Source organism: Bombina bombina, chromosome 6 (genome assembly GCF_027579735.1).
Source record: "Bombina bombina isolate aBomBom1 chromosome 6, aBomBom1.pri, whole genome shotgun sequence".
Taxonomy (NCBI): Eukaryota; Metazoa; Chordata; class Amphibia; order Anura; family Bombinatoridae; genus Bombina; species Bombina bombina.
The window spans coordinates 236,203,472-236,347,650 of NC_069504.1; positions in this window are offsets into that span (position 1 = coordinate 236,203,472).

Here is a 144,179-nt window from a genome sequence, read left to right on the forward strand (position 1 = left end):
GCTTTGTTATACAATGTTGCAAAACACTGCTGCCATAGAGTCCTAAAGACACATTTATTCTCTTATGAACCTACCTAGTTTTACTCTTCAATAAAAGATGCCATGAGAACAAAGCAAATTTGATAACAGAAGAAAGTTGTAAAGTTGTTTAAAAATTGCATGCTCTATACGAATCATGAAACTTTAATTTTGACTTTACTGTCCCTTTAAAGTCTATGTAGAATTTTTATGCTACCACCAGTTTCTAAACAATGGATACCAATAGAACAAAATACATTTGAAAATAGAAGTGATTTAAAAATGTCTTAAAATAATATGCTCTATTTGAATCATGTAAGTTTAATTTTGACTTTCCTAGCTCTTTAACAATATAAGCAGCATCTTTTTTAGGGAATTTTATTTATTATTCAACACTCAGTTTCAAACAAAATAACAAAGAAAAACATAAACATTTAGTTTATACAGCAGATTATGTCAGTCAAATCTGCATGTTGCTACAAACGAAACTACACATCATATAATTTCTGAAGATAGAATATAAAGCAAACCATCAGGTGCTATATTTAGTTTAGAGTGTTGATTATATATATATATATATATATATATATATATATATACAGTATATTTATTTATTTATTTTTAAAAAGAAATAGATTCAGAGAAAATAAAATAAAACACATTACATTGATAGGGCGAGTACTACAGACATAGTAGAGATATTGTAAACAGAAAAATAATCTAAACTCTTAATCTCAATGGGATTGTATGAAAAGCACATTGTAATCATATATACAAAGACCCTAAACATTAACCCCAATAGGTAATACAAGAGATCAAGACACATAAGTTTGTTAGAATGAAAGATACAATTGCGTCTATTCCCGCCGATCTTAATAACTCAAATAACATATTTGAGAATCAGACAAACAATAACTAAGAAAATTCTATTCCCCTGTAGCGGGAGAGAAGAGAAAAGAAAAAAAAGGGGGGGGGGCTTAATAAAGACCTCTTTCCATCCCTCTCCCCCACCCTCAGTTCTTAGTCCTCTCCAAAGGTAATTCCCCTTACTGGATTAGAAGAACGAATACATTTAGTTTCCTTAAAGCTGCGATCACTTGTAACTGCACTTCCAGTGGATAGGTTCTAATAATACTTTCCCACTTATACAAATAGTCTTTCAACTTTTTATCAGTTCCTATATCTACCTGGATTACATAAGAAGAATATATCTTGACACTCTAGTTCAATTTCTTGATCCAAAGCTATCTTCAACCAAAAATTAACTTTAGCCCAAAATTGCTTGATTCTTGGACATAGCCAAAAGCAATGGATTAAATCTGCCTGGATATTACTACATTTAGGACATTTAGTAGGTGTATTTGGAAACCATTTTCTTATATGGAAAGGAGTCACATATATCCTGTTAATAAGTCTACAATGAGATTCTTTTGACGAAACCAATAAGCCCAAAACTTTTTTGATCACTTCCAAGGTAGTCGACGGGAAGTCTTTTCCCCATCGGTAGAAAAGAACATTCAAATATTTTAAATCCAAGCCATTTATCAAAATGTTATAAAGGAAAGAAATGGAATCTTTCCCTTGCTTATAAAGATTTATAGCAAGTTCCAGGTTTCCTAGTCCCCAGCTAAGATTCGGTTTTCTCATTAACTCCGTAAAATAATGTCTCAGTTGTAAAAAGAAATCATGTTTGTGTATAGAAAACTCCAGAGAGAGTGCCCTAAGGGATTTAATATATTCTAGGCCCTGATCCATAGCTTGGAACACATATTTAAAACTTAAAGCAGCCCACTGTTTAAAAACGGAGGAGGTAAGACCTGGTATAAACTCTGAGTTACCTGTGATAGGCAAAAATTTAGATAATTGATGGTTAATTTGGAGCTCCCTGCAAAAGTACTGTCATGCCAAGAAAGAGTACTTAAATACAGACAAACTAGAGATTTGATTAGGTATACTGTTTCTGGGACAATGGATTATTGCCTGCAAGGAAAAGGGTGCCACCATTTTAAACTAGAAACATATTCTCTCTCTTATCCAGTCGACCACAAATTTCACCAGAGCGACTAGATTATAGAATCTAAGATTAGGAAATGCAAGACTGCCAGCATTAGGATGTACAGTCAATTTATCAATGGAGAGACGTATCCTCTTTTGTTGCCAAAAAACATGGGCCGAGATTCGATTGAAAAAAGCTAAATCTTTGTCATAAATAATGAGTGGGAGGTTCTGTAATATGGCCAAATATTTATCAGACTTGCCAAAGCTACTAGAAAATGTGGCTGTTTGTTTTAAATCCTCTTGGAAAGTTCTATATTTAAAAAAAAATCCCTCTCTTTTCTATGCCTGAGGTATTCCTCCCACTTACTTTTAATTGGAGTTACAATATAGGATTCATAACTATTTCAGTCTTGGTTTTCGAGTTGTATCTCCCTGGCTTTAGATTTTTTCCCCCACTTACACAGATAGGCCAAAATGTCACCTCTTATAAAAGCTCTAAATGCTTCTAAAAAACTCTCAGGCCTTGTCTTATATTCACTGTTATTGGCCGAGTATTGGTGCCATTTATCAATAAACCAGTTTGAGAAGGGAACATTATTTACCAAATATTTAGGAAAAAGGAATCTTTTGGGCCCAGGATACCTGTCAAGAGTAAATTTATTTATTAGTTTTTCTGCTGAGAAAATGCTTTAAGAGAATTTTATACCCCAAAATCAACTGATATAGAGATCCTCTCACATATTGCCATGGAATAGCATAACATGTAGCAAAAGATTAAGGATAGATATATAGGCAATTTCAAACAAAAAATATTCAAATCATTATATAGCCTAAACAATGAAAAAATATATTGGTTAAATTGAACAGAAAATAACTTTAAACCTTCCCTAGAAAAAGGTCATAGGACCAGGACTCTCATTGTGTTTTTGAGTGCTGGAACAGAATATAACAGACACCAGTCCCATAAACTGGATGTAAGGTACTTTTATATGGCAACCAGATGCCAGGTATTGGAGGCAAATGAGTACAGTTTAATAGAAAAAAGAGCCGTGCTGTTGTTCAGGATAAGATTTGCAGCACGCTAATGGGATACAAGATCCATGGGTAAATAGTCAGCCTCTGTAAATAGTTGGACTGCCGACACAGCCAGCTATGCCAAGTAGGGCTCTTTTCAGGTTTCAGTTAACAGAGGATAATGGGAGAAAGAGGGATTTGCACCCAACAGTGCCAAAGATTAAATAAAAAGACCTCCTGAGGGTCTTAAATTCCCTCTCCATTTCTTCCTTAAATATGTTTAATAGCTGCTTGGTTCTCAGAAGCAGGAGATTTGGTTGTAAGCTGTCTCTGGCCTTGGTCACATATATAAACATGCACCATTGAAAAAGTGAACACAACATTGCATCTCTGAATAAGCCACCCTTTTCTTAGCCAGCCATAGCCATCCGGTGCTGCAAAGTAAAACAGCGTGGTATAGGTTGAACACGGATGTACCTCCCGTTTATAGGATTGATTGGACTGTGGGTGCAAGTCCCTTCGGGTACGCTGGGCTTTCAATGATACGTCCCGAGAATCCGCCCTCCACAGGGTACCGGAGCAAGCAAGAAAGTCTTTAGTTGTAGGCCAGCCGGTACGATACCGGTACAATGCCAAGCGGGATAGCAGGAGTCCTCCCGAAGTGGCCCGGGGAAGTGAGCCAGATGTAGCCCAAAGAGGATTTAGGTTCCTGTGCAGCCTAACTCGCTCTCTTCGGGGAAAGGCTTCCAAGCACACAGAGTCTTGGCGGCTAAGGAATAGATGTGTTTGTGGGCTGCTGGATTATTTCACCCTCCATAGCGCTGCCATTACAAGTTTTTGAAAAGCCGCCTTGTGCGTGCGATATGGTGGCGATGAGCTCCATACCGCACAAAATCCAAGGGCTGAGAATATGTGCTCGTGCACGCTTTCCCCATAGACATCAATAGGGAGAGCATGTTAGAAAAAAAAATAACACCTGAAGTGTGGAATGGCGATCTCCGTAATGCAACCCCATTGATGTCTATGGGGAAAAAAAGTTACGTTTAAACCTAACACCCTGACATAAACCCCAAGTCTAAACACCCCTAATCCGCCGCCCCCGACATCGCAGACACCAAAATAAAGTTATTAACCCCTAATCTGCTGCTCCCGACATCGCTGCCAGTAATAAAAGTTATTAACCCCTATTCCACCTCTCCCCGACATCGCTGCCACTATAATAAAGTTATTAACTCCTATTCCCCCACACCCCAACATCGCCGCCACGATAATAAAGATATTAACCCCTATTAAGCTGCTCCCCGACATTGCCGCCACTAAATAAAGTTATTAACCCCTAAACCTCTGGCCTCCCACAACACCAGCACTAAAAAAAACTATTAACCCCTAAACCGCCAGCCCCCCACATCGCAAATAAATAAATTTAACTATTAACCCCTAAACCTAACAACCACCTAACTTTAAATTAAAATTACAATATCCCTATCTTAAAATAAATAAAAACTTACCTGTGAAATTAACAATTAACTTAATATAACTATTAGACTAAAATTAAAATAACTATCAATTAAATAAACTAACACTACTAAAAAAAATGAATTCTAAAATGACAAAAAATAAAAAATACTAAATTACAAAAAATAACAAACACTAAATTACGAAAAATAACAAACAAAATTATCCAAAATAAAAGGGCCTTTTGTAGGGCATTGCCTTAAAGAAATCAGCTCTTTTACCTGTAAAAAAATACAAAGACCCCCAAACAGTAAAACCCAACACCCAACCAACCCCCCAAAATAAAAAACCTAACTAACAAAAACCTAAGCTACCCATTGCCTTGAAAAGGGCATTTGTATAGGCATTGCCCTTAAAAGGGCATTTAGCTCTTTTAAGAAAGCCCAAACCCTAATCTAAAAAAAAAAAAACACCCAAAAAAGTTAAAAAAAACCTAATACTAACCCCCAACGATCCACTTACAGTTTCTGAAGTCCGGACATCCAGGCGGCAAAAAGTCTTCATCCAGGCGGCGAGGTCTTTATCCATCCAGGCGGTGTCTTCTATCTTCATCCAGACGGCATCTTCTATCATCATCCCGGCGGCGCAGAGCAAATCCATCCTTGAAGACTTCCGGTGCGGAGCGTCCGCTTCATACGGTCACCGCCGTACACTGAATCTTCAATGCAAAGGAGCCTTTTCAAAATGGCGTCCCTTGTATTCCTATTAACTGATTTGATTTTTGAAATTCAAATCAGCCAATAGGATGAGAGCTACTGAAATCCTATTGGCTGTTCAAATCATCAAATAGGATGAGAACTACTGAAATTCTATTGGCTGATTTGAATAGCCAATAGAATTTCAGTAGCTCTCATCTCATTTTTAGATTAGGGTTTGGGCTTTCTTAAAAGAGCTAAATGTCCTTTTCAGAGCAATGCAAAAGAGCTAAATGCCCTTTTAAGGGCAATAGGTAGCTTAGGTTTTTGTTGGAGTAGAGTAGAGTAGGTTTTTTATTTTGGGGGTTGGTTGGGTGGTGGGTTTTACTGTTGGGGGGTCTTTGTATTTATTTACAGGTAAAAGAGCTGATTTCTTTAGGGCAGTGCCCTACAAAAGGCCCTTTTAAGGGCTATTGTTAGTTTATAGTAGACTAGGTTTTTTTTATTTTGGGGGGCTTTCTTATTTTTATAGGGCTATTAGATTAGGTGTAATTGTTTTTATTTTGGATAATTTTGTTTTTTATTTTTCGTAATTTAGTGTTTGTTATTTTTTGCAATTTAGTGTTTGTTATTTTTTGGAATTTAGTATTTGTTATTTTTTGTAATTTTAGAATTATTTTTTTTTAGTAGTGTTAGGGTTTTTTTTAATGTGTAATTTAGTTTATTTAATTGATAGTTATTTTAATTTTAGTCTAATAGTTATGTTAGGTTAATTTTTAGTTTAAACTTAGTTTTTTTTTTATTTCGCAGGTAAGTTTTTATTTATAGGGATATTGTAATATTAATTTAAAGTTAGGGGGTTGTTAGGTTTAGGGGTTAATAGTTTAATTTAGTTTTTTGCAATGTGGGGGGCTGGCGGTTTAGGGGTTAATTGGTTTATTTAGTGGCGGTGATGTGGGAGGCCAGAGGTTTAGGGGTTAATAACTTTATTTAGTGGTGGCGATGTCGGCGACTGGTGGAATGGGGTTAATAGCTTTATTATAGTGTGGGCGATGTTGAGGTGCGGGGGAATAGGGGTTAATAACTAAATTATAGTGGCGACTATGTCGGGGAGCGGTGGAATAGGGGTTAATAACTTTTATTAGTGGTGACAATGTCGGGAGCAGCAGATTAGGGGTTAGTAAGTTTATTTTAGTGTTTGCGATTTGGGAGGGCGGCGGAATAGGGGTTAATAGGTAGTTTATGCGTGTTAGTGTACTTTGTAACATTTTAGTTATGAGTTTTGTGAAACATTTTTGTGGCGCAAAACTCATAACTACTGGTTTCAGATAGCGGAACGGATCGTGTCGGTATAGGCTGGAACGCAAGCATTTTAGCCTCACCGCACAACTTGTAATACCAGCGCTATGGAAATCCCACGCAGAAACAAAATTTTTTGAGTGCGGGATTGACGTTGCGTTACAGGCTAAAATGCTTGCGGTACAGCAATACCGACAAGACTTGTAATGGCTGCGTTACGGTTTTTACGCTGAAATGGCCATTTTTTCAGCGTTAAAACCGTAACGCAAAACTCGTAATGTTTTAACGCAAGAGAACAATGAAAAAATTATAATAGGAGCAAATTAGAAAGTTGCTTAAAATTGAATGCTCTATCTGAATCTTGAAATAAAACATTTGGGGTTTGTGTCCCTTTAACCTTAGTTAGGTTAATGCACTATTGTGGTGCTCTCTTGTTTTTGTTTAATCATTTAGACTAGAGTGTGAGTCTAAACATTTCATGTACTTTGTGTTTATTTGTACTGAAAGGGTTGTTTGCACCTTGGAAAATAATATCATGTATGGTGCCGTAAAATATGTATCATCTTCAGCCTTCTAAAACCTCAGTGTTTAATTGGGATATTCTGTGTTTTTAAATTTCTAGTTTAATATTCTATTAAGAAATCTTCCTTTCAACAATTTCACAATTGGCCTTTCATGACATGTTAATATTATTATTAGGTTTACTTTGTCAATTATAATGAGATCCTTTGAATTATTATTCATTTTAAAAAACCCTTTAGCTACGCCTAGAAAAACTTGTATATGCTGTTTTGTAAGTGGATTGTGTTTCACATTTTACACTAAAATAAAACTCCTGCCAAATATAAACTTTGCACAAGAGTTCAAAGAATGGTGTATCAGTTGTGGGTTTGGCAAAAGGAAAGAAAAGATTGCCTCAAAGAAAAACTCCTACCATATTTAGGAAACCAAGAGTTCACCACAATTGGCCTTGAAAAAAATTGCATGAACAAACAAAACTGCTGCATAAAGAAAATTCAAATTACAGAGGAAAATGACAGCGGCTTTTTGCAGAGGAAAATGACAAATATGCTGAAGTACAATATTTTTTTATTCACATTTAGATCAATATGAATTTTGAAAATTATTTTTACTATCACATTGTGAATATTTGCTAGCCAGATTTACACACACACACACACACATATATACAGTATATATATGTATTCATTACAATTTTAATTTTAAGGATTTGATTGATAACTAGAGGTTATTCACATACAGGTCAGTAGGAATTGTTTTGTAGGGTTTATTAGGATAAGCTTCAAAGGACATTCCAGTCCTGTCTCTACATTTCGGGTTCCATTACAAGCATGTTTTACACATGTTTCAGTATTTTTTTCCAGTAAAAGCTACCAGTGTTTCAGTAGTAGCTTTTGCTGTGTATATGCTGCATATATTTGCAGATTGTTTTTCATGAAAAAGCCAGTTGTAATGCAATGTACTTTACTGCCTGCCTCTAAGAAGTAGTGATCTTTGAATGCATGGGCAAATAGCATACTGATGTATGCTCTAAGCTCACTTCTAACCAAACTTTAAACGCACTAGTGCATGTTTCAGTTTTGACTAGAATTCCCTTTAGATTATAGTCAGGTGATTATAAACGGGTTTTATACCAATTCAATTTATGCCCACCAGGGCCTAACGGCAGCTAGTTACTGTCACAGTGCCTCATGAAAGGTTATACTCACCAGCATTCACAGGTCCCTCAGGAATGCCAAGCTGTCAAACAGGAGTGTACTCTTCCTAGTGGCCAGTGGCAGTTCTGCAGGGGTTTGTAGGAGTTCTAAAAAAGCATACCAGTCTTTGCACTCCTATTAAGCTGGTTGGGCTGAGGAGAAAGCCATGACCATAGACTGAAAAACCACAATATAACCGCATAACCATGGCCCCAGACAGCATAGCCACAATACTACAATATAACCCCCTAGTCATGACACAGGGAGCAGTCACAATATGATCCCCTAGAGCATAGCCACAATATAACCCTTTGTCATGACACAGAGAGCATATCCACAATACAACCCCTTGTCATAACACAGAGAGCATATCCACAATACAACCCCTTGTCATAACACAGAGAGCATATCCACAATACAACCCCTTGTCATGACACAGAGAGCATATCCACAATACAACCCCTTGTCATGACACAGAGAGCATATCCACAATACAACCCCTTGTCATAACACAGAGAGCACATCCACAATACAACCCCTTGTCATAACACAGAGAGCATATCCACAATACAACCCCTTGTCATAACACAGAGAGCATATCCACAATACAACCCCTTGTCATAACACAGAGAGCATATCCACAATACAACCCCTTGTCATGACACAGAGAGCATATCCACAATACAACCCTTTGTCATGACACAGAGAGCATATCCACAATACAACCCCTTGTCATGACACAGAGAGCATATCCACAATACAACCCCTTGTCATAACACAGAGAGCATATCCACAATACAACCCCTTGTCATAACACAGAGAGCATATCCACAATACAACCCCTTGTCATAACACAGAGAGCATATCCACAATACAACCCCTTGTCATGACACAGAAAGCATATCCACAATACAACCCCTTGTCACGACACAGAGAGCATATCCACAATACAACCCCTTGTCATAACACAGAGAGCATATCCACAATACAACCCCTTGTCATAACACAGAGAGCATATCCACAATACAGCCCCTTGTCATAACACAGAGAGCATATCCACAATACAAACCCTTGTCATAACACAGAGAGCATATCCACAATACAACCCCCTGTCATGACACAGAGAGCATAGCCGCAACATAACCCCTATTCATGACAGAGAGAGCATAGCTGCAATATAACCACCTAGCCATGACAGAGAGATTAGCCACAATAAAAACCCCTAGTCATGACACAGAGAGCATAGCCACAATATAACACCTATTCATGACAGAGAGAGTATAGCTGCAATATAACCCTTATTCATGACAGAGAGAGTGTAGCCGCAATATAACCACCTAGCCATGACAGAGAGAGATTAGCCACAATAAAAACCCCTAGTCATGACACAGAGAGCATAGCCACAATATAATCCCCTAGTCATGACAAAGAGAGCATAGCCATAATATAATTCCATAGCCATGGCACAAAGAGCATAGCCACAATATAATCCCATAGCTATGGCACAAAGAGCATAGCCACAATATAATCCCATAGCTATGGCACAAAGAGCATAGCCACAATATAATCCCATAGCTATGGCACAAAGAGCATAGCCACAAATCCCATAGCCATGGCACAAAGAGCATAGCCACAATATAATCCCATAGCTATGGCACAAAGAGCATAGCCACAATATAATCCCATAGCTATGGCACAAAGAGCATAGCCACAATATAATCCCATAGCTATGGCACAAAGAGCATAGCCACAATATAATCCCATAGCTATGGCATAAAGAGCATAGCCACAAATCCCATAGCCATGGCACAAAGAGCATAGCCACAATATAATCCCATAGCTATGGCACAAAGAGCATAGCCACAAATCCCATAGCTATGGCACAAAGAGCATAGCCACAAATCCCATAGCCTTGGCACAAAGAGCACAACCACAATATGTAAATCGGCTCCATATATTATGTGTTCTGTATCTTTCAACTTTTTCACCACCTTTCTTAGCCCTCCAAATTTTTAAGGGATAGGAAAGTCAAAATTAAACTTGCATGAATCAGATACAGCATGATATTTTAAGACACTTTTAAATTCCCTTTTAATTTCAAACATACTTTCTTTCTTGGTGTCAATTGTTGAAAAAGAATATGTACCTACCCTACACTAGTGGAAGCTAGATGGTGATTGGTGACTGCACATATTTTTCTCTTGTGAATAGTGGGTATTCATGGGTGTCTGGGTTGAAGAAATGGCTTCCCTGATATTTTGTTTGTCAGTCTATGCATAAGCACCCACTTGAATGCTTATGCATAGACTCAATGTAAATGAGACATTTTTCAATAGCAGTACATGTGGATAACAAACATTTGTTTCCTGCTACAAATGTTGCCACTGATATTATGTTTGGGACATTTAGTTTTTTTGGCCACCACAGAAAAATTCCTCTGTATGTCCATGTGTATTTTCTGCTGTCATTCTGCAAAGTGTTTCTAACTGATATCCTTTACCTGTATAGCATTTAGTGGATGGCAATAAGCTGCAGTTACAGCACCTATCAGCTATTATAGACTGTCTGCTTAGTGTGATCCTAATTAGAATTCAAACACGCACCGCAGCTCCAGGCTGTGCTAAGCTCCAGTCACCGAAAGTGCACCAATGTACAGGATACCCCAGCTCAGAGTGACAGTACCATTGCTGATCAAGCCGCTAACTAGGGAGAAGGCACAAGTATAAACAAGCAATACAAGGTTTACTGTGAATAAAATCCATGGCTTTTAATGAGCAAATTAAAAACAGTATACCGACAAATACAGTGTCTAACAGATGAAGTGCTGACGCATTTCGTGCCACCTGCTGGCGCTTACTCATAGACTGTCCTACCTTAGTTACACAATATTTTTATAGCAAACAAAAAAATAATCGTTTAATTTAAAAATAACAACTTAAAATAAAAGTGTACTTATCTTAGACAGGGCTCTAATATTACACAGAATAGCCACTTATACAAGTATTCTACAATGATAAGTAGCAAGGTGCTGTCATGAGGTTATAATAAATAATTTCCCCACTTTTAAATAATGGCAACAAAAACCTTGAAGTGCTCGTTTATACTTGTGCCTTTCATCCTAATTAGACTCTGACTGCATTCACCTTTGTCCACTGCAATACATTTCTGTCTTGCCTCATTCAGTCTAACCTCTGCTATTCTCTGAACTTGCCAATTCCTGTGCTGTTATTATTAATACATATCTTAGTTTCTTCAATAAAATATTTAAACCTATTCTTTACTTTCTTTCATGTAATTAGCAAGAGTCAATGAGCTAGTGACGTATGGGATATACATTCCTACCAGGAGGGGCAAAGTTTCCCAAACCTCAAAATGCCTATAAATACACCCCTCACCACACCCACAAATCAGTTTTACAAACTTTGCCTCCTATGGAGGTGGTGAAGTAAGTTTGTGCTAGATTCTACGTTGATATGCGCTCCGCAACAGGTTGGAGCCCGGTTTTCCTCTCAGCGTGCAGTGAATGTCAGAGGGATGTGAGGAGAGTATTGCCTATTTGAATTCAATGATCTCCTTCTACGGGGTCTATTTCATAGGTTCTCTGTTATCGGTCGTAGAGATTCATCTCTTACCTCCCTTTTCAGATCGACAATATACTCTTATATATATACCATTACCTCTGCTGATTTTCGTTTCAGTACTGGTTTGGCTTTCTACAACATGTAGACGAGTGTCCTGGGGTAAGTAAGTCTTATTTTCTGTGACACTCTAAGCTATGGTTGGGTGCTTTTTTATAAAGTTCTAAATATATGTATTCAAACATTTATTTGCCTTGACTCAGGATGTTCAACATTCCTTATTTTCAGACAGTCAGTTTCATATTTGGGATAATGCATTTGAATCAATCATTTTTTCTTACCTTAAAAAATTTGACTTTTTCCCTGTGGGCTGTTAGGCTCGCGGGGGCTGAAAATGCTTCATTTTATTGCGTCATTCTTGGCGCAGACTTTTTTGGCGCAAAAAATCTTTTCTGTTTCCGGCGTCATACGTGTCGCTGGAAGTTGCGTCATTTTTTGACGTTCTTTTGTGCCAAAAATGTCGGCGTTCCGGATGTGGCGTCATTTTTTGGCGCCAAAAGCATTTAGGCACCAAATAATGTGGGAGTCTTATTTGGCGCTAAAAAAATATGGGCGTCGCTTTTGTCTCCACATTATTTAAGTCTCAGTTTTTATTGCTTCTGGTTGCTAGAAGCTTGTTCTTTGGCATTTTTTCCCATTCCTGAAACTGTCATTTAAGGATTTTGATCAATTTTGCTTTATATGTTGTTTTTTCTCTTACATATTGCAAGATGTCTCATGTTGCATCTGAGTCAGAAGATACTTCAGGAAAATCGCTGCCTGGTGCTGGAACTACCAAAGCTAAGTGTATCTGCTGTAAACTTTTGGTAGCTGTTCCTCCAGCTGTTGTTTGTATTAAATGTCATGACAAACTTGTTAATGCAGAAAATATTTCCTTTAGTAAAATACCATTACCTGTTGCAGTTCCATCAACATCTAATGTTCAGAGTGTTCCTGATAACATAAGAGATTTTGTTTCTGAATCTATTAAGAAGGCTATGTCTGTTATTCCTCCTTCTAGTAAACATAAAAAGTCTTTTAAAACTTCTCTTTATCCAGATGAATTTTTAAATGAACATCATCATTCTGATTCTAATGATTCTTCTGGTTCAGAGGATTCTGTTTCAGAGGTTGATGCTGATAAATCTTCATTTTTACTTAAAGAAGTCCTAATTGCATTAGAAATTGAGGATTCTGGTCCTCTTGATACTAAATCTAAACGTTTAGACAAGGTCTTTAAATCTCCTGTAGTTATTCCAGAAGTTTTTCCTGTTCCTGGTGCTATTTCTGAAGTAATTTCCAGGGAATGGAATAATTTGGGTAATTCATTTACTCCTTCTAAACGTTTTAAGCAATTATATCCTGTGCCGTCTGACAGATTAGAATTTTGGGACAAAATCCATAAAGTTGATGGGGCTATCTCTACCCTTGCTAAACGTACTACTATTCCTACGGCAGATGGTACTTCCTTTAAGGATCCTTTAGATAGGAAAATTGAATCCTTTCTAAGAAAAGCTTATTTGTGTTCAGGTAATCTTCTTAGACCTGCTATATCTTTGGCGGATGTTGCTGCAGCTTCAACTTTTTGGTTGGAAACTTTAGCGCAACAAGTAACAGATCATGATTCTCATAACATTATTATTCTTCTTCAACATGCTAATAATTTTATCTGTGATGCCATTTTTGATATTATCAGAGTTGATGTCAGGTTTATGTCTCTAGCTATTTTAGCTAGAAGAGCTTTATGGCTTAAAACTTGGAATGCTGATATGTCTTCTAAATCGACTCTACTTTCCCTTTCTTTCCAGGGTAATAAATTATTTGGTTCTCAGTTGGATTCTATTATCTCAACTGTTACTGGTGGGAAAGGAACTTTTTTACCACAGGATAAAAAATCTAAGGGTAAAAACAGGGCTAATAATCGTTTTCGTTCCTTTCGTTTCAACAAAGAACAAAAGCCTGATCCTTCATCCTCAGGAGCAGTTTCAGTTTGGAAACCATCTCCAGTCTGGAATAAATCCAAGCCTTCTAGAAAAGCAAAGCCAGCTTCTAAGTCCACATGAAGGTGCGGCCCTCATTCCAGCTCAGCTGGTAGGGGGCAGATTACGTTTTTTCAAAGAAATTTGGATCAATTCTGTTCACAATCTTTGGATTCAGAACATTATTTCAGAAGGGTACAGAATTGGTTTCAAGATAAGACCTCCTGCAAAGAGATTTTTTCTTTCCCGTGTCCCAGTAAACCCAGCGAAAGCTCAAGCATTTCTGAAATGTGTTTCAGATCTAGAGTTGGCTGGAGTAATTATGCCAGTTCCAGTTCTGGAACAGGGGCTGGGGTTTTATTCGAATCTCTTCATTGTACCAAAGAAGGAGAATTCCTTCAGACCAGTTCTGGATCTAAAAATATTGAATCGTTATCTAAGGATACCAACATTCAAAATGGTAACTGTAAGGACTATCCTGCCTTTTGTTCAGCAAGGGCATTATATGTCTACAATAGATTTACAGGATGCATATCTGCATATTCCGATTCATCCAGCTCACTATCAGTTTCTGAGATTCTCTTTCCTAGACAAGCATTACCAGTTTGTGGCTCTGCCGTTTGGCCTAGCAACAGCTCCAAGAATTTTTACAAAGGTTCTCGGTGCCCTTCTATCTGTAATCAGAGAACAGGGTATTGTGGTTTTTCCTTATTTGGACGATATCTTGGTACTTGCTCAGTCTTCACATTTAGCAGAATTTCATACGAATCGACTTTTGTTGTTTCTTCAAAATCATGGTTGGAGGATCAATTCACTAAAAAGTTCATTGATTCCTCAGACAAGGGTAACCTTTTTGGGTTTCCAGATAGATTCAGTGTCCATGACTCTGTCTTTGACAGACAAGAGACGTCTAAAATTTATTTCAGCTTGTCGAAACCTTCAGTCACAATCATTCCCTTCGGTAGCCTTATGCATGGAAATTCTAGGTCTTATGACTGCTGCATCGGACGCGATCCCCTTTGCTTGTTTTCACATACGACCTCTTCAGCTCTGTATGCTGAACCAATGGTGCAGGGATTACACAAAGATATCTCAATTAATATCTTTAAAACCGATTGTACGACACTCTCTGACGTGGTGGACAGATCACCATCGTTTAGTTCAGGGGGCTTCTTTTGTTCTTCCGACCTGGACTGTAATTTCAACAGATGCAAGTCTTACAGGTTGGGGAGCTGTGTGGGGGTCTCTGACAGCACAAGGGGTTTGGGAATCTCAGGAGGTGAGATTACCGATCAATATTTTGGAACTCCGTGCAATTTTCAGAGCTCTTCAGTCTTGGCCTCTTCTGAAGAGAGAATCGTTCATTTGTTTTCAGACAGACAATGTCTCAACTGTGGCATACATCAATCATCAAGGAGGGACTCACAGTCCTCTGGCTATGAAAGAAGTATCTCGAATTCTGGTTTGGGCGGAATCCAGCTCCTGTCTAATCTCTGCGGTTCATATTCCAGGAATAGACAATTGGGAAGCGGATTATCTCAGTCGCCAAACGTTGCATCTGGGCGAATGGTCTCTTCACCCAGAGGTATTTCTTCAGATTGATCAAATGTGGGAACTTCCAGAAATAGATCTGATGGCTTCTCATTTAAACAATAAACTTCCCAGTTATCTGTCCAGATCCCGGGATCCTCAGGCGGAGGCAGTGGATGCATTATCACTTCCTTGGAAGTATCATCCTGCCTATATCTTTCTGCCTCTAGTTCTTCTTCGAAGAGTAATCTCCAAGATTCTGAAGGAATGCTCGTTTGTTCTGCTGGTAGCTCCAGCATGGCCTCACAGGTTTTGGTAGGCGGATCTTGTCCGGATGGCCTCTTGCCAACCGTGGACTCTTCCGTTAAGACCAGACCTTCTGTCGCAAGGTCCTTTTTTCCATCAGGATCTCAAATCCTTAAATTTAAAGGTATGGAGATTGAACGCTTGATTCTTGGTCAAAGAGGTTTCTCTGACTCTGTGATTAATACTATGTTACAGGCTCGTAAATCTGTATCTAGAGAGATCTGGAAGACTTATATTTCTTGGTGTCTTTCTCATCATTTTTCCTGGCATTCTTTTAGAATTCCGAGAATTTTACAGTTTCTTCAGGATGGTTTAGATAAAGGTTTGTCCGCAAGTTCCTTGAAAGGTCAAATCTCTGCTCTTTCTGTTCTTTTTCACAGAAAGATTGCTAATCTTCCTGATATTCATTGTTTTGTACAAGCCTTGGTTCGTATAAAACCTGTCATTAAGTCAATTTCTCCTCCTTGGAGTTTGAATTTGGTTCTGGGGGCTCTTCAAGCTCCTCCGTTTGAACCTATGCATTCATTGGACATTAAATTACTTTCTTGGAAAGTTTTGTTCCTTTTGGCCATCTCTTCTGCCAGAAGAGTCTCTGAATTGTCTGCTCTTTCTTGTGAGTCTCCTTTTCTGATTTTTCATCAGGATAAGGCGGTGTTGCGAACTTCTTTTAAATTTTTACCTAAGGTTGTGAATTCCAACAACATTAGTAGAGAAATTGTAGTTCCTTCATTATGCCCTAATCCTAAGAATTCTAAGGAGAAATCATTGCATTCTTTGGATGTTGTTAGAGCTTTGAAATATTATGTTGAAGCTACTAAGACTTTCCGAAAGACTTCTAGTCTATTTGTCATCTTTTCCGGTTCTAGAAAAGGCCAGAAAGCTTCTGCCATTTCTTTGGCATCTTGGTTGAAATCTTTAATTCATCATGCCTATGTTGAGTCGGGTAAAACTCCGCCTCAGAGGATTACAGCTCATTCTACTAGGTCAGTTTCTACTTCCTGGGCGTTTAGGAATGAAGCTTCGGTTGATCAGATTTGCAAAGCAGCAACTTGGTCTTCTTTGCATACTTTTACTAAATTCTACCATTTTGATGTGTTTTCTTCTTCTGAAGCAGTTTTTGGTAGAAAAGTACTTCAGGCAGCTGTTTCAGTTTCAATCTTCTGCTTATGTTTTCTTTTAAACTTTATTTTGGGTGTGGATTATTTTCAGCAGGAATTGGCTGTCTTTATTTTATCCCTCCCTCTCTAGTGACTCTTGCGTGGAAAGATCGACATCTTGGGTAGTCATTATCCCATACGTCACTAGCTCATGGACTCTTGCTAATTACATGAAAGAAAACATAATTTATGTAAGAACTTACCTGATAAATTAATTTCTTTCATATTAGCAAGAGTCCATGAGGCCCACCCTTTTTTGTGGTGGTTATGATTTTTTTGTATAAAGCACAATTATTCCAATTCCTTATTTTTTATGCTTTCGCACTTTTTTCTTATCACCCCACTTCTTGGCTATTCGTTAAACTGATTTGTGGGTGTGGTGAGGGGTGTATTTATAGGCATTTTGAGGTTTGGGAAACTTTGCCCCTCCTGGTAGGAATGTATATCCCATACGTCACTAGCTCATGGACTCTTGCTAATATGAAAGAAATGAATTTATCAGGTAAGTTCTTACATAAATTATGTTTTCTGCTTATCGTTACATATCCTATCAAACACCTCCAGAAGCCCTATCAGTGACAGTTACTATAGGCAGATAATGGTTGACGGTAATTAAAGCCAACAGCTGATACACACATAGATTACGACTTTTGCGCTAAATAGGGTACGAAACTAACGCCAAAAAAGTTGCGTTATTTCACTCTCCATAGTGCTGCTATTACAAGTTACTGAAAGGTCTCCTTGTGCATGCGATATAGTGGCGTTAAGCTAAATACCGCAAAATCTGTTTAACTTAGGGTAATGCCCTACAAAGGGCCATTTTAAGGGCGATTGGTAGTTTATTGTAGGCTAGGGGTGTTTTTATTTTGGGGGGCTTTTTAATTTTTATAGGGCTATTAGATTAGGTGTAATTGTTTTTATTTTTGATCATTTTGTTTATTATTTTTTGTAAGCTTAGTGTTTTTTATTTTTCATAATTTAGTGTTTATTATTTTTTGTAATTTTAGATTTTTTAATTATTTTTTCGTAGTATTAGGTTTTTTTCAATTTGTAATTTAGATTTTTTTAATTGGTAGGTTAATTTATAGTTTAATGTTAGGTTTATTTTTATTTCACAGGTAAGTTTTTATTTATTTTTTAGATAGTTATATTGTCATTTTAATTTTAAGTTAGGGGGGTGTTAGGTTTAGGGGTTAATAGTTTTATTTAGTGGCGGCAATGTGGGAGGCCGGAGGTTTAAGGGTTAATAACTTTATTATAGTGTCGGCGATGTCGGGGAGTGGCGGATTAGGGGTTAATAGCTTTATTATAGTGTTGGTGATGTGGGTGGGTGGCAGATTACGGGTTAATAGGTTTATTTAATAGAAGCGATGTGGGTGGGTGGCAGATTAAGGGTTAATAAATTTTAAATAGTGTTTGTGATGCAGGGCGGCGGTTTAGGGGTTAATAGGTAGTTTATGGGTGTTAGTGTACTTTGTAACAGTTTAGTTATGAGTTTTGGGAAACATTTTTGTTTTGCAAAATCCAATACTACTGGTCTCAGATGGCGGTATGGATTGTGTCGGTATGGAGCATAATGCAAGCTTTTTAGCCTCCATGCACAACCTGTAATACAGGCACTATGAAAATCCCATGGAATGGACGTTGCGTTACAGGCTAAAATGCTTGCGGTATAGCTATACCGTCATGACTCATAATATGCGTTCCTGGCCATTACGCTCAGTGTTAAAAGCCTTACCGCAACACTTGTAATCTAGCCGACACATAGGTTATTTCCAAAAGGCGCAATCAGCAAATTATTGCCGAAGGTTAAGTTCAGGAAAGCTATGGTTCAGTTTATTAGAACAGGTCAGGTACAGGTGGCCCAGAAATGAAACAGAGCAAAGCACAAGTTGTTTTTCTATAAAAAATATGAAAAAAAATTAAACAATAGCGCTAAGTTAAGGGATAAAAAATACTCCCTTTAAAGGGACAGTCAACACCAGAATTTTTGTTGTTTTAAAAGATAGATAATCCCTTTATTACCCATTCCCTAGTTTTGCATAACCAACACAGTTATAATAATACACTTTTTACCTCTGTAATTATCTTGTATCTAAGCCTCTGCAAACTGCCCCCTTATTTCAGTTCTTTTGACAGACTTACATTTTAGCCAATCAGTGCTCACTCCTCAGTAAATTCACGTGCATGAGCTCAATGTTATCTATATGAAACACATGAACTAATGCCCTCTAGTGGTGAAAAACTGTCAAAATGCACTTAGATTAAAGGCGGACTTTAAGGTCTGATAAATTAGCATATGAGTCTCCTAAATTTAGCTTTCAACTAAGAATACCAAGAGAACAAATCACAATTGATGATAAAAGTAAATTGGAAAATTGTTTAAAATTACATGCCCTATTTGAATCATGAAAGGTTTTTTTCGACTTGACTGTCCCTTTAATGAGTTCACTAACCTCAATGTGACTGCCCTGGCTGCTCAATCCATCATGTCATATTTCTGTAGATGGAGTGAATATGTCTTGCACATAAAGTGCCGCTGATGTATAAAATAAAAAGTGAATATAAAGTTATTTTCTAAACAATACTAGCAGATTCCTTATTGAACTTACATCTTTCCTCTTTTGGCCGTACAAGGCAATAGCTCTCATTGCTAATTTCTTTACATTCTGCAGGTAAACAAACTTCAATAAAAATAATAATAAGAGAGATAATTGTGTTACAGCAGACATAGTAATTTTTGCATGGCAGCATATCAGAGGCTAAATATAACTTTATTTACTATCTGTTGATCAAATTTAAAACTATTAAAGGTATTTAAATTCACTGAGTAGTAGTACATTAGTCATTATATAACTGCATTAACTGAACTGTTTCTTAGAATTCTAATCAACTGTCTGAATTTAGACCTCTTAGGGACAGTGCACATACAATTAACCCACTTAAAGGGACAGTAAAGTCAAAATGAAAGCACCACAATGCAAAATAAATGTATTAAAAGGATTTTAGATTTCTTAGGAAAGTAAAAAGTGTACATGTGTCTGTATGGAGACATGGCAGTGGTAATTTACACAAAAATAAAGTAATACAATTAAAGGAACAGTAAAGTAAAATAGAATAAGATAGATCATGCAATTTTAAACTAATTTCCAATTTACTTTTATCATCAGATTTGCTTCATTCTCTTTGTATACTTTGTTAAAGAGTGAAACCTGGCAGTCTTATAGTAACTTCAGGAGCGTCTTTAGAACTCTCTATGGCAGTTGCAGACTTCTGCTATAGAGAGCTAAAGACATGTGTGGGCTCCTGAAGTCTTAGGGGTAGATTTATCAAGCAGCGGATGCTGCAATCTACCCCCGATGTTTCAGGTCTGCCTGAAGCTTAAGTTAAGAAGCAGTGGTCGTATGACCGCTGCTCCTTAACTCATCCGCCACCTCTGAGGATACGATCGGGATGACTGACACCCCCTGCTAGCGACCTATTGGCCACGAATGTGCAGGGGGCGGCATTGCACAAGCATTTCACCAGAGATGCTTGTGCAGTGATAAATGCCGACAGTGTATACAGCAGATCATGACTTCCTCAACAATTAATAAATCTGCCTCTTAGTCTTATGAGCCTACCTAGGTTTATGCTGAAACAAATGGATAGAGCGAATTTGATAACAGAAGTCAATTGGAATGTTTATTAAAATTGCAGACTCTATCTAGACCACTGGTTTTCAAACCTTTCCCCAGGCCTCCCTAACAGGCCACATTTTGAGGATATCTGAAATGGAGCACAGATGAAATAATCAGCTGATTAGTAACCATGGTTATTTTACCTGCTCTCATTTAAGGTAATCCTGAAAACCTGGCCTGTTGGGGAGGCCTGAGGACAGGTTTGAAAGCCAGTGGCCTAGACAATAAAAGTTTATTATTTACTTCACTGTTCCTTTACATTGTTTAATTAAGTTCAGTAATAATAAACAGTGAAATGTACAATTTTTACTTTATTTTTGTGTAATTTACCGCTGCATAATCTGTATTTTCCATTACCTCGGTAAAGCTGCAGTCCATTATGCATAATTAATTATGCTGCAATTTATGTGATCATGCGGCATGCATAGTATTTGGCAACCAAAAGGAGGCCAAGATGAACATATTAAAAAAAAGGCAATGAGATACATATTCCTACTTTTTGTTTTCTAACATCTTTTAATACAAGTGTCTTGCAGGCAGAGCCTTTGCATTGCAGTGCTTATTAATTATATATATAACTTCCACTCGCACACCAGCCATTGGTGAGTGCAAATTTAATGGTGGTGAGTGAAAGTTGATGAGTCTCACTGTCAGAAGAATGGTGGCGTGTTGTAAAGTAGCAAAGTTAGTACATTCTATTTGCAAAATGTACACTTCTATTACAGCACTGACAAACACTTGGGCTATGTGCTAAAACTATTATCTAAAGGGATATTATATAGCCACGAAAGGGCAAGGAAATGTTATCCCTCTAGGGCTGTAGGGACCCCATTAGTGCTTACACTGTTACTTCTGTAAGGGTACTGGGGAGTGAGAGATTGGAGTAGAAAAGTAAAAGTGGAGAAGAAGGTAGAGTTAAAGGGATACTAAACCCAAATTATTTATTTCATGATTCAGATAGAGCAGGCAATTTTAAGCAACTTTATAATTTACTCCTATTATCAATTTTTCTTTGTTCTCCTGGTGGCTATGATTACATTTCTAATGCCAATTTTTAGAGTGACCTGGAACTTACCTCATTTAATTAATGTTGTCTTACATTATATAACTGTTTTTTTCTTTAAAACTATTTCTTCAGGAACAGAACCCTGGCATACCTATATATATATATATATATATATATATATATATATATGTTTCTTAAGAGGTCGTGATAAGGGATATAATAGCGCTGGTTGTTAGGAGACAATGTTAAACACAATTGTTATGTGTGACTCAATGCCAAATATAATACAGAATACACAGCAAATCAAACACGATGTGAAAAAAACACACACTATAACATAGAGTGGAGAGTTGAATATAAAATGTCCTAAATACTGGAGAACTTGTATGTTGTATATATATATACAATTGTAGAATTCGAGACTTGGGATGTGGGTGAAATGCAAACTTACAGAAAAGAACCTCAATCGTATGAGGTAAGGCAACAGCACATCAGGAAGTCACTCTTAGTAGGCTTGGCCCCTTAGGGTATAGGGGAAACTTCCAAACAACGAGCTTGTCTTTTTCCCTTCTGTTTTCCCGGTTATAGGTGAAACTTCAGGGAGTTGGAGCCTTTTTTCCTCGGGCCCCTTTTAGTATGGGTCCTCTCAGGATGGTGGTGTAAACGATATATAAAAGAAAGAAATGCCAAAATAGTTTGATATCGTTTAAAAATCAAACATTTTATTCACATATATACACTCCTAAAAATGCCTGCTTACATCAAAAATCCTCACAGGTATGAGGTATTTGTACAGCGATATACAGCAAATGCAGTCCAATATATGTACTGTGTGATATTAACTGCAGTAAAATGACCACAGATAGTAAAATGGCCACAGGTAGCCAAAGAAACAATTAATGTAGCAGCAAGTATCCACAAAATACTACGATCAGTGGATAGGTTAAAAATTCTTATCTGTAAAGTATACTGCACCAGAGATTCTGGTTAGTAAAAACAGTCCGTTCGTGTAAGGTGAAGTCTAACGCGTTTCAAAGGTTGTAGTAATAACTCCTTCTTCTTCAGAGACTGTTTTATGTTTGAACGGCTGTTCCTTTTATTCCCGTTTCGTCTCGCGGGATTTTAGAGGTAAGTTCTAAAAACGCTTCTAATTGGACTGTGCGCTCACACCTCCGATGACGAATGTAAAGTTCATCCTGATTCGTCAAAACCGGAGGTGTGTATTTCTAATCTGCAAAGCGGCGTGAATTGAAAACACCACTCCGCCAAGATAAGACGTATTACAGCATGCAATCCTGATAAATCTATCTTGGTGATACAGAGGAATATGACTATAATGTTTGGCAAGTGCGACAAAATAAGGCCCCTTTTGTTATATACAAGACATGAAAAAGACCATTTGAGCCATACTGGAGAAAAATGAATCTTAAAACAATGCTTTGCAATTATCCTGCGTCTTATCGCAAATGATACAATCCTATGGGGATTATAATTAAGCAGTACTAGATCACAATTGTATACTTAATATAACATAAAACAATTGAGAAACAAAAAAAAACAAAAACAGACGTCATATTGGATGAACAGAAATAATAGAAAATGAAAAGTATTAGAGCGGATTCGATCTCGCGACTAATATGTTCAGGGGCAGCGTACTAAACCACTGGGCTACAACTGCCCAATGTGTATGTACATACTGAAACTAGTATTGATCCCTTGTGATTTGTTTGAACGGAATATTCGTTCTTTATGTACAAAAGGCACACGTAATCAAGCTCCCTTGTCTAAAGTCTTAGACTCTCCACTCTATGTTATAGTGTGTGTTTTTTCACATCGTGTTTGATTTGCTGTGTATTCTGTATTATATTTGGCATTGAGTCACACATAACAATTGTGTTTAACATTGTCTCCTAACAACCAGCGCTATTATATCCCTTATCACGACCTCTTAAGAAACATATCTACACAGGGGGATAAGCACTGTGCCAGCCGGGGATTCCCAGTTCTTCCTGGCCAGCACAATTGCTTCTCTGCCCACTAAGGGATAGCTGCTATAGGGTTGGTTTTTTGCTCCAGGGGGAATCTACCTTCTAGATTGAGATTAGATTCACTCCTATATCTCTTTTCCACCCCCTCAGTCTAGCGCCTTCTACCACTTTTTCCGCTTTTTTCCCCATATTGTATTCTCCTTTGAGGGCTGCTTTCTGAACAGGGATCAGATAGGTTTTTTTCCCCTTGTGGAGCAAATTATACGTTATCTCTGTATATTCATACATCTTATACACATTGTATCCATATAGTGTATCCCGCCCCCCCCCCCTTTTTTTCACTACTATACCTAACATGTCAGAATTTGAATATGGGGATTATTTTGATATCACTAAAAAGCAGAAACATCTATCAATTAATGATGACTTTACTGAATCATTAGATAATTACAAATTAACAGACCCAAAAGTATTATTTGAAAAACTAGAGAAATTATATAAAAAACAGCTTAACCATTGGTATGACTGCAACAATTTAGAAAGATATCTAAAATATAAAATAATCCCCAAAGGGCTACAATTTGAAAAGACAACCATCATAGATAGTTCTGAAATAGAACTTCTATCAGAATGGGATTCCACTATGGAAGAAATATCGGTCAAACTGATGAATATTCTTATTAAATTCAGAACCAAAAAAGTGGAGGAATGTAGTGAACAGATCAAGGATATAAGAACAAGACTTAATATGTTCAGGGGAGACATGTACTATAAGGAATTGGATATAGAAAATAAAAGAAAAATAGAAAGATTTGAAAAAGAAGTAGAAAGTAAGAAAAATAAAAAATTCCTACGGGATTTCAATGATAAAAAAGAAATGGAAAGAGTAATTAGAACAGAGGGAGATCAAGAAGATATATGGAATGAAACAAGAGAGGGGAATAATCAAGCCGAACAATGTAGCAATTGGTCTACTTTTAACTCTCCAGATTTTTCAACCAATCAAACATATAGACAATTCCAACAAAGGAATAGAAGTAGAAATAGAGTTAAATCTCTAAGGGGAGAACATACTAATACTGGTTCTCACCCCATATCCCCACAAAATGATACTCATAGAGAACAAGACCCTAAATACACTAATACATCTAGAATACCACAAGATAAAAGAAACACTTATGAATACAGAAACCATTATACAAATAGCCAGTCATTTAATAGGAATATGTATGAATACAGAAATTTCAATGGGAGGGGAACAGACAGACCAAGAGAGAATTTACCCTCCAATAGCTGGCGACACAACTATAAAGACTCAAGAGATAGAAATTATGACCATCACTATGGCTATGGGAACAACACTCAGTCCCAACACTATAGAAATTCACAATGCTACTATAATCAAAATGGAATGAGACCATATGGGGCTAACCGCAATATAGGAAATAACCCGAAAGCACAGACGCATAGAAATGGTGGGACCCCAGTTCAGATAAGGAATAGTTATAATAATGGGGACAACAATATACATTTTCTAGTGCCACCCCAGAGAAAAACCCAAACAGGGAACTCCAACATTATTCAGAAACAACAAGTGGTTCCACTTCCAGATTGGAACCTGAGAGAAACCAGAAAAACAAAAAGAGGACGAGAGGATGTAGAGGAGGAAAGGGAAAAGGGAAGGCAAAGAAATAGATCATTAGACCGCAACATCTAAACGAAGTTGCAAATGAAATTAGTGAATTGAATACTAAAATCTTTAACCTTTCCAAAAGAAATCTTTCAAGCGAAGAAATCAGCGTTCTAGATAAGGGTTTATCTTTTGCCCCTACCAAAGGACCAAATCCTTTTGAACTTTTTATTGATCTGAACAAATACATCAGAAAGTTAACATTAAAACGTCACTTTGAAAAACAAAAAAAAGATGTTCAAAACAATATTAATGATCTCAACACACAATTATTATCAGATGTAGATCTAGAAGCCTTAATTATTCTCCAAGAACTAAATATGGAAGGGGAAACCAATGATAATTAAAAAGTAACTTTATCATATGCAAAAAATACCACATTTAAACCTCCCTCAACTTATTTCCCAGTCCAGTCGAAAGGGAATTATATACCAGTCTTTTATAATCTGGTCAAAGAGGACTTGGATAAATTTTGTAATACATATAAAATTAAGAAAGACAATTTAAATATAAGAGAAAAATCAATCTTAAAAAACCTACAAGAAGATGTCACAATTGTTTTTAGGGAAGCAGACAAGGGAGGGGGCCTAGTCATACAGGAAAAAACAGACTATATTAAGGAAGCATTACGTCTATTAGAAGACAATGCTACTTATACAAAAATGAAGGGGGACCCGACAAAAATCTTCCAAAACGAATATCAAGAATTACTAGGTCTGGCCAAAAATAAAAATTGTATAAATGAGAATGAATTTCAGTTTTTAAGAAACGAGAATCCGACCATAGCTATCTTTTATCACTTACCCAAAGTGCATAAAGATAAGGAAAATCCACCTGGGCGACCCATAGTATCAGGGATTAATTGTTTAACATCTAAATTGTCGGAATTTGTGGATACTTTTTTACAACCAGTAGTTCCACATCTCAGGTCTTATTTGAAAGACTCAACAGACACTATAAATAAAATAACAGAAATAATTTGGGACCCCAATTACTTATGGGCCACTTTAGACGTAAGTGCTTTATATACGAGTATCCCTCATCTTAAAGGTATTGAGGCGATTAAATTTTGGTTTAACAAAGTAACAGACATTGATTTGGAAAAACAGAAATTTTTAACAAATTCAATTAAATTCATTTTAGAAAAAAATTATTTTATGTTTAATGATCAATTTTATTTGCAAATAAGTGGTACAGCCATGGGCACCCGCTTCGCCCCTAGTTTTGCGAATTTATATATGGGGGCATGGGAAGAAATTCAAATATGGGAAAACAACCCCTTTCTTCCCTTTATCGTTTATTGGGGCAGATTTATAGATGATATCATTTTAATCTGGTCAGGTACAAATGAAATTTTAGAGGATTTTATTACATTTATAAATGATAATACTTTTAATTTAAATTTTACCAAAAAAATTGATAAAAACGAAATAGAGTTTTTAGATCTTGTGTTTTATCATGAAGATAATAAAATTCTGTCAAGGCTATATAAAAAAGACACTGACAGTAACGCTTATTTACATGCTAGCAGTGGACACAATCCTAAATGGATAGAAAATATTCCATTTGGACAGTTTCAAAGGATTAGACGTAACTGCTCTAAAATGGAGGATTATGAAAAAGAATCACACTGCCTAAAAAATAAGTTTTTAAAAAAGGGTTATAATCACAAGATTTTACAAAACGCTGACAATAAAACTAGAAAAATCCCTAGAAAAAATCTGCTGAAGGAGTCAGATCAAAAAAAGAAAAGAAGTGACTACTCCACATGTAGCTTAGTCACGACCTACAATGAGGGAGCAGAGGAAATAAATAAGATTTTAAACAAACACTGGCATATTTTAAAAAAAGATGCTCTCCTAAAAGATATAACAAAAGAGAACCCAAAAATAATATACAAGAAAAACAAAAATTTTAAATCAGTTCTAGCACCCAGTCTGCTAAAGAATAGCAAACCGACCCATTCAAATTGGCTAGGAAAACAAACAATAGTTTTTTTTAAATGCAATCGAAAAAATTGCGAGTCTTGTGTCCATCATATGAATAGACACAAACCGACAAAGAAATTTAAATCAACGAAAAATGGAAAAGAGTTTGATATTAAGTCTTTATGTAATTGTAAAACCGATTTTGTGGTATACATGCTACAATGTAGCTGTAATTTACAATATATCGGTAGAACGACCAGACCATATAAGAAAAGATTATCTGAATACCTGACTAATATCACTATAGGAGAAACCTCCCATAATCTATCTCTTCATTATAAAAATGTGCATAACCAAGACCCGTCATGTTTGAAAGGTACAATTATTGAACATGTCAAAACCCATATACGTGGGGGTAATAGAACCATTGCCCTACGCAAGAAAGAAACTTTTTGGATTCACACCATGAACACAATAACACCAAATGGTCTGAATAAGGATATAGATCTGGCCGCTTTTTTAGAAACATAATATGGGTCATTAACTTTAGGGTAGCATATATCTATATTACAATAGGTGGATATATTTTTTTAAGTTTTAATTATAGTATATGTTTTAACTATATTTATTTCTTAAAGTTCTCAATACATCTAATGAATAATCTTATTTTTAAGAAAAGAAACTTCTTTTTAAAAATATTTTATATTTATTTTGATACATAAGCACTCTTAATCACCTTTTAAAAGAATTATTTTTAGGAGTTAGTAGAATGTTTATAGCATAGTCGATTTTAATATATTACGTCTAACCCTCCCCTATAGACAAATAATAAATAACAAAAAATAATAAATAAAAAATATATAGGGTCAAACCGCCTCTAAGACTTTAGACAAGGGAGCTTGATTACGTGTGCCTTTTGTACATAAAGAACGAATATTCCGTTCAAACAAATCACAAGGGATCAATACTAGTTTCAGTATGTACATACACATTGGGCAGTTGTAGCCCAGTGGTTTAGTACGCTGCCCCTGAACATATTAGTCGCGAGATCGAATCCGCTCTAATACTTTTCATTTTCTATTATTTCTGTTCATCCAATATGACGTCTGTTTTTGTTTTTTTTTGTTTCTCAATTGTTTTATGTTATATTAAGTATACAATTGTGATCTAGTACTGCTTAATTATAATCCCCATAGGATTGTATCATTTGCGATAAGACGCAGGATAATTGCAAAGCATTGTTTTAAGATTCATTTTTCTCCAGTATGGCTCAAATGGTCTTTTTCATGTCTTGTATATAACAAAAGGGGCCTTATTTTGTCGCACTTGCCAAACATTATAGTCATATTCCTCTGTATCACCAAGATAGATTTATCAGGATTGCATGCTGTAATACGTCTTATCTTGGCGGAGTGGTGTTTTCAATTCACGCCGCTTTGCAGATTAGAAATACACACCTCCGGTTTTGACGAATCAGGATGAACTTTACATTCGTCATCGGAGGTGTGAGCGCACAGTCCAATTAGAAGCGTTTTTAGAACTTACCTCTAAAATCCCGCGAGACGAAACGGGAATAAAAGGAACAGCCGTTCAAACACAAAACAGTCTCTGAAGAAGAAGGAGTTATTACTACAACCTTTGAAACGCGTTAGACTTCACCTTACACGAACGGACTGTTTTTACTAACCAGAATCTCTGGTGCAGTATACTTTACAGATAAGAATTTTTAACCTATCCACTGATCGTAGTATTTTGTGGATACTTGCTGCTACATTAATTGTTTCTTTGGCTACCTGTGGCCATTTTACTATCTGTGGTCATTTTACTGCAGTTAATATCACACAGTACATATATTGGACTGCATTTGCTGTATATCGCTGTACAAATACCTCATACCTGTGAGGATTTTTGATGTAAGCAGGCATTTTTAGGAGTGTATATATGTGAACAAAATGTTTGATTTTTAAACGATATCACACTATTTTGGCATTTCTTTCTTTTATATATCGTTTACACCACCATCCTGAGAGGACCCATACTAAAAGAGGCCGAGGAAAAAAGGCTCCAACTCCCTGAAGTTTCACCTATAACCGGGAAAACAGAAGGGAAAAAGACAAGCTCGTTGTTTGGAAGTTTCCCCTATACCCTAAGGGGCCAAGCCTACTAAGAGTGACTTCCTGATGTGCTGTTGCCTTACCTCATACGATTGAGGTTCTTTTCTGTAAGTTTGCATTTCACCCACATCCCAAGTCTCGAATTCTACAATTGTATATATATATACAACATACAAGTTCTCCAGTATTTAGGACATTTTATATTCAACTCTCCACTCTATGTTATAGTGTGTGTTTTTTTCACATCGTGTTTGATTTGCTGTGTATTCTGTATTATATTTGGCATTGAGTCACACATAACAATTGTGTTTAACATTGTCTCCTAACAACCAGCGCTATTATATCCCTTATCACGACCTCTTAAGAAACATATCTACACAGGGGGATAAGCACTGTGCCAGCCGGGGATTCCCAGTTCTTCCTGGCCAGCACAATTGCTTCTCTGCCCACTAAGGGATAGCTGCTATAGGGTTGGTTTTTTGCTCCAGGGGGAATCTACCTTCTAGATTGAGATTAGATTCACTCCTATATCTCTTTTCCACCCCCTCAGTCTAGCGCCTTCTACCACTTTTTCCGCTTTTTTTCCCATATATATATATATATATATATATATATATATATATATATATATATATATATATATATATATATATATATACAGTGGCGGCTGGTGAAGTTTTAGAATGGGGATGCACAAGACCCTGCCCCTTTTAGAAAGCCACGCCCCTTTGAAAAACATGACCCTTTTTAAAAACCACGCCCCTTTTAACAAGCCACACCCATTTTTAAAAGCCACACCCCTTTGTGAAAGTCTGCAGCTGTTATAAAATATACAACTCAACTTGAAGTAATAGTTTAATATTTTGGCGGTTGTTATCTAATATTATATATATAACTTGTAGGTAGGTAGCTCTGCAGCTGTTATAAAATATACAACTCAACTTGAAGTAATAGTTTAATATTTTGGCGGTTGCTATCTAATATTATATATATAACTTGTAGGTAGGTCGCTCTGCAGCTGTTAGAAAATATACAACTCAACTTGAAGTAATAGTTTAAATAGTTTGGCGGTTGTTATCTAATATATAACTTGTAGGTAGGTAGCTCTGCTGCTCTGCAGCTATTAGAAAATATCAACTAGAAGTTGAACTAAATTGTTAAAGAACTCCCTAAAAGTCCAGTATACTCCTAAACTTGCTAATCTCAGACTCAGACTGTGTCTGTTGTTTAAATTTCAAGTAGAAAAATAAATTTATTTAGCACTAGTTCAAGTTCAAGACTCAACTCAAGTTACTCTATATCAAAAGCAATCTCAGACTCAGACTGTATCTGTTGTTTAAATTACAAGTAGAAAAATGAATTTATTTATTTATTAACACTAGTTCAAGTTCAAGACTCAACTAAAGTTACTCTATATAAAAAGCAATCTCAGACTCAGACTGTATGTGTTGTTTAAATAACAAGTAGAAAAATAAAAATGTTTTTTTTTTTAAACACTAGTTCAAGTTCAAGACTCGACTCAAGTTACTCTATATAAAAAGCAATCTCAGACTCAGACTGTATCTGTTGTTTAAATTACAAGTAGAAAAAAAAAAAGATTTTTTTTTCAACACTAGTAGTTCAAGACTCAACTCACTCAGTTACTCTATATAAAACACTGCAGGCCTGCAGCAAAAATCATTAAAATATCTGCCCACAAACTGTCAAACAACTTACTGAACTAATATAATATATTAGTATAAAATTTAATTAGTAACTATGTTCTACTAGATAGATAATAGAATACTAGTAGTTAGTGGCTGTGAATCTAAAGTTAAGTTCTAAACTCTATTGCTAAACTAAGCTAAGCTAAGCTAAGATAAATGTAATAATGGCTAACTCTAACTAACTCACTCACTGTCTATTATTAGCCTAAGGCTATTTGCACACTGCAGCAGCAAATATGACTGTGTTGATGGCTGCCAGCAGGCAGCAAAACAAAATCGTTTTTTGCAGTTAACAGATTTTTGCACAACAGAGCTGAATCTAAAGTTAAGTTCTAAACTCTATTGCTAAGCTAAGCTAAATGTAATAATGGCTAACTGAACTCTAACTCACTCACTGTCTATATTAGCCTATATTTATTAATTAGCCTAAGGAGCCCTAAGGCTATTTGCACACTGCAGCTCAGGCTCAGCAGCAGCAAATATGACTGTGTTGACTGTTGATGGCTGCCAGCAGGCAGCAAAATAAATTCGTTTTTTGCTAACAGATTTTTGCACAACAGAGTTATGCAAAACGCCTCCTCTCAGCTCAACGGCTATCTCCACAAAGATTTTCGCGCCGTTGAGCCGGGAGGAGCCTCGTGGGGACCATCACGTGAGCCAGGGAGCCCTCTCAGCCTATCACACAGTCCGGATCGAGAGGCTGGGGGAGGAGACAGAGCACAGGCTGAACGACCGCACAGTTCAGCCTGTGCGATTATGCCTCTATAGGCATGAAGCTGGGGAGGAGATATGCCTGCACAGTGAATACATTGCAATCACTGTGCAGGCATATAGAGCTCCTTACCGCACGTGCGAGTGGGGGGTGGAGACTGGAGCCTGACTGTCAATCTATGACTCACAGACTCAGCCTCTCTCAGCCCCCTCAGGCAGCAGTGCGACGAGCGCCGTGGTGCTGTGGTGTGTGTGACGTCACGGACGTCAGCACACACTGAAGTGTCCACCCGGTCCTAGCTCCTGCCTCCTGCCTAATAAACTCAAATGTACCTGATACCAAAATTAAAATATCTGATGTGATAGCATTGCAAGCAGCTTAAGCTGGCATCATGATGCTGATAGTATACACTGCACAATAAATATAATAAATACAATATAAAATAATATACATAAAAAATAAAAATTTTCATATTTTTTTTTCCTGCTCATGTTTTTTTCCCTCCTCTGTCCCCTGGGGGTTCACGTGCGACAGTGCACATATGGAGGAGCCACTCCACATATATATATATATGTGTGTGTGTGTGTATACAGTATACAAAAGGAGTACACCCCTGTGCAACATAACTTAATTGTCAAATTATTTAAAATTGTATCACCTTACAGTAATTGCATTAGTTCTACATTTTACAGTAGGGTATTTGCTCTAAAATTAAAAACGAACAGTTTAGATTTACTAGGTTGAAAATAAAAGCCTCACAGTAGGAACTCAAGTTAATAAAAGTCAGTACACCTTTAATTACTGAGATTCAAATCTTTTTTTTTCAATACTTAATATGTCCACCTTTAGTTTTGATGACAGACTTAATCCTCCTCGGCATAACAGTGTTACACAAGTTTCTAGAGAGATGTTCTGCCATTCTTCAGAGACATTTTTTTCGGATAATCTTTGCTGGAGGGGTTGTGTTGATCTACTTTTCTTTTTAAAATACCCCAACTTTGTTCTATTAGATTCATGTCAGGTGACATACTTTGCTAGGTCATAGTTTTCATTTTTCTTTTCCTCTTGTGATTTGGGCATTGCGCTTTGGATTGTTATCATGCTGGAATATTCCTCTCCTACCAAGCTTCTGGAGACTGGGAGTCATCTTGTCAGCCAGTATTTAGGTATATCCACAGGCTTTCATGGCACAATCTATAAATATCATCTCCCCAACACCTTTTAAACTCATGCAGCCCCATATCATCCCACTCCCACATCTGTGCTTCACTGTTGGGATTAGTGTTATGCATTCACTATGGTAGTCCTGGCCAGGTTCACGCCAAACATGCTTTGCCCCATCTGAGCCGAACATATTTATCTTATTCTCATCTGACCAAAGAATGTGCTGTCAATATTCATCAGGCTTTTTTTCATGCTGTTTAGCAAAATTTAATCTTGTAGTTTTGTGCAAAAGAGCAAGCAAGGTTTGTTTTTATCTTGGACACTGTCCACAGAGGTTGACATTATACAATGCCCTTCACACTGTCGGAGCTGTCACAGAAACTCCAATTTCCATTAATAACCCCTAAACCAAGTCTGAAGCACTTGTTTTTCCGAGCTAGATTTTGCAAGCAGCGCACTGTACGGGTGTCATTTTAGCAGGACAGTTCTGATTAGTGGTACTATGGGCTCCATGTACTAAGCAGTCAGCGAGCTACCCGCAACAAATCTCACGTCAAAACTCGCAAACTGATATGTACAAAGTCGTCAACTATGTTCAAACTCGCATCTTTAAAATTGCGAGCGTACTTATCCGCCAAACCTCGCTACCTCTCCATTTTTCACTGTAATTAGACACATTTGACCACCAACTCGCCAAAAACGAATGTACTAAAAAATCTATTTGTTTGCTTGCGACAATTTCTGCTCCCACCTTGTTATTTTTGCCTCGCCACCTTCTAGGTGGCGGGCAAGGTACAAAACAATAGGAAAGTCACTCTAGATGCCAGTCTAGACATATATAAAAGGCAGTAATATCAGCATTGTACTTACAGCATAACTGGAGTCTAATTTGTCACTCATTTCCATGTACATAAATTGCGCCCAATTTGTCGACTGTAATTAAAGAGTAATCTATATTTTAAATTTGTATTGTATAGTTATCAATCTTTATAATTATTTTTATATTAATATTTATATATTATCAGATCCAGATGAAGCCATATCCAAATTGTAAATAAATATTACAAAAATAACGCTCTATAATCACTCTTCAAAAAATTTTGAACAATAATAAAGTTGTTTAGATAAGTTGAACTTTTATAGGAGCAAAATTCTATTCCCGCGACTACTATGATGTTCGTGACACCTTGCATGTCACGTGTTAATAATTGGCCAGACAATTCAACTGAAAGTTAAGTACATCAGCTTAGTCGCGGCGAGCGAGGCGTCAAATTTATCAATAATCCGCCACTGCTCGTGGTGGGCTAGACATGTCTATTTATTGGGGGATTATTAGTACATAGCGACAGCGGACACCATTTCACCTGCGGCGAGTAACGGCGAGTTTATCCGCGTCTACAATAACGGATGAATTGACGGCTTAGTACATGGAGCCTTATGGCTAGTTCTATACTTCCTGCCCGCTGCCGCAACTGTAGAGAGGGGGGGAGAGAGAGAGGGAGGGAGAGAGAGGGGGGAGAGAGGGGGGGGAGAGAGAGGGGGAGGGAGAGAGAGGGGGAGGGAGAGAGAGGGGGGAGAGAGAGGGGGGAGAGAGAGGGGGAGAGAGAAAGGGGGAGAGAGAGGGGGGAGAGAGAGGGAGGGAGAGAGAGAGGGGGAGAGAGAGAGGGGGGAGAGAGCAATAGAGAGGGGAGAGAGAGAGCAAAAGAGAGGAATGGAGAGAGAGAGCAAAAGAGAGGGGAGAGATAGAGAGCAAAAGAGAGGGGAGAGAGAAAGAGCAAAAGAGAGGAGGGAAAGAGAGGGGGGAGAGACAGAGGGGGGAGAGAGAGAGGGGGTAGAGAGGGGGAGATAGAGAGAGAGAGGGGGGGAGAGAGAGGATGGGAGAAAGAGGGGGGAGAGAGAGGGGGGATAGAGCGAGGGGGGGAGAGAGCAATAGAGAGGGAGAGAGAGAGCAAAAGAGAGGGATGGAGAGAGAGCAAAAGAGAGGGGAGAGAGAGCAAAAGAGAGGGGGGAGAGAGAGTGTAAAAGAGAGGGGGAGAGAGCGCAAAAAAGGGGGGAAGTGAGTGCAAAAGAGAGGGGGGAGAGAGAGAGGGGGGAGAGATAGGGGAGAGATAGGGGGGAGAGAGAGAGGAGGGGGGGAGAGAGAGGAGGGGGAGAGAGAGCAACAGAGAGGGATGGAGAGAGCAAAAGAGAGGGGAGAGAGAGAGAGCAAAAGAGAGGGGAGAGAGAGAGAAAAAGAGAGGGGGGAGAGTGCAAAAGAGAGGGGGAGAGAGCACAAAAGAGAGTGGGGAGAGAGCACAAAAGAGAGGGGGGAAAGCGAGCGCAAAAGAGAGGGGGGGAGAGAGAGAGCGCAAAAGAGAGGGGGAGAGAGCGCAAAAGAGAGGGGGAGAGAGAGAGCGCAAAAGAGAGGGGGGAGAGAGAGAGCGCAAAAGAGAGAGAGGCGAGAGAGAGAGAACGCAAAAGAGAGGGGCGAAAGAGAGCACAAAAGAGAGGGGAGAGAGAGGGAGCAGAAGAGAGGGGGAGGGAGAGAGGGCAAGGGGTGGGACCGCTGTACTGCAAAAAATGGCCCGTGTGAACGGGCTTTAGGACTAGTAAAATAATAAAGGAGCTATCTAAGTTAACGTTAACTATATTAAAACAAAAAAATATGGAAAACGTTTCTCGGCTTTCAACAGGCTGTTTCATCAGTCACTAAGCCTTATACACATTTTATAATCATGTTCATGCAATTAGGCTAATTGGAAATTGAAAACAATTTTGTTTCAATTATCTAACTTGTGTGTCAGTGACCACAGGTGCATTCACTTTTGTTGCATTGATATTCTACTTTGGGGCCTGTGTTTTTATTATAGCATTTCTAAAGTATTTGTTTTTGATTGTTGATAAGATGAAATAGTCTACTTGTTAATGCAATAATGCAATTTTGAATAATTTGACATTTAAAGTGAAGGTAAACTTTGGTGAATGAAAGCCCGTTTTTTAAAAATACTATTAAAAACAGGGGCACTTTCATTCATCAAAGTTTACAAAGCAGTCGTTTTGTTAAAAAAAAATCCTTTTTTTCTTTTCACAGCTAGAGCAGCTTCCCCCACATAGAGATCTTCTATTCACACGTCAGCAATGACTAATCCTGCTTCCTACAATCACAGCTTTCCCCCCAGGGTAGTCATTGCCTGAGGCCATGCTGTGATTGGAGGAAGCCGAATTAGTTATTGCTGATGTGTGAAGAGAGGATCTCTATGTGGGGGAAGCTGCTCTGGCTGTGAAAAGGAAAAAAAGTTAATTTTTTTAACAAAACGGCTGCTTTGTAAACTTTGATGAATGAAAGGGCCCCTGTTTTTAATAGGATTTTTAAAAAACGGGCTTTCATTCACCATAGTGTACCTTCACTTTAAGTGATATTGCACAGGGGTGTACTCACTTCTGTTGTATAATGTATGCGTGCATATATATAGTCCAATATGATTTAAATAAAGGTGGCTTTATTGCATGTAAACGTTTTGGGGGTCTTCACCCTTTCCTCATACGTATATATATATATATATATATATATATATATATATACACACATGTGTTTAGACCTGTTTGTAGTTTCAACAGAAATGAGATTGTCTGAATTTGAGAGATTTTACTTTGTTTGTTTTTTTGTTCCTGTCCCTACTTATAAGCATAATAATACATTGTAATATAATAACCAGCTAATGAATAATATTTAATTAGGAAATTTGTTAATGAGATATTGATGTCAACTTCTGGCTTGTAACATTCTACAGAGCAATATGTTATATCTTTCACACTTGACAAGTTTTTACTTTTTTTTATATTTACAAAACATGTCATTGGGCTAGTCTTTCAGCATCCATCTCATATTAAAAAGGACACTTCCAGCTATGGGAGAGATTTATCCACAGCAATTTGGAAAATATATTTTACCCAGTGGGACATAAATACAGTATATACAGTCATTAATCTTACGGCATCTAAGAAAAAAAATGAATGACAATTACTAAAGTACTCAAGGAAAAATAGAAGACTAGAAACAAAATATCGGGGTCTCCAAAGTATTGTGAGTATATTAATTAAATAAATTTGTCAGCGCTTAATACTACATAAGGACTTTATTAAAAGGACATTGACAGATAACCATAATTATTAAAACTTGTTCTGCCTTGATTCTCATGCAATGTGGTTTGTGCTCTATAAATGAGCGATTGAGTTTCAAATACAATCATATAGCCCTTGTAACATGCGTCACATGAGTTTTTGTGGAGTCTTCAAATTTGAACAAATTCCAAATCATTAAAAAACAATAAAAAAAAAACAAGAAAAACATGTATTTTATGCATTTCAAATACTCCGGTATCATGAAAACAACCCTGTGCTTAAAGGGACACTGAACCCATTTTTTTTCTTTTGTGATTCAGATAGAGCATGAAATTTTAAGCAACTTTCTAATTTACTCCTATTATAAAATTTTCTTCATTCTCTTGGTATCTTTATATGAAATGCAAGAATGTAAGTTTACATGCCGGCCTATTTTTGGTGAACAACCTGGGTTGTTTTTGCTGATTGGTGGAAAAATTCATCCACCAATAAAAAAGTGCTGTCCAGAGGTCTGAACCCAAAAAAATGCCTAGATGCCTTCTTTTTCAAATAAAGATAGCAAGATTACGAAGACAATTTGATAATAGGAGTAAATTAGAAAGTTGCTTAAAATTGCCTGCTCTATCTAAATCACGAAATAAAAAAAAAAATGGGTTCAGTGTCCCTTTAAAGGGATACTAAATCGATTTTTTTTTCTTTCATGATTCAGATAGAGCATGTAATTTTAAGCAACTTTCTAATTTAATCAATTTTTCTTCAGTCTCTTGCTATCTTTATTTGAAAAAGCAGGAATCTAAGCTAAGGAGCCAGCCTATTTTTAGTTCAGCCACCTGGATAGCGCTTGCTGATTGGTGGCTACATTTAGCCACCAATCAGCAAGCGCAACCCAAAAAAGGGCCAGCTGCTACGCTTACATTTTAGTTTTTCAAATAAATATGGCAAGAGAACAAAGAAAAATTGATTATAGGAGTAAATCAGAACGTTGCTTAAAATTGCTTGCTCTATCTGAATCATGAAAAAAAAAATGGGTTTAGTATTCCTATAACATGGAGATAATTCAATCAATAAGAAAACACTTTTAAGCAGCTTTACAAATTATTTTCTGACCTTCTACACCTTGGAACGGTTGAAAACAAATTCTTACCTGTTACAAGTTTGGATATTTGTTTGGCTTTTTTCAATGTTGTGTTGCTCATGATCAGTTTACGAATTAATAAACTAGAGTTTTGATATAAAATACTAATTAAATACAATCTAAATGTTAACTTATGATTGCAGTGTAGTGTTTGGAGGTTTAATATTAAATACAATTATTAATTGCATACACTATGAATTATTTTATTGCTTAGTAAAAACAATTGCATTTAAATATATTAAGCAGCCAATCAATGCTGAAGAAAATTAAGTAAAGCTAATATCGCCTAATGGCTAAAAATTTATCTTTTTATTCATAAATAGCTGCTATCCTATGGTCAGTTTCTTAAAGGGACACTCATGTCAAAATAACCTTTTATGATTCAGTTAGAGCAGCAGTTTTAAGACACTTTCCAATTTACTTCCATTTTGCACAGTATTTTTATATTCACACTTCTGGGAAACAAGCTCCTACTGTCACATGATACAGGGAGCTGGAAAATGGCAGAAGAAATAAATTTGTCAGAAAAAAAGTAGTTTTATTTCAAATTCAGATTAGGTGCTATTGCATTGTCTTTTTATTATGCATGTGTTAATCATGCAATTCTACTGCACTTAGCGCTCCTTTAAGTATTTTCTCACAGCACTGCAAGTTGTCCACCATCAATGACTGCTTTTTTTTTTAGTTTTCTGCATCTGGGTGGCACAGCCACGGAATTATTGGCCTACCAGGATACTAGGAAATTTAACGATTGGCTGCAGACCTGGCCAGCTACAATTTAAAGGGGTTGTGCTGCTGCTGAGGTTATACAGCTGTATCATGTCTCTTCCCCTATGGGCTATACGTATAAATGTCACAATGTATTTCCTAGACCATGCACATATTAGTAGCACTCTTTTGAATGTGTCTAGTCTGTGAGACAGAGTGACTTACTGTTTTGAGTATCTTCTTCAGATCACACAGTGCATAATCATTTTTACACCGTGAGAGTCAGGGATAAAAATGAGTTGTATGGTGTCTATATAACAACAAGCAGGCATTTTATTTTTTTATAAACTAATATAATTTCATTTTGAAAAAATATTGGAGGAAGGAGTATCCCGCTACTTAAAGGGACTTTAAACACAAAACAAATGCTAGAATAAATAACATGGGTAGTGCTAACACATTTTTACTTATAATCTCCTATAATTTGTTAAATTCAAGATTGTAAAAATCAAAGAAAGAAATTAAAACAAATGCAGATCCCAACCGCCCTACATATTGCAGTATGGTCATGGCTTGTGAGCTCTACAAGCTGAATGCAGTTTCCCTTTCAGTGCATCCCTCAGTATTTTATTAATGTTTTTAAAGTTTTAATAAAGAAATCCCTTGTACCTTAGGTTGTTTTTTCACGGAATCATATTGGTTTTGTGATTTAATATACCCATTTGATGCTAGTGGAGTCTATCTCTGTTCCTGAGCAAGCTGTGCTTATCGGAGGGAGTTAGCTGGGGGGCTCTGATTCACCCAGTCTGCCTATATTGCACTTATTTTAGTGCATTTCAAATTGTGAGTATTCTTCCTCGTGCATGAGAAACTGTTTGTGGTGGAGTGGAGCAGCGAAATACTATACCATTGGAGTGTCTTCTCTTTTTATTATTTTGCAATCCCTTTCAGTGCAAATGTTCCAGTTTCCAAAGTTATTTGAAAGGTCTGTCCTAGACTTGCCTATGGCCTGTTCTGACTCCACTCACACACAGCTCACAACAACCACATGGTGCCACCCGTCTGGTCATAACTCCACCCACAAAACACCTGTGGCCTGTGCCTACAAGTCTCCCTTACCTCCCAGGCACAGAAAGCCTCTGGGAAATGTTGAGAGATATTAGAACTATTATCACGCTTCATTTATGGATGACATTTCTGTGTCCTCCCCATGTTCATTTTTAGGTTAAGGCAAATGTGTATTAGAAAACTTTGACCCTGCTGTTTAGTGACGTCCTCAGTTCATGGATAACAAACCTTGCTGGTCTTTTTAGATGGAAAAAAATCTGTCACATTGTATTCTCCACTTTTTTGTTCTGCTCCAAGATGGCTGTCAAGTGATCTGGCAATAAGCAAAATGCAAAATGACTATTAAGAAGGCAGGCCGAACCTAAAACAGGAATGTTCTAGGGCAGTGGTCTCAAAGTACAGGCCCTGGAGCCAAATGCGGCCCTCAAGATAATGTAATCTGGCCCCCCTTGCTTATTAGGTAAATTATTAATTTGACCACCATCAATTTTTTAGGGTTCTAAGAGATGTTCTAAATAGACAAACACAAGATAAATATAAAGACAAGCACTGCATTGTCCATTGTAGACTCCCATTATGCACTGCTTAGTCACTTTTTTTTTTTTTTAAATAATTTTTTTATTGAAGTTACAGCATATATCAACAAACAAGACTCGCCCGTAGGCCAAGGTTACAACAAAGAAAGTGATACATTGTCTATACATAGGCATTATTGAAAAAGGCAATATGCACATTTAGCAAGATAAACACATATCAAATCTGGATATGAAAGTAGACAATAGTTTAGACGAGATAAAGTAAAACTTCATTTTATATTATATTATTAACGTATGATCTCCACAGAATAATAGAAAATGACCTGAGACCAAGATATCAGCCTGTGGAGAATTAACATATGTATCAGCAACTCTTGGGCCGAGATATATAGGGGGAAAGGGGAGATTCAGCGGGTAAGCACCGCTATGCACATAGGGAAAGGGGTGGGGGGTGGAGCCATATTTAAGTGTAAGTAGTTTAAGGTACATGGTGGAAACTTAGGAGTGCCCGATCATAGAGACCTTAGGCCTGTGAGCAGGGTCAATGTTACTCCTTAAATAATATAGTTGTACCTATAAGGGTGATGGGATACTAATTAGTAAAGAATCATTATCAGAGCCCAAGATGGCTTAGCATTGTCATCACAGTAAAATTTGTGAGCTATGGAACAGAGGATTAGGGGAGTATGCTGGTTATGGCCAAAATAAAGTTATGTAAGAGGGGAGATATTAGGAAGTATGGGGTATATAAGTCTTCTGGGTGAGCTCCTCTCCTGGGGAGATGCTAGCTATAAGCGATGTGGGAAAAAGGAGTAGGGATATGACCCGCAGGCAACATGTACTGGCGGGAAAGGGAAGAGAGGAGCACAGCTTGGGCAGGCAATCTGTGCTGACAATAAATTCTACCTAGAGGGTATGCCATTTTTAGCAGGGAACATGAGTGGAATAAGTAGAGAGAGCTCCCCTATACAGGGGGATATGAAAGATACCTAGAACATAGAAAACAAACATAAGACTAACATAATTAACAACACTCAGCGTCATAGATATAAGACAACTAAGTGAACTTAAAATATTGACAATTACATATTCCTTTTGCAAACATTGCCATTAGGTAAATATGATATATAGTATAATCACTTAACAGCAAGTGAATAAGCATATCTATACCTTCCACTTAATCCAGGTGCTTGAATAAAAGCATTAGGTCCCAAACTTCACGCAGCAACTCGTTCTCTATAGGGTTGGCATATTTTAGGGTTTAAGGTGTTTAAATGTGAGCTACATAGCATCTGGTGATATGAATGTGCTCACAGAGTATGTATATTGAGTGAGATTTCCTCATTACTACTTAGGGCTCTTGCTATACAATGGCCCACTAGGTCAAAATTATGGGCTAGGTAATTATCTTGAGGAAAATGACAGTTAGGTATATTAGCAGGCTCAGAGCAGAAATAAAAAAGGATGTATATCTATTCTCTGTCGACCTAGTACTGGTTGTAAGAGTAGCCATCAAGCAATATTATACTACATGCGAAACCCAGAGTCTCATCCAGAAGGGCAGTAGAAGTTAAGTCTCATTAGATCACAATACTATCTACTTAAATGAGGTCCTAAAGACACCGTAGTGTGGTTTTCTAGCTCGGTGCCAAACACATAAGTCAGCTATATACCCAATAATTATACCTAAAAGAAGTATGTTATCAGCTAATCACAGCACATATAGAACTGCATCGTTGTTAGATAAACATAGCGGACAGCGCTACTGTAGTTAGCTTGCATATAGAAGTTCCATCGGATACAATATTTCTAGTATAGATATGCTGATATGGCACAGCAGTTAGTAGAGAAGTGCAATACTTAGACATTACAATAGGGACAACATAAATAAGGTGCATCCACTAGCCTGCTCTAAAATAACCAAACATTTTAAACAAAAGAGAGCCTCTCCACTGTCTTCTCAATATAGCATATGTATGATAGTGGATGAAATCTTGTAAGCTGAAATGGGGGATACTACTTGTGAGGTTTATAATAATAGGAGCTATAAGACAGGGGCTAGAAATGCAGGGGAAAACCATAAAAAATTATACCCTCATACAGGGCCAAAGTTCAATTTTACTTCCAACTAGGGGAGCATGCTAAAGCTAAAATAAATTGGGGGTAGGTAGATCCATAAACTCAGGCCTATAAGCCATCATCTGGGAGATCTATTATGTGTGAGTCAGAATCTTATCATAGTGCCATTATCCCCCAGATATTAGAGCCCAATTATCCCACCTGTATTACCTCAAGGGGAAATGTGTACTAAAGGGGACAACTTCTCTGTATATATATGTAGTGCAACATATAGTTAGGTTATGAAGCCCTGGGGTTTAATTGAGAGTATACTCATCTCTAATGCAACTGGTGCAATACTTAAATCTGGCATTATAAGAAATAACAGACGGGGTGATATACCCATAAGTCATGTGGCTACAGAATTTAATTGCTAAGCTAACTCATCCAATATGATAATTGTACAGTTCCCAAGGCTGAAACTGGGACACATTGCATAGAGAAGCTTTGAAAAAATATTGTCATGCATACTGTTACCTTAAAACACAAAGCATATAAACTTCAGTAATACAATAAATTTATATATCTCATTAAGCAAAATCTAGTTGGCTTATATAAGTGTCCCTCAACTGGAGGCAATGAAAACTTGAGCAGAGTACATGAAAAAAACTGCTGGATAATATGGGGGCAGCAGAAAAGGCAAACATATAGCATCGTAGGGTCTCTAAATCCTGGGGGAATGTGCCACATGTTCTCTCACAGTCCGTGTAGAGGGGTTAAAACAGCGAGAGTATTGAGAGCTGAGCAGGGTAAAGTGCAGACATATTCAGTTGATTCACTTTTAAGTGGTTTACGGCCATATTCTTAGGCTCTCTAAAGAACCATCATTTAGGCTATCATTGGGAAAATCTGCTGACAATTGTGGTAGATGGATAGTTATGCGGCTAAGTACAAGTAAACGTGATTCACACTCCAGCCCAACATCACACTTGATAAGTATTTACCCCACTCCAGTTTTGTGATCTGAAGACCTATATAAAAAGATCCATATATCATGCTGCAATACAGGGTAGTTCTTGCCCGGAGCGAGTATCGCGTAAGGCGCGGCGGGACACAAAGGCAGAGAGCTGTTTAATTGTTCAGAGAGATCAATGATGCTGGGGAAAGGTTTAGCGAGGCATATTGTTCTCCAAGATTCTGGAGTGAAGTATTTGATGTGGGGACCTAATCGCGCTTTGGATCCACCTTGCGCAGCTTTCTTTTGCTCTATCTTCTGTAGTACTGGAGCTATTAAGAGCAGCGTATTCCTCTCAGCTCCCGGCTCAGCTGTCTCTTTTGATTCGGCCCCCGTGTCTGTAGAGGGGCTTCCATAGGTGCTAGAGGGGATCTGAATCGCTTGCAGCAGACCTCGCCCTCCGGTTGGCCCAAATTTCTGTGTCTGCAGCGCCTCCAAGCATGCCGCGCTCCACTGCTCCGATTTAGTAAAGGCCGGTGAGATCTGCCAGGTACTGACCTGTGGATCCATTCCTGGCTGTTCTTTTATTCGGGCACTCAAGGTCTCGGTGTCTGTTGCACACACGTCTGCATGATCTTTAGATAGAGCCTCACCTGTCAGAGTAGTATGGTGAGATGGGGCCATCGCAGCTCTCAATTCAGCTACGAGATCCTGCTGATGGTAATCCATAGTGTGCAGCAAGGCATGTAATGCAGAGAGGATTTGTTGCTTCATTATAATGCTGTGGAGGGGAATTGTAGTAATATTTCTTCATCCACCAAGATGCTGCGTAGGTAGTTTGAAATATGGCGGCGGAAGCTTAGCCGCGATCCCAGCTAACTAGTAGGCCTCTGTGTTGGTATTGTACCAATGACACGCTACCTGGATCACAAACCTCACAATCTGTGATCTAAGGTGTAACAGGCATTCAGCAGATAGATATGTGGAGTCTTAGGTTGCCATAAAATAGCTTTTTAGTAGATCAAGTTTGAGGAGCTCTGAGAAAGTATGTCCTGAAGCTTCGGCAGTTGGCTCCGCCCCCTGCTTAGTCACTTTTTATTCAGTTCCAGAATGATCACTTCACTTGGCTCTCAGAAGATAAACATATTCTGTGTAAGTCTATTGTGGATTACAGCTCCTACTACTTCCAGTTCCTAGTATATCCAGTTTTAAAGCACTAACTCTGTTCAAGTGGCCCCCATGGGGGAAGAACACTTGGCTAGTGGCCCCCCATATACAATACATTTGATACCCCTGTTCTAGGGTATCTGGGATCTTTAGTGTAGGTTTATGAATAGCAAAAGTACTGCTTTATCAATTTTTTTAGACACTATACAAATTTAATAAAAGATTTTATGGAACATAACATATGCATCCAGATATCTTATTATGATTAGTTTATATATTTTGAACACATAAGCAAATCAGGGGTTTGTAATCACAAACTACTCTGATATTTTCCAATGTATTTGCTTTGTGGTTTCTGTGTTTCTTTCTGGTTTGCAGTTTCCAAGAGAAGAATTAGGTTCCAACATTAGATTTGGCAGTTTTTTTAGGGACCGTGTTTACTGACAAACTTTATTCTGTTACATAACAACAACATGGTTTATGTTTTATTTTTAATTTGCACCAAAGACACAGCAAAAATGTTCAGTTATCTGACACTATTCAGCAAAAAACATGTAAATCTTGGTATTATTTTAATAAAGCTTGAAAATTCCTAAAAGATTCATAGACAAAAGTTGTCTGAAAGAGGATTGCTCGTTTTTTTTTTTCTGCTGACAACTCACACTAAACGTATTTTACTTTCAAGATCAGTAAGTAACAAAAATGATTCTAATTTAAACAAAACGTTTGCTATAGTTACCAAATGGAGCTTGTAGCAGTTGCTTCTGTATTTCAGTAGCTTCAGGTGACATGTAATTGGTTGCTATGCAGTTTCAGTAACAACTTGGGGGGGGACGTGAAGTGTTTTCTGTTTATGTCACACATGCTACACTGTATGGATTAAAGGTTGTTATATAGTCTTGTTCTATAACTTATCTGATGAAAGGAAAAGATTCCCCATCATATCAAATTAGCACTACGTTTAAAAATAATGAGAACACAGTGTTTTATGTGTCTATGTGTTATATTTTAGTTTTTTCAAGAATGTCTGTGCAGAGTTTAAACTTCCTATGAGCTTAATGTTTTGTTAATAAGGAATTAACATATTAGGGATAGAAAGGTCAAAACTGAAATGTGATTGGGTGCATTTCATATTTAAATAGAAACATTTTTACAATATACTTCCATTAGCAAAAATCCTATTGGCCAATCAGCCAATAGGATTGAGCTCTCATTTTATTGGCTGTTCCAATCAGCCAATAGGATGAACGCTCAATCCTATTGGCTGATTGCAACAGCCAATATAATTTTTTTCCCCTTTAATTCCTATTGGCTGATAGAAATCTTTCAGCCAATAGGAATGTAAGGGACACCATCTTGGATGACGTCACTTAAAGGGAACCTTCATTTTCCAGTGACAACCGTAAAAAAAGGATGCTCTGCGCCAGATGTCTTGAAGATGGACCCGCTCTGCGCCGGATGGATGAAGATAGAAAATGCCGTCTGAATGAAGATTTCTTTCCGCTTGGATGAGGACTTCGCCGGGTGGATGAAGATCGAAGAGGCCATATGGATGAAGACTTCTTGCCGCTTGGATGAGGACTTCATCGGCTGGATGAGGATGGATGTCTGGACTTCGATAACTGTAAGTGGATCGTCGGGGGTTAGTGTTAGGTTTTTTTAAGGGTTTTTTGGGTGGGTTTTGTTTTTTAGGTTAGGGTTTTGGGCAATGTAAATGAGCTTAATGCCCTTTTAAGGGCAATGCCCATCCAAATGCCCTTTTCAGTGCAATGTTTAGCTTAGGTTTATTTAGATAGGTTTTTATTTTGGGGGGTTTGGTTGGGTGGGTGGTGGGTTTTACTGTTGGGGGTGTTTGTATTTTTTTACAGGTAAAAGAGCTGATTTCTTTGGGGCAATGCCCCGCAAAAAGGCCCTTTAAGAGCGATTGGCAGTTTAGTGTAGGCTAGGGTTTTTTTTATTTTTGGGGGGCATTTTTATTTTGATAGGGCTATTAGATTAGGAGTAATTCATTTTTATTTTTGATAATTTTGTTTTTATTTTTTGTAATTTAGTAAATTGTATTTTATTAATTTAATTTATTTCATTTTATTGTAATGTTAGTTTTTATTGTAAGGCAGGTTAGGTTTTATTTTACAGGTAACTTTGTATTTATTTTAACTAGGTAGTTAATATCTATTTACTAACTAGTCTACCTAGTTAAAATAAATACAAACTTACCTGTGAAATAAAGATAAAACCTAAGATAGCTACAATATAACTATTAGTTATTTTGTAGCTAGCTTAACTTTTTTTTTTACAGGTATGTATTTAGTTTTAAATAGGAATTATTTAGTTAATAATTGTAAGGTTTATTTAGATTTATTTTAATTATATTTAAGTTAGGGGGTGTTAGGCTTAGGGTTATGTTAGGGTTAGGGTTAGATTTAGGGTTAAGGTTACGTTAGGGTTAGGATTAGGGGTTAATATATTTATGTAGAGTTAGTGATGTGGGAGGTCAGAGGTTTAGGGGTTGAATATTTTTTTTTAGTATATTTCATTGTGGGGGTGCTTGCAGTTTAGTGGTTAATAGGTTTATTATAGTGGCGGTGTGGGCGGACGGCATATTAGTGGTTAATAATTATATTTTAGTGTTTGCGATGCGGGAGGGCGGTGGTTTAGGGGTTAATAGGTTTATTATAGTGGTGACGATGTCGGGGAGCGGCGGGATAGGGGTTAATACATTTTTTTAGTGGTGGCGATGTCCGGAGCGGCAGATTAGGGGTTAATAAAAAATTGTTAGTGTTTGCGATGCAGGAGAGCCTCGGTTTAGGGGTTAATAGGTAGTTTATGAGTGTTTAGTGTACTTTGTAACACTTTAGTTATGAGTTTTATGCTACAGATTTGTAACTTAAAACTCATAACTACTGACTTCAGATGGTGTTACAGATCTTGTGGTTATAGAGTGTACCACTCACTTTTTGGCCTCCCAGGCAAACTCGTAATACCGGTGCTATGGGAGTCCCATTGAAAAAGGACTCTTTTAAAAGTGCTGTACTGACGTTGCATAACAGCCAAAAAGATGTGCGGTACAGCTATACCTACAAGACTTGTAATAGCAGCGTTAGGGAAAAACAGTGTTATGAAGCATAACTCTGCTTTTTTCACTCATAACGCAAAACTCGTAATCTAGCTGATAGTGTTTAGAAAAAAGGCATCTAATTTTAGATAGACTATAGTAAAATTGTTTCAAGAAACAGTAAAGTCAGTTAGATATTCATGATTTAGACAGAGTTTACAATTATAAACAACTTTCCAATTAACTTCTATTATTTAATTTGCTTAATTTTCTTGTTATCCTTTGCAGAATGGTTAATCTAGGAAAGCTCAGGAGCAGCAAAAAACCTAGGTTCTAGCCGCTGATTGGTGACTGCATATATATATACCGATTGTCATTGTCTCACCCATGTGTTCAGTTAGAAACCAGTAGTGCACTGCTGCTCCTTCAACAAACGATACCAAGAGAATGAAGCAAATTTGATAGTAGAAGTAAATTTGAAAGTTGTTTAAAATTGTATATTCTATCTAAATCATGAAAGAAAGAAAAATTTGGGTTTCATGTCCCTTTTAGGATGACTGAAACCAACTTAGGAAATGAATACTTCAAGTTAAAAAAATGAACCATACAGAGCATAGTACAGAATTATAACACATTTTACTGACAAAATATTAATCCCAAAAGGAAATAAATTACCATTCTACACCTTTTTTCAGTTATAACAGCTTTCTTTTCATTGTGTGTTGAAAGCTCAGCTGTGACATATCAACTAAAAAGACAAATAGCGCACACAAAAGCTGCAAGGCATTTTTCTGGAAATCAGATGAAGCTATGTGTACGGTGAAAGCAATGGTAATAGAAGCCTCTTAAAAGTTGCTGAGTTGTATCAATATCAAACCAAAAAAGTTGAACTGAGTACATTAAATAGCAGCCCAGCATCCTGATACTTCCTCTAAACAAAGAATATGCCGAGCCAAGCAGAAAAGATAAATGAGCCTGGTGTACCTCAATAAGCGGTGAAATTGAAATTCCCTTTGGTTCATCTTGAATGTCGTTCCCTCCATAAATCCAGTAAATATTTGCCAGATGGTAATACATCCAAACATTTTTTTTTAACACATTAGCTTTGAAAATCCAAACACCCGCTACAGATAAAGGGAATTATGCATGCGTCTATCTATCTGGCAAGTAGAAGGTGTTCACAGCTGGAAATGTATTGGTTTCAAGGTGAAAGAATCAATTATAGAGTCAGAATCACTGAATGTATTATTTTTACAGCACACCATAGTACGTATTTTGTATTACAGATTTTATAACCACTCAGAATCAGTAATGTTAAAGACTGTAACATTAAGGCTGTTAAAGGTCAGAGTTGTATAGAGTTTTGCAAATGTTAAGGATTTTTAATGCAGTTAACCTGTTTTATTGATATTTAATCTGACATTCTTATTAAAGCCTTGAAAACTGAAGCAAATCAGAATAGTAGTTTTAACCACAAGCATGTTAACAAGTATATACGTTTTTATATTGTGCTATGAGTTAATGGGACAGTAAGTACACTCATGTTGTCTTACTAACATATAGTATCAGCATAGTATAAACATTCTTATAAAAAATTAACACTTTGTTTGATGGAATTTTTCAAAAGCCAATCTTCACCAATCACTTAGCTTATTTGGAGGAGCCAGTCCAGGCTTGAGTCTACAGATGACAGTGCTAGTATGAACTACATTGTTTTGCAGTTCTTGTCTGTTAAAGCCAGTTAGGGAAAGGTGTTTATCAGGGTTAGCTTTGATAAGTCTGCAGTGTGGTGCTTTTTCAGTTCTGATAGTTAGAAAAGCCATTTTTTTCAGAGCTAAATTAAATGAATGGGGGCAAAAATAAATAATGAAAATATATAGCAACCTTCTTTTACTATTCATAACTAAACATTTTATAGTGAAAACACAAGCTGTTTGCTATCCCTTTAAAGCTAATAGAGTCTCTAAAAAATTGGCAGCAATGTTAGTACTACTTAGTAGTAACACCTATTAAAGAACTGGGTCAGGAGAAATTTGCAATAAAATTAGTGAAATGGCTTTGTTTCTTGTTCATTTTTTCTTGATCCCAATGGTAAGTACAACTTAAAAAATGCAGGGAAAATGCAGAATATCTTATTTAAAATGAATTATTCCATGACCCCTTATTGGTACTGCAATTGAGATCTAGGAGTACGGCATCTGCCGAAACGCGTATGAAATATTAGTCCTATGTTTCCTGATTTGGTGTATCTTTTTGTCTACATTTAATAAAGATTGGATTCTTATTTTTATATATCCAGTTCCCAGGCTTCTCTTTTTTGTTTAATGGAGTTTGGAAAGTCAGACTTCTGCACCACAAGCCAATAACACTACAAGGATACTATGGATTACCTGGTCCCTCCTCATTCTACCACTAAAGAACAAGGAAATGTATGCTAAGTTGGACAACACTGACTGTCTCTCTATACACAGTGAGTAAGGTGTAGGATGACATTGTGGTTAAAAAGAAAAAATTGTCAGCAACTGGAAAATAATGATTTGATTAGATAAATATATTCACACTGAGGGTCTAATTATCTAAAACTCTCTGCTTGTGCAAAATTATATAAGAAGTCTTATCAGTATTGTGAGGTCCCAGAAAGAACTGCCTCTTCTGCAAAAACACGTCTGCAACTCACTTCCTCTTTCAGTTTGTCACAATGGACTGATTCTCCCACTCCAAAGACAGTCACTCCCTTGACCAGATATTTTGATCGATGCACTATTTCATACTTCACAAACCCTTTACCTCTTTCTGACCACATCTCCTCACTTGCATCATATCATCCCTCTTCCTCCTTCTACTCCTCACACCAAACTTCACAGTAGCATTATGTCATTAGATCAGCCACAGCTTGCTAATTCCCTCAAACCTCTCCTCTCATCCTTCTCCTCCTTTTCCTAACTGCCACTATAATTCCACCTTTACCTCCGTCCTTGACAATCTGGCCCCTTTTACCATAGCTCTGAAATCACACATTCATCCTCAGCCCTGGCATACTCCTCTGACACAGTACCTACGTAGATGTTCCCGTACTGCTGAGCGGCACTGGAGAAAATCTCAGAGTTCAGCTGATTTTCTTCATTACAAATTCATCTTGAACTACTACTATTCTGCCCTTAATCTCTATAAGCAACACTACTTCTCTACTCTTATATCTACTCTTTCTTCAAACCCAAAATGCCTGTTCTCCACTTTCAATACTCTTCTCCACCCACCCCCACCTCTTAATACAACTTCTCTGTCAGCTCAAGACTTTGCCAGCCACTTCAAAAACAAAATTGACTCCATCAGAAACGAAATTAGCTCTCAACATACTTCCATTCTCTCACCCCCTCAAACGCTCGCAATCAACCACAACCCACATAGCCATAAACTTAGCTCTTTTTCCCCTGTTGCTGAGGAAGAAGTTTCTGCACTTATACTACACTCACTACCTGTCCCCTTCACCCTATCCCCTCACAGCTACTCCCCTCTCTTCTACCCTTACCCCTATACTCACACACATTTTCAACCTCTCCCTCAGCACCAGTATATTTCCCTCATCTCTGAAACATGCACTGGTCACACCTATCCTCAAAAAACCTTCCCTAGATCCAACCTCCCCATCCAACTACAGCCCTATTTCCCTCCTCTCTCTTGCCTCAAAGCTTCTCAAAAAGCTAGCATATACACGCCTATCCCATTTCATTACATTAAACTCCCTCCTTGTCCCACAACAATCTGGATTTTGTCCCCATCGCTCCACAGAGGAAGCAATCATTAAGGTTACCAACAACCTACTTACAGCAAAATCAAAAGGCCACTTCTCTCTGCTTATCCTCCTTGATCTGTCCGCAGCCTTTGATACTGTTGACCACCCTTATTTGCTCCAAACCCTCCAATCCTTTGGCATTTGTGACACAGCCCTCTCGTGGTTCTCTTCCTACCTGTCAAACCGTACCTTTAGTGTAGCCTTCTCTGGGGCCTCCTCTGCCCCGTCACCACTTTCTGTCAGGGTAACACAAGGCTCTGTCCTCCGTCCCCTTCTCTTCTCAATCTACACATCATCACTAGGTTCCCTAATTAAGTCCCATGGTTTTCAATATCATTTGTATGCCAACGACACCCAAATCTACTTCTCTGCACCAGACCTATCTCCTTCCTTGCTATCCCGTGTCATTGACTGTCTTTCTCACATGTCTTCCTGTATGTCCTCTCACTACCTCAAGCTAAATCTCTCCAAAACTGAGCTCCTTATTTTCCCCTATTCTTCCAAAATCTCCACCCCCAATCTCTCTATAACTGTTGAGAACGCCATCATTACCCCTACCCCGCATGCCCGATGTCTTGGGGTCCCTTTTGACTCAGATCTTTCTTTCACTCCTCACATTCAGTCCTTGTCTAAAGCCTGCCACTTCCACCTTAAAAACATCTCTAAAATTAGACATTTCCTTACACAAGACACAACTAAGATTTTAATCAACTCTCTCATCCTTTACTGCCTCGATTACTGCAACTCTGTCCTCTCTGGTCTCCCCAGCTGCCGCCTAGCTTCTTTACAATCCATAATGAATGCCTCTGCCAGGCTCATCTTCCTTACACATTGCTCTTCATCTGCTGCACCTCTCTGCCAATCCCTTCACTGGCTTCCTCTTGCCTCTAGGATTAAACACAAAATTCTCACTCTGACATACAAAGCACTTAACTGCACTGCTCCCCCCCTATATCTCAGACCTTGTCTCCAGATACTCTCCCTCCTTTGCTCTGCTCATGACCTCCTACTCTCTTACTCTCTTGTTACCTCCTCACACTCCCGTTTACAGGACTTCTCCAGACTGTCTCTCATCTTGTGGAACTCTCTGCCTCACTCCACAAGACTCTCCCCTAGTTTGAAAGCTTCAAGTGCTCCCTAAAGACTCTACTGTTCAGGGATGCATACAATCTACACTAACCATTCTTTATACCAGTTCCTCTCCTCCATTGCTATTCCCTGAATCCCCTCAGCATGTAAGCCTAAGAGTCCAGCTGTTTGTAGATCACCTTCTTAAGAGCTGACTACAACAGTGCGACTCTTGGCAGGGCCCTCTACCCGTTTGATCCCTATAAATGTTTTGTTGTACTCCCCCTTTGTTTATAGCGCTGGGGAATCTGTTGGCGCTCTACAAATAACTGATAATAATAATAATAAGAAGAAGAAGAATAGGCAAATTTTAGCTTGAGAGCTGTTTATCTAGCTATGCAGGTTCTAGATGTGAAGGGACACACCCACAGTGCAACATAATGCTCAACAAGACCCAAAATATTTTGCATTATTCCTCTCCATACTGGCAAATTTTTGATCATTTGACCTTGAGATTTAAACAGCACAATATGAAGCTATCATATGCTCACTTTGCATACATTAAATATACTGACTCCAAGAATCAAAAAAATCCTATAAATTCCACCTTTAACACTCCATACAAATAAAACTTCATTTTATTAATTATCAAAAGACAGGCTCCTTTGGCATCTTCTTTACCATTACATAGCCAAACCTCAATATAACAACATGCACTGCTGAAAGGACGTGTTGTGTAACGAATATGCAACTTAATAACTTAGGGTATCTACTTCAAACAAAGTTCTTAAGTTTCACCGAACCCTGGCAAGTCAATGCATCCTTGTGGTGACCCCTCAAGGCGACTGGAGTAGATGCTCTGGTGTGTATTTTGCTGTATATTCTGTATATTAACAACAAAATTCCCTCGGAGAGGCCTCAAAGCCAGATCAGCAGAAGCTGTGGTTCACCACATCCATCTGTTTATAGATACATTCCAGAGATTTGTCCTCAAGATACTAATATGCTATAATAACATAGTGCTTCCAAATTATACATCTTGCAGCTCTTATTAAAGTCAATCTCTCTCACTCTCTTTCTCTCTCTCTCTCTTCCATTAGGGCATTTTACAAACAGCCACACTACTCATTGAGCGACAGACAGCTTCAGTTGTATTTTTGTTTTATTTATTTATTATATACGGAGTTATGCCTGTGTTCTCACTGGTAAGAGCAATGTTATCCCACTGATTCTGGAAATGAAGATTTTTATTTTGGGTATACTACAAAACATAAACACCTTATATTTCAAATGTTAGTATATCTTGTCTGACCAACTCGATGGCACTATATCAAAAGCCTCCCTATTTACCCATTATTAAAACAGAAAAAAAGGTAAGAATGGGTGCTCTGTATTATATAACCAGTGAAAACTGTAAAAAAATACAGTTTTATAACACACGATTTTAAGTTACCATTGTTTTAAGCAAGATGTGGTCATTTTAACTTAAACGTTTAATCAAAATAATAAAAAACTCAGTAATAGATACTAAATACTAAATATGAAATGTAAATACTTTGTGTAATTAGTGGCACACTTTTAAGACTCATTTATAATCACAAACTATAAAACTGGAATATAATGTATTAAGACAACTTTTATTAAAAGTTACAGGTTGATTAAAATCTAATCATTTTAAGGGGGCGGAGCTGGCTAGCCACCATCATGGCCGCAAAGATTTAGTGCTCTGTTGAAACACCATCAAACCTTCAAGAATACCTACACATCATATGTAGAGATCAAGAGTGACCCTGGACTCACAATGTTATAGCCGCACTCAGAACTCAGAATGGCAGCACCAGTGATATCACTAGAAGGTGGGGCACATTACAGCTGTGACAGCTCTCCAGGATAATTAGGCTGTGACTCGTGGGGCGCATATATCACCCCCTTGGCATCGCCAAGGAGTATGGACTATATCAATTCAGAAACAGATAAACAAAACAAAGCACTCCAAACTCATGATACTCTACTACAGCAGCTACAACTACAGGTTGAAGACCTAGACAATAGCGGACGGAGGCACAATATCAGAATCAGTGACATCCCAGAACATATGCGACCAAATCAACTCCCACAATATATCCAGATGTTTAGGTCTCTTTTGCAAACTGAAGAATCCCGAGAATTACCTATCAACAGAGCGCACAGAGCACTAAGCCCCCAAACCACCTGATGATAAACCACCGAGAGACATTATACTAAGGTTTTCAAACTTTAAAGACAAGGAGAGAGTTATGGCAGCCGACCGGAAGATGTTACAAATAACATTTGGAGAAAATAATCTTCAAACGTACGCCGATTTGAGCCATATTACTGTAAATAAATGTAGGGAAGCAAAGTTTCTAACTAACCATCTAGCTACCGAACCACGGATAAGCTAGAACCCTTTAAGTAAACAATTGAAAACATATTTAACATTTATGCAATGTTATTGTTGGTCTGTTTCCTTTTTACTGTTCTAATTTGCAGGTTGTCACTCTGAGGGCTGTTATACCTGCCCTTCTTTCCAAGTATATCTCAATCCTTTTCTGTTGGATGAGGGAGTTGATGTTCCGCCAACTCTAAAAAGCCTATTCCAAGGTAATAGCAATCTTCTTTTCCTTCACAGCATGCTTGATGCTTACATTTGGGCTCATATCCACTAGTCCCCTTCCTATACACCAACATATAATTTTTAAGCCCAGCATTTATCCCCTCCTCCTTTATTTTCAGCATAATGACTGCTATGACCCAACACCAATTTAAACTTATTACCCAAAATACAAAAGGCCTTAATTTACTCACAAAAATGTCTGTTGCCCTTAATTAGTTTCATAATTAAAAAAGTGATATCATTTTTGTAGAAGGAACCCAATTTCCTAAACAAGCTGAATAAGTTTACCACCTCTAAAAAATTCATGGTGGGTTATTTCAACTTACAGGAGTCAAAGCGTAATGAGGTTGGAATATACTTCCACAAACAAATTCCTTTTTTAATTTTACATATAAGGGGGTAGATATTTGATTTTAGTGGGCCTTCTCTTCAACAAACATATCACCTTTGCAAATGTATATGTGCCAGATTCCGGACAGGCTGTTTTCTTTAAAATATTATTAAATTAACTGTTAGGGATAGCAAAAGGGATGCTCACTTTAGTTGGGAACTGAAATATTGCCATCAAACCTTTGCACCTAAAGAACTCAGTAACCTATAGTTCACTTAAAGCAATCTCCACTTGTTTTTCTGAAGCTACACTGCTTGAGGTGTGGAGGATACATCACCCAACCCAGACAAACTTCTCATTTTTCTCCTATCCTTTAAAATTGTATTCCAGGCTTGATTACATATTTCAAACAAATGTAAGGGAGCGCTCAGACACGGCAGCCATTCACTCGTAAATATTCTGCAGTGGCCTTCACGTAGACAATCCCTCCTCCAGTAGTGCCGTGATGACGTAGTTGCGTAACGGAGTCCCACAGACGGTGCAAAGACAGGAGCGATCCACCCCCGCTCCAATAGAATCAAACAGACACAAGTAGTCAGCGCACCCAGCACATAGAGACGAGAGGCACACGGAACTTGGTAATGCAGTGAATTTAATGCAATGTATTTTCAGAAAACATTACATGGCAAATAGTGTATGGTGGCAGGTTCCACCGGTCAAAAGTTCAAACAGGTCAGACGCGTTTCCAAGCAAATAAATCACATATTCCTCAGTGACCATACTGCTTACCCACTGAAAAAAGCCTTATATTCATACAGGAAATACTCCCATTTAATTACCTGTCCAATGGAAAAAGGACTTAGGAGTGGCTTTGAAGAGTGGGTGTGCAGTAGAGAGGGATGTATTATAGCACATCACATTTCAAAAATATTGACAGGTATACAGGATACAAACATTGAAAATTTGTTTTGATGTAAGTGAACAAAAAACACTACATTAGTGTATAAAATTGAATTACCAGTAGCCTGTTCAATAAAAAATAATACAAATAAAAAAACGAAAAATGAAAAGAAAAAGATGAAAATAAAGAATAAATTGAAACAAAGGAGATTTGCCAACAAGATTTAAAGTGACAGTGTATTACTAAATGATAATATTAATATGCTGGATATACACTGGTGTTAGATTATTAAGGGTATTATTATTACTGATCTACATATAATTTAACATCCCACTCTGAGTTTAACCCAGTGGGTATACGGGTATCCAAATGAAAAATCCAAAACACCTCTCTTTTACTGAGGATAAGACCTCGATTACCTCCTCTTGGGTGTCTTGGAATCATTTGGATAGCCTGAAATGACAACAGTGAACTGTCAGAGTTATGATGTCTCTTTAAATGCAGGGATACTGGAGTTGTAGACTCCGGGTCTTCAATGGAGCGTAAATGCTCCAGAAAACGATCTTTCATGGCACGGGTCGTTTGACCTATGTATTGCCTGAAACATCCCTTGCACGTCAGTAGATAAACAACATAACAAGAATTGCATGTCATATGTTCTCTAATCTGAAAAGATTTATTGGTAGCAGTGGACACAAAAGTGGTTCCAAAAGTGGCATAGGAACAGGACTTACACCTCCTGCTGCCACATTTGAAAAATCCTGGTTTAAGGCGCACATAACATTCTAAGATGGCGGCGGACATCGCTAATGCGCTCTCTATGCTTGAGCGTGCTATGGACTTTTATCATGAAGACCTATTACAGCATATTTTCCTTCTGCGACCTGAAAACCCAGATGTGACCAGTCAGGATAAGTGCCGATTAGCCTCTCTCTCTGATTCAGCGATAGATGGCTCTGACACGCTATCACCGGAACATATAGCAATGCCTGATGCTCGGTCTTTTACTAGGCCCACTGATTTGGTGGTGCGGGCAGATAGGAAGTACCTTCAGGTGTCACCTTCTGCTTATCTGGATGGGCGAGCGGATGATCTTCCTGAGGCTAGCGCAACACTACAAGGCTATGGGGAGAGGAGGCATATTGCAGCAGGGCCAGTGGCCGGTGATTTGGTTGATGGAGGCTCGACACTATGCCTCAGGAGGTATTTTTGTTGTGATCCGGCTAGTAGTTTCCACCCGATCTCACTGACATATAATAAGAGCTCTCTAAAAACTCTCCTCTATACTAGTTTTTTACCCCAGGTGATTGGGCTCTCCTGTGGCTTCCGTAGCTGCACTATGTTCCAGGGGCTGCACAAGAAACTTTGGATCAACGAAAGCCAGATAAGCCCTTTCTACAGTCATTTCCAGCTACTGAGGGTGGGCATAGGTTGACACTCTGGTTGCACTTACATGCTGGATATAGAGGTTTGCAAGATGGCTTATAGCTGCTATATCTGATGTTATACAATACGGACTGGGACAATTGTTCTACCTTCTTTTTCAGTTAATGTTATTATGTTTGATGTTAATATTGATGTTCTCTAAGCTTCCATAGACAGTCTATATTTAATGTGGTTCTAGTAGTCCCACAGTATTATTCATGATTCCTTTAGATTATCAGGTTTATACTACCGGTATATATGTCCTCATATGTATTTGGTGGACTGGAATGCTACACAGGTTACTTCTAAAGTTGTATGCAACCTATAAGTATATGCATCCCTGATCTTTGTATACATTGTGGGTATAAAGTTTGCTTTTATAATATAAACGGGGGTCCTATCAATCTTACTCTCTACTGCTAGATCCTAGTTAAAGTGTTGGGTGTAAATTATTTCAGAGGGTCTCTAAAGTGGGATAAGGCTCGGTTTGCATGTGCAAGCAGAACTTCTGAAAATTTAATTATGGAAGTTACATAATAGTAATCACTTCCACTTAAGGTAACAATACTTCTCTGAGGAGATATTTCAAGCAACATTAGGTCTCAGCCTTTATGGGACATCTTTCACACTTACTAGCTTTTTAGTTTAGAGTTTCACAGCTAACATATACAAACTTTAAGGTGAGTACTACCCTCTAGATATATACTATTAAGTCATACTCAGATTTGTTTTTTAGTCTGCTATAACGATATGGGGTTAGATATTTCCCCACCTCATAGCCTATCCTGTACTCGCATGTTTATTATTAATGCTTAGGTTGTTAAGTACATTTGCTTATATCTTATATTCAGTAAGGTTATACCTAATTCATAGCTATCTTAGAGCAATACTAGATGTCACGTGCCTTAACTAATGCTACTTATCCTATGTTTAGGCGATAACTGCCTACAGGCCTGTTTTGGGACAATCTGTGAATTAACAGTTATTTAGTTTTAGAGCACTCTAGTATATTAGTTATGAGAATTGGAGCACCTGAGATTTGCCTTTACCCTACACTAGTTTACTCTATATTAGCTAGCATTGCAAAGTTTACTAGTGATAATACTTATGTTATGGCGATGTTTTATTTAAAGATTTACTATATCTGCCTCTCCTTCATGGGTGAGGAAGCATGTACGCTCTATTCACGGGAAAAAAAAAACAACAAAAAAAACAAACAAAGAATAATAATTTCTACGCATTATACTTACTACGAGCGAATGATATTTGCTAAAAGCATATCTGTATAATATGGGCACTAGGCTGCTCACCCACTTAGTGACACTCATAATACTAATGTATGACCACCTTGTTAGGGAGTCTATGACCAATACAAAATTAAGCCTAAACCTCCTCATACAGGGCCAAATTATACCAATATTCCCCTGTCTATACTATAGTTATACTATTGTGTTCATCTACTAATGTCTTTATCGGAAGGCTTTTGAGGATAACCCTGTTATTACTTAGAGCCTGCCTGCCTAAATTGTTTGATAATTATTAACTAAGTTATGTACATGCTAAATCTCTATATATAGTTACTCTAGATTAAACTTTCCATCGCACTGCAATTATATGTTTTATCTGCATGTCTGTCACTGTTCAGGATGGTGCTATTACCCACAAATGTTCAGTGGCGTTGGTGCTGTCATTAAGCTGTTTATACTGCAATATTAACTAGACCTTTAATTATGCATTCCAACAGCCACCCTAATTTTTACATGTTTTAGATGCTGCATACTATAGGCTGACATATTGGGGCAAGAGTCCTACTCTATTTAGACCATATGGTACCTGCATTTCCTCCAGCCGGTGAGGGTGGTGGGGATTTTGATTAACACCCCATATTAATATTTTGCAGTTCAATTCTATGCGACACAAGGTCTTGACGCCTAATATACTTATAGTTTCTTATTCCTATATCATGGCTCATCAATATTTTAAATCTCCTATCCTGCTATATCTCTATTACGATACCTGAACTGAAATGTTAGTACAAGACATAATTGTTTATCATCTTCTTAAAGGTTATATGGAAAACGTATATTTTGTATCTTACTCCATTTCAGCTAGTGGACAAGTTGGATACGCAATGTTTGGATAAGTTTATATATTACCTGTCTCATTACTCTTTAGGTCAGTCCTGAACACATATGTGAATTGCTATCATTGTGACATGTATGCATTTCTTTATAGTTTATTTTTGTAACGTTTGAGTCTCCCTGAATAAATCGGCAGAGTAGCCTTTTGCCACTATTTAGCTACTCCACCTAGAGTTAAGATGTCACTACGCCCCACTACCTACTCCTAAGTAGACTAATTTCCCAAGACATATCTAATTTATCTTTCTAGTAATCAAGCTGCCAGGCCTACGGTCTCTACGTTTGTGCATTCTTAGGCCCACTCCTGGTACCCTATGCTACTTAGACTTATATATGGCTCCGTCCTCCCACCCCTTTTTCCTATACATATAGCGGTGCTTACCAGCTGAATATCCCCCTCCCTCTATATATCTCGACCCAAGAGTGGCTGATACCTATGTTAAACCTCCACAGGCTGATATCTTGGTCTTAGGTAATATTTTACTAGAATGTGGAGTTCATACGCTGATAATATAAAAAGAAGTTCTATTTTATCTCGCCACAGATACAGTCTATCTTCATAACCAGACTTGAAATGTATTTTTTCTTGCCGTATGTGCATATTACTTTCTCAATAATGCTTTTGTATAGACAATGTATTATTCTCTCTGTTTTAACTTTTGCCTTAGGGCGAGTCTTTGTTTAGACAATGTTTGCTTTAACTTCAATAAAAAAATTATTTTCAAAAAAAAAAATCCTGGTTTAATAGAAAGCCAGTTAGTTCTCAAAGGTAATCTAGGCAACATGGATGGGGATAATAAATTCCCCAACGTTTGTGCCTTACGTGATACGAAACACGTACACTCCTCTAATATACTCTTAAGACTCTCATCAGTATTTAAAATAGGGAGAGCCTTACGCACGATATCGCATATTTTGCCATATTCAACACTATATGCTGTAATAAATTTAAGCTTATTGGATCTACTCTGTCTTTTAGAAATATCAGACTGAAAAAGATCTTTTCTTTCCACTTGATCAACCTCTTGTTTGATCTGTTCCAAAGCTGTCTCAGAGTACCCTCTTTCAATTAATCGAACAGTTAAATCATGAGAATGTTTTAGATAACTCTTAGAGTTGCTGCAATTTCGTTTAACCCTTATGTACTGGCTCTTAGGAATAGAGTTGATAGTGTGTTTAGGATGGCGTGACCGGGCATCAAGAATGGTATTTCCTGCACTAGGCTTTCTGAACAATTCAATATCAATGCTCATAGTCTCCAAGTTAGAACACAATTCGATATCCAAAAAAAGAAATCGAAGATTTATTAGCCTCCATAGTAAATTGGAGGTTTAAAGAATTGTCTTGAAGATATAGAAGAAACTGTCCAAGAAGAGTTTCTGGACCCTTCCAAATTAATAAAACGTCATCAATATAATGACCGTAATAATGAATGTATTGTCTGAAGGGGTTTCCATCTCCATAGACGTGAGACAGCTCCCACCAACCCATGTATAGGTTGGCATAAGAGGGGGCAAACTTAGCCCCCATTGCTATCCCACGTCTCTAGATGCCATGAAAGATCGTTTTATGGAGCATTTACGCTCCATTGAAGACCCGGAGTCTACAACTCCAGTATCCCTGCATTTCAAGAGACATCATAACTCTGACAGTTCACTGTTGTCATTTCAGGCTATCCAAATGATTCCAAGACACCCAAGAGGAGCTAATCGAGGTCTTATCCTCAGTAAAAGAGAGGTGTTTTGGATTTTTCATTTGGATACCCGTATACCCACTGGGTTAAACTCAGAGTGGGATGTTAAATTATATGTAGATCAGTAATAATAATACCCTTAATAATCTAACACCAGTGTATATCCAGCATATTAATATTATCATTTAGTAATACACTGTCACTTTAAATCTTGTTGGCAAATCTCCTTTGTTTCAATTTATTCTTTATTTTCATCTTTTTCTTTTCATTTTTCGTTTTTTTATTTGTATTATTTTTTATTGAACAGGCTACTGGTAATTCAATTTTATACACTAATGTAGTGTTTTTGTTCACTTACATCAAAACAAATTTTCAATGTTTGTATCCTGTATACCTGTCAATATTTTTGAAATGTGATGTGCTATAATACATCCCTCTCTACTGCACACCCACTCTTCAAAGCCACTCCTAAGTCCTTTTTCCATTGGACAGGTAATTAAATGGGAGTATTTCCTGTATGAATATAAGGCTTTTTTCAGTGGGTAAGCAGTATGGTCACTGAGGAATATGTGATTTATTTGCTTGGAAACGCATCTGACCTGTTTGAACTTTTGACCGGTGGAACCTGCCACCATACATTGATTACATATTTGTAGACCCAAAAAATATAAGTCCAACATTGGACCGATTCCCTGGTCCAATCACTCTATGGTCTCCAGGACTATGTTATGGCCAGAGTGGCCTGCAACCGATTATAGCTGGAAGCTAGACGAGACCTTCTATACCACTTACACATTCCAGAGAAGATAGCGTACATTGCATGAATATTTCCAACATAATATAGCCATAATATAGCCACACAAACTAATGCCACCTTCACCTGGGAAGCATATGATGCAGTAATCAGGGAAGAATATTACAATTCCCTTTACAACATCCCTAATTTGGAACAATTTGATAAGTTCACCATGATAGACCAATATTTAGCTGAAACCAACTTAACCAAATTACCTACTTCTATCTTAAAGGAACTAGACCACTGTTTTTTAAACCTGTCTTTAGGCTTCCCCAACAGGCCAGGTTTTCAGGATTACCTTGGATGAGAGCAGGTAAAATAACCAGCTGATTATTTCCCCTGTGCTAGAGTTCAGATATCCTCAAAATGTGGCCTATTAGGGAGGCCTGAGGACAGGTAAAAAACAGTGAACTAGAAGAGCCAATTACTGTAAGGAAGTAACAAATGTGATTGATGACATTCCCCCACATAAAAGTCCAGGGCCTGATGCCTTTTCTAACATGTACTATAGACAATACAAACATATCTTAACCCCATACATAACAAATGTATTCCATTCACTAGATGGAGAACAGAATTTTACATGTAATCTACTATAAGCTCACATCTCTGTGATACCCAAACACGATAAATACCCCACAGACCAAGTAGCACTCAATTTCTTAATGGAGATATTAAAATGTATGCAAAGATTTTGGCCAAACAAATAAACAATGTGCTATCTAGCATTGTCCATGTGGATCAGGCAGGTTTTGTTCCGCTTAGAAGAATAAGTCCAAAATTACTAGGATTAGGATATAAAGGGGGCGCACATAAATATTAGAAATACAACAATCCAAAATATACAGTATCTCAAATAACGATTATAGCCCCAGAACATTGCTTATTTCTTAATGCCATCATCAGAGAAATACATAATATATATAATAATTTATACTTACTTTACCTATTTTTAATCAGGAGAGGAATATGCTAAAGTGCATAATATTACCTCTATCCTGGTCTCCGCTTATGCAGAAAAGGCCATTGATAGATTAAACTTAGTGTTCCTCCAACTAACACTCAAACACTTTGGCTTTGGAGACCTAATGATCTCTATTGTTATTTAATTAGAAATGATTGTGCAATGATAAATACGCTGTCGGCATTTATTGATGTGCGGCAGATCATGTCTGCCCGCATATTAGTAAATCGGCCCCATGGGATTTATACCTTTTCTTCAACTCCCTCATCCTGACATCTATTATTTCTCTTCTTTTCCATTCTTCCTTTTCCATACCCCAAAAAAAGTTTCTTTAAAAATGTAGATATATCTAGTAGATAAACCGGCCTAAAATGTACCTCATTTCACTTTTGAGTATGTTTAACTTCAGTTGTTGTTTGTTGTTGGTTTATGTTAATTTATTATATACTCATCAACTGGCAACCACCTTGGAGAACTCTTCAGATGCAGGATCAACTTTTCTTTCGCCTAGATTTAGAGTTTTGCGTTAACCGTCAAAACCAGCATTAGGGGCTCCTAACGCTGGTTTTGGGCTAGCGCTGGAATTTAGAGTCAGTCAGGAAAGGGTCTAACGCTCACTTTCCAGCCGCGACTTTTCAATACCGCAGATCCCCCTACGCCATTTGTGTATCCTATCTTTTCAATGGGATCTTTCTAACGCCGGTATTTAGAGTCTTGGCTGAAGTGAGAGTTAGAAATCTAACGACAAAACTCCAGCCGCAGAGAAAAGCCAGGAGTTAAGAGCTTTTTGGGCTAACGCCGGTTCATAAAGCTCTTAACTACTGTGCTCTAAAGTACACTAACACCCATAAACTACCTATGTACCCCTAAACAGAGGTCCCCCCACATCGCTGCCACTATAATAATTTTTTTAACCCCTAATATGCCGACCGCACAACGCTGCAACCTACGTTATCCCTATGTACCCCTAATCTGCTGCCCCTAACACCGCGACACCTACATAATATTTATTAACCCCTAATCTGCCCCTCCCAATGTTGCCGCTACCTACCTACACTTCTTAACCCCTAATCTGCCGACCGGACCTCACCGCTACTATAATAAAGCTATTAACCCCTAATCCGCCTCACTCCCGCATCAAAAACCCTAGAATAAATAGTATTAACCCCTAATCTGCCCTCCCTAACATCGCCTACACCTAACTTCAATTATTAACCCCTAATCTGCCGACCGGACCTCGCCGCTACTCTAATAAATGTATTAACCCCTAAAGCTAAGTCTAACCCTAACACTAACACCCCTAATTTTTATCTAACAAAATAAATTAACTCTTATTAAATAAATTATTCCTATTTAAAGCTAAATACTTAGCTGTAAAATAAACCCTAATATAGCTACAATATAACGAATAATTATATTGTAGCTATTTTAGGATTTATATTTATTTTACAGGCAACTTTTTATTTACTTTAACCAGGTACAATAGCTATTCAATAGTTAATAACTATTTAATAGCTACCTAGTTAAAATAATTACAAAATTACCTGTAAAATAAATCCTAACCTAAGTTACAATTAAACCTAACACTACACTATCAATAAATTAATTAAATAAAATACCTACAAATAAATACAATTAAATAAACTAACTAAAGTACAAAAAATAAAAAAAGAACTAAGTTACAAAAAATAAAAAAAATAATTTACAAACATTATAAAAATATTACAACAATTTTAAGCTAATTACACCTACTCTAAGCCCCCTAATAAAATAACAAAGCCCCCAAAATAAAAAAATGCCCTACCCTATTCTAAAATAAAAATTGAAAAGCTCTTTTACCTTACCAGCCCTTAAAAGGGCCTTTTGCGGGGCATGCCCCAAAGAAAACAGCTCTTTTGCCTGTAAAAAAAAACATACAATACCCCCCCAACATTACAACCCACCACCCACATACCCCTAATCTAACCCAAACCCCCCTTAAATAAACCTAACACTAAGCCCCTGAAGATCTCCCTACCTTGTCTTCACCATGCCGGGTATCACCGATCCGTCCAGAAGATGGTCCGAAGTCTTCATCCAAGCCCAAGCGGGGGCTGAAGATATCCATCATCGGGCTGAAGAGGTCCATCATCCGGCTGAAGTCTTGATCCAAGCGGGGGCTGAAGATATCCATCATCCGGCTGAAGTCTTCTATCAAGCGGCATCTTCAATCTTCTTTCTTCCGGATCCATCTTCATCCCGCCGACGCGGAACATCCATCCTGGCCGACGACTTCCCGACGAATGACGGTTCCTTTAAGGGACGTCATCCAAGATGGCGTCCCTCGAATTCCGATTGGCTGATAGGATTCTATCAGCCAATCGGAATTAAGGTAGGAAAATTCTGATTGGCTGATCGGAACAGCCAATAGAATTCAAGCTCAATCTGATTGGCTGATTGGATCAGCCAATCGGATTGAACTTGAATCTGATTGGCTGATTCAATCAGCCAATCAGAATTTTCCTACCTTGATTCCGATTGGCTGATAGAATCCTATCAGCCAATCGGAATTCGAGGGACGCCATCTAGGATGACGTCCCTTAAAGGAACCGTCATTCGTCGGGAAGTAGACGGCCAGGATGGATGTTCCGCGTTGGCGGGATGAAGATGGATCCGGAAGAAAGAAGATTGAAGATGCCGCTTGATAGAAGACTTCAGCCGGATGATGGATATATTCAGCCCCCGCTTGGATCAAGACTTCAGCCGGATGATGGACCTCTTCAGCCCGATGATGGATATCTTCAGCCCCCGCTTGGGCTTGGATGAAGACTTCAGCCGGATGATGGACCTCTTAAGCCCGATGATGGATATCTTCAGCCCCCGCTTGGGCTTGGATGAAGACCTCGGACCATCTTCTGGACGGATCGGTGATACCCGGCGTGGTGAAGACAAGGTAGGGAGATCTTCAGGTGCTTAGTGTTAGGTTTATTTAAGGGGGGTTTGGGTTAGATTAGGGGTATGTTGGTGGTGGGTTGTAATGTTGGGGGGGTATTGTATGTTTTTTTTTACAGGCAAAAGAGCTGTTTTTTGGGGGGCATGCCCCGCAAAAGGCCCTTTTAAGGGCTGGTAAGGTAAAAGAGCTTTTCAATTTTTATTTTAGAATAGGGTAGGGCATTTTTTTTATTTTGGGGGGCTTTGTTATTTTATTAGGGGGCTTAGAGTAGGTGTAATTAGTTTAAAATTGTTGTAATATTTTTATAATGTTTGTAAATTATTTTTTTATTTTTTGTAACTTAGTTCTTTTTTTATTTTTTGTACTTTAGTTAGTTTATTTAATTGTATTTATTTGTAGGTATTTTATTTAATTAATTTATTGATAGTGTAGTGTTAGGTTTAATTGTAACTTAGGTTAGGATTTATTTTACAGGTAATTTTGTAATTATTTTAACTAGGTAGCTATTAAATAGTTATTAACTATTTAATAGCTATTGTACCTAGTTAAAATAAATACAAAGTTGCCTGTAAAATAAATATAAATCCTAAAATAGCTACAATATAATTATTTGTTATATTGTAGCTATATTAGGGTTTATTTTTACAGGTAAGTATTTAGTTTTAAATAGGAATAATTTATTTAATAATAGTTAATTTATTTTGTTGGATAAAAATTATATTTAACTTAGGGGGGTGTTAGTGTTAGGGTTAGACTTAGCTTTAGGGGTTAATCCATTTATTAGAGTAGCGGCGAGGTCCGGTCGGCAGATTAGGGGTTAATAATTGAAGTTAGGTGTTGGCGATGTTAGGGAGGGCAGATTAGGGGTTAATACTATTTATTATAGGGTTTTTGAGGCGGGAGTGAGGCGGATTAGGGGTTAATAACTTTATTATAGTAGCGGTGAGGTCCGGTCAGCAGATTAGGGGTTAATAATTGTAGGTAGGTGGCGGCGACGTTGGGGGCGGCAGATTAGGGGTTAATAAATATAATATAGGGGTTGCCGATGTTAGGGGCAGCAGATTAGGGGTACATAGGGATAACGTAGGTTGCATCGGTGTACGGAGCGGCAGATTAGGGGTTAAAAATAATATGCAGGGGTCAGCGATAGCGGGGGCGGTAGATTAGGGGTTAATAAGTGTAAGGTTAGGGGTGTTTAGACTCGGGGTACATGTTAGGGTGTTAGGTGCAGACTTAGGAAGAGTTTCCCCATAGGAAACAATGGGGCTGCGTTAGGAGCTGAACGCTGCTTTTTTGCAGGTGTTAGGTTTTTTTTCAGCTCAAACTGCCCCATTGTTTCCTATGGGGGAATCGTGCACGAGCACGTTTTTGAAGCTGGCCCCGTCCATAAGCGCCACTGGTATTGAGAGTTGCAGTGGCGGTAAATATGCCTGTACGCTCCCTTTTTGGAGCCTAACGCAGCCATTCTGTGAACTCTAAATACCAGCGGTATTTAAAAGGTGCGGGGGGAAAAAATCACGCGTAGCTAACGCACCCCTTCTAACGCAAAACTCTAAATCTAGCCATTTGTTTGTTGCAAATGTATAATCTTGCTCTTACTAGTATAAGTTGTTAAACAAATTATCCATAAAAATACATATATATATTTTCAGTACTTTGAGCGGAGTTTAGTCACTGTATCGCTAAGTTCTTATGGTGTTATATATATAACAACTAAATGTATTTTTGACATATATAAGTAAAACAGGTAAGTAAAACTAAGTATTGAGTGTCCAATCACACTCAATACTTGGTTTTACTTACCTGTTTTACTTATTTTAATGTATGCTCTTGATAAAGACATGTAATACGTTGAAACGCATTGAGCAAATAAAACCTTTTATCCTTTGTTGAAAGATTGTCAAGATCTTGTTTTGCTGTGCTGAGCTGGAATCTCCTTATTTATGGAGTAAGTTACTACGTTTTTTTCAATTATACACTGGATACTTTTGTCATTTGGGTCTCTATTCATTTATAGTCCACTTTTGGATAAACCTGAAAATTCAGTATTTGACTTCAGGAACCTGTGGACTCTTGCCATCTGACGCTACGTTCCCTTTCAGCTGTAAAGATTCATCTTATGGAGTGAGTATACTGCACCCATATTAATTGGCTTCAATATATGCATCAAGCCTTTTTTCTCTTCACTTACTAGAGAAAATCATTCAATAGACCAGCGCCATCTACTACTATCTATCTACACACAGTCACAAGGGAAAGACTGCAAGAAGGCTGCGGTCTGACCTAAAGGAGAGTACCAGTTCTTAGTTCATTTGTACAGAATATTGTGTGTTTTTTTCCATCTTGCACCTCTGTATATTGTTTTCCTTTTAGTCATTACATTTTGCATATTTTAGTCTGGCATATTTAATATAATATAACAAATACTAATTAAATGGTTCAGTTTTATAAAATAAAATAGGTGCACGGGTGTAGGAACTCATAACATTCTGGGGGATAAAACATTCACAAGGCAAAAGGGAAAGAGAAATGCAGAGAGAGAGAGAGAGAAAATGAGAGGGAAAAAGAGAAAGAATGAAAAAGAGACAGAGAGTGATTAAAAGAGAGAGAGAGAGAGAGAGAGAGAACTATATTCAACAAAATTCCTTGCAAAAGAAAATTTTCTGTCCAATATTTTTTTTTCTACAAAACTTTCTAGATGATGGATTTTTGTAATTAAACTCGGATAGAAGCTGCTTAAAGGGACAGTCTAGTCCAAAATAAACTTTAATGATTCAGATAGAGCATGTCATTTTAAACAATTTTCCAATTTACTTTTATCACCAATTTTGCTTTGTTCTTTTGGTATTCATAGTTGAAAGCTAAACCTAGAAGGTTCATATGCTAATTATTAAAAGTCCTTGAAGGTCACCTCTTCTCTCGGGGGATTTTGACAGTTTTTCACCACTGGAGGGTGTTAGTTCATGTGGGTCATATAGATAACACTGTGCTCACGCACATGGAGTTCCTATGAGCCAGCACTGATTGGCTAAAATGCATGTCTGTCAAAAGAAATGAAATAAGAGAGCAGTTTGCAGAGGTTTAGATACAAGATAATCACAGAGTTAAAACGTGTATTTATATAACTGTGTCGGTTATGCAAAATTAGGGAATGGGTAATAAAGGGACTATCTATCTTTTAAAACAATAAAAATTCTGGTGTAGACTGTCCCTATAACAGAAATAGAAATATATCCTCAAACATACTATAAATGTATAACTTTAAAGTCTACAAAGAATGACCAATAGAATACAGTAGCCCTTGAGGGTGGGCAGATACATAGATAGCAAATTTTGTCAGGAAAGTGCAAAGTGCTTCATGACATAACAATGCCTAATATACATAAAATCAGATGCAAACTTTCAACAGTACTTAGATCTTGCTTACTTTGTGGTCTCTTCCCAATACAGTCCCCTCTTCTGCCTCAACTTCTTATGATCCAATACATTCTGCTTATACTACTCACTCAAGCTACCCACCCCTTTCATCTTTTGTTTAAAGGGAGAGTTTACTGTACAATTTGAAATGGTTTAATAATAGTTATTTTATAATTATTTTTTTAGTCATTTGAAATAGCTGCTTTTTTGTCTGTAGAAACCACCACCTATACAGAAAATTGCAATAGCATTAGTTATAGAAAAGCTATGTAAATATAAGGCAACAGCAGCAATCAACCTTCCAGTGTGGGGTGGAAGAAAGCACAGCCCATTTGAAAGGATGTTCCTGCAGGTGCTTGTAATTCAATGAACTCATCAGCTGCATGTTTAAGTATATTGGGGGATGTGTATCAAGCTGTCAAAATACGCCGGAATTCCTTATTGTAATTGTTTCGAGATTGATCTGACCTAATTATCAAAGCCTTCCGGCCCGGCAAAAGTTGAAATTTGTGACTTAACATACGATCCACCGGTCTCAATCCGACGCAGATCGATGCTTACATCATTACAGATGTTCCGAATACACATTCGGCTCTATCTGACACTTTTTCCCAGATATCAAACTTTTAACAGGTACGCTTGCGTGTTTTCCAAGCTAGCGTACCTGGTTTTTTAATCCACCACCCTGGTGGGCGCGGATGCCATAGAAATCAATGGGAGTCTGAAAGCAGAGAAAGCTTATGTTCGATGCTGCAAGACAAATAAATATAACCCATTCATTTCTATGGTAGAAAACAAGTAACGTTTACACCTAACACCCTAACATAAACCCAGAGTCTAAACACCCCTAATCTGCTGCCCCCGACATCGCCGCAACCGAAATAAAATGTATTAACCCCTATCCCGCCACTCCCCGACCCCGCCGCAACATAATCTTATTAAACCCTATCCCGCTGCTCCCCGACTCCGCCGCAACCTAAATAAACTTATTAACCCCTAAACCTCTGGCCTCATACATAATTAGGGTACATTAGGGTAGGTTAATTAATAGTTTAAAATAGTTTATTTTAATTCTACAGGTAAGTTTTAATTTATATTAAGATAGGAATCTTGTAATTTTAATTTGAAGTTAGGGGGTTGTTAGGTATAGGGGTTAATAGCTTAATTTAGTTTTTTGCTATGTGGGGGGCTGACGGTTTAGGGGTTAATAGGTTTAGTTAGTGGTAGTGATGTGGGAGGCCAGAGGTTTAGGGGTTAATATGTTTATTTAGTAGTGGCGGTGTTGGGGAGCAGCGGGATAGGGGTTAATAACTTTATTTCGGTTACGGCGGTGTCGCTGAGCGGCGGGATAGAGGTTAATAACTTTATTTAGGTTGCGGCGATGTCGGGGAGCAGCGGGATAGGGGTTAATAACTTTATTTAGGTTGCGGCGATGTCGGGGAGCGGCGGGATAGGGGTTAAACATTTTAGTATAGTGGCAGCATTTAGTGACAGGGTATGAATAAAGTTGGGAAAAAGACGAATAGACGCGAGATCGATGACTGCTAGTTAACGAGTCCGATGCTCATCGCCCTGTACTTGGTGCGCGTATTTTTGCCGGCTTTTTTCATAAATAAGGAAAGCATATTGAGATACGCGGCCGCAATGTTAGGCGACGTATTGATGCCGGCGAATGCAACATAGTTGACAGCTTGATACATCTTCTAGATTGTAAGTTCCCACGGCAATAGGGCCCTCGATTTGTCCTGTATGTGTTTGTAAATTCTGTCCTGTCTGTTAGTCTTAGAAGTTTTATACTATTGTTTTATTTAAATGATCTGTATCCATGGACAGCGCTGCGGAATATGATGGCGCTTCATAAATAAAGTATAATAATGATAATAATAATAATATCCCCCATAGTCTTTAAAAAATATTGAAATGGGAATAATGTACATTTGCACACATTACCCTACTGATACCAAATAGTAACTGTATGAAGGGAATGTTGACGCTGTCATAGGTAGAATGTTACACACATTTTTAAAAGTAGAAATAAAATGCTATGGCTGTGTAATGGATAGAAAATTACCATGATGCCATACACAAATAATTAATCAATAGTCAATGTTATCTTGTCACAATATTGCTTGGAAGAGAACATATATTCACATGTATTCAGTATATTTACATATTTAGCACATCCATGCTTTTAATGAAAATGCCTTTAAGACGTTAAGTTCCACATGCTTCTCTGCTGTTTTCGTTAAAGGGACAGTCTACACCAGAATTGTTATTGTTTTAAAAGATAGATAATCCCTTTATTACCCATTCCCCAGTTTTGCATAACCAACACAGAAGTATTAATATACTTTTAACCTCTGTGATTATCTTGTATCTAAGCCTCTGCAAACTGCCCCTTTATTTAAGTTCTTTTGATAGGCTTGCAGTTTAGCTAATCAGTGCCTGCTCCCAGATAACTTCACGTGCACGAGCACAGTGTTATCTATATGAAATACGTGAACTAACACCCTCTAGTGGTAAAAAACTGTTAAAATGCATCCTGAAAAGAGGTGGCCTTCAAGGTCTAAGAAATTAGCATATGAACCTCCTAGGTTAAGCTTTCAACTAAGAATACCAAGAGAACAAAGCAAAATTGGTGATAAAAGTAAATTGGAAAATTGTTTAAAATGACATGCTCTATCTGAATCATGAAAGTTTATTTTGGCCTAGACTGTCCCTTTAACTGCCTTGTTCAGTACTTATCTTTAAGGACAAGGTGGGCTGGATGTCATTGTGGTCTACTACTGTGAGCGGTGTCTATTAGAAAACCTTGCAGTGAGAATATTATACATTTGTTTTTGGAAAAATATGAAAACTACCCAAAACATTGCTACGCCATAGGATTGAAAGAACATGTAGACACGCCTGCTACTAACTAATGGCCAGATTACGAGTTTTGCGTTATGAGTGGCTCGGTAATAAATTGCAAGTTATTTCCACTGCTCACCTTTAATAGCGCTGCTATTACAGGTTTGCAAAAAAACGGCATTTGTGGGCAATATGGCAGCGTTGAGCTCCATACCGCACACAAAATACCAGCGCTGCTTTCAGCTGCTTTTACGTGCTCGTGCACGATTTCCCCATAGACATCAATGGGGAGAGCCGGCTAAAAAAAAGCCTAACACCTGCAATAATGGAGCGTAAAGCTCCGTAACGCAGCCCCATTGATTCCTATGGGGAAAGAAAATTTATGTTTAAACCTAACACCCTAACATAAACCCCGAGTCTAAACACCCCTAATCTGCCGCCCCGACATCGCCGACACCTACATTACACTTATTAACCCCTAATCTGCCGCCCCAATGTCGCCGCCACCTACCTACAATTATTAACCCCTAATCTGCCGCCCCCAATGTCGCCGCCATCTGCATAAATTTATTAACCCTAATCTGCTGCCCCCAATGTCGCTGCCACCTATATACACTTATTAATCCCTAATCTGCTGTCACTAACATCGCCGCAACCTACATCACTATTATTAACCCCTAACCTGCTGCCCCCAAAATCGCTGCCACCTAACTACACTTATTAACCTCTAATCTGCTGCCCCAATGTCGTCGCCACTATACTAAAGTTATTAACCCCTAAACCTAAGTCTAACCCTAACCCTAACGTAACCATAACCCCCACTAACTTTAACATAATTAAAATAATTCCAAATAAAAAGTACAATTAATACCTAAATAATTCCTATTTAAAACTAAATAAATACTTACCTGGAAAATAAAACCTAAGCTAGCTACAATATAACTAATAGTTATATTGTATCTTGCTTATGTTTTATTTTTATTTCACAGGTAAGTTTGTATTTATTTTAACTAGGTAGATTAGTTAGTAAATAGTTATAAACTATTTACTAGCTACCTAGCTAAAATAAATACAAAGTTATCTGTAAAATAAAACCTAACCTGTGTTACACTAAAACCTACCATTACACTCAAATTAAATAAATTCAATTACAAAAAAAGCATTTATCTAAATTACAAAAAATAATAAACACTAAATTACACAAAATAAAAAAGAAATTATCAAATATTTAAACTAATTACACCTAATCTAATAGCCCTATCAAAATAAAAAGCCCCCCCCCCAAATAAAAAAAACCCTAGCCTACACTAAACTGCCAATGGCCCTTAAAATGAACTTTTGCGGGGCATTGCCCCAAAGAAATCAGCTCTTTTACCTGTTAAAAAATAATACAAACAACCCCCCAACAGTAAAACCCACCACCCACACAACCAACCCCCCCCAAATAAAAACCTAAGTAAAAAACCTAAGCTCCCCATTGCATTTGGATGGGCATTGCCCTTTAAAGGGCATTTAGCTCTTTCAGATTGTCCAAAGTACCTAATCTAAAAATAAAACCCACCCAATAAACCCTTAAAAAAACCTAACACTAACCCCTGAAGATCCACTTACAGTTTTTGAAGACCGGACATCCATTCTAATCCAGCCGGGAGAAGTCTTCATCCAAGCGGCAAGAAGTCCTCAACGAAGCCAGGAGAAGTCTTCATCCAATGATGCAATCAGCCAATAGAATTGAGCTTTAATCCTATTGGCTGATCCAATCAGCCAATAGGATTGAGCTTGCATTCTATTGGCTGATTGGAACAGCCAATAGAATGCGAGCTCAATCCTATTGGCTGATTGGATTTTTTACCCTTTAATTCCGATTGGCTGATAGAATTCTATCAGCCAATCGGAATTCAATAAACGCCATCTTGGATGACGTCATTTAAAGGAAACTTCATTCTTAAATAGCCAGCAAAAGAAGAGGATGCTCCGTGCTGGATGTCTTGAAGATGGAGCCGCTCCGCGTCGGAAGGATGAAGATAGAAGATGCCGTCTGGATGACGATTCTTGCCGCTTGGATGACGACTTCTCCCGGCTTCATTGAGGACTTCTTGCTGCTTGGATGAAGACTTCTCCTGGCTGGATGAGGATGGATGTCCGGTCTCAAAAATTGTAAGTGGATCATCGGGGGTTAGTGTTAGGTTTTATTAAGGGTTTATTGGGTGGGTTTTATTTTTAGATTAGGGACTTTGGGCAATGTAAAAGAGCTAAATGCCCCTTTAAAGGCAATGCCCATCCAAATTCCCTTTTCAGGGCAATGGGGAGCTTAGGTTTTTTAGGTAGGTTTTTATTTGGGGGGGGGTTGGTTGTGTGGGTGGTGGGTTTTACTGTTGGGGGTTGTTTGTATTTATTTTTTTACAGGTAAAAGAGCTGATTTCTTTGGGGCAATGCTCCGCAAAAGGCCCTTTTAAGGGCCATTGGCAGTTTAGTGTAGGCTAGGGTTTTTTTTTATTTTGCTGGGGCTTTTTTATTTTGATAGGGCTATTAGATTAGGTGTAATTAGTGTAAATGTTTGATCATTTCTTTTTTATTTTGTGTAATTTAGTGTTTATTATTTTTTGTAATTTAGATAAATGTTTTTTTGTAATTGAATTTATTTAATTTTAGTGTAATGGTAGGTTTTAGTGTAACACAGGTTAGGTTTTATTTTACAGGTAACTTTGTATCTATTTTAGCTAGGTAGCTAGTAAATAGTTAATAACTATTTAATAACTAATCTACCTAGTTAAAATAAATACAAACTTACCTGTGAAATAAAAATAAAACCTAAGCTAGATACAATATAACTATTAGTTATATTGTAGCTAGCTTAGGTTTTATTTTACAGGTAAGTATTTATTTAGTTTTAAATAGGAATTATTTAGGTATTAATTGTAATTTTTATTTGGAATTATTTTAATTATGTTAAAGTTAGTGGGTGCTAGGGTTACATTAGGGTTAGGGTTAGATTTAGGGTTAGGTTTAGGGGTTAATAACTTTAGAATAGTGGCGGCGACATTGGGGGCAGCAGATTAGGGGTTAATAACAAGTGTAGTTAGCTGGCGGCGATTTTGGGGGCAGCAGATTAGGGGTTAATAACAGTAATGTAGGTTGCGGCGATGTTAGGGACAGCAGATCAGGGGTTAATAAGTGTATATAGGTGGCGACAACATTGGGGCAGCAGATTAGGGGTTAATAACAGCTTTAGACTCATAACTCAAAACTCGTAATCTAGCCGTAATTTAATTAGTAGAACTTGCTAAGGGAGGCAGATTAGTTTGGACTAGGTTTGGATATGGAGTGATGAATGGTGTGATTGAGTAGTGGTTGAAGGGAGACACAACATCTGAGAGAGAATATACCTGGCTGTCACATCTGCAACGTTCCCAAGCTAAGTAAAGTGTTATAGTTTAATAACATACTTGCTAGATGAGCTGATCACTGATTAATATGATTGTAATACGTGCACAATAAGCACTGTTATTATTATACTGCACTTTTGTGTGGACTTCAGTTCTGTCAATAGCAGTGAAAGAGTGAATAACTGTTCACCAGACATCACAGGTTGATTAAATAATTATACAAAATTTAAATCCCAATAAAATATTAAGTAATACACATTGAGGAAAATATTTGCCTGCTTTTCCTGTAATTAAAATCTGAAAATTGTAGGTTCCACATTAAACACAGATAGGCTGGAATGCACAATGTGGAATTCAGAACACTGGAACTTATTTATATTGGTCCCTAACAGGCCACAACAAAGGAGATAACACTTAAAGGGACATGCAAGCCAAAGTAAAAACGAGCATAACATTTTAAGACACATTTAAATTCACTTCTGTTATTAATTTTACTTTTTTCTCTGGACATCCGTTGTTGAAAAGCATATGTATATATCATATGCAGCAGCAATAACCTACTGGGAGCTAAGTGGTGATTGGTGTCTATACACATTTGTCTCATGTCATTAGCTCATCAGATAAGTTCTCAATAGTGCACTGCTGCTCAGAAGCTGACTTTAACAAATGTTTAATTCCTTTACTAGGGTTAAACAAAGTTATATGCAAGCAATAGTGCAATAATAAAATGTTCTAACGTTACAGCATTTTCTCTTTGAACTTTTATGTCCCATTAAGAATGTTCACAATGAGTATGTCCCTGGACTGGAAACAAAAATGTGAATTTTACCAGCCTTGAAATATTTATAATGTTTGTTTTACTCTTGGTCTCATCCCCTCTCCAAGAGTCCCGTTTTATAGATGCAAATTTTCCACTATTGAACTATTCTAAAATCCAAACTATCCCAAGTAGGGGCTAGATTATTAGTGGTGCTCTAACTGTTGCACTCAAGCGATATTGGATTTATTGCATCTGTTTGCACCCGTCGGAAGTAGCACACATTATTTTTATATCCTCAAAGCTATTTTTTGTGTCCTATAAACATTACTTTATGGGTTAAAAATGGCATAAATGACCACAACTAATAATAGGAATACGCAAATAATGTTATCAAAATATAAATACTATAATCAAAATGATGGAGTGTGACTAAAGGCAGGGTGTTTTATCTTTTATGCAAAGAATAAATCTGGTATTACAAGCAGAGGGTTAAATATTTTAACCAAAGTATCTTAATGCAGCAAAAACATTTTTAGCATGCCCTATACTTTTAATGGCTACTGATTCCACTCGTATTACAAGTGGTAAATTAGGTATTGCGCTCAAGGGCAATCCAAAATACCTCTGTAAAATTCAGTACATTTTAAGGCCTGAAGTAAACCATTATTGTTAATAGTATAACACAGAACTACAGAGCGGCTTAGCGCTCAAGTGTTATCCGTCATAATTTTTAGTGGCGCCACCATAGAAGTCCATTATGTGAGGGATTTAGGTCATCACTCGAGCACTAAAAAACAACTTTTATGAGTGCAAATAAAAAGTGCTATTGATAGCGCTCAAGAATCTGAGAAAGGATACATATTATATCCAAGAAAAATGCACAAAATGATATAAAGTCCCTATTTAAAATTCCAGAAAGTGTAATCATGTAACTGCTTAATCAACAGAGCAAAGTGTTGTGCTACCAGGGGTATTTTCTTAGGACGTTGATTACTTTACCATCTGAACAGTATCAAACTACTGCCAAAATGACAATTTAAACGTTAAAATGCAATTTTTATTATTATTAATTTGATAATTTCAAGCTTTTAAAGGGACAGTCTAGTCCCAAAAAACTTTCATGATTCAGATAGGGCATGTAATTTTAAACAATATTCCAATTTACTTTTATCCCCAATTTTTCTTTGTTCTCTTGGTATTCTTAGTTGAAAGCTTAACCTAGGAGGTTCATATGCTAATTTCTTAGACCTTGAAGGCCGCCTCTTAAGAATGCATTTTAACAGGGTTTTCACCACTAGAGGGTGTTAGTTCATGTTTTTCATATAGATAACACTGTGCTCATGCACGTGAAGTTACCTTGGAGCCATCACTGATTGGCTAAACTGCAAGTCTGTCAAAAGAACTGAAATAAAGGGGCAGTCTGCAGAGGCTTAGATACAAGATAATCACAGAGGTAAAAAATATATAAATATAACTGTGTTGGTTATGCAAAACTAGGGAATGGGTAAACAAGGGATTATCTATCTTTTAAAACAATAACAATTCTGGTGTAGACTGTCCCTTTAAGTCAATGGTTAATATTTATCCTGTAGAATAGTGCATATTTAATTTCCCTCATATAATAGATTTCTATGAGGGCCCTGCACTAAATTATTCTTGTTGTACAACAATAGAACACAAAAATTTTGCTCAAGTAGTAGATTTTTTTATTTAGTTTTTTGTTATACACTTTCAATATAAATGTTACATATAAAACTTAACACATACACGCACACACACACACACACACACACACACACACACACATACACACATATACACCCTTGACCCCCTCCCATTCATATACCTTATCTCTTTGACCCTTCCCCAAAACATTTTTAAATTTACCCTTTGCTCCACATTAAAAAAGCTTTTATTCACCTGCATTAATTTATTTATATAGCATTTTAATGTGTATTAGAATAAACAATAGAAAATGTTAATACTTAAAGGGACCGTAAACACCTTGTAATTGCAAGTAATTTCTGTTGTGTTCCTATAGAATAACATATCAGCCCAGTCTAAACATTTTTTTAAAACAAATTAACTCGTTTTTACTTCAAATATTTTTAAAAACCAGAACTCCACCCACCATTCATCTTATTTGGAGGAGCCAATCTAGAGTTTAGTCCACAGACAACAAGGCTAGTCACTGTCATAAAGTTGTTATAAAATTAATTCACCAAGATTACAAGTTTTGCAGTATGGTGCGGTACGGCTGAAAATTTGGCCATTAAGCGCGGAATGGCATGTCTCCCGTATTACAAGTCGCTGCGGTACAGCTATACCGCAAGCATTTTAACCTGTAACGCAACGATCCATTCCGCACTCAAAAAATGACGTTTGAGTGCGGGATTTCCATACCGCTGTATTACAGGTTGTGCGGTCCAGCTAAAATGCTTGCATTATAGCCTATACCACCGTGATCCATACAGTGATCCATAAACCTATTAACCCCTAAACCGCTGGCCCCCCACATCGCAACTACTAAACTAAACCTATTAACCCCTAAACCGCTGGCCCCCCACATCACAACTACTAAAATAAATCTCTTAACCCCTAAACCACCGTCCCCCCATCGCAACTACTAAACTAAACCTATTAACCACCAAACTGCCGCCCCCCCACATCGCAACACACTAAATTTAACTATTAACCCCTAAACCTAACACCCCCTAATTTTAAATTAAATGTACAATATAACTATCTTTAAATAAATAAAAACTTACCTGTGAAATAAAAAAAACAAAGTTTAAACTATAAAGTAACCTAGCATTACTATTTTAAAACAATAAATTTAACCAAAATAAAAACTAACTTACAAATTAAAAAAAAATAATTAATAAAAGATTACAAAAAATAATAAACAAAATTATCAAAATAATAACAATTAAACCTTATCTAATACCCCTATAAAAACCCCTATAAAAACAAAAAGCCACCCCAAAATAAAAACACCCCTTAACCTAACAATAAACTACCAATAGCCCTTAAAAGGCATTGCCCTGAAGCAATCAGCTCTTTTACCTTAAAAAATTACTAAGTCCCCCCTAAAAGTAAAACCACCACCCAATCAACTCCCCAAAATAAAAAAACCTAAGTCTGAAAAAAACCTAAACTATATTACGCACCTGGTTTAGCGCAAAACTTGTAATCTTGGTGATTGGTTTTAAGTTGATTAAGTTGTTTTTAAATTGCTAAATTTTACAGCTAAATGAGATTAAAAGGGGTCAAATCAATTACCTTTGAAAATATATTACAAAGTTGTTTCATTCTGTATAATTAAACATTTGATTTACTATCCCTTTCTATACACATGGAATAAACACTCTATTAGTGTTTCCTTTGAAAGTATAGGTCGCACTATATAAGTATTTGGTGCAGTAAAAGGCTTTTTACCCAATCAAGTGTTATTAGTTGTGTGAGGCCAACTGCTAAATAACATGACACATTATCAATTGCCTTTGACTTGACATGTAGACCTATGTGTCTGCTGTTTATTCTTATGTTGATGAAGAACACCTCATTGAAGAATAAGTCATAGCTTTTGGACACTTTCTGGAATGCTGGGACAGTATACTGTAAAAATGTTTTCCCTTAATATGTTTCCAATTATTTATTTTTTTTACCAGCTGCAGAGTATAAAATGTATGAGATTTGCTTATTTGTGTATATGAATTAGCTGATTTTGTGTTTTGAAGCCACAACCTAATAAAATGGGTTGAGCTTGTAGGTATAATCAGATCTCATTACTTTATCACATCGTGTACATATACCTGCTTCTTTATCTTATATCTGTCCATAAACCAATCACCAATACTTGGAGAGAACAATGAAAACTTTACATTGTATTACCTTATTTACTCTATAACCCACTGAGAGTGTAATTTCTTCTTCTGACTGTGTTAACACAGCTTGGCCTCGAGTCCAAAAATTTTCAGGATGGGTGGGGATACCACAGGCTAAATAAACTATTTGAAATGCCAATATAAGGGTAATAGAAATACTTGTAAACAATTTAATACACTCCAGCAGGTAAAGTTGATCATTGGGAATAAATTAAAGGGGAGAATTTTTTTGAGTAAACTGTCCCTTTAAGGACTTTTGTGTAATTTTCCAGTGTACAACATGTATCGTTTTGCACATATAATTGTTATTTATGGTTTGACCACATTTATTTGATAAGCACACCATGAATGGAGTTTGCACGCCATGTCTTTAACAAGCTTATAATTCTTTTTAACAATCTTTAAAAACAGTTTTAAGCTGCCAGCTAGAGTGCAGACATGCAAATAGGCACATTATGGAGACATCTAGAAAGGATTCCCTTGTGTCAAATGGATGGAATGCTGGTGCCTAAGCTGTACCACATGCTTTTGACTGCATTTTTTAAAAAAACTAGTAAGGCTTTTTCCACCATTTTTGTGCCAGGGAGACTTAGATAAATAACCAGTTTGTTATCCAAGAACAAACATTTTTTTTATCTCATGAAAATTACAAATATTATCTTCAGCCTCAATCTGATGCAGTAATTGAAAAATAAAGCCAAGCATTTGTTAACCATTTCACTGAGTATCGGTATAAATAATTTATCAAGTGATTACGTGTAACTTGAATTTGAAAAAGTAACATTATCAAAACGGTGGGTGATAACATGGAACAGTTATCCAGTGTAGGAGGTAAGAACAGCTAGGAAATTCAGGAACATCTAATGAGGCTAAAGGATTAACCCCTTTACCGCACGTGATGACATATGGTCATCATCCACGCATTGCTTTCAGAATGGATAACAACCAAGCGTCATAATCTGGGAGGCTGCCCCCCTCTGCACGCTTACTAGAGTCTGCAAGGTGGCCAAGTGATTCTGCATCGCCAGGTAGCCGCACAGGACTTAAGGGAACCAGTTATGGGGTAACTTTTTAAACCCCTCTACACTAGTCTTAGAGAGTGAAAGGAAATTGCCTGCTTTTTCAAATGATGTGGATCTTGGGGGTATAGAGTATGATTAAAATGTAAAAAAAATAAAAATGTTAAAACACTATATATCACATTTGACAGGCCATCAAAAAGGCCTAGATACCCCACACCCCTTTTATTTAAAGCCCAGAAGCCCCACTTTAAAATAAAGCCCCTATATAAGTTTCAATAGCCAGGTGATTACTATGGTTAATAGTGATCACCTGGCATGATTAATTGTGCATTTATTTGAGCAGCGGTACATAGGAACCTCTACGTGGAAATCAAAGTTAAATAAATCTACCAAAAGAACCTAATTTATATTAACATAACCTCTTCTTCCTTCCACTATAGAGTTTTAAAAGAAAAACACACACACTTTTGTTTACATCCTAGTTTATTTAAAATGTAATAAAAAATGTGTAGTGAGGCACTTATAATAGGCCATCAAAAAGGCTGAGACCTATATGGCCCCCTTGCCTTATAATTCAGAATCCCCTTTTTTAAATAAAGCCCCTATAGCCAGGTGATCACTGTGGTAATACTGATTATCTAGCATGAACAAATGGCCATTTATTTGCATAGCGGTTCATAGGAGCCCCAATGTGCTGATCCAAGTTACATAACTATACCAAAAGACCCTTATTGATATGAGAATAATCCCTTCTTCCTTTTGACAATAGAGTTTAGAAGAAGAAAAACACACACAGTATTGTTTGCAAACTTTTTTTTATTAAAATTGAATAAAAATATTTATTTCATACATTTTGTTGCACAGTTCATACATGTCATGATGTATGTATAAAATAACATTATAGTTTGAATCTGTTGGGTTTGCTGAAAACCCCCCAATATGTAATATGTGTGGGTTTCTCACTAAAGAATGACCTACAGTAGGGTTTAAATGTGACCAGCATGCAAAAAAAAAAAAGAAAAAACAGTCCAGCATAGGGATGGAAATGGCTCAGAAGTTAAGTGGTTAATGGGACACTGAACTCAAATTTTTGCTTTCATAATTCAGATAGAGCATGCAATTTTAAGCAACTTTCTAATTTACTCCTATTTTCAATGTTTCTTCAATCTCTTGCTATCTTTATTTGAAAATCTAGAATGTAAGTTTAGAAGCCGGCTCATTTTTGGCTTACAACCTGGGTTGTGCTTGCTGATTGGTGGCTAAATGTATCCATAAATATTTGCTGTCCAGGGTCTGAACAAAAAATTGTCTGGCTCCTTAGCTTAGATGCCTTCTTTTCAAATAAAGATAGCAAGAGAATGAAGAAAACTTGATAATAGGAGTAAATTAGAAAGTTGCTTAAAATTGCATACTCTATCTGAATCATGAAATAGAAAACTGCACTTCATATAGGAATGTGGACTACAACTCATTGGAAGCCTACATAACAAGAAAAACAAAATAAAAAGGATAACAGCGATATCATAGTCTGTTTTGCTATTTTTGGTCTCCCAGTTAGTTGACCTAAGAGTATCCACACCCGATGCCTATGCTTCCATGTTTGTTTTTATTTCCTTTTTGGGCTTCCATATCTGACACATGCTATTTTTTTTTCTTTTCAATTGTCGACCAGGAAAGTGGGTGGTACCTTTATTTATCAACTTATATGTAGGATTGTTTTGTTATGTCTTTTTTTCAGGTCCTTATACTGCTGTATTTTTAAGTTTTAAAGGGACAGTCTAGTCAAAATTAAACTTTCATGATTCAGATAGGGCATGCAATTGTAAACAACTTTCCAATTTACTTTTAATCATAAAATTTGCTTTGTTTTCTTGTTATTCTTAGTTGAAAGCTAAGCCTAGGTAGGCTCATATGCTAATATCTAAGGCCTTGAAGGCCGCCTCTTATCTGAATGCATTCAACAGGTTTTCACAGCTAAAGGGTGTTAGTTTGTGTGTGCCATATAGTTAACATTGTTCTTATGCATGTGGAGTTACTTATGAGAGGGCACTGATTGGCTAAAATGCAAGTCTGTCAAAAAAACTGAAATAAGGGGGACAGTCTGCAGAGGCTTCGATACAAGGTAATCACAGAAGTAAAAAGTGTATTAATATAACTGTTGGTTATGCAAAACTTGGGAATGGGTAATAAAGGGATTATCTATCTTTTTAAACAATAAAAATTCTGGAGTAGACTGTCCTTTTAATTGTTCAATAATAAAAGTTATTTTTTAATTTTTATAGAGTTGTCCACCATTAAAACTTCTGTTCACTTGTTACTTCTTGTTTAGAAACAGGCAGAGATAATACAAAGAAAATCAGTGTTTCTTTATTTTCAGTAATAAAGGGAAGCATGTGTATATCACACAGCCATAAAAACATCTAGATGTGAGATTCCTTACCCATCACTCAAGTCACAAAACAATAGCTTAAAAAAGTACACATAGTACACAAAAGTACACAAGCATAAAGTTATCTAGCAGTAGATAGATATCTGTTATAACTTGGCTGACCATATTGCCGCTTTAAAAAGGGACACATGAAAAATACATATGTCAGGGCTGTATAAAGAAATGTTTTGTATAAGAAATCTGACATATGTATTTTTCATATGTGTCCCTTTTTAAAGCAGCAATATGGTCACCCTATTTACTGACATCAGGTTACATATTATATTAGGAGTAGAGAACTGGCACTAGATAAAGTAAACTAGTGGAATAAAGGAAAAATATTTCCGGTGCTAACCCCACAAAATTAAATTAATCAAAGAGAGAGAGAGGATATAAGAAACCCTCAAGATTGGGGTGTGTTAGCACCAGGGGCGGAACTATCAGTGATGCAGTAGTCGCGGTCGCGACCGGGCCCCAGGGAGGTCCCCCATCAGGGGGGCCCCTGTTTCAGCACATTTTTTTTTTTTTTAACTTTTTTTTAAAAAAAAAAATTTCTTAAACATCCCGCCCCCCCCGCCCCCCCCCCCTCCTTACCCTTTTTAAAATCAGAGCGTTGCCGGGGGTTACCATGGCAACGCTCTGAAACATTTCCTGCTTAGCGGGAAAGAAGGAGCTTAGGAGCTGTGTTGCAGGCAGAAAACAGAGCTGCAGCTGAAAAGACACAAACCAAGCAGTCACATTGCCCAGCATTACTGGTAAGACTGCATTTAAGCAATTTTAAAAAGCTTTCAAACCAGGCTTTGCTGTCACTGGAACTTAGAGCAGTAGGTAATTGTGCTTTTGTAAAGAAACACCCTTCCTTGCAGTTGCACATTAAACTTTTGGTGTCTTTTTTAAATTGTTATGTTGTCACTGTGCATAGTTGTTAACAAGATTCTTGAGAATTGCTTGTAAATTTCTCAAAGGAGCTAAATAAAAAATACAATTAAAAAAACATGTATTTTTGTATCTGTGAAGTTTCCAGTCATTGAGGAGAGAGATGTGTGTGTATATATATATATATATATATATATATATATATAAATATATATATAATATAATATTATATAATATTATATATTATATATATTATATATATATATTATATATATACACATATACTATATATATATATATATATATATACACATACATATATATATATATATATATATATATAGACACATACATATATACACATACATATATATATATAGATATATATATATATAGACACATATATACATATATATATATATATATATATATACATACACACATATATATATATATATATATATATATATATATATACTTACATACACACAAACACACACACACACATATATATATATATATATATATACAAAAAAAGAGAAATATTAAATGTATAAAAAGCAAATTTTTCTGGGGGGGGGGGAGGAGGAGGGGGGCCCTTCCTGGATTCTTGCACCGGGGCCCTGAGGTTTCTAGTTACGCCTCTGGTTAGCACTCATTCTTACTAAATAGTAAAGATATTAAAAAATTGAATTTTTATTTATATCAGGTTAAAAAACATATATAATGTGATATAATATATGAATCAGGGTGGCCTTATATATCGAAATTACCTATACAACTTACAAACTAAAGTCACCTTGTCCCCCTGTTTCCTGGCCGATAACTGCTCCCTCGGCTTCAGGTGACAGGTACAAGAGACCATAAACTAAACTAAAAGTTAAGAAGTTTAAAACCAAAAATAGTGCACCGAGGTGCTTACTATTTACACAACAAACGCGTTTCGGCTGTTAGTAGCAGCCTTTTTCAATGTGGCATAGACAAGCCGAGGCCCGGGTGCCACCCCTTCTTATAGTCCTGAGCAACCAGTAAATTGACCAATCACGCACAAGGGGCGAGGTACGCCCCGTTAAGCACCAATGACTGACGCCTAAGAATAGGCTTGTATTCTATAAGGTATCTGATTGGTTCTAACTCTGGTATGGAACTCCTACGATCATTGTAATACTAACATTGTTAAGCTAAGGATTAAACCATTTATTATCGTATGGACATCAGATTTAAATATCTTATAGTAAATAGCCTACATAACCATGAAAGACATTTCCCTTGTGGCGTCTGTTTTTAAGCAAGCAGAGATTTAACTATGTTGTCATATATCGCATCAGTAGTTATTCGTGCCTGGACCATAAGTTAGCCAATGGATGCGCTTCTCTCATTCACTCATGTATTATAGACAATCCTATTGGTCTTAGTGGAAAACACAAGACGATTTTAGGGCTATAATTGTACAGAAATGTCCGTTCAGAATCAAAGTATTATAGATATAACATATAAACCTCAGCTTATATTTTACCTAAAACTTAGAGGTACATTTCACGCAGATTACACTGCGGCACGAGTGAGAAAGGTCCCTGTACAGATTAACATGTTATGTTAGGCTAATACCTTACTACTGTTGCATTGAGGGCATAGCAGTCTCTCTAGATCGATTAAGTTGACATCAGCAGTATTGGGCTAGTGTTTAGTACTGTAGTCATAGTAATGAAAGACGCTATGGGGACACCTTAGGGCAGTACCACATAATTAGTATAAAGATACATATAAATATGGTGTGTCCTTAAGTTGAGTATTACCCTAAAGCTAACATAACCATGGATTGGTCTCATGAATGTATAAATTATAAATAAATACGGTTGGCTAGGGATACTATGGGCGGCACAAAGATTATATTCCAATCTCTATATTTATAGTGAGATGAATTATAAATGGTTTAGATCTATCTGTGATTTCGCATATAGATACAAATTCACATACCATCCAAATAATGCTATTCCCTGGCACTAGGGTTCAGTTGTCCTAGGGATAACATTGGTACTCTATACCATCATTTCACCATAGGTATAGTAAAGGATTAGGATAATTCAGATCCAATTGGATATTATATGACATACAAAAATTCATCCATAATTTAGTTGATATTAAAGGACTACCCAATAGTCATCCCAGTGTAAATTAAATTACACGAACAGGAAAGGCAATAAATTACGTTATCACTCTGGCAATTTATGTGAGTCTTTATTTTCCATTTTTTTCCATTGCATCAGTAATGCAGTCTTTTTTGATCATGTATTGGCATGTTTTGCAGTGACCACACGGGGTGGAACCTTGATGTATTGGTTTCTTGTTCCTATTTCTGTCAAAATGACTCATGGTAAGATTGTCCATAAGGTTTCTACCTCATCTAAATGTTAAAGATGGTCTGTCTGGTATCAGTTTTTTTAGACTTTCATCACTTTGTAGTATGTGCCAGTGTTTTTGGACAATTGACCTAACTTGATTGCTCTGTGTGTTGTATGTCAATATGAATCTAATAACATTGGATTCTGAATCACATTTAATGTTAGGTTTTTAAAGTTCTTGTCTATTTCTATTTAAAGCTTTATTATATGCTCTGGCAAGTGATCTTCTAGAGTAGCCTCTTTTAAGTAATCTGTTCTTCAAGTCTTGTGCTGACTCCTTGAAGGCAGAAATATCTGTGCAGTTTCTCCTTAATCTTAAATATTCTCCATAAGGGAGTGGAAGGATGGTGATTGCTTGATGCGTGCAAGATGTTATTAGTGGCAGTAGCTTTTCTGTATGTTTCTGTCACCAATCTATTATCACACTTTGAGATAGTTAAATCTAAAAATTCAACTTGTTCTGTACTCTCACTGTGTGTTAGGTATAAACCAAGTGGATTGTCATTGAGCATCATAAAGAATTCTTCCAATATTTCTATTGGGCCTTCCCAAACCAAGAGAATATCATCTATATACCTGGACCAGTGGGAGATGTACCGTGTGTACTGATAGTTGTTGTCACTAAACACAATCGTCTCTTCCCACCAGCCCAGGTATATATTTGCATAAGTCGGTGCACAGGATGTGCCCATTGCGGTACCACAAACCTGAAGAAAGAAATTATCATCAAACACAAAGTAGTTGTGTGTTAATATAAACTTGAGTAGTCTGATGATAAAATCTTTCGTTAGTGGGTCCATATTTTCTTCCTTTTGTAAGAAATGAGCAATAGCTTTTATACCCCATTCAGTTTTTATGCTCGTATACAGGGATTCGACATCACAAGTAACAAGTGTTGACTACTATGTTATTTCAAGTGTTTGTATTTTGTTTAAGATATGCATAGTGTCTCTTGTATACAATGGTAATGCAACTACTATGTGTCTTAACCTAGCATCAACATATCTACTTGCTTTCTCTGTGAGTGACCCTTAGTGAGGATCTTAAACAATATGAAACAAGAGATGATTTTCAGAAATCATACAATAAAATAAAAAATGATGTGGAGAGATTTGCCAAATTTATCTCTGAAAGGAAAGAAAAAAAGATTGACAGGGATCTAAATGATTATTCCCAAGGGAAGGTGTATTCATGGAAAAAGGGAAGTAACCAAACATCAGATTCAGAAAATACTGACATAGAATATGAATCTCCAGACACAGAAGCATCAGACTCTGAGGGTCTCCCTAAGTCCATCCTTGCCAATAAGAACAAACAGAAACCTAAACCACACATTAATATTAATAAGCTCCCTTTAGACGTAGGACCAGGAGAGGTAGAGGTAAAACATCCGCAAACCAGGACACAGGTCCGCTTCAACCAGAAACCGCAAGTTCACAAGAACCAATCATACAAAAAGAAATAATACATAATGATCCAGCTGATAATTTGAATATTTTAAATCTATCTAATAAAGTACTCACATCTGCACATATATCTGCGCTAAAGAAAGGGTTATCCTTTGTACCTTCTAACCAAATTAATAAGTTCGAGGCCATTAAAGACACACATTTTTTTGTTAGGAAAATCTTACTCAGAAAGTATTTTGCAAATACAGAAGACCCCAGTACTTTATCCCCTGCTGATCAAACAGCTTTAAATGACCTAATGGCTTTGTTAGAGGAAAATATAAACACGACAAGTGAAGATACTGATCAATCCAGTAATAATAACTGGCGGGAAATATTAAAAACCAAATCTCAATTTGTCCCACCTAGCCATATCTCTCCTCAGGCCATTACATTCCTGAATCTAGCTTGTAATGACATTTTGACTATAAAAGACAGTGGATATTCCACAGGTAACATTAACCAAGCAGAAATAGAAGCATTACAAGAAATGACCAAATGGACAGATGTCCAAATTAAAAACAGCGATAAAGGGGGTAACATAGTAATATGGCCAACCACTATGTATGTAGAGGAAGCCATGAAACAACTATGTAATAAAACAAATTACAAGAAATTACTGGGAAACGCGACGCAAAACTTTCTTGAAATCTATTGTAAACTTATTAATACTGCTCTGGCTGATAAAATTATCGACCAGAAAGAATATAAGTATTTAACTGTCAATAACCCTAAAGTAGCCACAATGTACCTATTGCCAAAAGTCCATAAAAATATCTCCTGCCCACCAGGGAGACCAATTGTCTCAGGTATAGGGTCACTCACAGAGAAAGCAAGTAGATATGTATATCTTAAACAAAATACAAACACTTGAAATAACACAGCAGTCAACACTTGTTACTTTTGATGTCGAATCCCTGTATACGAGCATAAAAACTGAATGGGGTATAAAAGCTATTGCTCATTTCTTACAAAAGGAAGAAAATATGGACCCACTAACGAAAGATTTTATCATCAGACTACTCAAGTTTATATTAACACACAACTACTTTGTGTTCGATGATAATTTCTTTCTTCAGGTTTGTGGTACCGCAATGGGCACATCCTGTGCACCGACTTATGCAAATATATACCTGGGCTGGTGGGAAGAGACAATTGTGTTTAGTGACAACAACTATCAGTACACACGGTACATCTCCCACTGGCCCAGGTATATAGATGATATTCTCTTGGTTTGGGAAGGCCCAATAGAAATATTGGAAGAATTCTTTATGATGCTCAATGACAATCCACTTGGTTTATACCTAACGCACAGTGAGAGTACAGAAAAAGTTGAATTTTTAGATTTAACTATCTCAAATAACATCTTGCACGCATCAAGCAATCACCATCCTTCCACTATAAAGAGCCTCCCTTATGGAGAATATTTAAGATTAAGGAGAAACTGCACAGATATTTCTGCCTTCAAGGAGTCAGCACAAGACTTGAAGAACAGATTACTTAAAAGAGGCTACTCTAGAAGATCACTTGCCAGAGCATATAATAAAGCTTTAAATAAAAATAGACAAGAACTTTTAAAACCTAACATTAAATGTGATTCAGAATCCAATGTTATTAGATTCATATCGACATACAACACACAGAGCAATCAAGTTAGTTCCATTGTCCAAAAACACTGGCACATACTACAAAGTGATGAAAGTCTAAAAAAACTGATACCAGACAGACCATCTTTAACATTTAGACGAGGTAGAAACCTTATGGACAATCTTACCATGAGTCATTTTGACAGAAATAGGAACAAGAAACCAATACATCAAGGATCCACCCCATGTGGTCACTGCAAAACATGCCAATACATGATCAAAAAAGACTGCATTACTGATAGGTTTTCCAAGAAATGGAAAATAAAGACTCACATAAATTGCCAGAGTGATAACGTAATTTATTGCCTTTCCTGTTCGTGTAATTTAATTTACACTGGGATGACTACCCGCAAATTACGAACACGAATCACAGAACATCTGTGCAATATACGCAATGCAGAAAAAGATCAACTTGATGGCAAACAGATAACCAGTGTGGCCAAACACTTTTTGTTAAAACATTCTGGAAAACCCAACTCCTTTAGATGCTGGGGCCTAGAAAGGGTTAAACCAGGTATTAGAGGAGGTGATACAGAAAATGTGTTACTAAGAAAAGAAACAGGTTGGATCTTTAGGCTAAATTCAGTTACCCCACATGGTATGAATGAAGCAAACAACTATTGGGTATTCCTTTAATAACAACTAAATTATGGATGAATTTTTGTATGTCATATAATATCCAATTGGATCTGAATTATCCTAATCCTTTACTATACCTATGGTGAAATGATGGTATAGAGTACCAATGTTATCCCTAGGACAACTGAACCCTAGTGCCAGGGAATAGCATTATTTGGAAGGTATGTGAATTTGTATCTATATGCGAAATCACAGATAGATCTAAACCATTTATAATTCATCTCACTATAAATATAGAGATTGGAATATAATCTTTGTGCCGCCCATAGTATCCCTAGCCAACCGTATTTATTTATAATTTATACATTCATGAGACCAATCCATGGTTATGTTAGCTTTAGGGTAATACTCAACTTAAGGACACACCATATTTATATGTATCTTCATACTAATTATGTGGTACTGCCCTAAGGTGTTCCCATAGCGTCTTTCATTACCATGACTACAGTACTAAACACTAGCCCAATACTGCTGATGTCAACTTAATCGATCTAGAGAGACTGCTATGCCCTCAATGCAACAGTAGTAAGGTATTAGCCTAACATAACATGTTAATCTGTACAGGGACCTTTCTCACTCGTGCCGCAGTGTAATCTGCGTGAAATGTACCTCTAAGTTTTTAGGTAAAATATAAGCTGAGGTTTATATGTTATATCTGTAATACTTTGATTCTGAACGGACATTTCTGTACAATTATAGCCCTAAAATCGTCTTGTGTTTTCCACTAAGACCAATAGGATTGTCTATAATACATGAGTGAATGAGAGAAGCGCATCCATTGGCTAACTTATGGTCCAGGCACGAATAACTACTGATGCGATATATGACAACATAGTTAAATCTCTGCTTGCTTAAAAACAGACGCCACAAGGGAAATGTCTCTCATGGTTATGTAGGCTATTTACTATAAGATATTTAAATCTGATGTCCATACGATAATAAATGGTTTAATCCTTAGCTTAACAATGTTAGTATTACAATGATCGTAGGAGTTCCATACCAGAGTTAGAACCAATCAGATACCTTATAGAATACAAGCCTATTCTTAGGCGTCAGTCATTGGTGCTTAACGGGGCGTACCTCGCCCCTTGTGCGTGATTGGTCAATTTACCGGTTGCTCAGGACTATAAGAAGGGGTGGCACCCGGGCCTCGGCTTGTCTATGCCACATCGAAAAAGGCTGCTACTAACAGCCGAACGCGTTTGTTGTGTAAATAGTAAGCACCTCGGTGCACTATTTTTGGTTTTAAACTTCTTAACTTTTAGTTTAGTTTATGGTCTCTTGTCCCTGTCACCTGAAGCCGAGGGAGCAGTTATCGGCCAGGAAACAGGGGGACAAGGTGACTTTAGTTTGTAAGTTGTATAGGTAATTTCGATATATAAGGCCACCCTGATTCATATATTATATCACATTATATATGTTTTTTAACCTGATATAAATAAAAATTCAATTTTTTAATATCTTTACTATTTAGTAGGAATGAGTGCTAACACACCCCAATCTTGAGGGTTTCTTATATCCTCTCTCTCTCTTTGACATCAGGTTACCCCATAACGCTTGTCAGTAAAAATTCTTACTGTTACACAGTTATGGCCTCAAATGCACTCCAGTGTGCAGCGTTGTTACCCCTGAAAGATTTATTTTTTCCTCATCTAGTAAATTCTTGAATTAAGGAAAACAAATAAAAAAGAGATAAAGAGATGAATACTTTCTTCTAATATCGGTCATGGAGGGAGTGAACCTGTTAAATGCCTGAACTAGACTCTGTCAATATACATTAAGCAAACTGATTACCCCTAACCATCTTACATATCATTTAAATCAAGAGGTTTTGGGACATGCATAAATTTTTCTGACACCCCCCCCCCCCCCCATTTTAAAGCATATAGGGCCAGATTACAAGTGGAGCACTAATTTATTGCGTGCCCGCAAATGGGCAAAGACGCCGTTTACATTGCACGATAAATAACCAGCCATTACACACGGCTGTTATTGCTACCGCAAGCTTCTTGTAGCAATTACCGCTCAAAAAATTAACCAGAGGTCAGACCTCTGGTTAATTTTTTAAATGTACCCCAATTGCTCCCAAAAATGTGTAGTGTAGTTATTAATAATTCAAATAAAGGAGCATTTTTAATTTTAAAAATAAAAACTGTACTACACAGTTTTTAGGAGAACGAGGTTCCCTTTGGAGCCTATGGAAGCACGCTCTATTGAGCGCAAAGCATTGCGGGCCATTTCAGATACCAGCGCACAATTGCGTGCGCTGGTATTACGAGTGGAGCGCAAATATTGCGCTTGTGAAAGCACACTTTTGCACTCCACTCGTAATCTGGCTCATAATTAGGCCCCATGTACATTGCAGGGAACCCAATATTTGCACCACAGCTATTAAATTACCTGAGGACTGTGCATGTGCAATATACTTAGTGGCCATATTTGAAAAGGGAAAATCCATATCCAATATGGCCATGGCATGTATGACAGATTTTACTCTGGTCCCTGGAGCAAGCAGCAGGTTCCCATAATGCTGCTATCAAACTGAGGCCTCAATGACCCATTTCAGGAGCCCACTTTCAGCATGTATCTTTAAAATGGAGTTACAAATGTTGGAGTTATATAAGTTCCAAATCACTTTTTGTTACTTAAAGGGACATGAAACCCACATTTTTTTCTTTCACGATTCAGATAGAGAAAACAATTTTACACACATTCCAATATACATCTATTATCTAATTTGCTTCATTCTTTAGGTATCCTTTGTTGAAGAAATGGCAATGCCCATGGGTGAGCCAATCACATGAGGCATCTATGTGGAGCCACCAATCAGCAGCTACTGTGCCTATCTAGATATGCTTTTCAAAAAAGGATATCAAGAGAAAAAAATAATTAGACTATAGAAGTAAATTGGAAAGTTGTTGAAAATTACATGCTCTTTCTAAATCATGAAAGAAAAAAATTGAGTTTCATGTCCCTTTAAGCTACTTCAATTAGGCCAAGGCGGCTCACACCTGTGTCTGAAGAAAATGAAGAGACTATTATTCACAGACTCACTTTGTAGTAATTGTTAATTGTCAATGGGAACTGCTTTGATCACTGTGAATTGTTCTTGGCTTCTCTAAAATGTGCACATTCCCAGTAGTCTAATTTAGGGGAGAAATCACACTATACTTATTATTACAGTAGGGTATCTTGATATATGTCGACATTAAAGTTTTCCTTTCATGGGAATAAAAAGGACACTTACATTTCTATTATGCAATGCCTTTGTAGGCTTCAGCAGAAAAAAATGTACACACTAGAAAACCTATACTGCAAGCTAATGCATTATTAGAACAATTATTTCCCAGAAGACCAAAAAAAAGAGGCCTGACAAACATGTCATTATTATGCATGGTGCTTTAATACTCCCAGCGTGAGACATTTGCTTTTGGTTCAAAGTAGCAGTCTGATGTTTCTAGCAAAATTATACAACTTCAAGCAACTCTTTGTGAGAAACCGCTCAAAAGAAAATTGCTATGAAGCGGATATCTTCTCCATCAGGTAGAGTGGGTAGGTTTACATTCACTGGAAATATGGAAGTTTTTTCCTACAATTTCCCTGGCCCACAGATATCAGTATCAAGGCAATACACTAAAAATAAGACATTTTTAAAGACCTTGAATTTATATTGTAGCTACTCTGATATAGAAAACTAACTTATGACATGGAGGGGCACATATATTTGAAAATAAAGGCTTTATCATGTATTTTAAAGAGCAGGCAGTAAAACAGCTCTAAGAATGTACTGTTCTTATTACCTTTTATTAATAAAGACCCAAAAGGTTACAACGTGCTAAACACTGAAAATACACACATGTAATAATATATATTATAATCTAACAGAAATTGCATTGGTAGAGGAGCTGTACACATACAGACTGGGGGGCCCTGCTTAACAGAGAAATGATATAATTGCAATTAAAGGATTTAGGGTTAGATTACAAGTGTAGTGCAAAAAATCGCTTCCGCAAAAGCGATATTTGCGCTTCACTTTGTAATACCAGCACACGAAATGTGTGCTGGTATTACAAGTTAGGGGCAATGTGAACGTGACCTTGCTTTCGCATTGAACTGAAGCATTGTGCTCACGAGAGTGCGCTTCCATAGGCTGCAATGGGAGCCTCGTTCTCCTGCTGTCAGACATGGCATGAGAACTAGCGCAGCGAAGGGGCAAGTCACGCAGCGATGGGCAGCAATTTTAAATATGTATGATTATATACATATAAATATATGTGTTAATATGTGTATATAAATTTATTAAATCACACACATAATTTAAAAAAAATCGGAATATGCAAAACACATTATTTGTTTTGCTCTGTATATAATTAGTTGCATGCACTATAATAAAACAAGTTTTATAATGTGTTAAGTAAATAATCTTGGGAAATAATCACTAATTAGCTCCTATAAAAAAGAGAAACTGTTAAGGGTTCGGCTTACTAATCCCTAATAGTCTATTTATTTATGAAATCTGTTTAAATTCAGCCAGCAGTCATATTTGTCTGCATCAAGAAGGGTAAAAGTTGACCAATTCGCATGAAGAAGATTTGTTAAAAAATACAAACCACTCATCTAATCTAAAATCGGAATGGTTGGATTTTTTTTCTTGCCAACCAACACTGTGCAAAGAAGGTTAAAGATGAGTTCAAACAGCACCAAGTTGATTAAATTAAGCAATTAACCCTTTCGCTGCTAAGCCTTTTTTCACCCCAGTGCTGAGCCAATTTTGAGCTTTATTTGCTATCTAAATGAAGACTCTTTTTGTAAGTCAAATTTCAGTGAGTGACTTACACAAATTATATATTGTTTTTTTCAGCAGGGCCAGCAGATTTCAAATATGCCATTGTTATATTTATAATTTATGGCAAAAACTGTAAAAAGAAAAGAATATTTTTTTGTGTAGATGTTAGTAAAAAAAAAAAATGAAAACGGCCCAGTGCTGTTACTGTGTTCACCTCCCTAAATTGTCATCAAGAATAGTCACATGTGAAATAGGGGCCCACATGGGCTTTTGAGGATTATAATATAGATTAGATAATACAAGCATATAAAAGCACATTTATTTCTTGCAATGTGTTCACTGTTACCAAAGTGATCACCTGACTATACAAACCAAAATAATATGTATATATTTTTAAGAGAGGTGCTTGTCTACTAAAAAAAAACTTTATTAGAGGTCTCTAGACATACCAGAATTTTGTTATTGATCAAATAATGTCCCATTCCCAAACACTTTATTTTTTAACATTTTCTTTGTATTACTGCAGGTGATTCTCTTTCAAATGAGGGATCTTGGAGGTTTACAGCTACTAAGAGAACTGAAATCAAGGGGTTTGAAATCAAGAAGTTTGCAGCTACACTAAGCTTTCTGGTTATGCCCCCTTTGTAAGCACATGGTGACATCACTGGCACTCCCAAGATGCCTGGGAGAGCCACTCACTACTCAATCCCCAACTTGTAGTGTGGGGGATTGCCAAAAACAGCAGCAATCTGTTATAGCGCTGGGGAATCTGTTGGTGCTCTACAAATAACCAATAATAATAATAATAATAATAATAACAGAGTTTGATAGGTGATCCCCCTGCACAACGAAAAGGGCTTGTCATGCGCATACAGGTAATGGCTTATCATGCGCATTGAAGCGGTGTGTTTAAAAAATAAATATATATTTATTTTTAAAATTGTTATCCACTACACCTGTTAAACAAACTACTAGGAGCTAGCTGCTGATTGGTGGCTGTGCATATATGCCTTTTGTCATTGGCTCAAGTGATGCTCTTTCAGCAAAGGATGCCAAGAGAATGAAGGAAATTTGATAATAACTGGAAATTGTTCAAAATTGCATGCTCTATATGAACCATGAAATAAAACAATTTGTGTTTCTTTCCTAATTCAGGACAGGATTGGGTTACTGTGATCTGTGTCATCTCACAACACAGCATCAGTTTTTAAAATTATATTATCTGTTTAATAAAGCTAACACACAATTGATATCCAAAGTTCATTAAGAGAAATAATGCAAAACTATTGTTAACGCTGTCCCCTCTGTGTATTACTCATAGGAAAGTGCCTAGGGGTGGTTGTAGACAGCCACATTTGGAGATGTAAAATGTTGACCATAAAAATAAATATAAAGAGTGCAGTAGAAACTGGTGGAGAACCTAATTTTCAACTACGCAATCTATACCGTTATTTATTTATTGTTTAAATCTTCCTTCTCCCTTCACTGGTTCAAAATTGAGTTTTATCAACATTAAAGTTATTCTCCGTGCAAAGCAATAAGAAATAATGTGACTATTCATCTAAAACAAAACAAATACGCAACATAAAATGTGATTAAATGTAACAAGAAAAAGTAACATTTCTTATAATGTGCACACAGTTTTCACTATGTCCCTTATTCTACAAGTAGTAAACAAGTAAAAAGCATTTTTAACTACATTACATATTATCTTTCCCTCTGTAATTTACAAATTTAAAATAATGTTTAGAGGGTATTATGTTCTAGATGTTCATTAAGTTTAAATGTTTTTACTGGTTGCTGGTTTTAGCACTGAAAAACATCAGTAAAAAACGTAATTTGTGAGGTTTGTAGATTGTTAACCTGTAGTAGTAATCAAATATAATACACTAAGTACACGCGAAAAACAGCATTTGCCATATACGGTTGTTCAAGCATAAACTATGTTTACATGATTGCACAGTTGTAACACATATTATATATTCCATATTATATGACTTGTGGTGTTACTAGTGCAAGTATGCTTTGATTCCATAGTTCAACAGCAGTAATATGAATTATTCCATTTCAAACCATCTTGTAAAAATGTCTTACTTTATTCATCTATTCAGTCATTGCCATTGAGTTTCAGTATTTATCTGAAAGATATATATACAATCTGACCACTAGATGGTGGTAGCTCCCCTTAACTGCATCATTTTCTAATTGAAGACACTCACTCAACATGATTCAGTTCAGCTATAATTCTTCCCACAGGTGTGGTGGCAGAAACAAACTCCAAAAAAACCCATAAGCACTCTCTGCTTTTCAAGTTAACGCTCATCGGGTTAGCGCATCCTCAGAGCTCTGGTTAACTGTTTCACAAATCAAAAACACATTAAAAAAATACATTACAAAGTACATTTACACTCATAATTACACCATCTAATAAAAAATATATACACAAAACATTGCACACAAAAGTTATAAGGGCTCAAAGATATGAGGTCTCAGGTGTTAGAAGAAAAAAGAAGGCAGGCAAAGGGCTTTAACATAGACATACATACATATACATGTTTAAACCCTGATATGTATGTATTTATACATATATAAAATAAATAATAAAAAGTGTTTTGTATATAAGATAACAGCAGTGGAAATAATGAAAATAAATAAATGCTCACTGGTCTTGTTTTTATGAATATCTTTCTAGTTCTAGTAAATACATTGTACATGTATTTGTGCTTATATACCCTGTACTGCTTCATCCCTACACAAAACAAGCGAGAATGGAAAGCTTCCAACATAAATTAGATCTTGAAAAAAATGCACTGCTGAAGATGTGTGAGCTGCAGAGATAGAATGTGCTGAATCTTCTCTGCCAGTTCAGTGATTTCAAGAAGGCAGACTTGATTGGGAACTGTATAAGAGAGTACAGGCTGTCTGTGCTATTAAATTAAATGTCACATACACATTTCTCAGCTATTTACAGATGCCTGAGGACTCACAATATGAAACCATTAAACACATTACTTGCAGGACAGCCCTTAAAAGCAGTAAAATGTCTTCACTACTTTCCTTTCCTAATTTATAACTTTATGAAAAATCAGATTTGAGTAGAGCCCACTTGTAGACACTATAAACCACAGCCTAGGATTTATTAAAGGGACACTAAAGTAAACATTAAGCTTCCATGCTTCAGATAGAGCATGCAGTTTTAAGTGACTTTCCACTTTATTTCCATTATAAAACTGTGCACAGTCTTTTTATATGCACACTTTCTGAGGCAAAAGCTACTATGGAGCATGTATAAGAGTTCACAGTGTATATGTACAGCATATAAGTCTGTGATTGGCTGATCCATGTCACATGATACAGGGGGCCAGAAAACTAAAATAGATTTTGAAATGTGTCAACAAAAAAAATCTACTGTTCATTAAAAATTCTAAGTAAGCGCTGTTACATTGTCTTTTTCTTATATACTTGCTGATTATGCAATTCCACTATATTCAACTGCACTTTAAAAATAATCAATGCTTTACATTGGAAATGCTTTCTGAGCTCTGTATTGAATTGTTGGTAACTTTTGATTTGGGTGGAACAACAAATCTGTTATTCAAAAGTATGCTGGAACTTAACTGTTGCTAATAGAAATGTAACTATTTTAGCACTAAATGAGGGGTATTGGAGGTCTGTGGCTAGAAAGTGATCTGGGATTGAGGGGTTTCAGAAACCTATGCCCACCCAGCTCCCTTTACTGCCTGTCCCCAAGAGGGCAAACAAGAGCAGAGTACAGGAACAGGCCAAAGGTCAGATACCGTGAGATCATTCCAGCAAGCACAGGAGACTCAGAAGGCACAGGATACCTAGCTGGTACTGTTGGTGAGGCTCACACAGCATACCAGGTAGGTAGTATTCAAGTGAGTTGCCACTGGTACATCAAGTAATCAGCTAGGGACTCAGTAGGCACAGGAACAAGGTAACTAAACATCTTGGGACTCAGCAGGCACACATGGAGGAATGCCGAGGAAGGAGCCAGTCGCGGGATCATTAGCTTCTCACATTCATTATCTATTCCTCATCTCACATTCAGCTCTCCAAACAGAACTCCCAGCACTCCAAAATATACATTAAAACTGTTCAACTTAAAAAAGAAAATAAAAACCAAAAGAAAATACATTTTGATTTGCTTCACGAGGCTACAAAAAATTGTTGCATGCATTTTTGTGAAAGTGACACACATGATAAGAATCAGATGCCTACAATATGGCGAATGAGAGGGCGCTAAAAAGCTGGGTATACTTAACACACCTAATTGGTTAGGATTATATCAAAAGTAAGAATACATCAAAGACGGTAAATTTTATCAATCATTTACTAGTGGGAATAATCCCTATTTGGTGCAATACATAAATTCATAAAACAATGTATGAAAACATTTTCAGACACATAAAATATTTGACACAATATCTTTAACTTATACTTTTGGAATACCACCCTGATAAAAAAATATATATTTGTAATAAGCGCTTAAAAATAGAATTGATTAAATGCTTAAATCCTTAAAATCAATTTAATTTATTCCAGAATATAATGGACAGTCTCTGTGGTCCTTATTAAATCTTCAACAGATGAAATCCCTTTTGGTTGTATGGTATATTACATACGAGACTTGTCTCCGTGATTAAAATCAATATACTGGGTAAAAAATGACAAATTGTTTCTTATTTAGGATACTTTGTATCTTTGCTTAGTTATATATGTAGCTTTAACTCACAGATAGTTGCAGCGGCTGTATCCAAATGTCGCTGTAATATCTCTAAAAAACTGTGGTCCTTTATCACAACACGCTCCTTGAGTGGGCCGCTTTGTGTGCTGCAGCTCCTAATCTCTGGCACAGGATTCACCACTCCCTCCATGGGGAGGTGACCGTCTAAGGTACGCCGCTCCCTGCGTGTGAGTACCTGACGGACTGTTGTCTTTGGCTTCCAATGCTCACAGCTCCCTGCTTGTGAAAGACAATCTGGATCTTCGTAAGTGCAATCCTGGAGGTGGAATGGGCACCCGCTCTTAGCGTTAATACGCGCGGGCAAATACTAGGTACCTAGTGGGTTTGGTTCTGGTAAGAGGCAACTTCTTACTTCTACGCGTTTCACCCGTGTATGTGGGCTTTATCAAGATATCAGTTGCTGCCAGAACTTCGATTTAAAAAGCCGTTACTTCCTTCTCATTGGTTGATCTGTTGTTTGGTAATTATTTCTTAAGGTGGATTTCTCAGGTAAATGACTCTTAAGGTGGAATCACAATAGTGTATTATTTTATTCCTTTGTGAATCATATTTTCCGTGTTTTCTTGTTATATTTCTTTGGCGATAATGAGATTGTGGAATGATGTATTAACAAGAATCTTCTTTGTATATATAAAACAATAATATTGTAAATTGTAATTAAAATTGGAATTGCTATTGCCTCAGGGTGGTAATTCCAAAGGGTGGAGCATCCTTTCGGCACGACGACTTCCCGACGAATGAGGTTCCTTTAAATGACGTCATCCAAGATGGCGTCCGCCGCATTCCGATTGGCTGATAGGATTCTATCAGCCAATCGGAATTAAGGTAGAAAAATCTGATTGGCTGATTGAATCAGCCAATCAGATTCAAGTTCAATCCAATTGGCTGATTGGAATTCGGCGGACGCCATCTTGGATGACGTCATTTAAAGGAACCTCATTCGTCGGGAAGTCGTCGTGCCGGAAGGATGCTCCGCGGCGGAGGAGCGAAGTAAGAAGATTGAAGATGCCGATTTGCTTGAAGACGTCGCCGAAGGAAGAAGACTCTCTGCCGCTTGCTACAAGACATCGCCCGGATGGATGAAGACTTCACTGCCGCTTGCTGGAACACATCGCCTGGATCGGTTCGGCCCGGCTGGGTGAATACAAGGTAGGGAGATCTTCAGGGGGGTAGTGTTAGGTTTATTTAAGGGGGGTTTGGGTTAGATTAGGGGTATGTGGGTGGTGGGTTGTAATGTTGGGGGGTGGTATTGTGTTTTTTTTTGCAGGCAAAAGAGCAGTTTTCTTTGGGGCATGCCCCCACAAAAGGCCCTTTTAAGGGCTGGTAAGGTAAAAGAGCTTTGAACTTTTTAAATTTAGAATAGGGTAGGGAATTTTTTTATTTTGGGGGGCTTTATTATTTTATTAGGGGGCTTAGAATAGGTGTAATTAGCTTAAAAATCTTGTAATCTTTTTTTTATTTTTTGTAATTTAGTGTTTGTTTTTTTTTGTAATTTAGTTTAGTTTATTTAATTGTATTTTTAGATAGATATTTTTAGTTTATTTAATTTATTAATAGTGTAGGTGTATTTGTAACTTAGGTTAGGATTTATTTTACAGGTAATTGGGTAATTATTTTAACTAGGTAGCTATTAAATAGTTAATAACTATTTAATAGCTATTATACCTAGTTAAAATAATTAACAATTTACCTGTAAAATAAATATAAACCCTAACATAGCTATAATGTAATTATTAATTATATTGTAGCTATCTTAGGGTTTATTTTATAGGTAAGTATTTAGATTTAAATAGGAATATTTTAGTTTATAATATGAATTAGATTTATTTAATAAGAATTTAGTTAGGGGTGTTAGGGTTAGATAGAGTTAATATAGTTTATATAAATACTATAGTAACTATATTAACCCTAATATAATTAGGGTTAATATAGTTAATATATATAATGTAATAACTATATTAACTATAATATACTTAGGGTTAATATAGATAATATAGCTGGCGGCGGGGTAGGTAGATTAAATTAGGGGTTAATAATTTTAATATAGATGGCGGCGGTGTAAGGGGTTCACATTAGGGGATAGATCAGTTAGATGGTGGCGGTTTTAGGGGCTCACAGTAGGGGGTTAGTTTATGTAGATGGCGACGGTTTAGGGGTTAAATACTTTATTATGGATTGCGGCGGGGGATCGCGGTTGACAGGGAGATAGACATTGCGCATGCGTTAGGTGTTAGGTTTATTTTAGCAGATCGCGGTTGACAGGGAGATAGACATTGCGCATGCGTTAGGTGTTAGGTTTATTTTAGCAGCCAGTTTAGGGAGTTATGGGGCTCCAATAGTCAGCGTAAGGCTTCTTAAGTCCTTACGCTGTATATTGGATACCAAACTGCACGGGTTTGGTATACCTGCCTATGGCCCAAAAAACTACGGGCGACGGCAGAAATATACGCGCGTAACTTCTAGGTTACGCCGTATATAGGATACCAAACCCGCGCAAATATTGGCGTCGCCGACTTTTGCGGGCGACGATTTTTATCGGATCGACCCCCTGAGCTTTAGTTTGCAGACAACAAGGCTTGCCACAGTCATAATGTTAGTATAAAGAATTGCAGTTGTTCTCAGTTAAAGCCAAGTAGGGAAATAAATGTAGCAGAGTTAGCCTTGATAAGTTAGCAGAGTGCACTGCACTTTCTGAGAATTAGAAAATCCTTAATTTTCAGTGCTAAATAATATAAAAATGGGGCAAATGCATATTTAAAATATTTTGAAAAGTTTAATTACACATAATATTTTATATAAAATATCAAGGTGCTTACTGTCTCTTTAATTGTAAACATATTTTACCTCACATTTTTAGGCAATATAAATCACTATGTTTAAATGCTGTTTTTTTTATATGAAAGAAACACTGTAGTACAATGACCCCTTTTAAGTATCAGATCATTCTAATCTATTCCACAACCATTAGAAAATCTGGTGATTGTGTATTTTCTAGTAACTTCATCAGTAGATTATTTCCAATACAGACCTTTTTATTACTTAAAGGGACATGAAACCCAAAAAAAAATTTTCTTTCATGATTTAGAAAGAACATGCAATTTTAAACAACTTTCTAATTTACTTATATTATCTATTTTGCTTCATTCTCTTGATATCCTTTGCTGAAAAGCATATCTATATAGACTTAGTAGCTGCTGATTGGTGGCTGAACATGTATGCCTTGTGTGATTGGCTCATCCATGTGCATTGCTATTTCTTCAGCAAAGGATATCTAAGGAATGAATACAATTAGATAATAGAAGTAAATTGGAATGTTGTTTAAAATTGTATTATCTACCTGAATCACAAAATAAATATTTTGGGTTTAATGTCCCTTTAAGTGTGACTGAGGTGGCTTACACAGGCTCATAACATACAACAGACTGAGCTCACTAGTTTATTTATTACAAATATAACACTATATATACAGGGCTCAAAACTTCAAGTTAGCCAGGCCAAAATGTTACTTGCCACTTCTAATGTCACCCATCACGTGCCCGCACCCCACCCACTACCACCCCCCCCCCCACCTTTGCATATGTTCAGCTTTATGAAGCACCTTATTGTGCAGTAATTTTTAATATCTTTTATTTTTAACCATAATAGATTAAGGGGCCTATTTATCAAAGCTTCAACTATGTTGCATTCCTCGGCATCAATACGCTCGCCAAACATCACTGCCGTGGATCTGAATACGATCTCCTTATTTATCAAAAAAGCCATCAATAAAACACGCGTCAAGTACGGTGTGAAGAGCATCGGACTGTTGTTAACTAGCAGTCATCGATGTTGTGGTTATTCGAGTTTTTCACAACTTTATTTATACCAATTCATTACTGTCCATGAACAAGCACATTTCTCTAAAGCTAATCTTTTATTTTTCAACTGTTAATGTCCAAGAAATAGCTACATTTATAGCTCAACAAACAATGTCTCATAGAAAGTTATTTTTATATTTATTTGTTATATGATACTTTCACATAAATGAATGTGTATTTGTATTTCTAGAAGTCATGATATGCTTTTATCTCATATTTTTTTTATAAATGATTATTAATGCTAGAATTTGTACATATATCTTTGCACATACTTGTATGTATGTATGTATGTATATATATATATATATATATATATATATATATATATATATATATATATATATATATATATATATATATATATATATATGTGTGTGTGTGTGTGTGTGTGTGTGTGTTATGTCAGAAATCTTTTGCAAACATATTTACATGTCCCTAAATTCTTTTTTTTGTTCTAAACAATGTTGTCTTTCATATATCTGTGTTTATTTATACCACTATATGTATATAGTGTAAATTTATTATTATTCTGAGCATGAATAATTGTGAATATAGGATGTAATCAGGGTATCATATGTATTTATTTGCAATTAATGGATATTTTAAGAGCTGGGCCAGTTTTCTCTCTGTACCTGTGTAACCCTTCCTGATTGCAATCTAGTTTTAAAAACCACCCCTTCACAGGTGTGATAAAATGGGCTGGAAAAAGAAATCAAAGAGAAGGAAGAAATACACTGAAAATAGCATGCCAGTAAAGAGGTGATTTTAATTCCTGCTGTATCTGAATCATGACAGTTTAAAGTTAGGTGGAATATCCCTTTGAGCTATCAGCTTAAAGGGACTCCAAACACAAATTGTTTTCTTTCGTGATTCAGATAGAGCATGCAATTTTAAGCAACTTTCCAATTTACTAAAAAAAAAAATATAATTTTTTCTACGTTCTCTTGCTATCTTTATTTGAAAAAGAAGGCATCTAAGCTATAAGCATCAATGTTTATCTTTAATACTAATTTCACATATACATACTTTCAAAGTATAATACAAAATATAACAAATGGCACTTACAAGTTCTGATGAGTGATCAATGACACAAGTATCGAGCAATTTGATTTGTTAGTGATAGTTTATAATGTGTATTTGAATCAGATTGGCTAATGTCATAAATCATGTGATTATGCATACTCCAATCAAAATTGGTGGAAAAATTCACTAATGTGAGGGTTGTTTAGGAGTTTGCATCATAATTTGTGCGAAAAGTGTTGAGGCAAATATGGCACCAAGTGGAGAGTGGGACTTGTATTACATGGCTTAAACATGGTGCACATAGATTCCCCCCCCCCCCCAAAAAAAAGGAAGTTAGCTATATTATGTTGTGTATTTATTTAATTTTTATCTCTATATCTATTAGTGCGACAAGTTTGAGGCAAAACTTTGCACCAAATTTGTAGAAATAATATTGTTCCCTTCCTTTGTAATGAGAGACAAAGTTGTAACATAATCCATAAGTAGTAATTTATTTTTCATTTTTATCCCTATATCTACTAGTGCACCAAATGTGGAGCAATAATATTGTTTGATTTAGAAAGGGTATACAAGTTTAATAAAGTTTCTAATTTAATTTTATTATGTAATATACTTCATTCTCTTGCAGCATCGAAAATAAGCTTTCGGTGTTTTCCGACTCCCATTGAGTTCTATGGCATCCGCGACCTCAAGGGTGGTGGATTGAAAACTAGGTACGCTGAGTCGGAAAAGACGCAAGTGTAAATGTAGAATTTTTGATAACTTTGTCAGAGCTTCAAATAGTGTCGATTAGGAGGGAGAATGAACACATTTCCGCTTGAATACCACGGTTTTCAACTCCCATCAATCTGCGTTGGATTGAGATCGCAGGATCGTATTTTACGTCAAAAATTTTAACATTTGCCGATCTTGACGATTTGATAACTACGGCGGATCAATCTCACGACAATTACGACGTGGAATTCCAGTGTATTTTCAGTTGACACTTTGATAAATAGGCCCCTTAGTCCTTTATATTTTGCCGGCCATTTGGCACAGTGTATATACAGCTTTTATCTCCCTGTCACATGGTTCAGAGTTGTGTAAACCAGGGCAGGTTAAATCTAAGGCAAAAGGGACATAAAACAAACTGTTTATTGTCCAATTTGTCCTTTTTCTTTTTCCATGGGTAGTAACCTGAACAACTAATCTTGGGTGTCCTTTAGCTTAATAAAAGGGATAATAATTTGAAATAGCTGATATTGCCTGAGGAAACTGCCACCTATACTGATCTTGTCAGCATTGCAGTATTTGCTAAAAAAAAAACAACTATGTAATCAAGAGGTAGTGGCAGTGGGGATAGAATAAATAGCTCAGTCTATTTGAAAAGTGTCCCAGCAGTTACTATGAATACAAATAAAAAAAACTATGAACAAGTACATTATCCCTTTAAACCAGGGATGGGGACCCTTGACCCTCCAGATGTTTCAGAACCACATTTCCCATGATGCTCAACTGGACTTCAGAGTGCCTAAGCATCATGGGTAATGTAGTTCTAAAACATTTGGAGTGCCAAGGTTCCCTAACCCCACTTTAAAGGAACAGTCTGCTCCAGAAGTTTTATGGTTTAAAAAGATAGATAATCCCTTTATTACCTATTCCCCAGTTTTGCACAACCAACACAGTTATATTAATATACTTTTTACCTCTGTGATTACCTTGTATCTAAGCCTCTGCAGACTGCCTTATTATTTCAGTTATTTTGATAGACTTGCATTTTAGCCAATCAGTGCTGACTCATGAGTGAGCATAATGTTATATATATGGCACACATGAACTAGCACTGTCTAGCTGTGAACAACTGCCAAAATGCACTGTGATAAGAGGTGGCCTTCAAGGGCTTAGATATTAGCATAAGAGCCATCCTAGGTTTAGCCTTCAACAAAGAATACCAAAGAAACAAAGCAAATTTGATGATAAAAGTAAATTGAAAAGTGGTTTAACATTGTATGCCCTATCTGAATCATGAAAGTTTAATCTTGAATTTACTGTCCCTTTAACAAAATAATCATATTTTCAATCACACACTTCTAAATGCAGATTTAAAAAGTTTCTTGGTGACTTCAATCAGTATCTGCATTAACTGTTAACACCACTGCTGGTTAAAGCCATCAAGACATAACATAAATGTGTATTATTATTATTATTTTTTTTTTGGGGGGGGGGGCATATTGTCACACTGCCTAGGGCCAGCCCTGTGCACAACAAAGCTAATAAACTTCAGGAAAATTAAATAAGAAACACAAATCATTTGAAGCAAAATATTTTATATTTGAGCATGAATATAAAGTGTGCAAAATGAGAATACTAGATTGTTTTTGTTATCTATATATATTTTGCCACAGTTTAATCTAGCAGCCTCAATGGATATCTGGAAAATGTTCTATATTTGCAGAAATACGAGTAAGCAAAATGAGAACATGCTTGGTAGTGATGTTTTGCTGTGACTCTTCCAAGACCTATACAGAATTGTCTATGTTGTGAGATTGTTTGCAAATAAGGAAAATGGCAAAATGTGTTGCTATTAGATATTCAATTACATATTTTGTTTCTATCTTCTTTGTTGAAATATTAACATTTAATTGTTTTAAAAGTGATTAAAAAAGACTTGCACAAAGATGTTAATATATTCATACATTGTTTTTGTCAAAGTTGTACAGCTGTTGACCTCTATTTCATAAAGAGACTTTTAAGACATGTAAAATTCAAGAAATAGTTCTGAAGTTCATTGTGATGTCACATCAGCTGTATAACCGGCATTGTCTGTATTGCTTTGTGTGGAATTGCTATTGTATAAACAGTTCTAAACTCACATCAATATTGTCATGTATTGCATGAGTAACATGAAAACGTTAACATTATTATTTTTTTTTTTGCCTAACAAAATGAACAAAGCAGCATTAGTTGCGTACTTTTCTACTAATACTCATTGGCTGACAAATACTTCCTACTAAGGTTTACTGGTTGACATATATGTCCTATGTATGCTCATTGGCTGATAGATAAAACCTGCTTATGCTCACTGGCTGACAGATGCTCATACTAATTAATGCTCATTGGCTGATAGATTAAACCAATTTATGCTCATTGGCTGACAGATACTCATACTAATTAATGCTCATTGGCTTATAGATAAAACCTACTTATGTTCATTGGCTGATAGTTAAACACTCCTGAAGCCTGAGAAGATAATGCTAGTTAAGTTATTACTATTTTATCTATTATAAAAAATACAATATTTAGGAAACGGGTCTATAAATCCAGTCTCAACAAAAATACAAATGAATCAAAGGATACAGCAGCACTTCTAAAGGGAGCTTGACCTATAAGCTTATTTACAATGTTCATAGCACAAGCAAATATGAAATGGAGCCAGGTCTATTTCAAGTAAAAATGCCAAATGATATTAAAAAATAACCAAAAGAAAAATATAATTAAGGCTTCAGATGTTTCCGAAAAAAAAATAACATTTGCTTGGGGAGTTCTATATTTCCTGAACTAATCCAGCATGACTATGCGGATCATCTACAGTTTACACAAACGCTGCGCGTATAATGTGAGTACATCAGCTAAGTCTTCTATATCCTTAAATCGTATTAAATGCAGCCCTAGAAAATACATCAGCAGAGCAGAAAAAAGACAACTGTCGTAGAACAACAAAAGGAAATCAAAATGATTAATGTATCAAAAAAAGGCAACTTGGTGGATTTTTTCATCAATCAGAGAAACAAAATGAAACTATGTAGGTTTGTCTTAAACCTTTTATAATATCCACTTGCATATTCTCTACATTACTGTAACAGTGGGATGGCAACACTTAAAAAATTGACCATTAGAGTGTTAAAAACACATGCTCTAATCTGTTAGATCATATAATTTCAATAGTTGTGATGCTATAATGATATGCGTTTAACCCCTGTAAACTAAAGCTTGGGACCTGCACAACTAGAGTTACTGATTGGATCAGTGGCAGTTTCCACTTTGGCCCAGCGGTGCTCTGTGTGTCCTGAGCGGGATTGTAACTATGTGATTAATTCCTTTGCAGGGGTTATTAATATTATTATTTACTTATATAGCGCCAACAAATTCTGCAGCACTGTCCATGGGTACAAAAAATAAATGTACGATGATAATACAATATTTTTGGGAGACAGGACAATATTGATCAAACATATAGAGGAAGAATTGAGGAACCTATTCCTGTGGGAACAATCTAGAGGGGTAGGAGGGTGAGAAACAGGAGGTAGGGACTGCAAATGTGAGAATGATGTTAGTAACATTGAATTCCACTTGCATAATACTTGCCTAATACTTGTGGGGGGGCAGCATTGGTAAGGGCTTTGTAGGTCAAGGTGAGACTTTTGCATTTAATTATGCTGTGAATGGGGAGCCAGTGAAGGGACTCGCAGAGAGGTGCAGCAGATACAGCGCATTAAAAAATGTGGATTAGCATGGCAGAGGCATTTAGGATGGATTGAAGGGGGGAGAGGCGGGAGAGAGGCAGGCCAGTTAGTAGGTTATTACAGTAGTCGGAAAATGACCAGGGAGTTGTTTAATTGCTTAGTGGTGTCAGTACTCAGAAATGGATGAATTTTGGAGATATTCCATAGGTGGTTGCAGCAGGAAATGTTAGTTTTTAGGTGGTGGGAGGCCAACCAAAAAGAAATGCCAGATAAGTTGTCGCTAACATGAGAAAGGACAGAAGGGGAGAGAGCAGGGTTGAAGAGGTAGATCTGAGTATCATCAACATAGAGGAGATATTTGAAGCCATAGCTGTTGTTAAGTTTACCCAGTAAGATGTATAAATAAAGAAGAGTAGAGAACCCAGGACAGAGCCCTGAGATACTCCAGCAGACAGAAGAATTGAAGAGTAGGAATTGCCAGCAAATGAGACAGAAAATTACCTGTTAGAGAGTGGATCCAAGAGAGGGCAGTGTCACAGAGACCAAGAGAGTGGAGAGTCTGTAGGAGGAGGAGATGGTCAATGGTGTCAAAGGCAGCAGAGAGGTCAAGTAAGATGAGTATAGAATAGTGGCTGTCATTTTAGCAGAAAAAAAGATTGTTAGTAACCTTGGTGGTTAGGGCAGTCTCAGTTGAGTGTTGGGAATGGAAGCCAGATTGCAGGGGGTCAAGCAAGGAGGACTGGAAGCTGGTTAGGCAGTCAAAAACTAGTTTTCCAGGAGTTTTGAAGCTAACGGAAGTAGTGATATGGGGTGGTAGTTTGCAGGAGAATTTGGGTCATGTTAGGGTTTTTTGAGAATGGGGCGGGGGTGACCTTTGCATGTTTAAAAAAGAAGATGGGAATGAACTGGTAGAAAGGGATAGATTGAATATGTGAGTAAGAGCTGGAGTGAGGCAGGAAGACAGAGAAGGCATTAGATGTGAAAGGATAGGGTCAAACAGGCGGGTAGTGAAGCGTGAGGAAAACAATAAGTAACCCTCTTCATTCTCAGTGGCTGCTGGGATATGCAGAGGAAAATTGGAGAGGATCCATAGCATTCAGATTTCTACAGGTGTGGGGGCGACGGGGAGAAGATTTATTCAAATAGCATTACAGCATCACTAGTGCTAAAATTACAGATTAGAACATATTTTAAAACTATAAAAGCATTTTACAGATACTGGAATTAAAACAATAAAAAAAAACTCTCTCTATAAAATGGTTAACTCTAACAGATGCAGAACAAGACAACCTCCTCTGCTTTAAAACACCAACACATGACCATGAGAAGATGTACTTCACATGACTTCTTATGGGAAATAGAGTCTTTATACAATCTACATGCTGGGTCCAGGTATAGGTGGAAAATTCTCAACCACGTCTCTATGAAACCCTGTAACACCTATGGCTAAACCCTGTAGATACCTCTTATTCTACCCAGTGAGAGTACTGTACCAGAACAAAACACAAGTACAAATAAACAGAGACTGGTTAGCAAGTGTGTATCTGAAGGGTTAATAATAACAGTATTTATTTGATGTGAGAGATATCATGTACAAATATTTAAAAATAGACATTAAATGCAAAACGAAACCCCATATTATTATTATTATTATTCTTTATTTATAGAGAATATTCTAAATGAATCATAGCCAAAGCAAATCTAATGTACATACATCTTTTTTATATTCATTTCATTTTTCTTGTAGTTCTCAGTATTGCCTGTGCTGCCTGTGCTTATGCTGTACAGAGCACTGAACCTGTGTCGCCTGGCTTAACCCTCAGACCGAGCCTCCTTTTGTCTGTTTCTGACTGCACGTGTCTCCTGATGCTCTTGCACAGACCTTGTGCTTGATTTGCTTTTTATGCCCAATATTGGCTCCTTACCCTATTAAACTTAAAGGGCCACTGTAAGTAAATATTTTCTATGCCTGTTACTAACTAACTACCCCAAATACGCTTTTTATCAATAGCATTTCATTAACATATCTCTACCGTATATCAGAAATCTTGTCTGCAAATTTAATTGTTTTCCAAACCCACTCCGTGGGTATCCTTTGCTCTGTACCAATCCGTTTACAATACCTAGGTTTCAAAATGGTGCTTTAAACACAAAGTTATTGGTTTAAGTATTTTGAACATGCAGTGCTGAAAATAGTGGGCAGGATAACGTGACATCATCGGCAAATAAAATATATAACTTTTAGAACGTTATGAAACTTCGTTTTGGAGAAAATATAGGTCAGTAGGTTTTAATTAATGTTTATTAACTTTAATATGTTAGTTGTTTAGCTTAAAAAATATAACAGAAAGTAATCCTTTAAGAACATGTGCCACGTCAAATCTGAGGACATTAGAGTATGGTCATGCAAAATGAAATAATCAGTGTGAATTACTGAATTTTGTTTTGACATTGCCTGGAATTTAAGAAGAATAAAAAATGCAAAGGCCAAAATCTAGTTAACAACACAATCCAATATTCCTTTCTTCATTCATTTTTTAATTTTATTTCAAGTTGTAGCAGCAATATTTAGAACCCTCAGTAGATGGCGCTACTCACAAACTGAACAACTCAAAACAATAGAAATATTTTAGCCAACAGGGCACAGAATAATAAACATCATTAGTGCTCACATCTGCAAGGAATGTCTTTTGTACATATTCAACTGTTGTTTGGTAACGTTGTTTTCAAATATAAAAACGTAGGCATCTATTTTCACAAATTAATGTGTACTGTGAGCTCCTTTTATCATACAAATGCCTTGTAAAAAAAACTCCCACATGTCCTATTATTAACTCAGAATACAACATACAGTAAGCAGCTGCATGACGAAGCATGTCTGAATCAATCGTGTTACCATGGAAGTTTATGTCTTCACTTTAAATGACACAATATTCACAGAATATTTCTTGAAAATATTATACACACACACACACACACACACATATATATATATATATATATATATATATATATATATACATACATATATATCTACACACACACACACACACACACACACACACACACACACACACATACATACATACATACATACATACATATATAGATAGATAGATAGATAGATAGAGATAGATATTCACACAAACACACACACACACATATATATATATTTAAAGGTATATATTATTAAAAAAATAGCATGCCCTATATCAGTAAATATTAGAGGAAATAACAAAATAAAACCTCTCACTGCATATCAGGCAATTCTATGACTCTGCAGAGGGAATATTGCATTCTGGGAATTTCTTATTTATTTCCTTCATTTCTAACCAAACTAAAATAACTAAATATTTTAATAGAGCAGTCTGTCAGCTAAGCTAAGGCATCTATATTCCATTCTTAAAATAGCATAGAAACTGTTTTTTCTTTATCTTCTGTTACTATTTCCTCTGCTTAGTATTTAAAGGGACACGTAACCCAAATTTTTCCTTTCGTGATTCAGATTCGTGATTCAGAAAGAGCATGCAATTTTAAGCAACTTTCTAGTTTACTCATATTATCAATTTTTCTTCATTCTCTTGCTATCTTTATTTGAAAAAGAAGGCATCTGAGCTATTTTTTGGATTCAGGACTCTGGACAGCACTTTTTTATTGGTGGATGAATTTATCCACCAATCAGCAAGGACAACCCAGGTTTTTCACCAAAAATGGTCCGGCATTTTAACTTACATTCTTGCATTTCAAATAAAGATGCCAAGAGAATGAAGAAAATTTGATAACAGGAGTAAATTAGAAAGTAGCTTAAAATGTCATGCTCTATCTGAATCACGAAAGAAAAGATTTGGGTTCAGTGTCCCTTTAAACATATAGTCAATGATTCTGACTTTTTTCTGTGGCTTTCCAGATAAGAGTGCATTGGTTAAGCAAACCAAGAGCAGTATTCTGTATACAATGGCACTATCTAGATCTGCTGCAGCAACATATGCGTGACTTAGCTTATGTGCTTAACACCATAGAAGGGTTGGAAAACCTAGGTGCCAATTTATCACGGCCCGAATGGAGCCTTATATCCCTGTTTCCGTGCGAGCTTTAAGGTTCGCCAGAAACAGGAGTTAAGAAGCAGCAGTCTTAAGATTGCTGCTCCTTAACTCATATACCTCCTCTGAGGCGCCTGACAGCAATCTGCCAGATCGAATATGATCGGGTTGATTGACACCCCCTGCTAGCGGCATTGCACAAGCAGTTCACCAGAACTGCTTGTACAATAATAAATGCAGACAGCCTATGCTGTCGGCATTTATTGATGTCTGGCAGACATGATCCGTCCGCCAGACACTTGATAAATTGGCCCCATTGTGCGAGAGGATAGCTTGTTAAAAAATAAACTAGTTTAACAAAACAGAACAGTTTTTTCATTACAATGTCCCTCAACCCATTATTCCCCTTACCTTCAAATGCTGTAAAGCCCGGCACCAGCTGTAACCTACAGCCAATAGGATTTCAGTAGCTCTCATCCCATTGGCTGTTTTGAATAGCCAATAGGATTTTAGAAGCTCTCATCCTATTGGCTGATTTGAATTTGAAGAATCAAATCAGCCAATAGGAATGCAAGGTACGCCATTTTGAAACGGCTACGTTGCATTCAACTTCAGTGTACGGCGGTGACCGTATGAAAAGGACGCTCCGCGCAGGATGGGATCCACTTCCAGGATAGCTCAGCTCCGCGCTTTTAAGGGCTGTTGGTAGTTTATTGTTGGTTAGGGGGTGTTTTTATTTGGGGGGGGGGCTTTTTTATTTGTATAGGGCTATTAGATTAGGTGAAATTGTTTTTATTTTTGATAATTTAGTTTCTTAATTTTTGTAAGCTTAGTATTCTTTTATTTTTCGCAATTTAGTGTTTATTATTTTTTGTAATTCTAGATTTTTTATTTTTTTTCGTAGTATTAGGCTTTTTTAAATTTGTAATTTAGGTGTTTAATTGGTAGTATTTTTTTATTTTATTAGAATAGTTATGTTAGGTTAATTTATAGTTTAATTTTAGGTTTATTTTTATTTCACAGGTAAGTTTTTTTTTTTTGTTTTTTTTTTATAAACAATTTTATTGAGGAATTATACAATACAGTTGACATGCTTTTATAGTAAGACTCAATACAATGAAAAGTTGTTATTTCAAAAACATGCCTGTAGGTCCCGAATAGCGGTCCTCATTTTTCCTCCCTTTAAAGGGACATGAAATCCAAATTTTTTCTTTCATGATTAAGAAAGAACATGCAATTTTAAACAACTTTCTAATTTATTTCTATTATCTAATTTGCTACATTCTCTTGATATACTTTGCTGAAAAGCATATCTAGATAGGCACAGTAGCTGCTGATTGGTTGCTGCACATAGATGCCTCTGATTGGCTCACCCATGTGCATTGCTATTTCTTAAACAAAGAATATCTAAAGAATGAATCAAATTAGATAATAGGAGTAAATTGGAATGTTGTTTACAATTGTAATCTCTATCTGAATCATGATAGAAAATTTTTGGGTTTAATGTCCCTTTAAGTAGCACTGCAGACCACTCATGGGTCTTCCATATTGTAGTGTAAACACAAAGATAGGGATTATAGAGTGGTAATGCATAAAAATAAAAGGAGGGGGGGGGGACTTCTGGGGTTCAAATATGAATTGAATATACACATCATATAATAAGTGTAAAAGAAAAAACAAACAGAAACAAACCATAACTTGTCAGTATAGAGTAATATCTGCTGGACATTCCGTGCTTGAAGTGATAAAGCCGCTTATCCGCTATTCCATCGGTCATGTTTTTCCCGAATAAATGAAATGTGTAGAGACTAGATAAAACAGTGGGCGGATTATTTTTATAGCACAAGAGAGAGAGGAGGGGGATATTATTCGATGCCTTATGTGAGTACTCTGGGGGGGATAAAGTTTTCTAAGACTGTGCAATGAAGCCCACTCCACAGCTAACGGATACAGTCAGATTTTTAGTTAACTGCCAGGTAGGAGACAGGGGTCATGATGCGGAGTAGCACTAATGAGTGTACAAACTAGTGCACTATTGAACATACCCCCCTCTAAAGTGCATGGGCAGCTATGTAAAGGTATTAGACAAATTATACTTTATGGGGCCATATCTCACTGGTGGATGTAGACATGAATAGCTGTGGGATCAGTGGATCTTACTTACTCTAATAAGATGCTGATGGTAATATGGTGTGACACAGTCCCTTTCTATAATAGCAATGTAAGATGGGGGGGGGACATAACAACAACTCAATGAATGAATCATGGGCAACATTAACTCTATAAACAAACTATTAATTAAAAGATAACAGATAGTGAAGTAGTACTGGAGCAGACTATATTACCTCCATATGTGTCAGCTCTCTACTTGAAAATATCCTAGGGACGTCAAACTGCATAACCTATGACTATAAATCAAATGCACACTCGTGATAGAAGTTACAAGACTCCATGACAAAACATAACACCCTCAGAATGTTTTGATTGTCTACCCACTGTCAGCAGAGTCTGGTGAGAGGAAGTTAGGCAATAACGCACATGTCAAAAGTATAATTTACCAGAGGCAGTAAACTCTTTCAGCAATATCACGTATACCCTGTTGTACATATACACTCATTGATAATAACTAGCTGAACATGTGAACGGTAGGAAACTGAAAACGTCCCCAAAACACAGTTAAACAGTAGCAAGTCCAGACCACTGACATTTACCGCACGTAGCTTTAGCGGAGAGTCCAACCATACACAGTCCCCATGTTTTTCCCTGTAGACAAAGTCTAATGAGAAGGGTTTGGGCAAAGGTGATCACTGTTTAAACTATAGATTATAGGGCTAATATCACATCAAAACATGTCCCAGCATTGTCACTGCCCCCACTGCAGAGCGCATGGTAGTATTAACAGAGTCCTGTTTATCAGCGCTTCAGCAGTATATGAACAAAAGCAAAACAGTAAAAGGACGCTTATGTTCCTGAGATGGGTCAGAGGTGGTGTGAAGAGAAGCCGGTTGCTCTATTGAGCCGGAAGTAATGCCAAAGGGATCCGTGACATGAATGGAATAGATCCTCCTTCCTTGTGCGGTTGTGAGAGTGAGCACTGCCCGTGATGTCAGGATGTGTCTTCGTCAATCACATCCAAGAGATTTATGTTTGAATGCCTTTTAAAACATTTTATCTTGTAAGTAGCCATTTGTCTATGTGCACTTACTCATATTAAAACTTGCTAGACTTGAATCAGGCTGCGCCTCTGTCTGTTCTTTTTGTTGCAGCTTCAGCAGTATATGGCCTGAGAAATGCGCCTTCATATTACCCCTCTCCTGTCTTCGGGATACGTCCCTCATTATGAAGGCATAGGATGTCCTGCCGTGAAGTAACTGGTGTTGTGGACAGTGTATCACTGTATCTGCAAGATTCGTCATAGTTAGAATTGCAGGTAAGAGGTTTGTCTGGCACTTGGTGTTGCTTTTTCGGGTGGGCCCCTCCGGACCTTTGCCTTAAGACAGCTTGTGCCGGTGTTATCTGCTGTTTAGCCCGGTTATATTCCAGCATACGGTTCCTTGGTTTTGTGCTCCGCATGCTAAGTTCTCCCTGGGCTGTTATGTTCATTTCTGACAGCTCCGTGTTCATTCCCAATACCAATGGCCAGTTCTTTTGAGACCCCGGTTGCAGCTCTTTGCTGTGGGAGTTTTTGTATGTATTGGAGGGTGGTTGAATACTCATTGAGCTGTGCGGATCCCTTAGTATGGGTTTGTGAATAGTACCGGTATGTTCAGAGCAGGGTTTTACCTCCAGTGAGTCTATCGTGTGTGCTGCGGTTTCTCTCTCCAGATTTAGACGCTTCAGCAAATAATCTTGTGGAGCTCTCTCAATTAGCCTGTGCATTAGGAGATCTTCAAGTTGCGTCAGGCAGCTCTCTTCTGCCATGTTTGTCAAGTTTCGCTGAATAAAGTTTTCTATTCTTCGCTACAAGGATCTTAATGCTGTTTAGTAGTGAAGAACAGTAGTTTAGCTTGAGGACTTCTTAATGATAGTTTTTGAAGAGGCTCAGTAAGTCAGCTTTCCTGACGGCACTGATGACCCGGCTCTTCCCGGGGGGGAGGTGGATACCTAGTAGTAGGCCGTCGCCTTAGGCCTTAATGTTCCAATCTGAGGCTCCAGTTTCTTACAACAGCCGAAAAAATGAAAAATAGGGTCACAATTAGCACGACCGTGACACCTTTGTAAAATGTATTCTTAATATTGCTGCTGAGAATTAATAATCGGCGGATTATCAAAGATTGCACTGGAGCACACAGTACGCTGCATGGACATGCCCACACAGGTAAGTTTTTATTTATTTTAAGAAAGTTATATTGTAATTTTAATTTAAAGTTAGGGGGGTGTTAGGTTTAGGGTTTAATAGTTTAATTTTAATGTTTTGCGATGTGGGGGGGGGGCTGACAGTTTAGGGGTTATTAGGTTTATTTAGTGGCGGCGATGTGGGGGGCCGGAAGTTTAGTGGTTAATAGGGTTCTTTGTAGCGGCAATGTGGGGGGCCGGAGGTTTAGGGGGTAATAGGTTTATTTAGTAGCCGCGATATGGGAGGCTGGAGGTTTAGGGGTTAATCATTTTATTTAGTGGCGGCTATGTCAGGGAGCGGCGGTTTAGAGATTAATAATTTTATTTAGTGGCGGTGATGTCGGGGAGCGGCAGATTAAGGGTTAATAACTTTAGGTGTCGGCGATGTTGGGAGCGACAGATTAGGGGTTAATAACTTTATTTAGTGACAGCAATGTCGGGGGCGGCAGATTAAGGGTGTTTAGACTAGGGGTTTATGTTAGGGTGTTAGGTTTAAACGTAACTCTTTTTTTTACTGTTCTGTGAATTCGCTTGCAGAAAAAATATCAGTTCTTATCAGTTTGACTTAATTCAGAAACATTTAGGGACTAAAACTTAAATGACTTCAACTGAATTTGTCCTGCTGGCCCTGGCAGTGACAAACCTCTCTCAGTTCTCTAAAAGAAGAGGGCTGATCCTGGAAGAAGCAGCAAGTGTGAGCTACCTCATATAAAAAGTAATGCAACTTCTTGGATTAACGTATTTTGCAGAGGAGAGACACTATTACAGGGCGCACTGACTAATATAGATGTTTTCTGTCATTTTTAACTGTAAATAATGACAGGCAATTATAGTTGCTGGTATGGCAGATGGATACAATAACTATTAGACATATATTATTATTATTATTATTATTATTATTATTATTATTTTGGTGTCATTTAAAATATAACTCAAAGAGTTATTTAAAGATGCATTTCCTATTAAATTCAAAAAGGAAGAAAGAGGTAAAGGTACAGAGAGAGAAATTGTTCCCAATAAGACTCTTCTGATAAAAATTTATATTTTTTAATCAATCACTTCTAGTTTTGCATGCATGATCTTTTCTATCAGTGTAATAAAGTGCATTACATATTTTAAAACAAACTCGTCACCATACGTTTGGCAAGATAAAACAACAAGAACTGCAGGTGTAATACATGCTTAGAGTAAAATAATGAGACCTGTGAGACAAACCCAAACAACACCCCTGTTCAGCGCATTCAAAATGACTGCATAAGTAATGTAAAATATGCTGTTTATTTTGTACTTTTTGGTACCATTTTAACTTTGTATTTTTAATTCACACTATACAATAAATACAGTGTTTATTGTGTAAATTAACCTTTCCAGCATCCTGTAAACGACCTTGTAGATGGACCTTTTTAGATAATTTCGCCTATATTATTAAGTTTAGTAAAATTAAACTGCTAGTTTATTAGATTAAAATAGACAAGCATTTGTTTTTTTGAGAAATTCGAAACAATTTATATTTTCTCTTTTTTTTTTGCATTCGACATAAAAACAATAAACTAGTGGTCCCTTTGATGGAAACTAATGTATGAATAAAAAAAAAAATTCTCTGATTCATTCATGTGGATAAAACGGTTACTATAAAGGCGTGAAAGGCTTCACATATACTTTTCAATATTCCAATGTTCTTGGTAGTTGTTTTATTTCTGTGTTAGCAAAAAAGTATGTAAGCCTTTTGTTCTTGGCCAATCATGATCCTATTTAGATAAAAAGTGTAAAACAAATATGTATTTGTGCAGCCGCTGGCTTTTAGCATTAGCGCTAGTTTCCATTTTATTTAAGTTTAACCTGATGTTCAGCTATTCCTCCTGCTAGATCTTCCTATTTGGAATTGATTTGATAACGAAATCCGTTCACCCACTGTTTCCTAACAGCCATATGAGTAAAAATTGGACATTTATTTTTCAAGCCAAATGATTCATCTAAAACAAATGTTTTGTCTGTGCACATATTTATACTCATATTTTATTTTGATATTTGTAAAGGGGTATGTGCGTGATTTAAGAGGTGGAAATGTGTAATGTAACATACAATACTAACATATTATGAACTTGTACAAAACTGTGCTTTCTGATTTGCTGATCATACCACATCAACTGAAGATTCAGAACTCTATTAAACCAGGCAGAAACAACTGATGCAATTAACATGGGAAGGTCACAAACTATAATTGAATTGTCAAAGCATGACATTAATTGAGTTTTTAATGGCTTCAAATGAACAAGTTCCATTGTGGTCAATTCCTGTTTCCCCTCTTTTGCTACTTGCCTCGTCACCCAGTAAATACAGGTAAAGTCTAGAGGTGTCATCCGAGCATCCTTTATTACATGAAGCCAGTTTGATGATAAAATCACAAAAAAAAGGGAACTGCAGCAAGGGAAATACTGTATAAAGAAATATTTTATTCACTCACCCAAGATAAGATCAGGAAAGAAGATATGACTGCCTCTGACAACCTCTATCAAATCTGTCTTTTCAGGCAACAATGGATTAATGAATTTGCTTTGGTTAATCCAATTATGCAACTTAATTTATTGCATGGAGTAATTTGGGCAAGAAAAATTATAATCAGGATTTTCTTTTTGTCAAAAAAAAAAAGAAGATGTAAAATTACACAGAAAAATAATGATGAATTTAACTCTTAGCGGATTGCATATGTTTTACATGATATATATATATATATATATATATATATATATATTATACTGCATACGTTTTAAATGATATATACACACACACATATTTATATACATATATATATATATACACACACATATATACACAAACATATATATATATCCGTAGCATTTATCCTATATGAAGAATAAAACGCTGCACTCACCGGTCTTCATGAAAAATTTTAATCTCATCAATTTAGCATAGTCAAAATACAAGAATCCCAAACGTTTTGGTACCAAACTGGCACCTTTTTCAATGGGTAAATTTATCAATGGATAAATGTTCTCATTGGGACACAGGTTTATTACTCATTGAAAAAGGTGCCAGTTTGGTACCAAAACTTTGGGATTCTTGTATTTTTACTATGCTGAATTGATGAGATTAAAATTCAAACTTTTTCATGAAGACCGGTGAGTGCAGCGTTTTATTCTTCATATAGGATAAATGCTACGGATGTATACACTCTATGCAGCACCCCGGCGGTTGTTGGTTTGTAACAGTGAGTGCACTTGATTTGAATCTGTATATATATGCACTGTATATATTAAATACAGGTAGCAGGTAGAAAACCATTTATCCAAACTGCTTGGGACCGGAAAAGGTTTGCATTTTGGAATAGTTTGAATTCTGGAATATTTGCATCTGTAGAATGGACTGTTTGGAGAGGGGATGGAACAAAATGAAACAACAATATCTTATGTCATTTAGGCAATATTTACATGTCGTAGCACAGCTTATACAAAACTGACCCGGTTGGATGTTATAGTCAGAAGAGCTGGGAAGCTAAGGTTGAGTGTTACAGGTCTGATGGATGTGTTACCTGTAACAGGTTAATAGTTGGAGACACATTTGGACACCCACGCACAGGCAAGATGATGCGTTTAAAACATTGTTTGACGTGCTCTTCAGCAATGGTGGTATACATAATTAAGAGTCCATGTGGGACTGATGTAAAGACCAAAACGTTGGGACTATATTACACCGGAATATACCAGAAATAATAAAAAAATCTTGGATATTTGAAAAAGCCTTGAGTGCCTGGGTATTTGTTTGAAACTGTTAATAAGGACCAAGCACCGGCATTAAGATTATTAAGGGAGTGCAATGGCAAGTTATATATATATATATATATATATAAACACATATATAAAAGTGCATTATAGTCCTTTGCCATTAAGTAGATGAAAGCATGATAAAACATATTAATGCAATATTTATATTTAATAAAGATATTAATTCTGTATTTATTGTAAATATTTCACAATATGCTATGTTGTTTGTGCGATGGGAGTTTTCAACAATTTTCTTTCTCCATTGACTTCTATAGGGAATGCAAAAATGCAATGGAGTTTGCGCAATCTCGGGTGTTAAGTTTTTCTTCGACTTTTTTTCTCCATTGATTTCTATGAGAATACATGTAAGTACATGCTGAAAATAAAGTTAGGTTTTCCATGCTATTCGCATTAACGCTAGCGCAAAATACGTTTTTTGAAGCTTGTAATACGAACGCAACCTGACTAGCGCAAAAAGCTTAACTCTAGCAGAGTTTTCACAGTTGTGAAACCGCAGGGAACTATTGGTCCTGAGCAGGACACAGCCGGTGAGCTAATCTGCAGCAGCAGTCACATGACCCAGCCAATCACCAGCTCTGTTCAGTACTTGCAGCTCCTGAGCAGGACGTTACCTATGTGTTTAACCCATTTAGGGGGTTAAACACACCAAGTTCCACAGCAAGCAGTGCAAAAACAACATGCTCTAATGAATTTGTGAAAGTATTGTTTGTACTATGCTCCATTAAGACAAAATAGTTATAATTAAAAATGGTAAAACATAGCGTGGCTTCATTGTGATGCCGCATTACTTTTACTGTTAGCTTTTCATTAAAACAACAGTGCTAAGGCGTTAAAAACAATCACAATGAGTCATTTTTTTTTCCAAAGTGGAAGGTAGATCAGGACATGAAATTCAGTTATAGAAACTAATTAAACTATTATGGGATAGGAATGCCCTTTAGCAATGTGCACATTTAGGAATGTTTATTATCATAATTTCTCACTTTGCATAATTATAAAGTTAAAGATTATGTTCCACTGGTTCACAAACTTTTTAAAGGTGCTATTTTATTGTGCCGTTCTGGGGACATAATAATCCCCTAACTCAGACTTCAGACAAATTAACATACAATTGTGCTATATATACCCACAACTTACACTTTTCTGGTGTCAATTGTATAAGATGCAGGTGATTCAATGCTGTGTGTGGCCAGAGGTCATTTGTGTAACTCCATGTATCATGTGACCGGTACTTATACATTTATTAAGTGTATTACGTGTTACCTAGGAGATTTGTAAACATCTATCCCCATGTTGTTGACAGTTGTTATGACTACCATTATGGTTGTGTGTTATTTATTGCTTATTGTGATCAATATTAATCCTAGTATGTTCTCCGGCCAATTGTTGCGCAAAAAGTGTTTCCTGATGCATTGCAATCCCATGAATGTATTTTAAAAATTTGTGATTTGAAGACCCCACAAAAAGTAACTTTACATGGCATTCAAAACGGATTAGGGGGTTGATTTATCATAGTGCGAGCGGACATGATACGATGTATTGTATTACGTCCGCTGCACATCGATAACTGTCGACAGCATATGGTGTTGGCATTTATCATTGCACCAGCAGTTCTTGTGAACTGCTGGTGCAATGCCGCCCCCTGCAAAATTGGGCCAATCGGCTGCTAGCAGAGGATGTCAATTGATTTCTGTCCGCGGTCTCAGAGCTATGAAATAGCACTATTTCTTGTGAACTGCTGGTGCAATGCCGCCCCCTGCAGATTCGGGGCCAATCGGCTGCTAGCAGAGGATGTCAATTGATTTCTGTCCGCGGTCTCAGAGCTATGAAATAGCACTATTTCTTGTGAACTGCTGGTGCAATGCCGCCCCCTGCAGATTCGGGGCCAATCGGCTGCTAGCAGAGGATGTCAATTGATTTCTGTCCGCGGTCTCAGAGCTATGAAATAGCACTATTTAAACAGTGTTTTTGCATGGATAAAGAGGTTAGGTTTAAGCTGTCTATTTTGATTCTGAAGCCAACAGAAAGTACATCAGTACCTTATTGTTCACTGGCTGATGAGCAGAACACCAAAAAACTCTGAAAACACGTTGTTGTCCTTTTTTAGGTTCAACATAGAAAAACACGATTATTATTTCCCTTTAAATAATCAAACATTGGATCCCCTACAATGCATATGGAATCAAAGCCATAGTACTTTTTTTTAACTTTTTCTAATGGACTGTTATGAAAAATATATTGAATGTACAACAGCACCAGCCCTCATTGGCACAAGAATAGAAACATTCAATATCTCAAAGAAAACAATTGTTCTTTCAATCAAACATTATTTTGGGAACATTTCTTCACAGATATTTACTGGGATTGTACAGGTTTGCATATAAGCATCAGAAGCAGCTATTTTTTATTGGGATGAGAGGGTTAAGTATAGGCAATCAATGCAAACACATCAACAAAATCTAATAAAATATTTGTCCAAAGTTAGAAAAGTCATGATGCTGCAACTCCTCCCACAAAGCACAAGCAAGTGGGACGTTTCTATTTTTATCTAATAAACACTAGTCACTTGCTTTTTTTGGACAATGGGACAATATACAATACACCAGGATGTTCACTCTTATTTTAGGTTTGGCAAACCATCACCTAGATTACGAGTTTTGCGTTAGGAGGGGTTGTGGTGCTAACAAGCAGTTTATGCTCACTTACAGACAGCGCTGGTATTACGGGATTTTAGAAACCCGGTGTTAACCGCAAAAAAGAGAGCGAAGAGCAAAATTTAGCTCCACATCTCACCTCAATACCAGCTCTGCTTAAGTTAGCGGTGAGATGGCTAAACGTGCTCGTGCACAATTTCCCCATAGGAATCAATGGGGGAGAGCCGGCTGAAAAAAAACCTAACACCTGCAAAAAAGCAGCGTAAAGTTTCTAACGCAGCCCCATTGATTTCTATGGGGAAAATACATTTATGTCTACACCTAACACCCTAACATGAACCCAGAGTCTAAACACCCCTAATCTTACACTTATTAACCCCTAATCTGCCGCCCCCGATATCGCCGACACATACATTATATTATTTACCCCTAATCTGCCGCTCCAGACACCGCCGCCACAAACATTATACTTATGAACCCCTAATCTGCTGCCCCCAACATCACGACACCTACATTATATTTATTAACCCCTAATCTGCCGCCCCAATGTCGCCGCAACCTACCTACACTTATTAACCACTAATCTGCTGCCCCCAACGTCGCCACCACTATATTAAAGTTATTAACCCCTAAACCTAAGTCTAACCCTAAGACAATAAATCTAAATAAAATTACTGCAATTACCTAAATAATTCCTATTTAAAACTAAATACTTACCCATAAAATAAACCCTAAGCTTGCTACAATATAACTAATAGTTACATTGTAGCTAGCTTAGGGTTTATTTTTATTTTACAAGCAACTTTGTATTTAATTTAACTAGGTACAATAATTATTAACTAGTTATTAACTATTTAATAAGTACCTAGTTAAAATAAAGACAAATTTACCTGTAAAATAAAACCTAACCTAAGTTACAATTACACCTAACACTACACTATAATTAAATAAATTAACTAAATTAAATACAAATAATTACAATTAAATAAAACTATCTAAAGTACCAAAAAAACACACTAAATTACATAAAATAATAAACAAATTACAAGACTTTAAAACTAATTACACCTACTCTAATCCCCCTAACAAAATAAAAAAGCCCCCAAAATAAAAAAAGCCCTACCCTACACTAAATTACAAATAGCCCTTAAAAGGGCCTTTTGCGGGGCATTGCAACAAAGTAATCAGCTCTTTTACCTGTAAAAAAAAAGTACAAATACCCCCCCAACATAAAACCCACCACCCACACAACCAACCAAATACTTACCCATAAAATAAACCCAAAGCTTGCTACAATATAACTAATAGTTACATTGTAGCTAGCTTAGGGTTTATTTTTATTTTACAAGCAACTTTGTATTTATTTTAACTAGGTACAATAATTATTAAATAGTTATTAACTATTTAATAACTACCTAGTTAAAATAAAGACAAATTTACCTGTAAAATAAAACCTAACCTAAGTTACAATTACACCTAACACTACACTATAATTAAATAAATTAACTAAATTAAATACAAATAATTACAATTAAATAAAATTATCTAAAGTACCAAAAAACACACTAAATTACATAAAATAATAAACAAATGACAAGACTTTAAAACTAATTACACCTACTCTAACCCCCCTAACAAAATAAAAAAGCCCCCAAAATAAAAAAAGCCTACCCTACACTAAATTACAAATAGCCCTTAAAAGGGCCTTTTGCGGGGCATTGCACCAAAGTAATCAGCTCTTTTACCTGTAAAAAAAAAGTACAAATACCCCCCCCAACATAAAACCCACCACCCACACAACCAACCAAATACTTACCCATAAAATAAACCCAAAGCTTGCTACAATATAACTAATAGTTACATTGTAGCTAGCTTAGGGTTTATTTTTATTTTACAAGCAACTTTGTATTTATTTTAACTAGGTACAATAATTATTAAATAGTTATTAACTATTTAATAACTACCTAGTTAAAATAAAGACAAATTTACCTGTAAAATAAAACCTAACCTAAGTTACAATTACACCTAACACTACACTATAATTAAATAAATTAACTAAATTAAATACAAATAATTACAATTAAATAAAATTATCTAAAGTACCAAAAAAAACCACTAAATTACAGAAAATAATAAACAAATTACAAGATTTTAAAACTAATTACACCTACTCTAATCCCCCTAACAAAATAAAAAAGCCCCCCAAAATAAAAAAAAGCCCTACCCTACACTAAATTACAAATAGCCCTTAAAAGGGCCTTTTGCGGGGCATTGCACCAAAGTAATCAGCTCTTTTACCTGTAAAAAAAAAGTACAAATACCCACCCAACATATAACCCACCACCCACACAACCAACCCTACTCTAAAACCCACCCAATCCCCCCTTAAAAAACATAACACTAACCCCTTGAAGATCACCCTACTGTGAGACGTCTTCACCCAACCGGGCAGAAGTGGTCCTCCAGACGGGCAGAAGTCTTCATCCAAGCTAGGCAGAAGAGGTCCTCCAGACGGTCAGAAGTCTATCTTCAAGACATCCGACGCTGAGTATCCTCTTCATCCGGAGTCTTCTTACTAAATAACGGTACCTTTAAGTGACGTCATCCAAGATGGCGTCCCTTCAATTCCGTCTGGCTGATAGAATTCTATCAGCCAATCGGAATTAAGGTAGAAAAAATCTTATTGGCTGATGCAATCAGCCAATAGGATTGAAGTTCAATCCTATTGGCTGATCCAATCAGCCAATAGGATTGAGCTGGCATTCTTTTGGCTGTTCCAATCAGATTTTTTCTACCTTAATTCCGATTGGCTGATAGAATTCTATCAGCCAATCGGAATTGAAGGAAGTCATCTTGGATGACGTCACTTAAAGGTACCGTCATTTAGTAAGAAGACTCCGGATGAAGAGGATGCTCCGCGTCGGATGTCTTGAAGATGGACCCGCTCTGTGCTGGATGGATGAAGATAGAAGATGCCGTCTGGATGAAGACTTCTGCCCATCTGGAGGACCTCTTCTGCCCGGCTTGGATGAAGACTTCTGCACATCTGGAGGACCACTTCTGCCCGGTTGGGTGAAGACGTCTCACGGTAGGGTGATCTTCAAGGGTTTAGTGTTAGGTATTTTTAAGGGGGGATTGGGTGGGTTTTAGAGTAGGGTTGGTTGTGTGGGTGGTGGGTTTTAATGTTGGGGGGGTATTTGTACTTTTTTTTTTTTACAGGTAAAAGAGCTGATTACTTTGGGGTAATACCCCGCAAAAGGCCCTTTTAAGGGCTATTTGTAATTTAGTGTAGGGTAGGGCTTTTTTTTATTTTGGGGGGCTTTTTATTTTGTTAGGGGGATTAGAGTAGGTGTAATTAGTTTAAAAATCTTGTAATTATTTTATTAATTTCTGTAATTTAGTGGGGGTTTTTTCGTACTTTAGATAATTTCATTTAATTGTAATTAATTGTATTTAATTTAGTTAATTTATTTAATTATAGTGTAGTGTTAGGTGTAATTGTAACTTAGGTTAGGTTTTATTTTACTAGGTAGGTATTAAATAGTTAATAACTATTTAATAACTATTCTACCTAGTTAAAATAAATACAAAGTTGCTTGTAAAATAAAAATAAACCCTAAGATAGCTACAATGTAACTATTAGTTATATTGTAGCTAGTTTAGGGTTTATTTTATAGGTAAGTATTTAGTTTTAAATTGGAATTATTTAGGTAATTGTAGTAATTGTATTTAGATTTATTGTAATTATATTTAAGTTAGGAGGGGTTAGACTTAGGTTTAGCGGTTAATAACTTTAATATAGTGGCGGCGACGTTGGGGGCGGCAGATTAGTGGTTAATAAATGTAGGTAGGTGTCGGCGATGTTAGGGGCGGCAGATTAGGGGTTAAAAATATTTAAATAGTGTTTGCGATGCGGGAGTGCGGCGGTTTAGGGCTTAATATAATTATTATAGTGGCGGTGATGTCCGGTTCGGCAGATTAAGGGTTGAAATATTTATTTTAGTGTTTGCGATGTGGGGGGCCTCGGTTTAGGGGTTAATAGGTAGTTTATGGGTGTTAGTGTACTTTTTAGCACTTTAGTTAAGAGTTTTATGCTATGGCGTTGTAGTGTAAAACTCTTAACTATTGACTTTAAATCAGTACCAGGCTTGACAGGAGAGGGTCTACCGCTCACTTTTGGTCAGACTCGTAATACCGGCGCTATGCAAGTCCCATTGAAAATATAGGATACGCAATTGACGTAAGTGGATTTTCGTTATTTCCGAGTCTGGCCAAAAAAGTGAGCGGTGAGCCTGTCATTTCAAGACTCGTAATACCAACGGGCGTTAAAAAGCAGCATTGGGACCGCACAACTTGTAATCTAGCCAATCCAATTAAAATAATTAAAATAATCAAAAGTCTTCTGCACAGAATGAGCTGGAAGTAATACCCCCTTTTTTAATAAATACAGACTGTTAGAATTATGATTAAACACAATAAAATAGTTACTACTGATCTTTTTTTTTTGTTTTTGTTTTTTATGAATTCCTCTAGTCATGAAAGCAATACCAGTGATAATATTGCATTTGTACTAGATATTCTATTATACTTACAGTTTACAGCAGTCCTTATTATAAAAACAACCAGTTACGTTGGTAACTACTGGTTGCCCTCTTGAGAATAAGCATATTGGTGCAAACATTTTCTTTTCATTTAAAGAAAAATAAACAGAAATAAAATAATAATTATAATAATAAAAATATATAGTAGTAATAGAAACAATACATGTTATGTAATTTTTGCTTTGGAAGGACATATTTATTAACCATGAAGGTATCACATGCCCTTTCCAGACGTTACGTTATCTTTTGGTGAGATAAATGACTAAGATAAAATGTGAAAGAGTAAAAAAGAGGGGGGAGAGAGCAAAATAGAGGGGAAAGAGCAAAATAGAGGGAAGAGAGAGGGGGAGAGAGAGAGCAAAAGAGATGGAGAAAGAGAGGGAGAAAGAGAGAGAGCAAAAGAGAGGGGAAAAGAGAGAGAAAAAGAAGAGGGGGAGAGAGAGCAAAAGAGGGGGGTAGAGAGCAAAAGAGAGGGATGGAGAGACAGAGCAAAAGAGAGGGGGAGAGAGTGCAAAAGAGAGGGGGAGAGAGAGAGAGCAAAAGAGAGGGGGAGAAAGAGCGGGCAAAATAGAGGGGGGAGAGAGAGAGAGCAGAAAAGAGAGGGGGAGAGAGAGAGCGCAAAAGAGAGGGGGGAGAGAGAGTGCAAAATAGAGGGGGAGAGAGAGAGCGCAAAAGAGAGGGGGAGAGAGAGAGCGCAAAAGAGAGGGGGAGAGAGAGCGCAAAAGAGAGGGGGGAGAGAGTGTAAAAGAGAGGGGGAGAGACAGAGCGCAAAAGAGTGAGGGGAGAGAGAGCGCAAAAGAGAGGGGGAGAGAGCGCAAAAGTGAGGGGGAGAGAGAGCGCAAAAGAGAGGGGGAGAGAGAGCGCAAAAGAGAGGGGGAGAGAGAGCGCAAAAGATAGGGGAAGAGAGAGAGCACAAAAGAGAGGGGGAGAGAACGCAAAAATAGAGGAGAGAAAGAGCGCAAAAGAGAGGGGGAGAGAGCGCAAAAGAGAGGGGAGAGAGCGTAAAAGAGAGGGGGAGAGAGAGCAAAAGATAGGGGGGAAAGAGAGAGCAAAGGAGAGGGGGATAGAGAGAGCAAAAGAGAGGGGGGAGAGAGAGCAAAAGAGAGGGGAGAGAGAGAGAGCAAAAGAGAGGGGAGAGAGAGAGAGCAAAAGAGAGGGGGGAGAGAGAGAGCAAAAGAGAGTGGGAGAGAAAGCATAAGAGAGGGGGGAGAGAGAGAGCACAAAAGAGAGGTGGAGCGAGAGAGCTCAAAAGAGAGGGGAGAGAGCACAAGAGAGAGGGTGAGAGAGCACAAGAGAGAGGGGGAGAGAGAGCGCAAAAGAGAGGGGGGAGAGAGAACGCAAAAAATAGGGGGAGAGTGCAAAAGAGAGGGGGGAGAGAGAGCAAAAGAGAGGTGGAGCGAGAGAGCACAAAAGAGAGGTGGAGCGAGAGAGCGCAAAAGAGAGGGGAGAGAGCACAAGAGAGAGGGGAAGAGAGCACAAGAGGGGGGGAGAGAGAACGCAAAGAGAGGGGGAGAGAGAGACCGCAAAAGAGAGGGGAGCGGGAGAGCACAAAAGAGAGGGGAGAGAGAGAGTGCAAAAGTGAGAGCGCAAAAGAGAGGAGGGATAGAGAGCAAAGAGAGGGGAAAGAGCAAAAGAGAGGCGAGAGAGAGCAAAACAGAGGGGGGGGGGGCAGAGCAAAAGAGAGGTGGAGCGAGAGAGCGCAAAAGAGAGAGGGAGAGAGAGCAAAAGAGAGGGGGAGAGAGAGAGAGAGCAAGTGGTGGGACCGATGTACTGCAAAAAAATGTGACTGAAACAAATGAGCCCAAGTTATTAATGGAATGAAAAGATACTTAAATCATGCTAAACAGGACCATGACTTCTGTCATTAATATGTACATTGCTATGAAAAAAATTTTTTTTACATTTTTAATGTAACTTTGCTGTGAAGCTTAAATAGAGCAGTGTATATTTGTTACGCAAGGGAGTAGTGATTCTGGTGAGTGCCGTTCATTTTTGTAGCAACTTAATGGTGCCTGTTGCCCTGAAATGGCAGTTAGTGCCTTTTTTTTTACCTATCTAATATTCTGTACAGAGCATAGAGAGTAAACTATCACACTGTATCTTATGGATATAAAATGATATATTTTACACAACTAAAGCATTTATTTGCACTGTACAATTAATTGCTAGTTTATCTTTGGTAGGGCACATATTTTCCACACAGTCAGTAATAGGTCCAGGTCCATTTACTCTCACAAACTGGTTTCACTTTCTCCAATAGACATATAATTATTTCTGCTGGGAGAAGGTGGAATAATAGGTACAAAGATATATTTAGTTTGGGTTACAAAAGCAAAGTGGACATCAAAGTTCTATAACTAAACCCTAACTCTCTTCCTTATAAGAGATAACTGTTTCTTCTTTACAATAAAATGAAGAAAAAAATAAACACACATTATTGTTTACAGCCTTGTTTATTACAATTGTAATAAAAATGTGAATGATATTTACGCATTTTGTTCTACTGGTCTCACATGTCATGATACATACATAAAAAATGGTAAATGGTAAATCTGTTGGGTTTGCTGGAAAAAAAAACTAATAAATAATATGTATGGATTTCTCACTGAAAAATAGACTAGAGAAAGGATTAAATGTGTGCAGGATCTAAAAACTCCAAAACAGCTCAGCCAATGGGTGGAAATAGCTCAGTAGTTAACCCCTTAACCGCTGAGCCATTTCCCCCACGGTGCTGAACTGTTTTGGAGTTTTTAGGTGCTGCGCAAATTTAAGCCCTACTACAGATCATTTGTTTCAGTGATAAGCCCACATATATTAAATACTGGGGGGTTTTAAGCAGATTCAAACGCTACCATTATTTTTTACATATATCATGGCATGTGAGAACTCTACAACAAAAGGTGTGAAAATAAACTATATTTGTATTAAACTTTTAATAAATAATGTTGCAAACAACAGTGTGTGTGTGCTTTCTTTATCATAAAAATAAAGAAGGGTTATCCTTATATAAATTAGGGCCTTTGGGTAAAGTTATATAACTATCATATGCACATTGGGCTCCAATGAGTCTCTGCTGAGATAAATGTGTATTTATTCACACCAGTTTATCACTTATACCACAGTGATCACCTAGAGATTAAAACCTATATAGGGGTTTCTTTTAGAGAGGTGCTTGTGGGTTGTAAAACAAGAGAATTTGGTTACAGGAAGCCCCTTTCTACAAAATGTTTTTAAATAATACATTTGTACTACATTTTATGCCCAAAGACATACACCTTTGGAAAGAGCAGGTGATTACCTTAACAACAGTGTGTCTTGGGGGTTTGTGAAGGTTAATGGCGCTGAGAGGGGTTTTTATTTGCACCCCAGATCCAGCTCCCTTCTCATATTTAGTGTCCCTGCTTATTATTCCCAGTTTCTGAGACTTCACCACACCCAAACGTGGCAACTTCACTTAGATCCCCGGAATCCCCCCAACAAAGGCCTAACCCAATGCAACCTTGTAAACCGCATAAGACTGTTGAGGGGCTGCAATCAGCTTCGTAAGCGCACCCCCCAAGATGATGACACATTGTTGCCATCTGCACTAATGGAATATGTGTTGTCATCCGCGTTTAAAGGGACATAAAACTAAAAAAATAATAATTCATGATTCAAAAAGAGCATAGAATTTCAAACAAATTTCCAATTTTCTTTTGGAGTCTGCATGTCTCTGCAGTACTATGGCTGCAGTTTTGCAACAATATACATTAGCAAAAGTGCTAGACGGCAGCACTATTTCCTGTCATGTAGTGTTCCAGACACGTGCATGCTACCTATCTAGATATCTCTTCAACAAAGAATAACAAGAGAAGCTATTTTTAAAATTGTATTCTCTATCTGAATAATGAACACAATGTAGATGTCTGAATGTTTAAAGGCAAATAAACTGCTGTAATTGAAGTACTTCGCTAACTTTGAGAAAGGAGGTTGTGCTCAAGTAGCGCTGAGGACGGATTTGTGACCTGGGGGAGATTTAAAGAAAATGCTAAATTTTTTTGCAGATACTTATTGCATTCAAGGGGTTAATTTAAAAAAAAAAATTCTATGGGATTTCTACCCTTCTGGCACATGGTTCTAAACCAGTGGTCTCAAAGTACCAGCCCCAGGGCCATATGCGGCTCTCAAGATAGTTTCAACTGGCCCTCCCTTGTTTAAAGGGTAAACCATTAATTTGGGCTGTGAGTTCTAAGAGGTGTAACTAGTTGATGTTCTATATAGGAACTCACAAGGTAAATATAAAGACAAGTGTCCAGTGTACATTGCCACCATGCGCTGCTTGGATAAATGTCACTTTTTACGTTGTTATACAGTTCCAGAATGATCACTTCCCTTGGCACTCACAAGCTAAGTATAGACAACTGTGTATGTCTATTCCGGGCTACAACTCCCACCATACACTACTACTTGGGTAAATGTCACTTCCAGTTCTTATTATATCCAGTTCCGGGGCACTTACTCAGTTTCAAAGGCCCCCATGGGAGAGGAATACTTGGCCAGTGGCCCCCGGATACATTCAGCTTGATAACCGTGTTCTAAACCATATGACTAGGAGGGCAGAGGTTAAAACCATGTTGCCTGCCAGGACCCCCTCCTCCTCTTTTTCTCATAGATTATTTCCCTTAATTTTGCATAAATTGTCTTTACCTATACTGATAGAAAGAGATACAGTGCTGGTGACTTACTGTGCTGGTGCCTTCCTTCTTTAGTGCTTTTTGACAAGTCCGTGTATCACTCACTGCACAACTATGTGCCATCCAGGAGACTGTGTGCAGTTTTTATACTACATCATGTATAAGGTTGCTGGTTGGCCTCCACAAAAATAATGGACAATCTGTAGGTGACTGTGCACAGTGGTCTGTGGGGTCACACAAGCCCCTTTTCCACCAAAGCTCTACCTTAGACCCCACTGCCAGTATTGAACAAATGAATAATTGTTCTTCTTTGGTTGCCAGTAACACATGTTCACAGTAGAGATTTGACCCCCTTGACTGCCCCTCACTGCTTTCTGCCACATATATGAAATGCATTAAGGCATAGGAGGACACTTTGGGATTTAAAAACAAACAAACATGCATTTAAGTGTCCAGGTTTTGTGAAGATTTTACTGGACAGCCTGCTAAAATGCTGGACTGTCTGTTTGAATACTGGACACCTGGCAAACACTAATCATGCATTGTACTCTATATAGCAAGTTGTAAGGGATCCAAAAACCAAGAATTCATATTAAAGGGACAGTCAACACCAGAATTTTTATTGTTTTAAAAGACAGATAATCCCTTTATTACCCATTCCCCAGTTTTGCATAACCAACACAGTTATAATAATATACTTTTAACCTCTGTGATTATCTTGTATCTAAGCCTCTGCAAACTGCCCCTTTATTTCAGTTCTTTTGACAGACTTGCGGTCCAGCCAATCAGTGCCTGCTCCCAGATAACTTCACGTGCATGAGCACAGTGTTATCTATATGAAATACGTGAACTAACACCCTCTAGTGGTGAAAAACTGTTAAAATGCATTCTGAAAAGAGGTGGCCTTCAAGGTCTAAGAAATTAGCATATGAACCTCCTAGGTTAAGCTTGCAACTAAGAATACCAAGAGAACAAAGCAAAATTGGTGATAAAAGTAAATTGGAAAATTGTTTAAAATTACATGCTCTATCTGAATCATGAAAGTTTATTTTGGCCTAGACTGTCCCTTTAAAATAACAAAAATATAAAGTGAAATTATTTACAAACCTTGATAACATATAGGTGTTTGTCTCAATCTTGCTAACTAATTAAAGCTTGTGCTTGCCTAGACACTATCTTCCATCAAGCTGACAGGAACTAATCAAACAGCAGCCACATGGGTTGGAAAGGAGTGCAAGAGCTCAGCCTAGTCCTGCTGCATGTTTCCTTATGGCTCCTATTTATTTAATATGTGCTGTAGAATGGCTGTGCTGTTTAGTAAGGATTACAGCTGTGATGTTCTGCTGCTCCCTAAGGTCAAAACTAAGCAGGAAAAACAAATCTACATTACAGTGCACCCCCTGCATGTGCACCTGAAAGTGGCTGTCTGTTTCTCCTTCCTAAGTATTGAGTCTGATTCCACGGGAGGGCAACTGCCCTCCCCATGCCACCCATGAATATACTGATAATGCCCCTGCTCAAATCCTTTAGTGAGACCTAGACACAAAACTATTTGGTTTTATAGCACAACAGGTTAATTTCCAGCATCACCTATTAGCATCACTAAACACTATTAAAAGCATACAGGGCCTACAACCCAATCACCATTGTGCTTTTCCTTAATCCTACAAATTAGATTTTTGGATTACAAATAGTTGTGCAGTGAGTGAGACATGGACCTAAAAAGCATTAAAGAGGGATGGCACCAGCACAGTAAGTCACCAGCACTGTATTTCTATCAGTATAGGTATAGGCAATGTATGCAAAATGAAGGGAAATAATCTATGAGGGACAGAGGAGGGGGGGGGGGGACCTGGCAGGCAACATTGGCAGAAGCATTTTAGGATTGTGATTCCTGAAAAACACACTGACAGAACCAGTAAAAGACCTACTCAATAGAAGGCCTTGGTGCAAAAAAAATTTGGGACTCAAACAGTAACTCAGTTGTAAGCAATAGTAATAAAATATATATTCTGCTTTGCATATTGATTTTGAGGATCGCTAGATAGACAGATAGATGACAGATAGATAGATAGATAGATAGATAGATACTGTAGATATATAGACATGCATTCTGTACTAATTAAAGGCTCCCTTGCATTAGGATTGTGCACATTTTGCACACGCCTATGTATAGACTGGCTGCTATGGGTCCCCACAGAACTTGTGCCCTTGTGCCACTGCACCTGCTGCACCAATGGTAGTTCCCTCCCTACACAGAACCTGCCAAGGTTCATAAATTGCTATCTGCTGAAGACAATGCATATGATTGTGAAAACCCATACATTTAAAACAGTTATGTATACAGCAAACAAGACAAGTGCAAACTCTTGCTTCTAACTTGATATAATTATGTTCTCATGGAAAGGAAATACATTTCAACAAATGTTACCATTATAATTCTATTTCATAATAGAATAAACTTGGAACTATTTTTCCATTTCCCCCCTCATAACAGCAACATAAATTTTACAAAAAAAGCATTAATATTTTTTAAAATGTGCTCCTTTAGATGCAGCATAAAAAATACTATAATGTCCCTTTAAACTGTGCACTTGTAGAAATCTTAGGACTTAAGTAATTTTCACATCCCTTTAACAAAGGAGCGAATGCTATACACACCTGCTGAAACATTTAAACAGCCATTTTCTAACAAAACTAACCCTTTCAGTACCCTACAGTCCTGTCAACCATGTCATTATGTTTTTTTTCTCATACCTTCAATTAGTGTTGGTGATAAGCATTCCACCTGCCCTTGATCAATGCTTGTGTAAGTTAATTAAAGTTGAAACTCACCTGATCATATGCATAATCAAAATGGGAGCAACATAATTATTTAAATCAAGACTGATTGTACTTTTCTAGCTCATCTAGGAAATTAGAATGACTTGATTATGATTTGTCATGGTGAATGTTCTTGAAAAAGAGCATGGGCCAATGAGCACATCAGCATTAATTTGGATGTTTAAAAAAGTAAAATTACTACCTGCCTTGCTGCAGGAATAGTCTTTTATAATAGCCTTCATCATTTTGTTACAGCGCTGGCAGATATGATGGCTTGAAATGAACATTTAAAGTTCAAACACACACAGAGTTTAAAGATAATTAATCAATGCCAGCATAGCTTAGATGACAAACATATGACAGTATATTACAATAATTATATTCACTTTTAGCTGAGCACAGGCTTTAAATTATTCTCCAGTCAAATACTGGTAGACAGTACAACCAAAGTAGTTTAGGCAATTTTTACTTTCTGTATAGAATATATTATTACACACATATATAAAAGTACACACACACAAATATAGATATGTAAAATAAAATACTACCATTTTTGGCACAATTTGCAAGGTTTTGCAAATCAAGAGAAGTTTGGGGATACACTTCTTGAAAAATCTAGTGGAATTTGTAGTGCTGGTATCCTTTTGCTGTAGGGACATATGTAAACAAGCTTGTAACCAAACTCTTTATAGAGTGTTGTAGGGTCAGTTAATTTCCCCATACTGAGGGCTAGATTATGATTGGAGTGCTATGTATCACTCCCGCGCTAAATGCACTCGACTTTGGCTTTTTGCACACGTTCGGATACAGTGCCTATTACAAGTTGAAAGTAAAAAGTTTTCACTCCTGCGCAAAAAGCCGAAATTACAATATCACGACAGTGTTAACAGGTTCTCCCATAGGCTTCAATGGAGTGCAAAATGTGGGGGGACAAATAATTTGCACAAACCGGATTGCATTTGTCAAGTGCGCTAACCTGACATGAAATATTAATACTTCACATTCCAATGTTCTTCACATAGCAGAATATATTCTATTTATTTTTATATATATGTATAAACTGTATATATATATATATATATATATATATATATATATATACTCTAGTTTTGGGATCCAAGCACTCACTGTAAGTTGAATTGCCTGGGTGCACTCTATGGTAGATAGGCAGAAACTTTTATGTAGAGAAGAGGCACACACATTTTTTTTTTATTAATAGTTCATTAATTCAGTCAGTCAACGTTTCGGTCCTCACAAGGACCTTTGTCAAGATTGTTCTCTGTAGATGGTGTGAGGGCGAATCTACAGAGAACAGTCTTGACAAAGGTCCTTGTAAGGACAGAAACGTTGACTGACTGAATTAATGAACTATTAATAAAATTTGTGTTAATTAAGTCCTGTGTGTGCCTCTTCTCTACATAAAAGTTCCTGTATGTATGTGTATGTATATATATATATATATATATATATATATATATATATATATATATATATATATATATATTGTATATATATATATGTATGAATGATGTTTTTTGGTAATATATCTATACCTACAGCCTTTTTTTTCTAACACCTCATATCTTTGAGCCCTTATAACTTTTTTATGCAATTTTCCCCCTAATAAGTTTTACTAGATGGTGTTATTATGAGTGTAACTGTTCTTTTTAATGTATCTTTGATGTTTTTTTGTGACACTTTGTTTTTTGAGCGTAACAATTAACCAGAGCTCAGAGGTCATGCTAACCCGACGCACGTTAAATTCAACTGTGCTCGAGTGAATGCATTTACTTTCACTTTGTAATAAACAGCTGCGATAAACCCGATATCACTCACGCACAACAGTTAGTGCGCCACTCATAATTAAGCCCTTTATAAGTATGAAGAAGACACTGTAGACATTCTAGAAGGAGTGAAACAAATGCATTTTTTAAAGTATTTTACAGCATAATGAAACATAATGAATGCACAGCTATGTTGCTTTATTTCTTTATTTAATCAATTTACGGGGGATTCAGTGCTGAGTTTGCTGTCTCCTTAGAAGGGAAATAAGCAACATGATATAGTAAATTACAGAAAGAACCAACAAGTGTGTAGAACATTTTTTTAAAGAAGAAAAAGCCAACTCTGATAGCCATGTAAGAAAACCTTCAAATATAGCTAAGTGGCATCCAAAAACTAATAATTAAATATTCCTGCAAAGCTGGTCATATACCTTATTGGATCACAGTACTTCCAATAAACTATATTTAACTATATCATCCCTGAACATGAATTATTATTATTATTATTATATAATTGTAGAGTGACAAGAGATTAAACACTGCTATAAACATCAGTGCAATATTCAATGATAACATTTATAAGAGACAATAATAGACCAGCTGAATGGGTAGAGGGTCCTGCTTGTGAGTTACCAGCTGTTGTAGATCACCTTACATGAAGGTTAGTTACAGGACAGCTGGGCTCACAAGTTTATTTAAATCTATTGAGTAAAATGGTGGTTATTATATTTACTGGAGAATGAGAGAGTCCAGACTTTCTAAAAGTCTACAAGCTTATATCTTATTCCCTTCTTAAGATTTATCCAAAGCAAATCTTTAACCCCTTAAGGAGCACAGCACTTTTCCATTTTCTGACCATTTGGGACCAAAGCTATTTTTAAATTTCTGCTGTGTTTATGTTTAGCTGTAATTTTCCTCTTACTCATTTACTGTACCCACACATATTATATACCGTTTTTCTTGCCATTAAATGGACTTTCTACAGATACCATTATTTTAATCATATCTTATAATTAACTATAAAAATATTATAACATATGAGGAAAAAAAACACACTTTTTCTAACTTTGACCCCCAAAATCTGTTACACATCTACAACCACCAAAAAACACTGATGCTAAATAGTTTCTAAATTTTGTCCTGAGTTTAGAAATACCCAATGTTTACATGCTCTTTGCTTTTTTTTTTTTTTTGCAAGTTATAGGGCAATAAATACAAGTAGCTATTTCCAAACCACTTTTTTTCAAAATTAGCGATAGTTACACTGGAACACTGATATCTGTCAGGAATTCCTGAATATCCCTTGACATGTGTATATTTGTTTTTAGTAGACAACCCAAAGTATTGATCAAGGCCCATTTTGGTATATTTCATGCAACCATTTCACCGCCAAATGCTATAAAATTAAAAAAAAAAATTACATTTTTCACAATTTTAGGTTTCTCACTAAAATTATTTACAAATAGCTTGTGCAATTATGGCACAAATGGTTGTAAAAGCTTCTCTGGGATCCCCTTTGTTTAGAAATAGCAGACATATATGGCTTTGGTGTTGCTTTTTGGTAATTAGAAGGCCGCTAAATGCTGCTGCGCACCACATGTGTATTATGCCCAGCAGTGAAGGGGTTAATTAGGGAGCTTGTAGGGTTAATTTTAGCTTTAGTGTAGTGTAGTGTAGTAGACAACCCAAAGTATGGATCTAGGCCCATTTTGGTATATTTCATGCCACCATTTCACCGCCAAATGCAATCAAATAAAAAAAATTGTTCACTTTTTCACAAACTTTTTCACAAACTTTAGGTTTCTCACTGAAATTATTTACAAACAGCTTGTGCAATTATGACACAAATGGTTGTAAATGCTTCTCTGGGATTCCCTTTGTTCAGAAATAGCTGACATATATGGCTTTGGTGTTGCTTTTTGGCAATTAGAAGGCCGCCAAATGCCTTTGCGCACCACACTTGTATTATGCCCAGCAGTGAAGGGGTTAATTAGGTAGCTTGTAGGGAGCATGCAGGGTTAATTTTAGCTTAAGTTTAGAGATCAGCCCCCCACCTGACACATCACACCCCCTGATCCCTCCCAAACAGCAATCTTTCCTCCCCCACCCCACAATTGTCCCCGCCATCTTAAGTACTGGCAGAAAGTCTGCCAGTACTAAAATGAAAGTTGTTTTTTTTTAAACAAATATTCTGCTGTGTAGGATTCCCCCCTTAGCCCCCAAACTCCCTGATCCCCTCCAAACAGCTCTCATACTTTCCCCCTCTACCTTATTGTGCACCATCTTGGGTACTGGCAGCTGTCTGCCAGTACCAAGTTTGCAATAAAATGTTGTTGTTTTTTTTTTCATTATTATTATAATTGTATTGTAGTGTAGCCTACCCCCTCCCAGATCCCTTATATTAAAATTCCCTCCCTCCTCTCTCCCTCCCAGGGTTTCATAGTGTAGCAGTTCCCACCTGCTCCCGCCCCCGTGCACGCCCCTGCCCCCCATGCACGCGAGCGCACCCGTGCACGCTCCTGGCATCCCCTAATGTGATCTCGCCCCCCTCTAATGCGCAACCCACATTGATGGCCGCCCTCCCGCCTCCCACATCGACTCCCACCCACCAACGATCGTGGCCATCGATGTCCGATGCAAAGAGGGCCACAGAGTGTCTCTCTCTCCATCGGATGACTAGAAAATGTTATTGCAGGATGCCTCAATATTGAGGCATCACTGCAATAACATGAAAGCGTCTGGAAGTGATCAGGATCACTTCCACCGCTTGAAGACATCAACAACGTACAGGGTACGTCCTTGGTCGTTAAGGACCTTTTTTTTGTAGGACGTACCCTGTACGTCGTTGGTCCTTAAGGGGTTAATGGGCGAATAAGTTAATATGTATTTTCCTGGTTATTACAATTACCTGTCTAAGTACATTAGGTAAGACACTTTCATGCTCTAATAGTTTAAGTAATAAAGAAGGTTAACCCGTAGATTAATAAAAGGAGTAACAACAGTCTCCACATTAACTACTAATAACTACCTAAATATACTGATTAATATTAACTAGAAATTAGCATATAATTGCCTCAATAAACATTTACAAACAAACTTTAACTTAGTCACAAATACAGATAGAGGCTAGACAGGGGGTAAAGCTTGGAGTGAATTCAACACCTCACTTCATCTTGAGATCCACACTAAGAGCCAGATTACGAGTGAAGTGGTAATAATCGCACTAGAAGTAAGTTTTTTGTGCAACGCAATCTCTTAACCTATTCTCCCATAAACTTCAATAGAGCACAAAAAAAGTAGGAGAAAAAACTAACACCCTACTTGCCCGATCGCGTTTAATCAAATGCTGTAGCCCAACATGAAATATTAATGCTAAATCATATATGATTATATATAGGTATATATATATATATATATATATATATATATATACAGATATATATATATATATATATATATATATATAAATATCTATTGAAAATGCATAGAATGTATTCTCCTATGTGAAGAACATTGGAATGTGAAATATTTACAGTAAAATACACAGTATAATACTTTATTAAATATGAATATTGCATAAATATGATTTTACATGTTTTCAGCTACTTAACTGAAAAGGGCTCCAATGCACCTGACACCTCATATCTTTAAGCCCTTATAACTTTTGATTGAAATTTTATTTAAATATTTTTTATCAGTATTTTCATGAGTTTTACATGATCATTTTTAATAATTTTTTTGATGCTTTTTTGTGACATTTTTTATTCAAGTGTAACAGTGAACCAGAGCTCTGAGGTCACGCTAACCCGACACGTGTTACATTCAATTGCACTTGAGCAAAGCCCTTATCGCTCCCGCATTACAGTGCGCCCACTCATAATCTGGACCTAAAATGTCTCCACCTTGTAACTTCACACTCTAAACAGGATCCAATCCAAGTAATAAATAGCACTTCAATAACTTAGTTTGATTCCTTTTAGGTAAGGCTGGCTTGGCCTACCAGGAGATTTCCTGGTGGGCTGCAGCAGCTAGGGCTTGAAAACTAATTCAAAGGGGTAATTAATAGATGCAGTTGGGTTGTAGGGTGCCTTTATAACAACAAGCTGGCCCTTTTGTTTAATACAAACTAATATAATTTAATTCTGAAATAAAATATTGGGGAATGAGTATCCCAGTAATCCCCTATGAGAAAAATAAGGTGTGCGCATTATACTGACTCAACAAAAAATAGGGCTGGTCTCCAAGTTTTCCATGGTTGCTTTTTTAACCCGGTCCAGCCCTGCTTCCGGGACTGGATGTTAGAGGAAGATCAAGATATAGTAAAGATTGGCAATTTTCCCTGAGCACCAGAATTCTTTAGCAGCTTGTAAGATGGCTGCCACCAGAAGTCTCCTAAACACTATTTTGTTTGTTAGGTTTGCTAAACAAACATCAAGGATTTGTATTAAAAATATATAAGCACCCAATCCAAGCACAGGTGTTCTCACAATAGTGCACTAGAAGTTGTTTATGAAATTAGGGAGCCTCATTTTATCTTAAATAGAGGAGAAATGACTCAGCCCACAAAGAAAGATTTTGTAGTGTTAAAACCAGCCAACATTGGGACACCTTGTAAGCAGGTCACTGGTTAAACAAAGTATTGGCATATTATTTGATTAAGATGCCAGTGTTATTATTATAAAAGCATAGGGGATGTTATGCTGATAATTTTGTCCAACATTTCAAAATATTTTTTCTATATTTGTAAGCGATGTGCACCAATACCCCCACGCATTTATTAGAACAGATTGTAGTTTATAAAATGATAATGTTCAGGTAAGTAACCACATGATTAATTTAGTAGGTAATATGTTTTCTATGCTGACAGCTATACACAATTGCAAGCCGATAATTCAAACATCCGTTAAAGGTATAGCCTATATCAAAACTGACATACACTCTTCAAGTATCTGATTTCAATGGGAAAAAAAGTGCTCACACATCAATCCCTAGCCTGCTAGAAAAATTATCATAACAAAGTACAATATTGCCCTTCTCAGTTAGTGAGAACTCCAGAGAATCATTCACTCTTCTTACTCTAAGCAAAATTCTGCTTAATAAAATCAGATATGTTGCCAAATACATACCAAGGGAGTAGGCATGAGACCTATTCCTGACAACATACAACATGTAATAAAATGCAACATAGCTCTAGGTATCTGAAAAAACTCATCCTATTAAATGAAGCTTGAAAAATTGCAATTAGTGAATTCCATAGTAGTATCAAATCACATTTGAACATAACTGGATTCTAGAGAACATTCCAACACAAAATAAATGTTACCAGTCTGCATTCAAAGTATTCTGCTGTGGTCTAAAATATGGATCAAAAACAATGTGTTACATAAAAATGGAAAATTATAGAAATATGCCAATTATTACCATAATGTAAGGACTACATTCCTAATTTTTCACTTGTTTTAGGCAGTGGAAAGTTGGTGATTATACCATTTTAGAATTCATTTGCAATCACTTATTAGATTCTGACTATTTTATCAAAGTGCTCCTCTGAGGTATTTTATCTAATTAGTAATACTCATGACATATAACATTG